This window comes from Pinus tabuliformis, chromosome 9 (genome assembly GCF_031772625.1).
Source record: "Pinus tabuliformis cultivar Carrire ecotype Pingquan chromosome 9, CPIR1, whole genome shotgun sequence".
Taxonomy (NCBI): domain Eukaryota; kingdom Viridiplantae; phylum Streptophyta; class Pinopsida; order Pinales; family Pinaceae; genus Pinus; species Pinus tabuliformis.
In genome coordinates, this window is record NC_142307.1 from 1,553,673,417 (window position 1) to 1,553,817,595 (window position 144,179).

A 144,179-nucleotide genomic window follows, 5' to 3' on the forward strand; every position below is an offset into this window, starting at 1 on the left:
TTCGTAATAACCACGCTGGTGAAACTTACATTCAATCCATATATACCCAACCAAGTAAGTTTGGTTTATGCTATATTAAAATATCACTGAAGTGGAAGGAGTTAAAGAAAATTTCACAGCAGTCAGAATCACTTTAATGGAGTATATATATACATAGAAACGGAAGATAGAACAGAGGTTTCATTGGATTAGACTAAAAGAGGATATTACAGGACTGAACACAGGTATTGCCCATTACGATATGAATAGTGAATCCCAGCGAACACAACCCATCCAAATCTTGAGAAAATTATTTGGTCGGGATCCGTGTCGGAATTCTATCATTATCTATTGAATCTACAATTCCAATGCATAGTTACAGTATTAGTGACAAACCCTAAAGCCCTGAATCGACTGTTTGGGCATGAAAGAGGACGCATCTATTGCACAGGACAGAGGACAGCGCATAGTTCACACAATTTTCAGCAAAAGTTGTATATATTTCGTGTACTCATTTATCATCATACTTCACCTCTGCCTCGGATTCGAAACAGTCCTCCTCCTTCGTACTGCTTCGACTGCCTTGCCTTCTTGATTGTAGTCACTCACCAGGTATCTACCAATGGTGTTGTTAGCTTTCTTCGTGGTTGGGTTTGAGGGGCCGTGCCTGAGGATTAACCAAAAAGATGTGAGGTTGCAATGGGGTAATGGTCCTTGCAGAGAAAAATAATGGCAATTTCCTGTCAGTGGGCAATTTCTTTGGAGTAAGGATTGGTATTGCAATAATGCAGGCCAGTACAGACCACCAACTCTGTGTACTTACAGAGTAGACAGCACACAGCAGGTCCAGTCCGTCCATCCATCCATGACTATATACAAACAGGGGTCTATAATTTTTTGATGCAGACAACACAAAAAACCAGAGATTATATACGGCCAGATCTATCCTTACAGTTAATATTTACTGTGAGTGACAAAGATTTAGTCTTTGGTGCAAAGGATCAGTGAAAGCAACCTTTCATGTTGATAAAAAAATGATTATGGGTAAGGGCATACTATGTCCAAGTCAAACATTAGTTTTATCATTGAATATTGATGAAAAATTAGTAAAATTATCATTAACTTATTGTGTGGGGTTTAATATTTGTAACAACAAAATCACAATCATAACAGCAGAACTAACCATTCTGTTTGGTTTCTTCAGTAACATGAAGTTCCAGGAGATTTTGTTACTGGAATGCACCTAAAATTCATCAACAATGACGTCATTTTACGTGTACACGGTATAAGGCTATAGTGTCTGGCCCATCCCTACTAAATCCATCCATTCGGATTTCGTATATTTAAGGTGCAGGGGCTGCATGAATACCGGTGGAATCCATCTGAATGCCTGCCAAAGAATGTGCAGGGGCTACATAAATACCGGTGGAATCCATCTGAATCCCCGCCAAAGAATGTATTTGACCAGAAAATGCTGTATTGATCATACTTTCATCAGGTAGGAGAGTACCACCATTGGCGGAGATTCGATTCCCATCTGTGCAGTAAATGAGATATACATCTTCTTGGATATTACCTACTGGTATATAGATATCTATATAATTTGGATTCTCGGTTACTTGAGTGACACCACTTATTGTGTATTCATATAACATTTTTTTTGCTGGGAGTCGTCTAATGGGGTGGAGGAATTGTTCGAACAGTTTAAAGTGGCCAGTATTCACGTAAAAAAATTTCAAAAAATCTTGTAGAGGCAGTGTTTGAATGGTATTTTTGATGGTGGAAATGGATTCAGCACCATCCAAAACGTCTAAGACACCTAAAATTTTGAAGCTTAACAACTATAACTTGGATTTACAAAAATCCTTGCCCAATTTTCTCTAAATATGACCGGAATTTCCATAACTTTCTGGGCAATTCCTCTGGCTAGTTAGACTATGGCTTTTTGCTATCTTCAAATTTAATTCTTTTTGCTATCTTCAAATTTAATTTTAAAAGAGATTAAAAAAAAACAAATTTAATGATATAATTTTGATTTTTTTTTAATTGAGTTTTAGTTTTATTTAAAATGTATTTTTGAATGTATAAATGGATTTGATTTATTAAAAAAATATGTAGATTTAATTGTCAAATTTAGTGATACAATTTTGATGAAATAATAATGAGATAATAAATTTAATTATTTAAAATGTATTTTTTAATTTATAAATAAATTCGACTCATAAATCCAGAAATAATGTCACTGCAATTAATATAATGCTTGAGGTGTTTTCATACATGCCCGAGGGGATACAAAGGTAGAAGAAAGTGTTCCAAGGAATGATGAAAAAGGCCTAATAAAATAGGAATTTCAAAACAATATATTTTGTTAAAATTAATCACTTTGAAAATTTAATAATATGTTTTTAATAAATTTTTCAAAACAAAAATTTTAATATAATTGATAAGAAATTTCTCTGTTAAATTTGGATTTTAAAATTCAATATTAAATAAGGTAGAAATAACAAAATATTATAATTCTTTGAAAATTAAATAAATAAATTTAATAGAAAATTATAATTTTCATGGACAATTTGCTTTTAAAATCCCATTTTAAATAAATAATTTATTTATCAATTTTTATTTTAAAATCTAATAAAAAAATATAATAGAAAATTATCACTCTCTAAAATTGAACCAAAATCATTTTTATGATCACTTCAAGATGAATCAAACAAAATTAGACTTACCATTTTAATTGTGCTTTGTTTTCTAAGCATGCACTAAGAGAATAAGGAAAATTTGAAAAAAACAATAAAAGTGGAAGGAGAAATCGACTCTGGTGATTAAATAATTTGACATGATTTTTATTTTAAAATCTAATAAAAAAATATAATAGAAAATTATCACTCTCTAAAATTGAACCAAAATCATTTTTATGATCACTTCAAGATGAATCAAACAAAATTAGACTTACCATTTTAATTGTGCTTTGTTTTCTAAGCATGCACTAAGAGAATAAGGAAAATTTGAAAAAAACAATAAAAGTGGAAGGAGAAATCGACTCTGGTGATTAAATAATTTGAGATGATGTTTTGTTCCTAATGAAATTTGTTTTCTAACATGCACTAAGAGAATAAGGAAAATTTGAAGAAAACAATAAAAGTGGAAAGAGAAATCGACTCCGGTGATTAAATAATTTGAGATGATGTTTTGTTCCTAAAAATAAAATGTAATATTTTTTCATAAAGTTTAAACTTCTCAAATTATATAAAAAATTTCATAAAATTTAAACTTCTCAATTTATATTATAAATCAACCTAAATGACTTTCTTTCTAAATCAACATAAATGACTTTGTTTCTAATTTGATATCATAAATTGATGTTAATGCCTTTGTTTCTGATTTGATTTGTTAGATTTTGTAATGTCAAAATAAATGCTTAACCAAAAAGTAAGTCCACTATATTTAAGTGGCGAGGGCTAAATAAGATTCAAACCCAATATTCACGTTATCTATCCATCCTTTGACTGATAAAGTCGAGTAATACACTGTCCCAATTACTTTATTATTGTATTTTCAAAGGCCGTAGTCACGAGGAATTAACAACATGTATACAATTTGTTATTGAAAGCCCATTCAACCATAGATATAGGTAATTAGGTAACATACGGCTTTGGTAATTTCACCGTAATAGAGGCCAGCTATAATTATAGGTGGCATCTTAAATTTTGTAGAAAGTATACAAGGTAATATTAAGGTCTTACATATGTCTTATAAGGTATAAATAAATAAAGGTTAGAATTGGCATTTTAATAGTTTATTATTCCTACCGCAGCAAGGTCCGCATTCGTTAATGCGTGACTTTGCTATTAGTCAGGGTTGACTAAATATTAACATAAAAGTTTTACATTATTTGAAAGAAATAATTTATTATTTTAAATATATTAATTTGGTTTATTTAAAATTTGATTGGTAGGTTTTATTTTGTTTTTATTTTGCTATGATGATTAAGGTATAGCCATTATCAGTTCGTAAGATCTCTTGCAAGCTGTATACGGCTGGATCAGTACCGAAAAAGTTAATGGATAAAAGTATATTTCACGTTTTACTTTAACTTTTATTTTCATTTGATTTAGTATTTTTGTAAAACAATGGAGATGCAAGTCAACAGTAACAAGATCAAAATAATGATTTTCTCTAATAAAATGAAGTAGAATGAGCATACTTTCTTTTTTGAAGACAACATTCTTGAAGAAGTAAATGAGTACAAGTACCTTGGGATTGATTTCAACAACAAACTCAATTGGGAGGACTTGAGAAAAAAGAGAATTTTAGGAGGGTGGAAAGCATTATATGCTCTTCAAAACAGATGTAGAGAGGCAGAGTTATGGGATTAGAAAATGATTAAAGTGCTTTTTGGACTCCTAGTTTGTCCGATGATACTATATGGGTGTGAATTGGGGGCTAACAACACCCCCGTCTGAAAATGGAAACAAATTGAGAAAATCCAAAAAACGCTTGATCATGAGCAAGTTCAAAATAAAAAGTTTAGTACCTTATGAGATAATGTTGAGTAAGAGAGGAGCAATTCCCATTGAAGTAACTGCTATGGTGCGGCTCATAAGATATCTAAAAAGAATTAAGCAAATGAAAGTAGGTAGATGGCCTAATGTTATTTTCAATGAAGGCATGAGTGAAAGAAAGGAAACATGGATGAAACAAAACTACACATGGATGCAAAAATGGAATATCTACCTCAATACCTATAGCACAAATAGCAAGGAGCTAAAGGATTTTGCTATGGAGAAGTTTCGTAAAAAGGTATTGGGAAAAGAGTTGGGTAGAAAGAAGAAGTATTGCATTGAGGAATTCAACCCTACGTGTGATCTACAACAAAAAGAGTTCATTGGAGCTAGCATTTCATGGAGGGCAAAGGTTCTTATTGCTCAATTAAGGACCAACTCACATCAACTCCGGTGTGAAATGGGACAATGGAAAAAGCCTAAAGAAGCTTGGGAAGAATGGGTGTGTACATTTTGCACGTCTGGGGTTGTGAGATCGGAAAAACATTTCATTTTGGAATGTGATGCTTTCAAAGACATCAGAGAAAGTTAAGAGAACATGTTAGCATCAGTTTTTTTGCAACTATCTTTTTAGTGAGGGGATTGTTGAAAGGTTGGGCCAACTCATCATCAATTTGAATCGGAAAATGATTGAATTGCAAAAAGCAAAAAAACAGGGAACTAATGGTCTCATAGACTATTTTTAGTCTCATGGACCTTAAAATATCATTTCATTTTCATTTCATTAAAGAGACAAAGACATAAAGTATTAATGTGATATTTATCTTTCTTTTTCTTAATGCTTAGAATTCAAAGTTAATGTTAAGATTCTAAATTATACAATATCAAAGATTTCGTTAGGGTCGTTAAAATAAGGAGATGAAGTGCCACACAATGGACATCCAATTTAGTAAAGCCAATTAAAGGAAATGACGGTCCTTTCTCATCCAACATAAAATGTGAAATATTTATAGTTAAAAGATGTCACTTCCCTTTCTCATACAACATAAGAGTAACTTAATGTACAACACAAGACTTGTTAACTTAATGTGAATTATTATTATAATTGTTATATAATTGTTAATTTAATGTGAAATATTGTTATAATTATTATATTAATGTGAATTATTGGATAAGTTTAGTTCACATTTGACATTTGTTAATATAGATAGGGAGCAATGAAAAATATCTTAACTTGTCATTAGTAAGACTTCTATTCAAACTTTATGAGTCACCAATATAATAGTATGGGGCTCACTAACCATATCATTGTAGAAGTGATAGGGTCCACGATATATTTGGGAGATAGTCTAATAATATTGTGTTTAATGAATGCTTAGAACAAACAATAATTAATTTATTATTCTCAATTTATTAATATATATATATATATATTTTAAATAATTCACATAGAATAGCATCAACAACAAAAATTCTAAATTGATGGCTAGTTGAAGTGCTTTTATTATTTAGCTTTCATCAAATATGTAATATACCTACTCTAACTAAATGATGAAATGTTTATTTCTTCATTGTTCTAGTCTAATTTAACTATATTAAATCTAAGACAAAATGTGCTTATATGTTGATATAAAGTGCAAGCAACTTTCAATAGGATGTCTAGGGTCGCACATCGTACAACTATATTTACAAAACATAGTAAATAATTTTTTTAATATATAACATAGTGATCAAATAGTTTTACTATTTCTGTACTAAGCCGAGACAAGCTACTATTTAGCACCTTTTTTTTTATAAATGTTGAACAAGTTAGAATTGATGAGTTATTAAGTCAACAATTAAGTAGGTAATAGTGCTATAGAATGTGCATGCTATCATGTAAATTTATGATTAGAGTGTTTAAGTAATTATGTGAATTAATAATTTAGTAATTGGAAGTTTGTGTTCTAGATGTCATAATATATTGTAAGGATAAAAGCAATATTTCAAATTAATTTTTTTGGCACAACAAAGAATCAAATCAATTCTTGGCATTGTGGACATTAAAGGACATTATCATACGAGTGAGAGAAGCCATGGAGGTGGCCAAACGATCGTAAGGTGATGAGGCGTTGGGCATTGGGTGACGAGTATGGTGGCAATGAGGAACTGAGTGGTGAGGAGTGTATGTAGCTACGGTTGAGTGATGAGGAGTTCGCAACACAGTATAAATGACATTGTTAAAACAACCAATATGAATAAAAAAGGCATCAAAGCAATGATTTTATTAGAGGAGCTCATAATAGAGTATAAATGACATCTTTATAACATTCAATATGAACAAACTTTTATTAACATTAAGGTCTTACTAGTTCACTCAATGTATCATTTGGAGAAACTTTGGTGATAACATCTGGCTTAGTAATCGAAAACCTTTCTAACCAATTTCATTAACAGACTAATGATCATAAAGACATTCAATATCATTCTCAGTAACTTTGAAGGGCCATGGATGCCCCCCTGGGCAGTACAAGTTCCACATCTTATAATATGTTGAATCCAAATTTTGCACCTACATATAAACATAACTATGTTAATAGTAATAACAATACAAGACAAGGCTTGCAATACTTCTAAAAAGATTAGTATATTATGAGTCAAATGCATGCACATACACTTGTACAAATTGACAAAAACCAAACTAACCCAACGAGCAATATCAAACAAAGGACATGTCAATCGTACTGCTCTAAGTTTAGCTGTTAGTGTTTGATTTGTGGCTGGCGAAAGAACAAGAGAAACAACCTTCTCCTCATATTCTTTCTTAGTAATGCATGTAAAAGAAACCATCAAGACCCAAGAAAATGGAATGCTACATCGCTTAAATAATTATAAAATTATTTACTTTATCTAAATGACAGATAAAATAGAAAACAAACCTACGAACTACCATCTCTTCTCCAAGACATGTTGCCAAACAAAGAGATCCGACCACACATGTGGCCATCTTCTCGAGTGGAAGAGTGATCAGGGTAGACCAACCCAAATAATATCAGATTCGTGGCCATCTTCTCGAGTGGAAGAGTGATCATGGATAGGTTGACCCAAAGAACATCAGTTCTAGTGGTATGAGCTTGAAAATGATTTCATCGAGTTAGACGCCTTGGGCAATAACAATTGATATAATTCAAATTTGTATTGGGGTTTACTCTGTCACTTTATGACAACATGTTATTAAATGGTGTCTTCAATACAAGTTTCCCACCTCTAAATCCAAATTTGGAGTGGGATTTACTATATTATTTATTAACAATATAATTATTAAATAATTTATTGAATACAAGTTTTGCAATTGACACTTGGCAATTTTATTTTTTTATACACACATGCAAATTTGTATCTTGTCATGTCCAACCACAAGTAATTAGTCTTTTCATATATTTCAAATAATAATAAAAACTAGAATTTATGTTTAGAAATTTAAAAAATATGTTTTTTAAATTTAAAATATTTTCACAAATATTTATTTTTACAAAATATTGCAATATACTATAGCAAATTTAACATTTAAAAAAAGTTAACTATAATTATTGAAAATGTTGACTAGTTCTATACTTCGTATTATGACAAGGACTAATAAGTATTATAATTTAAAAAATACATATAAATTCTAAAATGTTCAAAGAAAAATGTGAGATACTTCTATTTATATAAAAACCAAGCATTTAACATAAAATTGAGAGCAAATTTAACATTAGTGTCTAAATGCTACCTCATCCCGATATGTATATCCACACAGAAATTTTTGAAGGTTTTAACCCTATACAAATAATATTTGCAAACGAATTCTTGAAAAAAACAGAAAATCTACAATGGTGACAATAAAAAATATACACAAAGATTTGTCTCTTAGAACCCAAAGTCGGGAAAACTAGATTGATTTTTCATTATATTCCTTTCAATGTTACAATACATTATATACATGTTAAAGTATTAATAAACCCCCAACCCATTAACCCTGGATTAGAACATAATCATAGTTCCTTTGACCTAATCTACAAAACCATGAACAAAACCACTGTGTGTAAAACTATGCGCAAAGCCCTAGGTGGGTTTGCCCCAAAAAAATAAAAAGATTCAAAGTGTTGCTCTAAACCCCTGTGATTTCTCGAACAAGGGGGCTTACCACCCCCACCGCATCCAACACAACACATCATGGTTATGCATGTAATCAACTCGTGACATTCCATCACAATCCTACACCCAACATTCACTTGCACATGAAAACAACTTAACTTACAATTAGCATTCACAGTGCTACGACCAACACCAAATAAGCAATCAACATACAATCCATGATCATAGTATTATAATCATCACCTACAACAAGCAATTATCAAACGACTTGAATCTCTAATAGAGCCACAAACCATATACCTTCATTTCTTCTGCGATAGAGCCCATCCAGTCCAAGTGTTGAACCTGGAAGCTTTGATACCACTTTGTAACATACCCCCTACCATCCCTAACTCCCACTAAGGGTAGAAGGAGGCAGTTACTATACTAACCTGACCTCCAAAGTCTACTTATGGAAATAGGGTCTATTTTTTTTTTACCTTCTTCAACATCCTCAAAACTTAAAATGGACAACATCTTTGCATTTGTCTTGTCGAGACCTTTCCAACGATACAAAATTTGTCTCAATCTAACTCCCAAATTAAAAGATATGGCCATTCAAAGATTGGCCTCTTAGATAGTGCCACATCATCTAACATGTGGCACCCACGTGGTTGTCCAAGACACACCATGTCATCACCAAGTCACAACTCCTAACTCACTCATACTAGGTCACAACCCTTTAACTACAGTTTGTGTCTATGTTATAATATAAGAGTGACCGCCTTTTAACCCTTCCAAATGTCATGTGGGCCTCTCCCTTCCACCTCATCCCAAATATTAAATCCCAAGAATTCCCTTTATAGTTCGTTGTCAAATATTCTGGGTTGAACCTTTAGGGATTGTGTGGATCCTTGTGGACCCTCCTCCAACATGCCTTCTTGTTATTCGCTATGGACATGTGCTCGGGCTCCACGACCCCACATCACCCTAACCGATACCCCTCTATGATACACTCAAATTGTCGAGGTTACATGACATCTCCACCTGGCCATCAGCCTCTTCATCTACTCCTCAACCAAACTACTCTCTTACAACTATGTAGGTGGACCCCACCATTACCACCTCACCCAGAGGATTGATTCTCGGTAGGATTGCACCCAACTCCATTTAAAATTGTCGAGGACACATCGTTGGGGTGACATCACCCTCCACATGGCTATACTTAAAGTATGCCATGTGTCACTTGTTTTCAAGCCACACGGCACTGCAAAAACTCTAAATTTAGATGACACATGTCTTGCCTCCCGAGATGCCACATGACTCTTAGGCCACATCAACAACCACACTGTTTGTGGTTCCCACATGGTCTTCCTCCACATGATAAAATCAAATTTCACATTATAAGTGATTTAAGGGTCCTCCACCTCAATACGCCAAATTCTTAATAATTGGCCCTGATCCAAGATCTTTACTTCAATGACTTTAAAATGAATTGCATAAAGAGCATGGAATAACCATAAGTGCAACATACATGAAGAACCAAACACATGAAGGCATGACAATAGAGACAATTGCACTATAATTTGATAACGAAGTTCACCTAGTGTGGGTTACGTCTCGGACTTCACTCAACTACATAGATGTTTTTCAATAAGGCTCTTCTTTGTCGATACAAGGACTAAACTCTCACTTCATGTGGCAATGTCTCTCCTACAAAGATACATTCTCCTTTGACAATACAAAAGGAATGAATTCTCACAAACAAGTGGCATAAATTGTTCTCCCTTCAAAGTGGTTGAACTCTCTCACATAAAGTGGTATAACTATTCTCCCTTTTTCCAAGTTAAAGGGGTTGGACTCTCACAACAAGTGGCAAATGTCTTCTTTGAATTTGTTGTCCAGACTCAAGCATATTTGCAGATTCATGTTCCCTTTCACAAATCTCAAAAGGGGAAAATCAACAATAAATGAGACTTATATTGATCTATGTGCCAAAACACTCCATTGGGTGCTCAAAATGCATTGAACACAACACCAACAGGTTCGTTTCATCATTTTGTAAATTTTGACTGTAAACACGACCAACTTCTGAAAAGTGCATCTCTATCTCGAAATTCATGCCAAGTATTAATGACACATGTGGGATTCTGCCATGAGCCCTCAGATCCACTGCTCACATGGAGATTATGTATGCACCATTGGACTCATCTCATAAAATCATGAAGAATGATTATAAACACCATAGGTTTCTGTCATTACAGCTTTTGGATCTTCGTGGGCTCCACTATCTCAAACATCGTGCCACACAGACTACTCTCTCTATAGTAATTTTAGGTTATCTAAAAGCTCATGCTTGAAATTGGGCACACCCTGATCTCCCTTGCGGACACCCTTTATCAAATGAGCATGGGTTTAAATATTTAACATTGGCAGACTTTACAAAGTCTGTTGGCATATTAATTTAAATGGCGCGTATTAAATTTTGACCATGTATTATATATATGGCATGTTGTTTTAACCACAATATAGTTATGGCAAGTATTATAACCATAATAAACCTCTGCTCATGTTTTAAACATATTGTTATAACACCCATATATCATATAGTATATGGATATAACCATAATATGGTGTTCGTTTAAACCAACCATATGTTATAACCAACTTGACGCAACCATATCACCATGCCCTCATTGAATTGTTGACTAATGAATAATATGCGTTCATGTGGCTTGTTGTCAGCGGGTGATCATGCAGAGGCCCCATTGGTGGTTGGGTGGAGGTCCCAAGGTCAAACCCGTGGGCCTTTTCCATTTACACTTTGGTTGTAACAAAGCTTCAAATATAGAATTATGTCATTCATTCGACAAATGAGTTTTTGGCTCATTGGTAGGGCATTGGGAGACCTCCAACCTCGTGGACTCCAACTGACTTGGTCTTTACACTCTTTCTTGTCAGCATTTGGGTGCCATCTGGCACCATACAATTAGGCCACATGGTGAATCGTCGTTGGTCCATGACTCTGTCCAGTGAATGCCACATCACTTGCACATTCAATGCCACTGCAATGCCACATCATCATACGACTTGTTATTTGGGATGCCACGTGGCAACCTATGAGAGTGTCATGTGGCACTTTGTGGGTCCCACTTGAACACCCTTTTTTTAATTGTTTATTGAAAACTTAAAATGGCCATAACTTTGTCATATGGTTGCCTTTTGAGATGATGTTCACACCATTGGAAAGCTCTCATCGAGCTCTTCGATTTGGTGCCATTTTTGCTAAGATCTGAGGACTTAGAATTTTGAGCCTTTTGGATCCTTCTAGAACAATCCTCCCAACCGAAGGAATTTGGGACCCCAAAAGTTACATACAAATATTATACATGTTTTCTCTTATTTACAATACAACCCATACCTTTCACTACCTCGAAAAAAAGGCTAAAAATATCACTATGTTGCATACTTAAGCAATGTTATAGCATTCATCATTCTCACAAACAAATTTTCCCATCTATTGGGTCATCAAAAGCAACATGTGATTTAAATAGTATCCACTCTCAATTACTTAAAAAGGCTACCCATCTCCATGTGATTTACAGCGGTGGCCACTCTCAACTACTTAAAAAGGCTACCCTTCTCTTACCTAACTAGGCTAAGGGGGTTTCCTCCTATAGATGTTTTTCTTCTTGAGCAGCTTCATGGAGGGTTACAATGTGCTCCACTTTTTAATCTGTTGGTTCTTTTACAAGGGTTGTTTTTTCCATAGGTGCTTTCATAGGCTTTTGGTCCTTCTTTGCACATAGTTCTATATGGATCTTTTAATAGGTAGCTCTCTGATGTCCACCCTTGTTGCAATGGTTGCAATGTTTTTTCTTCGTCTAAGCTTTCTTGCATTTCTTTTTTCTCCTACTGTGGAGAAGGGTCTTCATGCCTTGGCTTCTTCCCGGATGACATAAATTTCTTGTACAAAGCCATTCTCTTCCAACACTTGGCAACAACATGGTTATTCAAACCACAAAATTTACATTGTTTTCTATGTCATAAGCTTTGCTTTACATTGCCAATTTTCTTGTAATCAAAAGGAACATTGGAATAGTTATACCTTGAATGGTTGTCTTTGGTGCAAATATGATGAGGAGAATTTCCCTTTGCTCATCCTTTAAAATGCTCACCTACATTTGGAGATGTATTGCAAACACGATCGTTGGAATGGTGTGATACACTCTCAGCTTGCACTGATTCAAACTCGTTGCTTGAAGACTCTCTTGTTTTGGTGTCTTTGGAGTTTCTTTCAAAGGTGGTCTTGGAGGATGCTCCATCTTCCTCTCTGCCATAGCCTAGTCCTTCATATCGAGGTAGTTCCAACACTTGGATGAGATTCAAAATGCCTTACTCATTAACTCCCATGCCTTTTCCTTCATATCTCATTTTTTTCATTAGCTTCAAGTTAATGCCTATACTTTGCTTTTCGAAAGCACCAAAACCATCATCATCATGGGAATATGAAACTAAAGAATCACTAACATTGTTTACCTCAATTGTTGATTCTAGATCAGGTGAGGATGGCTTTTCTAAGTCTTCATTACACTACAAAATTACCAAGGCCTCTTCTACAACTTGTAGTTGAAGTTGCAATCTCTGCTACTCCTCTTTTGCTTCTTGTAGCAGTATTATCAACTCAACGTTCTCTGTTTGAATGCTCTGGTTGATTTTCGTAAGTTCTTTGAGCCATGCATTCTCCGATGTTCTTCACATCTCTGATTCAATACCTACAATTTATGTCAGACCTGCTCTGATACCAACATGATCCAAGAACTTTACTTTGATGACTTTAAAACAAATTGCATAAAGAGCATGAAAAAACCATAAATGCAACATACATGAAGAATCAAACACATGAATGCATGACAATAGAGATAATTGCACTTGAATTTGATAACGGAGGTTACCCAGTGTGGGCTATGTCTCTAGGCTCTGCTCAACTGCGTAACCACTTCATGAGTTGCTCTTCAATAAGGCTCTTCTTTGTCAATACAAGGACTGAACTCTCACTTCAAGTGGCAATGTCTCTCCTACAAAGAGACATTCTCCTTTGACAATACAAAAGGAATGAATTCTCACAAACAAGTGGCATAAATTGTTCTCCCTTCAAAGGGGTTAAACTCTTTCACATAAAGTGGCATAATTGTTTTCCCTTTTCCAAGTTAAATTGGTTGGATTCTCACAAAAAGTGGCCAAGATCCTTTTTGAATATGTTGTTCATACTCGAGCATATCTACAAATGCATGTTCCATTTTACAAATATCGAAAGAGGCAAATCAACAATAAATGGGACTTACATTGGTTTCTATGCCCAAAAACTCCACTGGATGCTCAAAACGCATTGAACATAGTACCAACAAGTTTGTTTTATCATTTTGCAACTTTCGACAATAAACACAATCAACTTCTAAAAAGAGCATCTCTATCTCGAAATACATGCCAAGCATTAATGACAAATGTGGGCTTCTGCCCTAAGCCCTCAAAAATCCAAATTTTTCTACACCATTGGACTCGTCTCAAAAATCACGAATAATGACTATAAACACCATAGTTTTATGTCATTGTTACTTTTGGACCTTTGTGGGCTCCAATACCTTGGACATCGTGCTACACATACTACTCTCTCTTCATTAATTGTAGGTTGTCTTGAAACTCATGCTTGGAATTGGGTGCACTCGGATCTCCCTTGTGGACACCCTTAGTTGAATGAGCATGTTAAATATTTAACATTGATAGAATTTACAAAGTCCATTGCCATATTAATTTAAATGGGACACATTAAAGTTTGACCATATTATATATATGGCATGTTGTTTTTAACCACAATACATTTATGGAAAATATTATAACCGTAATACTCCTTTGCCCACGTTCTAACCATATTGTTATAACTCCCATATATCATATGGTATATGTATATAACAATAATATGGTGTTCGTTTAAACCAACCATATGATACCAATCCAACACAATCATATTACCATGTCCTTGTGCAATTATTGACCAATGAATAATATGTGCTCATGTGGCTTGTTGTTGGCAGGTGGTCTTGTGAATGCCCCGCTAGTGGTTGGGCGAAGGTCCCGGGGTCAAGCCCACGGGCTTTCCTCATTTACACTTCAGTTGTAACAAAGCTTCAAATATAGAATGCACCATTCATTCCACAAATAAGCTCGTGGCCCATTGGTAGGGTGTTTGGAAACCTTGTTAGAGGTTCAAACCTTGTGGACTCCAACCGACTTGGTCTTCACACTAATTTTTGCTAGCCTTGGGGTGCCATGTGGCACCATGTAATTAGGCCATGTGGCAGGCCCTCATTGGTCCATGACTCCGCCCAATGAATGCCATGTCACTCGCATATTTAGTGCCACTGCAATGCCACGCCAGCGTACAATCTGCTAATTGCACTACCACGTGGCATCCTGTGGAAGTGCCACATAGCACTCAGTGGGTCCCACTTGCACACCCTTTTTATTTGTTTAATGAAAACTTATGGCCATAAATTTGTCATATGGAGGCCTTTTGAGGTGTCGTTCGCATTGTTGGAAAGCTCTAGTCGAGATCTACGACTTGGTGGTATTTTTGTTGAGATTTGAGGACTTCGAATTTTGGTCCTTTTGGGATCCTCCTGGATGAGGCCCCACTTACCATGTCGTCCTAGTGAATGAATCTCGATGGGGTTTCCTTGGGCTCCAAATGAGTTCTATGGAGTAAAACCTTTTGGACACATGGATGACGATAAAGCTCTTAGCTTTCAACGACCTTGATTTATCCTTCTTACGCCCGTGGACATAAATCCTGGACATATGGCTTATAGGGCTTGAATCTTCATGTTCCTCTGGGCCCTAAACTTCTAGCCCCCATGACATAAGCATCTAGCTATATAGTGTGGACTTTTCCTACCCTCGATGCTTGGTCATGGCACTTGAACGCATGTTTTAACTATGTCTTAAACCTCTTCCTCTGAAATCTCTATATTTCCAGCCCCACACTTTGGTGATTGTTAATGCATGTATAAGGGAATTCACTTAGGCATTTGACACATAGTCTATAGATATACAACGGTATATGCATTCGCTTCCAGGTTATCCCTCCCGAGCTTGTACTACTTCGGCCCAAACTTAGCCTGCGAATGCATAACTAAACTAAATGTTCATATACTCATATATATGTATATATTCCAAGCTATCTCTCCTGAGCTCATGGGTAATTACCAACCCGATAGGCAAGACATTTTAATGTAGGTATTCATGTGACTAAAAAAGATTGATCTATCTCTTCGTACATAGGCCATTTAAACCAATTTGCAAGGTCGGGATGGATACATGAATAAACCATTCCTAAGAAAATATTCAAGGAACACTTCTATATAGGAAATCACATTCATTATTGCTAACTTGAACAATTCATCAACACAATGGCAATATGTCCAAACATTACAATGCAATTACTTAATCATTAATAAAGATTCCCATCTCTTCATGCTCAGGCAATCCTAGGTTATTTTTCAAGTTCATAAATATCCATAGGAAATGAACCATTCCTTAAAATCTCTACACACGATATTAATATTCCTTATTCACGCAGGAAAACAAAACTCCTCAACATTATCATGACCTTGTATCAGGACAATAAACAATGACATGATAATCACATGCACAATGGCATGATAATCAAATGCATAATGACATGATAATCACATGCACTTATAAGAGATATGGCAATTGAGATTGGGACCCTAATTATCCACCCAACCTTAGAAAACCAAGCCTTTCTCGCGGTAGTCACCCCCGAGCCATATTACAAAGCTTGAGCAGGAGTGCTTAACACTATTAATTTATGCTTCCAACTAAAACAGGGCCTCCAAAGGTAACCCACCTTTACCCACTAGCCAGTTAGATAACCATATGCATGGGGGCTTACTCCCCTCAATTGTTCTCAATAGTTATCCAAGAGTATAATTTCATTATTATATGGGAAGGTTGCTCAGTGGCAAGCTATTGATAAATCAATAGGTTCTTCATACCACAAGCTTCCTAGTGGTATTCCCGAGCCTCAAGCAAATCATTGCTCAATCTCAGTAACTTTAACTCAAACAAATTTTATCACATGAGTCCCTTATTCCATAGAGAATCACATCTCTAAGTCAGGAGAGTAATCTTATTATAACATGTGAAGGTTCTTTAATGGAAAACTACTAATCAATCAATATGTTCTTTAGAGCAAAGATTCCTAGTGATTTCTTCAGTCCATCGGCAAGCCACTCTTAGTGGTCTCTTCAGCCCTAGACAAGCCACTACTCGATTATAAGAGTAGGAGAGCTCAATATGCAAATATGGGAAGGTTCTTCGCTTGACAAGCTACCGATAAATTAGTAATTTATTCATACCGCAAGCTTCCTAGTGGTTCCCAAGGCAAGCCACACTAGGTGGTTTCTTCAATCCTCAGGCAATCATAGGAGGATGAGAGTTCAACATGGGAAGGTTCCTCAGTTGGACAAGTTACCCTGGAAGTAAAGAGATCACCTTATTAGGTATTTCTTTAGAGAGTGCAAGCACCAATGTTCCTAGCCCAAGGCCACACATGGTGTTTAATCAACCACCCCAAGTACCCAAGTATCTCTATCTCCTCACCAGTAGCTTCATCAATCCACAAACTTCCGAGTGGGTACTTCAGTCCAAGGAAAACAACTCTAGGTGACTTCATTAGTCCTTTGCAAGCCACTACTCTCTATCCTACACTAGCAAACTCTCTTGGCTTCTTTAGTTGGTTTGTTTTCAGTATGATCTCTTCCTCTTTGTTGAGTTTCCACTTCCTGTTTCCTTCCCTTCAATGAGGAATTTCTTGCTTTCTTTTCCCCTGTGCTGACTCTGCCCCTTATGAATGGAAGAATGAATGTTCCCTACAACCTCTCTGTGAACAAATAAATCTTAACAAGAGCCTCTCAACCTCCCTTTTCCTGTTGCAATTGTATTCTTGGTTGCATGTGGGCATGTATGTCCTATTTCCTATCCTTCTAGCTTGGCTACAATGGTTCTATCCATTTCGAGGGGTCTACATGGACCAACCACTTGACAACGCAACCCATTCTCTAATGGTTTTTCAAGGTCTTCTAATATGCTAATTGCTTCTTATGATTTCTTATATTAATCTTTACTGTATTCACATTCATCATAAAGTAATTACATCGAAGATCTCGATAGTGGAAAAAAAAATGCCAGTAGGATCATAAAGAGACAACCAAACAAGAGACACAAGTATTTTTCTATGGGAAAAAACCACATGGAGGAAAAACCCAACAAGGCTATAACACTTTGAAGTAGGTATGTCCAAATATTTTAAAATGTTTGCTTTAGATCAATGTCTAAGGCCTATCCTTATTAATTAAAACATTTTGACTCAGTGAAATTACATACAAATAAAAATTAAATTTAAAAAATAAAATCAATAATTATAATTATTGATTATTAACAATTAAACTAGCCTAGGTCCATATTAACTTTGGATCTATCAAGCTCTGGTAAGGATCAAATCTCTTGAGGTGCAAACCTTTCCTTAAGTTTTGCACTCAAAAAGGAGGTTTGCACCTCAAGAGATTTGATCCCTTTTAGCTCTTGATAGATCCAGAATTAAGATGGATCTAGACTGATTTCTATAGCCTTGAGTTTATAGGGAGTTGCGAAGCCCATGGTTATCCTTAGGAAGGTTGCTCAAGACCAAAATCCCTCAAGAGTTGGACAACCAGGCCGTAGAGACCCCAAAACCTTGTAAATACAAATGTTGATGTCTCAACAAAAAATTAAAATGGTATTTTTTTGAAGAAGTTTTTCATTGAAGAAGGATAGGCTTGGGACATTGATATGAAGAAAACATTTTAAAATCTCTGGACATACCACTTCAAGCTTAGTGACACCTCTCAAGGCTATAACACTTGTCTGAGCTACAATATTTAACGGGGTAGACATCTCCCATGGGGTCGTGTTGATTTGACTAGGGGTAAATGACCCATGATACTCACATTACCTACCCTAGGATGGAGTGATTTATATCTATTGATGTGCATGTGAGGAGACACTACATCAATATAACAAGCTCACAAACTTTTTTAGTGGAGGAGAAATTTCAGCTAAGGATAAATCTATTTTCAACTAAGGAGAATACCTCCCTTGCTAAGAGGGAGTGTTGATTTTTTGTAGCATCAAGAGGTATTCGAGTCACCATTAGATGCAAAATAAAATACAATTTTTTGGCTTTGACAAGTTGGCCAACTAGTGAAGGGATGTGTTCCTTAGGTTGTCACACTCATTTGACATGTATAAATAAGATGATGTGATGTCTCATTTGACCACCAAGCTAGAGAAATTCCTTCCATCTCTCTTCATCATTCTTTTATCTCTTGGATAACCACATGTGTGAACAAGAAGGATGAGTTTGACTGCAATAGATGACCAAGTTTGACAGAGCCGATTTGACTAGATTTGACTGTAGGGTGTTGACCAAATCTGACTGCTGAGTTGACCACAGGAGGGCCACACATGCGAACTGTTGACCACAAATTGTAGGGTTGACTGTAGTCGATCGTAGGGTGAAAGTTTGACCCAAAACGTGTTTGAACAGGCCAAGTTGACCAGTGTTGAATTCATGATTTTTGACTAGTTTGATCAACGTTGACCAACATATGTTTTGACCATGTTTGAATATTATTTGACTTGGATTATTGACATATATTTCTAAGAAAAATGATGATTTATAAACCTTGTCAAAGAATAATTTCTCCTAAGAAAAGTTGTTGGGTTTTCTCGCAAGGTTGGGTTTCCCAGGGTAAAATTATTCTCTATTGTGCATGGTTGCCTTTCTATGATCTTTACCATTTATGCTACACTTACTGTTGAGATTTTCTGAGAGTAATTGTTTAATGATAGCAGTGGCATTAAATTATGTATGAAAAAATAATCAGGAAGTAATTATTTGGAAGAAAATTGTATTATGTTGCACAATTTTAGAATTTCAACATCTCTTTCCTCCTTTAGGCTTTCGATTCTGATCCTTCCCCCTTCCATTCTCTACGATTCCTTCTCTCCTTCTTGGCTTCCCTCTGTCTCTCTTGTCTTTGGGCCTCCCATCTCCCTAGCCATGCCGCTTTTCCCTCCTCCCATCCGGCTTATGCTAATTTATGCTCAGGCTTCCTCGAGTTCTCTTTGTAAGCGTTCATTTTGGATTCTCTTGGTGGTTAGTATCTTGGGTCATAAAACCTTTCTTCCAGCTCCTCCTAATCTGAATTTCCAAGATTTCTTATTGGGAGGGTCCTACGATGGCTATGTCTTATTATCTAGCTCCCGAATGATGTGGCACCTATTGTTTCATCAAACTTACTTAGTCTATACAGACCTTTGTCTAGGATTTTCTATTGCTATGACTTTTCCCCCATACCTCATTAGAGAGTGAGAGTTCAGAGGGGTCTTGCCTATTACCAAGAGCGGACCCACAAGGGAAATACTTGCATGCACCATCATCTCGAAGACTTGGCATCATGTTATTGTGAACTCATGCCTAGAGATATTAAGGAATAACTCACACATGTTGAGGGGGAAGCTTCGTCATCGAGACATCCCCTCTCATGCACAAATGTTCTCACTGGAAGCGCATATTAGATACCAGACACTAGACACATGAGACACACGAGAGGCTGCTTCAACCAATATATGCAAATTGTTGATCTCTATTAGTAGATGAAGTTTCTACTAGGTCACACACTTTTGGACTCACACGAGCATCGAACAATTATTCTCCACTCCCTTTAGCATTTTCATTGGTATTTAAGGGATCTCGATTGAAGGATGAAGAGAATTGAACAACAACTTGGCATTCCTCCCTCAACGGGAAAACATCCGAAGACACTAAAGATCCCATCCTTATTGTAGCCTCACATTCAGATCACTCTAACTAGTTTTTTATATGTCCATGTTTCATGCTTCCTATGATGCAAAGGTTTTTTTGCAATGCCCTTAAGGACAATTTCTCAATTTTGTTAGGTTTACTATTGTCTCTCCTAGAATTCGTTTAGCTCTCTTTTCTTTACGAAGAGTCAATTTTTTGATCTGGTCAGATTTCCCTAGTGAGAGACTGACCATAATGTTTCAACTTATCTTGTATATTCCAATTTTGAAAGGTAATAAAATTTTCACCCAAAAAAATATCATTTCATGTTAAGGCAACATTTCTTCAATACTATAATGTAAAGACTTTGGTTTAGACTGAGGGTTGTCTTTCAACATAATAGAGGACTATATAAAGTGGTGGCTCAGATGCAAGAAAATAAACAAATTCCTCCCCCTCTCCATCATTTGGGGTATATGGCATGTAAGGAATATAACTATTTTTGAGGAAAAGAGATTGGACATAAATCACACCACATCTTGCATCAATCTTATCTATTTGGAATACTCTAAACAGTCAGAGAGGATCTTTGGCTCCCATAGATGTATTCCAGAGAGACCTTTACTGCCCACTCCTACATGACACTTTCATGGGGCTTCACAACATGGTAATTGTCGTTGTGACGCAGTGATTGAAATCAACAAAGACGAGGAATATTAGATCTATTGGAAGAAGCACAAACACAAAGGCAGAGGTGATCAACCTGTGGGAATTATTACAAAATACTAGGCGTCTCTAGATTGAAAATATAAATATCTTGGCGGACTCAAAGTGCATCATTGACTGGATCAATGACAGGGCTCACATAAACACTATGGACCTTGGAATTTGGATGCAATGCATTAAAGCCTTAAAACAAACTTTCAACAACATCAATTTCTCTCATGTGCACAGGGAATTCAACTCCATAGCGGATGAACTATTGAAAAAGGGACTATTGGCGGATTCATGATCCTTTTAGTTCTATCACTAGACAATGGAAGTCTAGCATTCTACAGGGGGAAGGTCTTTTGCCAATCAGATAAAGAGTATATGAGATTGCTCACATTCTATAATCTATAGCCGCACTTGTAGGAATTTTATCATAATACATATGTAGTTGATGATATAAAGCTAGTGCTTATCAATAGGATCTGAGTAGTATTGGAATCAATGAATAGCAAAAAGTTTTTCTGAAGTAATTTTCTCATTAGACTAATGTTCCTTGCCCTATGATGTATTTTGACTCATGCATATTTTGAACATGTACTGGTTTTTGTTGTTGCTGTTAATGAAATTTTAATGTTTTTTCTTTCTTGGAAAAATAATAATGTAAAATGCCTCTCAATTTAAATAATCCAATCAATTTTATTTTTATAAATATAAAAACAACATTTTTTTAATAAATAGTAGTATATTTATATTAATAAACTTTTAAATAATTATTAATAAATTCTGGAAAAAAATATTTAGAAATCTAATCAAGCTTACCTATGATAAAAGAAATTTTAATCAAATGAACTGTAAATGCAAAACTTTTAACTTTTCCCGCTTAAATTACTTAATAATCCTTGACAAGAATTTTCCATTTCTTTTCCGGTACGAAACTCTTTGAGAAGTTCACTCGGTGAAGTCCGTGAAAATATCTATATTCCAATGATAATCAAGCACTAGCACAGGGATGTTATAGAGACTTTCGAGCTAACAATGGGTGTCCATAGTCTCTTGGTCTGCGTTGCAGTCATACTCCCTTTCCCTTTCTATTGTTTTTTGTGGACATATCCTAGAAAATGGGTACAATGGTGTGGGGAGGGAGTAAACCCATCTCACCGAATGGCCCTAATCTCTCACATTTTGAAGCTGACACAGATCCTCGCCGTGCTTTCAGTCGCCCACTTTGTTTGGCCGCCATGGTACTCTCTGCTATTGATCATCGTGGGTCAGTACCTCAACTTCAAGTAAGTAAATTTAAAAATCATCCTCACTTGACTGCACCTTCAGTAGAGCTTTAGTTGTTTGTTCACCGATTTCATTTTTATGGCCTGAAATTGTTACGCCATTGATATGAAATGAATGTAGTTGATGCAGGTAGATATGGACATAATTGATATAGAATAATAATTTGGCTCAAAAACTTGCAACTGGTTAAGATTACTGTATAGGTTAAATTGTAATATCTCGTTCGATCTTAAAGTAGCTCACCGCCCAGTTTATGATACTGGTGAAAACTTATCAGTAAATTCTGAGCCATTTCTTCAAGAAATTTCTGTGAACTGTCTTTTTTTGGGTTCATATTCCCACTGTCCATCTAATTTTCATTATGTACAGTATTTATCTTGCTGCTGTCCTATCAGACGATCACATGAACCAAACAATTCCTTTCTACCCGGGAAGTCCCTGCTATGATTTTTTTTTTCTCAATTAGTCTACTCCTATATTCATACAAAAAAGTTACAGCGAGGCCACTGCCTCGAGAATTCATGCCATGAAGTTGGCATAGAGCAAAAAAAACTTGGCATCCTGACTGTGGAACCGGCAAAATGACTTACATCAGAGAAATTAGTTTCAAGGAACATTGAACATTCCAGAAAGACTCGAAAAACTGACCCATACAGCGATACCGGACTGAGTAAAACACTGCTGTTTCAAGGACCGATTTTTACATAAACAGAAACATAAACAGACCCCGACCTGTATCATAGACAAAAGCCTGAAACAGGCATGAACCCTGTGAATCGAAAAGGAGGTGAGCTTCGTCTTCGGAGGCAGAACCAAAAAACCAGAGGCGCTGACTGGTTCAATCTTCATCTGAGGTTGACGGTTGTTCCTCCAAAATTCGGCACCCAAATTGACCTGAGTCCATGGAGTCAGAAGAATGGACCGCAGAGCTTGAAGGCTCTCCTCTCGTAGGTTCGCTTGGGCCAACATTGGCTTCAAAGTGCGTAGTAGGCATGCCTCCGGTGACATGGCGCGGGGTGGCAATTTGACTTGCCAACCTCTGTTCTGCAGTAACCCCATGTTGAACTGCTCCCGAACCCGTGGTATTCTCACACCTTTCGATTGTCACAGAGATGATGAAGGAGGAATTTGCCAGGGAACAAGGAATGCGGAAGCGGGCTGTGGGATGCGCGTGATGCATACAGGCTTCGCCTCTAGCTTGCCCCCTTCCCCTGCCCCTGCCACTTCTGGTGGCTGGATAGACCGACGCATCCTCAGAGGGGTCCAGAGTGGTGGAGTGCTGGTTGGTGGCTCGACCACGTGAACCGCCGCGCCTGCTTACCATTCTCAGCCTTTCTCTTGGCATTTTTATGGGATGGGGACTGTTAAACGGAGGAGGGAAGGCGGAGAAACGACTGAGGGGCGTATGCACCGAGAGAGCCGAAGACTGAGCCCGATAAAAGCTGTAAGCATCAGGAACCGGAGCTGAATGGAGGCCGGAGATGGTAAAGGCGCATATAGCCCAGCAGAGACAGACCAACAGGGAAGAACTCTCAGCATGCACCAGAGCCGACGGGAAGCAGGTGGACGAGCTATCGCTCGGAGAGTCGCCCAGGACTGCAACCTTGATGGAGCCGAATGCATGCGTTGGAACAACAACAATGAGGATTAAACTGAGCGCCATCGTGCCTATAACCAGAAGCAGGGAAGGCAGTGTTAATGCTGCCATTAATGAATTTGTGCGAGGCCAGCTTTCCAGCCCATGACGCATACACCTGACGCAGTTGGGCTGCCACTTGCCCACCTTGCGCGCCTCCATCGTACCTCTATATCTATCAATCACCCGCATCCGGGAGCGAGTAGTCCTGTTGCACCAGAGAAGTGCATTCATGTTTGAGTTGTTCATCATCTGAGTCGCCGAGAGGTCCTGAGAAATATGGGATCTGCTGGTTTACCCCTTGATTGGCCAGTCTATCTGCTACTTTGTTGGCAGTGCGTCTTACATGCTTGAAGGTGATGCTTTGGGGGTTCCGGAGCCGTTCCTCCAGAAGTTCCAATCTGCTGAGCAGCCTCCAGCTAGAAGCTATCTTGGCTGCCGAGGTACCTGCTTGAATCCTGGTGGCCGCTGTTATTAGGATAAGGGAGTCTCCCTCTACCTCTAATGGGAAGAAGTTTTTTTGATCTGCAATGCAAATCCCTTTCCACAGTCCTTCCAATTCAGCAGCGTTGTTGGTGTCTTTGCCAATGGTTCCATAGTAGATATGCAGTGCTGCGCCCACATCGTTCCTGAAGACCCCCCAAAACCCGTCGGCCCAGGATTGCCCTTGGCTGCCCCATCAAAATTCAATTTGTATGAGTTGGATGCAGGAGGAGACCAAGTGAGAGGAGAGGCAGAACTGGTTGGAGGTCGAGCTTTAACATGGGCCAAAAAGGACAGGTCCAGATTCCAGGCGTTCATGATGAGGCGTTCCTGAGGTGATTCTGGCAGATCCGTGTCTTTCCAGTGTCTAATAGCTAGAGTTTCTTGGAGATTTTGCTTCAGAAGAAGCCACAGAGTATCAATTGGCCTGCTGATATTGTTGAAAATTCTGTTGTTCCTTTCCTTCCAGAGTATCCAGTAGAGAAAGCCTGGGATTAGGTTCCACAGAGAGTTTAGAAGAGGGCTTTGAAAAGGGTGCTTTGGCCATTTTCTAATGGTATCTGTTATATCTCCCATCCGTTTTCCTGATCTTCTATTGCATTGGTCAGTTTTCTCCCATAACTGAGTAGCTAGAGGACAAGTCTCCATGAGATGCATGATGGATTCAGAGTTGAGATTGCAGTTGGGACATCTCGATGGGCCAATGAATCCCCTTTTTTGCAGATTGTCCCAAGTGAGGATATGCCTCTTGCTTAAGAGCCATAGAAAGGTGGAAACCTTAGGCCATATTCCTGGTTGCCAGACCCGTTCCCAGAGCTGATCCTTGTCTGTCTGAGTGGTTGAGTAGCGAAGCTGGTAAGCTTCCTTGGTGGTAAACATTCCTCTTGGCGTATGTCCCCATCGCAGCTTGTCCTGCTGATCTGAGTATTTGATTCTTCTGTGATTTAACTCCTGATCGATCTCTGTGTAGGTTTCCCCTTGCCAATTGGCCTGCCAGGTGCTAGCGGGTTTCCAGAGTTGAAAGTCTTGGGGCGTTTGCTGCTGCCAGAATTGATGAACATGGGTAAGATTAGCTTGCTGCATAGAAACCTGCCAGATTGGCTTGTGGAAAAGAGAGGCTAGTTTTGGGAGCTGTTGCCAAGAGTCCTCCCAGAACCTAGCTGTGGTTCCTGAATGAATTTCCCAGAAGCTATGCTCTTGAATGAAGGCGCTGTGAAGCTTGGCAGCATTCCAAATCAAAGAGCCTGGGGTTGTAGTGCTAATTCTTATGAGGTCGTTCCATTGACTTCCTGGAGCATATTTTGCTTGCCATAGCCGCGCCCAGGGTATATGTGGTTTGGAGATCCAATTCCACCATATACGGGCTCCCATTGTGTTGTTGCTTTGGAGAGGGTCCCTTAATCCGAGCCCACCCTCTGATTTTGGCTGGCAGACCTCCTTCCAATTAACAAGAGCCCATTTCCTATTGAGACCAGAAGATCCCCACAGAAAGTTTCTTTGAAGATTGCGGATTGCCTTAAGGACCCATTTTGGCGCTGCCAGAATAGAAAAAAGATACAGAGGCATGGCCTGGAGAACAGATTTGATCAGAATGAGTCTGCCGGCCATATTGAGAGAGCGGAAAGTCCAGGAAGAGAGTCTTGAATCCAATTTGTCGAGAAGAGTCCTCCAGGAGGTGTGTTTTATGGCTGAGTCCAACAAAGGAGCCCCCAGGTATTTCGAGGGAAGCGCTGCTGTAGAGAATCCCAGAATACGAGCGATGTTCCTTTGAGTAGTGGCTGGGGTATTAAAAAAGAAGAGTTGGGATTTGGAGGCATTGATAGAGGTACCAGAGGCTTCAGAGAAGAGAGAGAGCAGATCTTTGAAGGCTTTTGCCTCTTGAGATGAAGGGTGGCCAAAAAGCATAGTATCGTCTACAAACTGTTGGTGGGATAAGGGATGAAGACCATGGAGAGAGATGCCCTTTAGAGCTTGAGAGGATACGGCAGAGTGAAGCAGACGACTGAGCCCTTCTGCCATGAGGACAAAAAGGAAGGGGGATAGGGGATCCCCTTGACGAATACCACGTGAGGGGCGGAAGGGCGATGAGGGGGAGCCATTGAGCAGGACCGAAAAACAGGGAGAGGAGATGAGATTCATGATCCATCTTGTCCAAGTGGCATTGAAGCCAAATGCCAATAACATCTGATGTATATAGTTCCAGCTAAGTTTGTCAAAAGCTTTAGAGAGATCAAGCTTTAGAATCATACCTGGCTTTTTTAGAAGCTTCAGAGAGTGGATTACTTCATTTGAAAGAATAATGCCGTCCATTATCTGACGCCCTTCTACGTATCCAGTCTGCTCCGGCGAGATGAGAAGAGGGAGGAGAGGTTTGAGCCTGTTCGCCAGTACTTTGGAGATGAGTTTGTAGATGACGTTGCATAATGCAATCGGCCTATATTTGTCGGGCGTATTTGGTTCATCCCCTTTAGGAACTAGCGCTAAGAAAGTAGCATTTAGGGAGGGGAGAATCCAGTGCATAGATCTTGATTCCTCCACTAATTCCCATACCTCTGTCTTGATGAGCTCCCAAAACTCGTGAAAGAAGTTGGCGGTGAAACCATCAGGACCAGGTGCCTTGCCATCCTTGAGTTGGGCCATCACGGCTTCTACTTCCTACATTGAAATAGATTGGAGCAGTTTATTGTTGTGGTCCTCCGTTATGATTTTAGGAATGTGCTGCGTGATGGTTCTAATGGCTTGATCTCTGCTTCCTGGAGGTTCCCTAAGAGTTTCCTGAAAGTACTCTTTGAATTCCTTTTCCATGTCTTCATGCACTTCTAATCTTTCCCCTTGACGATTGTTAATGAATGCAATATTGTTGTGCATTCTTCTTTGAATGGCGGATCTATGGAAGAATTTTGTATTCTTCTCCCCTTCCTTGAGCCACCGGATTCTGGACTTTTGTCGCCACAGGATTTCTTCTTGCTGCCTGCGTGCTTCAATTTCAGTCCAAAGGGTCTGCTCCTGATGCGCATGCTCTTCTGTCCTTCCCTCCAAGATGATAGTCTGTTGAAGTGAGCACATTTGCTGTTCCAACTTTTTCCGATTCTCAAAAATGTTGCCAAACTGAGTACGGTTCCAAACTTTGAGAACTTGTTTTAGGTTTTTTAGTTTCTGTTGGAATTGGAACATTTTGGCTCCTTCAGGGGGGTAAAGGATTTCCAAGCCTCACTGACCACTGCTTTGAAGTTAGGATTTGAGAACCAAAAGGCTTCAAATCGAAAAGGTCTGTTGCATTTTGTACCTGGCCGTGACCATTGTAACATAATGGGCCAGTGATCTGATCCTCCTTGGGGCATTATGGAAGCATGAAAGTCCCCTCCCAGGTGTATGGCATTGTCCGAGATGAGGAACCGATCTAGCCTGGAAGCAATATGCTGAGTACCCCTCCGCTTATTGGTCCAGGTATATACACCATTGGAAGTCTGAATATCCATTAATTGGTTGCTTTGAATAAATTCTTTGAAGCCAATACTGTCACCTTCTAACTTCGATCTGCCTCCGTGTTTCTCCTCCAGAGTCGTTATGATATTGAAATCGCCGCCACCAATCCAGAGGGGGAACTGCCTATTAGAATTGAGAATTGTGAGTGTATCCAAAAGCTCCAGTTTTTGTTGTAAATTTTGCGGAAAATAAACATTTGAGAGATGCCCGTGAATGTTTGTCCCGATGAGATGGAAGGACGCTTGGATGAGGAAGTGGGTAGCATGAAAGTCTTGAAGAGTGAGAACCTGCGGGTTCCACATGATTGCCAGCCCTCCGGAAGCTCCGGAGGCGTCTACTGAAACTGAGCAGCTTCCTGACCAGACCTTATTAAGGATTCTTTCTATAGCAGTGTTATTACTTTTCGTTTCTTGAAGAAAAACTAAAGATGGTTTTTCTTGCTGGATCAAGTTTTTTAACATTCTGTGTTTTGAGGGGCTATTGAGCCCTCTCACATTCCAAGAGATGAGCTTCATGAGGAACAGTGGGGTTGGGGTTTGTAGAACTTTGTCAACTTAGGGAATCGCCCAGATTCCATTAGTATTTCTCCTACGATAATGGTCCTTTGCAAATCTGTTTTGCGCCCTCTTTTCTTCGTTTCTTTTAGGATTTTTTTTCCATCCTAGGGGCTTCTAGCTTGTATACCTAGACATTTATTATGCTGAACTTTGGTGAGAACTCCTTCCAGCCTTTCGATTTGCCATGGGGGTATTGTATTGTATTCTTTCTGCTTGCATGCTGTTTCCAATTTGAGGATATCCAGACCTTCCAGGCTAACATTCTCTGGATCCTCGTCCATTATTGTAGGAGTATTCTGATCTTCCATGGATGCGTTGTCATGCAGACTAAGAGCTAGAGCAGCATCTAGCTCCATTGAAGAAGACTGCTGGCCGGTCTCTGGAACAGTTTTCTCCGAGGTGGAGGAATTTAGGCCAGTATCTGGAACAGGTTTCTCCGAGTCAGAGGATATTAGAAGGCTGGAGGGAGCGGAGGCTGAGGATGGCCGAGAAGCTTTGATAATCTGGGAGGATGAGGGTGGGGAAGGGATCGCCTGTGGATCTGAGCTTTGATTCTCTGAGGGATCTTGAGTGGAGAGTATTATAAATCTATTCTGGGATTCAGGCTTTTTGGGGCTTTCTGGGGCTGCGGGATTTTTCTTTGCATGCCGCCGGCGATTAGGGACTTTAATGAATCCTTCAGAGTCTTTGCTGGTTTCATTAGCAGAGGTTTTGGGCAGAGTATTCAGAGGACAATCCCGGAAGAGATGGCCATGTTCATGGCATTTTCGACAACGAAAAGGAATATGCTCGTAGTCTAATGGTTGAATCCATTCAAAATCATCATGAAAGAGACTTACCGAATCTGCAAGAGCTTTGGTCAGATGCATCTGGATGCAGATCCTGGCGTATGAGGTATATCTTCGAGTTTTGGTTTCCTCAACAACTTTGATGAAAACCCCCAAGCTGTTGCCGATGTCCGTTAGCGTTTCCTCTTTCCAGTATTCCGAAGGAAGGGAGTACATACGTATCCATACTGGAGCCCAACTGAAATCTTCTTTATCTGGGTTAAACCTAGCTTTCCAGTCACGAAGGTACAAACCTGAGGAGTTAAAGAAGTACGGGCCGCCTTCAAATATGCGAGATTTGTCCTCCACGCAGTGGAAAATGGCCGTGAAGAAGCCTTTGGGGCCAAGCTGCAGAGTGACTTGTCCTTTGGGCTTCCATTTTGAAGCGATCCAGCCATGCAGGGCCTTTTCAGTTGGCCAGAATCCGAGGAATTTGCCTATGAGCGCATGGTCCTGCATAAATTGAATTTCGCTGTTGATTCGATGACTGGGGAGATCGACTTTGATTCTTTCTGCAGCTTTCGGGATGCATGTTGCCGAGGTCGCCTTTGGCTGTGACGTTGGAGACTTTTGGTTCACGCCTTTGTCTTTGGCATTCGCTTCACGTGCTGCTGAGAGGTCAGCTTCATTATTGACGGGTTCAGATCCCTGATCTGTTTCTGGGAAAACGCCAGGAGGGAACAGAGGTACTGCAGGCCTGGAAATGTCAGAGGCGGAAGCGTTGAGAGGAGGGGGGGAAGATCCCGCCCCTCCCGAAGGCGCATCCATGGGAAAGAAGTCAACAGGAGCGCTGTGGCTTGAGCTTTGAAAGCCAGGAGTAGGCAGGGATTAGGGTTAGCTCGTATGGAGCAGAGCGAGGCATTCGCAGAGCAGCCGGTTGCAGATCTTGTTGTTATTTCAATTCCCTGCTATGATTACAAAGATGATCTATCAATTTTAGTTACAGTGTTTTAACAAAAAGGAGCATATTTTTTTGCATTTTCTGTTGTATATAATTTTTGGCAAAACCATGAATTTAAGTTGTTTAAAATGTATTTTTTAAATGTATAAATGGATTCAATGCCTGAAAGTTTCTTGTGCACTTGATCTCTGTAGATTACATCACTGATTTTTAAGATTCCAAGAAATTTTGTGGAATTTCAGTCAAAATTGACAAGGAAAATAGCACGAGAATCACTTGATCTCTATAGATTACATCACTGATTTTTAAGATTCCAAGAAATTTTGTGGAATTTCAGTCAAAATTGACAAGGAAAATAGCACGGCAAAACTTCTAACAATTAGACTACTGCTTTACCAAAAAAAAATATGGACTATTGCTTTACAAGAACTATAGGTAATGGGAGCTTTATGACCATAAACCTCTAGCAGACTTGGTTTTAACTGTAAAATGAGAAAAGCCTTATCTAAAATATTCTTTGTTGCTGCTTCGCCGCAGTTGCTTCTTTTCTCCTGTCCTAGATGTTATTGCTGGTGGATTCCCAATGAATTCTGGCTCAACTTGGTCCACGACTGTCTTCAATATCCCTAACTGATGATAGAGAATTGCAACCGTGATGCTCTAGGGTTGCCAATTTATCCTTTATATCCTTCAAACTTCCTTCTATAGTTTGTTGTCCATGCAAAATAGACCCCAGTATGCCAAAGCTCTTGGCACATTCAACAAGTTTTTATGGAACCTTAACGCACAATTGTTGATACAGTGCCTCTGCAAACAACTAAATAGCGAAAGATAACCTTGTTATAAAGAATGATTGCATTTAATTCCACAATAAGTGTTTAGCACGAAAAATGAAGAAACAAGGAGGAGAGGCGCTTGCGGCTTCCCTTTCTCCCCAGCAGCCCTTGCGCAACTCAAATCCTTCACAGGCTTCACCCACATAATGCAAGATGCTTGTCAATGGCTAGGTAGAGCGAAGATGTGGTTAAGTTGGGGAGGAAAGCAGAGCTGTGATGCCCATGGAAGATCGCTTGGTTTCTGGCTTGGGTTCATATGTTTTGGCTCAAAGGTGTTTCTGGTTTGCCATGGTGTTTTGTATTCTCCATGCTTTTGGCAATGGATTGGCTTCAAAACTTTCTACCACCTGATTTCGAAACTTTCTATTGATGGCGGCATGCTTTTTCTCTGAGCCTGTGTTTTTGATAGTGCACAACTTGTTGTTGGTTGCGTTGCCTCTTGTTTTTGGCTGTCATGGAGCTTGTGGTTTGTGCTATTTTTCGTGGGCACTGTTTTAATATGGGCATCAGGCCTATGCGTTCTGCCTCCGTGGTCTACTAGTAACCCCAATGGCTAGGGTGTCAATCGAAGTCACCTGACACGGGGATTCAAGATTTGACAGATACGAGGATTCGAGTGTTAGATACGGACACGTTGACCCCCTAGAACATGACACGTTCGGATACGTTATATATTATTTTATTAAAATATATTTAAAAATTAGATATTTCTTACACAAATTCTCATTCATGATACAAATTCATTGATTTCAAACATAGATCTTCATCTGGATGTAAGTTTTACAAAGTAACATTATGCATACAAACACAATTGTGACATAAATGATAAATGATAATACATATTCAATTCATCAATGATCTAATAGGAGAAAGACAAGATAGTAAGATAAAGACACTGTAGTTTTCTCATTAAGTCATCAAAATCAAAATGTGTTACATAGGTAGTGCAAAGCCAATGGCAAGTAGAAATAGCAAATACAAAACAACTACAAGTATACAAGCCTCAAGGCAGTAGGTAGCTCATGACTCATGAGTCATCAATCCTCATAGTCATCATCAAAATCAACATCACTGTACTCATCATCATGGTCACCATTGTTCTCCTCTGCTTCATCCTCCTCCCCTATATCCAAAGTCATCTCTGCATCTGCTGGTGTGGAGGATGACCCCTCTACAATATCACCATCATCAAATGTGACGGGCTCTAGCACTGGATCATTGAGATCCAAGTTGGCCAATGCCAACTCAACACTGCTGTCCAGACCCATATCATTAGGAAAGACATCCCATATCTTTGTCTTTCCCTTCAACCACTCATTCCTCTGTTTGTAAATAAGACGAATGTTGGTGTGCACATACACCATTGTCTCTGCCTTGGACTGCTCAAGCCTGCTCTTCTTTACACTATACAAATTTGAAATTCCCATATGTGCTCCAATTCTTCTCGCAACAAGAGGATGAAGTCACCTGAGAGAGGAGCCTCATGTTTAACTGCTGTAGAGGAGGGCTTGTTGCCCCATGATTTGCCCACCAAGAATAGGGCTTCTTAGCCCCCATGTCTCTAATGAGATCATATCCTGCAAATCGACCAGTGCCAATGGAAAACTCTGCAAAGGCGTCCTCCAGCTCATAAAGGGATGCTCTATCCTGAAAAACCCGCCTGAATGCATCTTTGCTCCCCTGTGAGATTTCACCATCCATGTGAGGAGGGAATCTGCGGGAAGGTTCACCATTCAGCCACAATGAGTGAGCGAAACAATGTAAAGGTGTGCAATTCTTGTTCCATCTGTTGACAAGAATATCTTGTATGGTGGTGAAGAAGGCCTCTGATGATGTCTCATACTCGGGGCACTCACTTTGTAAAATAATGCTCCTCACAGACTCAACCATGGAATTCCATCCCTCATAAACCTCTCCTAAGATGGGTTGGTCTGTATCTGCAAATCGAAATAAAGAAATGATAGGGTTCATGATCTGAATAAGTAGATCTACTCTCTCCCACCAAGCATAATCTAACACTGTGTCCTCCACTCTTTTAGAGGCTACTTAATCTGTCTTTCTCCAAAAAGACCAAAACTCTGAAATAACCATGGCCCCAAGAGTGGTGTTGATCTCCCTCAACCTCTTCAAGATGATGAATGAAGAGGCAAACCGTGTATCCACAATCTTCAACAATGATAGATTGTTGTACTCCTTGTAGATAGTGAGGGCATTTGTATGATTTTGTACAAAGTTAAGGATATGTCGTGCATCCTCAATAATGTTACCAATCCAAAGCACATCAAAAGCAATATATTTCAGTGCTAAGTTCAATGAATGGACAATGCAAGGTGTCCAAAACACTTGTGGATATTTAGCTTCCACAATCATGCCAACAACCTTGCAAACAGGTGCATTATTTGTAATGATTTGCACACAAGAATCAACACCTACATCTTCAATAACTTTAATAAACAACTCACCCATATATTGTGCATCCTTGTATTTTCCAAGTGCATCCACTGCTTTCAAGAAAATTGGACCATTCAAGGAAGACACCATGAAGTTGATGAGTGGGTGTTGTGCTGGATTTGTCCATCCATCAGAAACAATGCTAACCCCAGATGTTGGTCATGATGCTTTAATAGGCTCAAGCATTTTTTCCACCTCTTTTTTTGCCTTCGTCAACAATGTGGTTCTAAGCTTCTCTGACCCAGGAGGCACATACCCTGATGGAGCCCCTTGAATTAGAGCTTGACACATTTCAATAAATAGAGGTGAGTGTGCAACATTAAAGGATATGAAGTTTTGATAGAAAAAAAGGCAATGGTGAGATCAAGCTCTTCCCGTTTCTCCTTCTGAAAAATCTTGTCCATTGGACCAAGTGAAATTGCCTTTCTTTTTGCTACTTGTCCCCCACCAGAACTCTCAAATGGAAATTTGTTGTTGCGTTTCCTTAAGAATGGAAGGGGGTCATCACTCTTGGTTTTTTTAGATTTTACAGCCACATTTGCGATACCAACATTGGACTCTCTTTCCATTTCTTTCCTCTTTGGTAAAGGCAGCTTTGTACAAGTTGTAATTCCACAACCTGGTAAAGCTATCAAATGAACTTTCACACGAAAATATGTGCTCGTGAAAGTAGTGTGGCAATAGTTGCATTTCCAACTCACATTGCCTCCTCCCTTCACCTTGCTGCTTGGCCCTTGCTCTCTTGTGACATATTTTCACAAGGGATATTTGTTATCTCGAGGAGTAAGTCTTCTCTCAACATTTGAAGCTGCTGTTGCAGCCCCACTTGCAATAGAGGGAACACTTGCAGCAGACCGTGATGAAATTGGGAGAGGAGGGGCATCTACAATGGGGACATTCTTCTCCTTCCTTTGCCCCTTCCCTGCTGCCTTTGATTCCCTTGATTGAGCCATGAATGCTGTAAAATATAAACAAAAAATGCACAAATTTGTAAAAGAAATGCACATGCAAACTGCTGTAATAAAAATGCAAAAAAATAGAGAGAAAATGCACTTACATGTTGCTTGAATCTCCTTGAAAATGCTCCCACACCCTTTGCTCTTTGCTCCCAAACACCCAAAACAAACCCACAACAAACTAAACAGGTCAATGTGAAAATAGAATGGCAAAAATTGCCTTTATAACGCCGCACGGGTTGCTAAATTCCGGATTTGAATCCGAAAATCGGGACATGTTGTGTCCGATTAGGACACGATCCGGATTCGATCGTGTCCCGATTGGACACAATCGAACACGTTTGGAAGGACACGAATCTGACTGAATCGTGTCCGATTTGCCTGATTCAGGACATGACGGGCCTAGGGGACAAATCCAGTTTCATAGGTGTCAACTAATCGTTTTATCCTAACTGATAGCTTGTCACTGTGGTGCTCTGTTCCAGCTTAGAGTTTATTGGCTTTGTTTGTGTTACTGCCCAAATTCTTGCCAGAAAGGAAAAGTCCTAACCTCAATGGGAGAGCCCATAGGCAATTCTCAGGCAAGCCACCTATTGGTACCTTGGTGGCCTTGCCTCACACTTCAAGAATCAAACTACAGAAAAAAGGCATCCTAGTCTAGGGGGAATCCCTATGATCAATCTAGCTAAATCATTATAAATAGAACGTGAGTGTTGATTAGCTTAGATTGATTTGTGAAATATTGTAACCAAACAACCAAAATGCCTGTAAATGTGACAAAGTGATTTAGCATGCAGATTTCTTATTTGATCACTTCAAGTAGCACTAATGTTCAAATGAATCATAATTTGTCCATGTGCTTGTGTACTAGAGTGCTGGAAGTGATTCAAATGAATATGGTAATAACCATATTTGCTTACTACCGATGATTTCTCAATCAAGCCTTAGGAGACATTCATAATCAGATATAATCCTAGATTGCTTGATGTAGCAATAATTGTTTAATGTAATCAGAGATCCATCTTGAAATTAAGAGATAATGGAGTTTACCAAATTATGCTTATGTTGCAAATCATCATGAACATTCAGATAATAGATCCAACCATAACCACGTTAGGCTTGTAATGCACAAAGTACAATATCACGCATCCATAATTTTAGCATCACCACATGATAAACTTAAGAAATTGTTAAGTGCTGGATTTATGAGATATTGCCAATATTTGTTATTAAACCATAAAACCATCACTTGGAATAAAACTTGAAACCATGTCACATCCACTATTTAGTTATGTTCCTTAGCATTTAGATGCAAAAATGATCGAATTCAAATCTGTTTGCACTTTGCAGCAGATTGGGACTGCAAAATTTCTCAAGCGAAGAATGATTATAGCAAGTCCTTGACCCAAATGTGAAACCAGCAATTGCAACAGATTTATGACAGCAGTGAAGTTTATTCAGATTACACTTGGAAATATTTTGGAAATTTATTACTATAAGCTGTTCTTTTATTTTTAGATGCCAGAGATGGATACTTGCTTAGCTCATTGAGCATCCATGTGCTTGCAAAATGAATAAATCTCAAACATGTTTTCACAAATAAACCAGCATTTGAATCTAGTGATACTGAGTCATATATTGTGATATTAGGTATATGTTAGGTCTGTTTATTGATCCCTTAAAGACAACACATTTTAACCATGCAATCAGAGCAAGATTACTAAGAAAATACTGATCTTAAAACAAGCCCTTTAACCACAGAAAATTTCAGCTAGCAAGAGATTGGAATTTGGAAATGTGATCAAGCCATTCAGTCGTTTTAAGCATCTATCTATCTTGTTTGTGTGTTTAAAGCACAAATATACTTTCAGATTTGAGAAACATAATGTAAAATCAGATCTAAAACCTTGACCTTGTATTAGCCAATCCATGAAATAAAATGATATGTGAAATTGCTGGCTTAGTTAGAGCATAGATTTAGTCTGTAATTACAATCAAACCATGAATCAGGTTAAACATCCAAGTTATGAGTGCCAAATGTGTCAAAACCCTTAAACAATAATAAATTCAATCAATTGAAAATATGAAAGGATAGGCTTATTGAGCAAATTGTTGAGGTATTTTATGCATCTACCCAGTGGATGTATTCTATTGAAGCATGAAGATAGTGAAATGTTGCAAAAAAAAAATGCTGAATATGCAAACTATCACTTAATACCCTGCAAACAGAAATATTTCAGCAAGAATGTTTTTCTTTCAAGATGAGTTATTAAAACTCTTAAGTAGGTCGTTTGAGAATCTAGTGTATTGATTTACTCCTTGAGGTGGATTATAACACATATATGATAAAATGTTTCAGGAAATAATCCCACATGTATGCTTTATCCGTTATCAAACCCTCAAGAGAGTTTCGAGCACATTAATTTATCAAGTAGATAAAAACCCAATGAAATATTAACCTTCAAGGCATCGTTTTAATATCCTAAACCATTTCTTGAATATATCTACAAAAGATTTGATACCTAAACCATTAGATCTATGTGATATACCAATGCCTAAGTGATAGAGCATGAAAGAACAAGGCAATTTGCAAAATCATCAAACCATTGGCTCTACAAGATATACCAACGCCTAAGTGATTTAGCATGAAAGAACAAGGCAATTTGCAAAAGCATCAAGTCTACATTAGATTAAACATTGAGCTCATTACTACATTAGGCTTGAACATGCAACCTAGATCTATGAATATAAACATCGAAACACTAGATTGCTGTAACAAAAACTATATATATATATTTAAAGGTTTGGTTGAGGAAGTCAAAGAGTAGACTAGTTCTTGCCCTGCTTGGGCTATGGGGTCACTTGATTTAACTTGAGTGTTGTTCATGCATCGTATGTAATGGAGTCACATGCAATATTAAATGATTGCCTTGTGAGCACCAATGAAATGCTTGAAATCCTCAAGTATGGTTGGGGAGGTCAGTCCTATGAGAATCCAACCCAAGTACTATAAGGTGAACTGTAACCCTGGTCTAGTGTAAGAAGGTGGAACCTTGGGATTTCCACAATCAATGCAAAAGAAGTCTAGTGTAAATGATTACAGGGAACTAGATAAGTAGAACTATATACCTTAGTTTCCTCCTATATGTGGCATGGTGCCCCTATATGACCTTGTAGTACCTCCTCCCCCAACATACTCACAAATAACAACATAACTTCCACTATACCTTTGAACGAACACTAAACAATAGACAAAGATTATACAGTAGCTTTGGCAAAGCAAGATTAGTTTCTTCCCATTATTCTTCAACAAAATTAGAAGTGGGTGAGAAGTCTCATATAGGAGAAAACCGCAACATCCTCATGGATAAAATAATCAATAGATCTATAACCTCCTAGCCCAAAATAGTCACTTTGTAACAAACTAAAGAAGATATGGTCAAATACAATAGAATAATATGGATTGTTACGAGACAATTTCTAAAAATTGTGTGCTAGCTCCAATACCATGGTCTAAAACCACTTATAGAAAGTGTAAGTGGTCCAAGGAATAAGTGTGCCCCCCAAAGTGCTTGAACGACCCACGATGTAGCTCCAAGAAGTGGAATGTTGAGTGGTCAAAATGAGGCTTCCTATGATAGATTTTACATCATAACCCTGTTAGTTTTTTCTTGATTTTCTATTATAACCACATTTGGGAGATCTCGTGGTCGTTTTGCATGTAATGGCATTGATTTGGCAGAATTATGGGTACTTTGTCAAAAGATAACTGACCTTGTGTAGAAATTATGATGTAGATTTGCAACTGCTTATGAAGTTTTAACAAACCTACTCTACTGCTATGCAAAAACCAATTCACAATTTAGAACAATAATCTCAGACATGCAATAAAAAATAACACACATGCACACATTTTTTTTAGGGGAAAGCAATCTGCAAAAAACCCCAATTCCTACTTGCATTAATCTGATGAATAGAGATGTACTACAATTGTTTTGCTCAACTGAGCACAACCGGCAAGTGAATAACCTATCTCTCTGTTCACTGAGAAGCTCTGACCCAGACTTAGTCAATTTCTGCCTCTACTTGAGCCCCTATTTCCTTGCGCAATTCCTTGAGAAACTAGGCCCCCATTATTTAGGAAATTCATCAAATTGATTGCGCAATTCCGAAGGTTGATCATCTGCCTGCATGCAACACATATACAGTCAAAGACTAGTCTACAACTGATGTTACACTGCCTTGGAATCTCCACCACAATTGGGTAACTTGAATTCTCTGCATGCACTAGCTATTTTGCGCTGATTGATCACTGAGTTTGACTAAAGTCCCACTGCTTAACTGACCTTCCACTAGTTCCTGCAACAGTTAGAACTAGTTTAACTGAAAACAACCTGAGATAACTGACCTTGATTGCTACAAATTAGCAGTGACACATGCTTAACTGAACTCTAACTCCTCTAACTCGAATTTACTGAGTACACTGGGTGACACAAACCATGTCACATAAGTTAACTGCATCCAAGTTGTCTGCTGATGTAGAAAATCGAATTTTCTGAATTTAATCAAGGCAAAATCAAATTGAGAGTTTCTTGTTGCATTTTTCAATACTCCCTCTCAACAAGAAAGGGATTATCAATCACGCCTATCCTGCACCTGTGGAACTGGAACTTCCCTCTTGACAAGGCCTTTGTCAAAATGTCAACATCTTGTTCCTCTGTCGGAATGTATTGAAGCACCATTATTTGCCTCTGCACACAGTCCCGTAAATGATGATATCAGATATTTGTATGCTTGTATCGATCGTGAAATATAGGATTCTCAGAGAGCTTGATGCAACTCCGATTGTCACAATAGATCACAGTTGGATCCATCATTTGACCAAATAGTCCCACAAGTATCTTTCTCACCCAGATCGCCTCACATGCTACTTGACTTGTAGCCATGTATTCTACTTCTGCCGAGTTGAGCGCCATAGATCTTTGCTTTCTATTGTACTAGGAAACAACTGCAGACCCAACTCTGAAAATTCCACCTGATGTACTCTTTTGGTCTGATGGATTCTCCGCCCAATCTGCAGCTGTGAACCCACAAAACTTCACTCCCTCTGTCCATTTGTACCATAGTTCAAACTGGGTAGTGCCTCTGAGGTACCTTAAAACATGCTTAGTCGCCTTCCAAAATAATTTGGTTGGCCTAATCATAGCTTGGCTTAGCTGGTTAACTGAATAACACATATCTGGTCGCGTGTTCACAAGATACATTAGTGAACCCACTAGTTGTCGTTAAATGGTAGCATCCACTTCTTCACCTGAAGTGGCATCCTCTTTCCTCCAGTTGGTTTCTAGAGGTGTCTCCATAGGTTTGCAACTCTCCATGCAGAATCTCTGCAGTATCTCATTTGCATACTTTCCTTGAGAGACAAACAGTTCCCCATCGCCTTGCCATACTTCCAACCCGAGGAAGTAGTGCATGAGATCCATGTCCTTCATTTCAAATTCCCTTGCAAGATCTGATCAATTGCTCATCACCACTTAAAATCAAATAATCAACCTATAAGGCAATAATAAGCAATTTACCTTCTACCAAGATGTGATAGAGGTTTGCATCCGCTTCACTTTTGGTGAAGCCCAAACTAGTGAGATAGTTGTCGATCCTGGTGTACCAATCACAGGGTGTTTGTTTGAGACCGTACATCGCTCGCTTGAGTTTGCACATGTGAGACTCTCGATCAAAAGTCTCAAAACCTTCTAGTTGCTTGATGTACACCTCCTCCTCAATAACCTCATTGAGAAATGCTGCTTTTACATCCATCTGGTGGATCTTCCACCCCATCTGCGCAGCCAGAGCAAGAATTGATCTAATGGATGAGTACCTTGCTATAGGAGCAAAGGTCTCATCATAGTCAATTCGCTCAACTTGAGAGTACCCCTTTGCCACAAATATAGCCTTATACTTCTCTATGCTTCTGTCTGTTGCCTGCTTTACCTTGAAGATCCATCTCAAACCCACAACTGATTTATCTGTTGGTCTTGGGACCACTTCCCAAACATTGTTCTTTACAATGGATTCATATTCCTCCACCATTGCATCAACCCATACAAGTTGCTCTACTGCTTCCTCGAAAGAGGATGGCTTAGTCTCTACAAGCTCAGTCATTAGAGCCATGTAGCCAGTGTATCGATCAGGTGACCTTCTCTGCGCAAATTTGAAGGAGCACCCACATTCTCCTTCGCATCTTGCACAAGTCTATCAACTTCCCTGGTCCTTTTTCTACCTTCTTTGGATGGTTCTGTTTGAGTGGTTGTCTCCACTCTCTGATCCTCAATTTGTGGCTGCTCCACAACTTCCTGAGGCTTCTCCTTTGGAGCTAAAAGCTCCTCTTCTGGTGGGATCTGAAGCTCCTTCTCAAGAGAGCACTACATCGCTTTCTCCTCATCAAATTTTACATCCCTTCACATAGTTGTCATTATGAGGGATGACAAGTACACACTGTAGTTGTGAGGATTTTATGTGTAATCCACAAATACCCCCAATTCTGCAGTAAATAGAGGCTCCAAAAATCTTGAAGTACGACACATTCGGCTTTCTCCCCAAGAAAGCCTCCTCTAGTGTAATCATGCCTAGAATCCGATGAGGACTCCGGTTTTGCAAATAGACTATTGTGTTGCATGCCTTTGCGCACAAATGTAGTGGTAGGCCTTGGTCATGCAACATCACCCTCGCAACTGCCACAATGCTATGGTTCTTTCTCTCAACCACCCCATTCTGCTGTGGGTTGTGGGGTGTTGTTAACTCTCGTCGAATGCCTTTTTCACACTTTTTTTTTGAATTCATTCGACACATACTCACCTCCATTATTGCCCTTGAGAGCCTTCACTTTCTTGCCAGTTTCTTTCTCAACCAGTGCCTTGAATTCTACGAACTTGGAGAATGTCTCATCTTTCTTCCACATGAAGAAGATCCAACACTTCTGTGAGAAGTCATCAATAAAAATGACAAAATATTTGTGTCTGGCAATGGAGGCTATCGAGAAAGGTCCATAGACATCAGAGTGGATCCTTTCCAAGGCTGCATGTGCTTTGCTGTCCTGATCATGGAATGTGGATTTTGTGTACTTCCCTAAGGTACATCCTTTGCATACATCCTGTTGCTCAAGTGCTCCTTTAGGGAGGCTTGTGGTTATTTGCTGCATAATCTTCAGGGCGCCATGATGCAAATGGCCAAGTCTTCTGTGCCAAAGTTCACCAACATCGCGACTCTGCACCTTCTCCACCTTAGTGCTTAATGCAACACAATCTTCCACATCTAGCTTATACATGTTCTTCACACGAACCTTGATCTGCTTCACCCGTCGTGCTTTTCCTTCGCTGAAGATCACATCATAACCACAGTCTTCCAAAAATGCAACAGAGATGAGAATTTTCTTTAGGCCCGGAACAAACATGACATCCTTGAGCTTGAGAGGGGAGCCCAAGGCCCCAACTCCCTCTGAAAGGTGACTGTAGCGACGCCGGTCGCTTTGTACCTTCCGTCGTCCCCCAGCTTGATGTGCATCTGCAATTCTTTTTCTTCTAGGTCACTGAAAAACTTTGTACACCTTGTCATGTGGAATGATGCACTCGAGTCCAAGTAACCACAGGCTCCCCATCAGTGTGTTGGCCATGCATGCAATAAGGGTAAAGTCAAGCTCAAGCTATGAAGCCAAAGCTTCACCTGCTGCTCCTCCTGAGGTCTTCTTGCTCGCCTTTTTGTGTGGACACTTTGTGGCATAGTGCCCGAATTCATGACAATGGAAGCATTTAATTTTGGACAAATCTTTCTTCTTGCCCCCTTGGCTGGATTCTGGTTTGGTTTGAGATTTCTTCCCTTTTCCCTTCTTTCCCTTTCCAACCAATGCAAAGTTTTCTTCATCCTCACCCTTGGATGAAGTTCCATCTTTGGTATTCCGCCTTATTTCCTCCTGTACCAAATCAAACCATAAGTGTTCCCAATTCGGTAGTTTCTCCCTCCCGTTCACCGAATCTTGGTAGTTATGCCAGCTCTTGGGAAGGCCTAGAAGGGCTAGGCTTACCAAATCATCATCTGAAATAGTAACACCAACTCCTGCAAGTTCATCACGAACTTGTGTGAACCTGCTTAGATACTACTGAATAGTGTCATTCTTTTGCATCTTGATATTTCAAAGTTTATCCTTGAGCGCCAATTTCCTATGGTCGCTACTATTATGGAACATATATGTCAGTGCTTGCCACATTGCATAAGGAGTTTCTTTCCCATGGAAATTGGTGGCAATGTGGTCTTGTACTCCCTCCAGTATTATTCTCCTCGCCTTGGCTACATCTTCCTTGCACTGAGCAAGGTTTTGGGAATCAGATTTCGCTGGTTTTGCAACATCTCTCTTGACGTATTCTAGCAATCCATTGTCATCCAATACTGCCTCCATGCGATCCTTCCATGAGATAAAATTAGAGTTGCCTTCCAAAGAATACTCTAGCCTCAATCCATTGAAGGCCATCTTCTCAATTCTGAAGAGATTTTGCTGCACAACCTGCATTGAACTTCAAATGCGATCCTCCTAAGAAACAACTTCGAAATTCCTGCTCTAATGTGAATCCTGCTTTGATACCATGTAGAAATTATGATGTAGATTTGCAACTGTTTATAAAGTTTTAATCAAAATCACAAGACACAAACCTACTTTACTGCTCTGTCGAAATCAATTCACAATTTAGAACAATAATCTCAGACATGCAATAAGAAATAACACACATGCACACAATAATTATTTTGGGGAAAACAATTTGCTAAAAATCCCAATGCCTGCTTGCATTAATCTGATGAATAAAGATGGATTACAATTTCTTTGCTCAACTGAGCATACCTACAAGTGAATAACCTATCTCTCTGCTCACTGAGAAGCTCTGACCTAGACTTAGTCAATTTCTTCCTCTGCTTGAGCCCCTATTTCCTTGTGTAATTCCTTGAGAAATTAGGTCCCTATTATTTAGGAAATTCCTCAAATTGATTACGCAATTCCAAAGGTTGATCATCTGACTGCATGGAACACCTATACACTCAAGACTAGTCTACAACTGATGTTACACTGCTTTGGAATCTCCACCACAGTTGGGGAACTCAAATTCTCTGCATGCACTAGATATTTTGGGCTGATTGATTAGTTAACTGGATCATCATTGAATTTGACTGAAGTCCCACTGCTTAACTGACCTTCCACTAGTTTTTCCAACAGTTAGAACTAGTTTAACTGAAAACAACTTGAGATAACTGACCTTGATTGCTACAAATTAGCAGTCACAGATGCTTAACTGAACTCTAACTCCTCTAACTCGAATTTACTGAGTAAACTGGGTGACACAAGCCATGTCACACAAGTTAACTGGCGTCCAAGTTGTTTGTTGAAGTGGAAATTCGAATTTTCTGAATTTAATCAAGACAAAATCAAATCGAGAATTTCTTGCTGCATTTTTCAACACCTTGGACCTGTTTGCCCTCAAAATTTGTGCTAAAATCACCTAATAGTCACCTCTAATCACTATCATGTGTGAGAATGGTTCTTAATGTTGGAAATACTGATTTGGAGGGGGTGGGGTGAATAACTTTCACCATTAAGCATCATTCAGGAACACATAGTCAAGACATCAATCATCAGACATTTAAACACAGAGAATTTTTAAGGTGGAAATCCATAAAAGGAGAAAACCACCATTCTTCTTCTTCTCTTCTTTAATCTTTACACCAGTTCATTGGCACTGCCTAGTAGGAAGCACACACTCCCTTTACAATGTTTTGTTGGCACCCTCCAGCAGGAAGCACCCACTCCTTTCACTATTTGCGTTGACACCCACTAGCAAGAAGCACCCACTCCCTTCACAGTTTTGTTGTTACCCACCATCAGGAAGCATGCACTCCCTTGATGATTTTCCTAGCACCTACCAACAAGAAGCATCGACTTCCTTTTGCAATTTCACTGGCACCCACCAGCCGGAGGCACTGACCCCCAAATCACCATGGATCTCCCTTTCATACATTTTCAAATTGGATCCACCAATTTCAAAATAATATGAACTTCATTGTTCAACAACCACAATTAATCAACCTTACAATAGCAATATTGTAGCAAATTTATACTATCACTTTGTCACCAGAAAAGCCTTCATCAACAATAATTAAACCTGTCATCAACAACTCAACACTTCAGTAAATCATAGGCATCATATATCAACAACCAAAGCTTCATCAGCATACTGTTTGGAACACAAATCCTAACTCAACCTTGCAATACATCATCATGCTCAGCATAACCATACTCAAGCAACCTTGGTTTAATATTGGTATTACCACAACAAGCTCAACAACCAACAGTTAGCTTTGGTAACAAAACAATCAACAACATCTTCACTAGCCAAGTATCTCATCAACATAAATGACTCTTACAATCTCAATGACGTTGATTTCTCCAGCGCAATGGTCAACAACATAACTCAGTAAACAAATATACCCAACAGCAATCAAAACTCGGCTATATCTGGTACATTAACATCAATAGCACCCTATTTCTATCATCACTATACATACCCTGGCAAGACCAATAAATCAGTTTTAACTCAACAACCTATCTTCATCATCACGCAACATACTAACAAACAACACATCTATTAGCATGAAATTATAGCACATATCTGCAAAGCAACCCTAGACAATAAATACCTCAACAAGCAAATCAATCCCTAGACAATAAACAACTTAGCAAGCAAATCAATCCAACACCTCTTAGTCTCATCTTGGACTTCTGGGCAACAAATCAACACTCAGCAAAAACCTTGATCTCTGCAACAAGCATTCTCACTAGCAACACCAACTTTGGTTGATATGAATGCTAATTTTGGATACAGTGTCATCAACCACACACTTGCTCTATCATTAGTAGCAACAACACATAATTAGTATCAGGCTCAACAATATGCAAGCATCAATCCCAAAGGGATCAATCAACAGGCCTGGAAGATTATGACTACAATAATTAGACCAATATTGGTCCTTGTCAACAACAACTCATCTAGCGAACATCAAAATGGTATATCTCTAGATTCCTTGAACTTCACTTCAACAGTACCATAACAATTCACTCATGTGAGGCAGACAATACTCATCCTAGTAAACATGTTAACAACAATACAATAGCAGAAAACCTCATTAATACTGGTCTGTCTCAGAAATGTCTACATCATTATTTAGTAATGGCAATCCTTTTAACTCAACAAATACATCAGCCTTGATACAAAGCCCCTGTCACAAGTAGTATCCCAACAATATGTAAACACACTGCTATAGATCTGAGTCAGCAAGTAGACTATAGTTCTGTTCAGGGCCTTACCATTTTTGCAATACTATTTTCACTGTTAAATACTTAGACAAGCACATGCTACAATACCCCTATTAGCAAACAATCACAACTACAAGGGCATCCCTGATGTAGAAAATCCACGAGATTCTGCAACTGCTAATATGAATGATCTGAAAACTAGTTTCCTTTCATATAGACAGAATCTCTCTACTTATTTTGAAGCAAATAGGAACAAAAATAAATACACAATCACACAATTTGAACAACACTTTTTATAGGGAACCCAACTAGGAAAACACTTGATTGAGAATTTTATTGATAGAAGAATGAGCAATAAATCTCTTACAATACACTATTGTTTCAATAGAGAATACAATGATCTTCCTGCTTGAACTAAGCTTGAAACAATCTGCAAGACCCTTGATCCTTATGCCTTCTTGCCTTGCCTAGATGAGCTCTGAAATCCTTGCGCAAATCCTAGGAAATATACCTCTATTTCCTAGGCTCACATGAGATGCTTATATTTCTTAGGAATTAGCCCCTATTTCCTAGCACATTCCCAAGGCAATTCTTCCTCTATCAAATCTCGCACACAAGCTCCTTCTTGTTCTTGTCACTCTTACAAGCTCACACACAATACTTGTGCTCAAGAAGAATGATTACAATTGTGCCTTCGCTCTTCCTTATAAGCAATTCTAATGGCTAAATCTGGCAAGTCAATATTTTAGGAATCAAACTGGTGATTGAGTTGTTAACTGAGTTGAAGTGGCTCATGCAACTCGTCCTAAGTCTTGATCTAGAATTAGAGACTTGTCACTCATCTTTTTCCAAGTTAACTCACACTAGAAGACGATGAACTCAACTTCCACTTTTGCACATTAGTTAACTACTTCATAACTCGCCCTAATTTGTAGGGACTCATACTAAATCATAGGAATTTGTCCTAACTTATAGGAATTAGCTCCTAAATAATAGGAATTGGTTCCTAACTTATAGGAACTTGAGCATGCTAAGGAAGAACTCATCGAGGTCCCTTTGATTAAGGCACAAATCAAGGAACCCTTTCTCGCTATCATTTTCAACACCTGACACACTTCAATCACTACAACAATAAACAACAATAGTATACCTGACCAAAAGAATTAGATCTGAGACTATATCACACTACCAATTCACTGTTAACATCAACTCAGACTTCCAAACAAGAATTCACAACCTTCAGGATGCATACCAGATCAAGCCCAACAATGATATCATAACAAAATCATATACACTAGGTCATGGCATTGGATTGACCGTGATTGCAAAACAACTACAAGTTGCCACTACATTAAACTCAATCCTACTCAATACAAAGTCAGAAGTAAACACGCTGATTATTATAATCGACCCTTACTCATACCTTTTGGTCTAACACATTTACTTTGAACTCACACTAGACAATCAACATCATTTTGGCAATTACCTATGAGATATTCTGTGTCTAGACTTCAAGACAATGATCCATAGTTTTCATAAAACTTCTCCAAACTAGCCTATGATGCATACATACCAGATTCAAGAGTCATAACCAGCTCACAACAACCATGATAGAGGCATAAGCATAGACAAAGGTCCCTAATGACATTATAAGACTTAGATTGGAGATATGGGCTCACATTGCGACCATCAAAACTTTAGATTGGTCCACGGTTATACGTTCCATCATACCCGACCGAGTCTTTAATATCAATCCACAACCAATCATTCTACACATGGTACTAGATCAAAATTTGACCAACGATTGCTCTAGAATAGAGACATTGAACTAATGCAATTATGCTAACAATTCACCATAACAGAATTGACGATTAATCTTTCCTCAGATTAACATTGTGCCTGAACAATTGATTTGTTGTCATTCATCTATGCACAAAGTCTCGATCTTGCTTGCTAGAAGGATTTGATGACATGAGCCAAAACGCCTTTCAATGCCATGACTTGGCTACGCCATTATCGTATTGGAGCTACGAAATCATAAGATTCAATTTTGCACCTTGCTTAGATCAGAGATAGCTCTTAGGTTTAATAACCTGGGCCAGAACACAAAAACAGATAACACAAACGCACACTTGATCTGAACATCATAAGCAACTACAAACTTCTTGATCTCAACATCGTTCTCAGATCACCGAACAAGATAACGCCATTATGCCTACAATATCTAAATCATGAGTTGAGTCCATGAGCGATGCATCCATTGTGAATTCGTCCTAGTATTTAAGGCTTTGCGATTTGATCAAATCAAGTCGACTCTCAAAAATACCATAGGCATTTACCATGGTGATATAGAACTAAGGAGTCGACCAAATCAACATGTGCGTTACAACAACCAGGGTGAATCAATGGTAAAATGCCCTGATGTAAAACCAAGGGAGAAAACCATGGATGCCAAAAGTAATCCTACAAGTTGACAAGCATTGGTTCAAGACACACAATCTGAGTTGCGGATGCTGGATAAAAACTAGCAATTTGGGTTGTGGACGTAGGTTATGAAGTTTCAAACAACAAAGGTATGCGATTAAGCATGGTGTACCAACATCTGTAGTGTTAACCTTTACTTGCTTATTCCAGTCACTAGTAACTTCTTTTGGCCTCTTCTTTGATGTCTTTCTCTACGTCAAACCCTAAATGGTCACTCCATGCATCATCCTCATGTTGCTTACTGTTAATTTTAGGTATGTTCGATGCTTAGAGCAATTTATTTCAATTTTCACAGTTAGCTCAATATCTTTTCCAGATTAGCAATCACATCAGCATTAAAGTAAATTGCAGATAGAACATAAAGATAGATCGCAGAAGACAAGCCAAGACAAGAGGACACAAGATGTGGCGCTAGCCAGGGACAAACCCCAATATGGGGAAATCGTTGATCAATTCTTCTTATATGTTCTTCAATAGTGTCAAACACACACATGGACAGCAAAAGAGTGTGAAAGATAAATTAGTCAGTACATATTTTTATTAACATAAGATACACATTTATAGTACAATAGGTGACTCTTGGGATTCAGATCCCAAGGTCTCTTGGACTGCTTTGTCCATTCAACTTCCACGCTAACCCATTAGGATTAGGTGTCCAACATTCCCCCCCTTAATCTGAAGGGTTATGTATGAGTCCAAGAAGAGAGCTGTAATACAAAATGTGCAAAAAATGCATGGCAGCACTAGGCTGAATGTGCTCTATGAAATGTTGGTAAAAAGGGCGGTGGTTTAAGGATGACCACCAACACTGGAACGCTTAGTGCAGTTCCCGGAACTCTTCCAAAACTGGCAAGAAACTGAAGTTTTCTGCTAGAGGAAGTGATCCTATTGTTTTAAAGAGGGAAACCTTCAACCATAAAAGGGAGGTCTCACCCAGCATAAAAGGTAAAACTTCAACCTGAAAAGGGAAGTCTCAACCTGTGATGGTTTAAGGATGACCAACAACTCTGGAATGCTTAATGCAATTCCTGAACTCTTCCAACACTGGCAAGAAGCTGGTGTCTTCTGCTAGAGGAAGTGTTCTTAATCTGTGATGGTTTAAGGATGACCAACAACTCTGGAACTCTTCCAAAACTGGCAAGAAGTTGGAGTCTTCTGCTAGAGGAAGTGTTCTCAATCTGTTCCTGGAATGCTTCCGAAATTGGCAAGAAGCTGAAGTCTTCTGCTAGAGGAAGTCCCAGATTGCCAACTGAAGGCATGTTCAGGCATCTTGTCTCTGGCTACAACTCTGAAACTGGTGTGGCAGGTTGTGGCTCAGGCTCGTTTGATGTGACTTTGAAGCTTGTAGATGACCATTATTTCCCCCCCTGTCAGATACAAGGTGAGAAGATGGAGAAAACTCAACTGCAAGACTGTTTAATACTCTGGAACAAGTTCTGACATGTGTTTGGAATATCTTCTTGGCTGTTGATGCCCATTGCCAAGAAGCGATCCATCCAAGATGAATCTTTGTTCTTGCAGGACGTTTGTTTTTGAAGCATCTGTGTGAAGAATGGCTGGTTTTATGACAGTGCTTACATGGATGAAGATCAAAACAGTGATCTTTCAGATGGCCAACTCGATCACAGTGTTGGCATTTCTCAATCTGTTGTTGTTGTTGTTGCTGTGGAAGAGGGGCAGAATCTGGAACAGCTGAAGGTGAGCTGTCATGAGGAGCAGGTGAACTGTCATAAATGAATCCAACACTCTGAAACTGAATGGGCTTGGCATAGTCTGGAATATGAAAGGACAAGTCCTTGTCATATCCAAGACCAGTTCTGTGCTTGTTGTGGACAAGCTGTTCCCAAGGTCTGATGATGGGCTTGGGAAGTGCAGATTGAGTTTCTGCATCTGCATATACACTTGCTACTTTATTTGAATGAACTGTAACATTATTAACATGCTGCTGATGGGTGGTTGTCTCAATGTTCTGAACAAAAACAGGTTCAGAATGGTGTAGCTCTTCTTGCTGTAGCTGTGATTCAAGCTGCAAAAAGTCGATCTTTTCTTGTGCATCATGCAGGCAGGTCTGAATGTCAAAAAAAGTGTCTTTGCTAACATTTACCTTCCCACCAATAGTGGAGTGTATTAGTGTATTCAGTAACTCTAATACATCATGAACTCTAGCCATTGTCTCAACAAAGAAATGAACACTTAGCAAGTCTAGACAAACCCCAGCTATTGAAGATTTCAAAAAATTAAGAATATCAGTTTGAAAAAGGCACTCAACTAATTCCAGCTAAGAATTTAGCCAATCACTAACAGAGTTTTCAATTATCAAGTTTTCACTGGTAAAACTACCAAGGCTACATATTGGCACCCTTTAAATGAGAACATCATTCACGTTTACAGTTCTCTGGTTTACACATTTTGTGCTTGAGAAATTAGTCATGCCGTCGAAGACTCAAATGTACCAAATATATCAGAATATTTACACACAATGACTGTAAGCTGAACCCGTGTACTTTATTCTTTATCGCAGCAAAGTAGAACAGAATACAAATAGAACCGAAATTTCACACTGTAGAGACCAATTATAATCTTCAGAAGCTATTCAGATTTTCTTCTAGTTGCAAAGAACCATCAACACTTCTGGTATAATATTATGCCACTGTTTGTTGCTCACAGTTCCCATTTTCTAGATTTAAGACGCCGGATTATTGCTGTTGCTTTGTGCCGCCATTTTCATTACGCAAAAAAAAACTAAATTCAATACCTTCTGGCTGGATTACATAACAGAGCCGCGGTTAGGTAAACATAAAATCTCTGCTAATTTCAAAAGCTTATTCATTAAAAACTACAGCATAGCCGTGCTCTGGAAGACAAGCAGCAATAATTTCCCTTCCAAGTGGTCCTCATTCAAGTTAAGTCCAGAAATTATTGAGCGCAAGACAGAACTTGCACCAGTAACTCCTACGCTCAGCTAGACAAATTTAATAACTGATATTCATTGTGCTTCTGCCTCAGAATTGATTGCTGTTTGCATGGGTTAACAATAGGCACGTTCTGGACCTTTCCCAGTTGATATACAGTCACCACGTCCTCAACACATTGGAAAACCAGTGATAAACCTCTGCTCCTAAGCAAATACACAGCAAAGCATGCAGTGCTGGTCTCCTAGACTTATATCCGCCAACTTAGTATTATTTTATGACCCCCACAGAGTAAGAGTAATCTCCATGCATTAGTGTAATCTCAGTTACATTTCACAAAGGTAATACGTCTGACCAAAGTCACAAATAATGCTCACGGACTTCCCCTAAATTTGATTATTTGGCATCTACGCACAAGGGTAGGCCCCACGTCCAGCAGAAAGGTGTACGACCTGGGTATGACAGAGAATGGGTCCCACAAATAGCTTATTCAGTCCAGTCTCCTACACTCAGTCGACAAGAAATTCGTTCAGTAGATGAAATAGCTCGTGGATTTAGCCAAGTCCTCGAACTGCTCTTCCTAAGAGAGAATTTGAGCCATTTCCCTTCACAATTTAATGGCCACGATGACAGTGGTGTTCCCCCGACTCAGACTTCATCACTTGCATTTGTCCCAGCACTTTGTCTTTATGGCAACCACGCACAGCTCCCTTTCAAACATGTCTAGCATCTGGCATGATGAGATTTATCATACTCAGACATATGTTGCCCTTCCTACACAGACTTATTGCTTGGATCGAGCCATACCCATTACACAGGCTCTGTCACTGCTGTAAGCGATTAATAGCATTGGCAAATGGCTTATATATATGCTTTGTCTCTACATTGTCTGGCCGCTACAAGAAATACAATGATTTGGCTCTAAATGCACCCAACTCTAGTTGGAACTTAGTCAATGAAAACTTCAACCATACCCAGGGGCTGCTTCTCCCTTGTAATGGAATTTTTATTGGAAGAACGATGAAAGGCAATGATACGTTAAATCTGGAAAGTTTAATGAGTCAATGCGACAAGCGAATTCCATCTACCCTCATGCACGCAAATGCGTTTCAAGATGAAATCTTACAGGTGTTGTGTTCATTTATTGAGACAGGAATATGTGCCAATAGAAATATCTTTTTATCATGTGAAAGGCGAGGAATAAGGAAAGCTGCCGTCCGTTGGAGAATGCTTTGATGGAGAAAACGCTGCTATGATGCGAATATGATGGACGGAGGCGTTTTTCTTAGAAGAACAGTGCAGAATGGCAGAGACATAATGCGAATATGATGGGCAGAGGGGCGTTTCTATTTCCTGACACCATTCGACCAATTTTCTCCCTTGCCTGTCATAACAGCAGCAAAACATGCAGCGCCACTGTAGCTTCCGCTCCCATCATAGCTCGAACCTGTCAGGAATCCAAAGTTCGAAATGCACAGAGACCAAATTGTAATTTTTTTCGGGAATAAAACAAAAGGAAGAAGGAGACGAAGCTCGGCGGATGCAATTCAAAAAGTCTCAACTGTAAATCGGGATTCAGAACCACCATATATCTCTCTGCTCTGTTTATGAAACACTGACACTGAAGACAGAGCGTTTACTGAAGGTTGGACAGAACATTAACCACACCGCCTTAGTCGCTGCCCAAATGCAGAAAGCAACCAGATTCTACAACGTTACAATTAAAATATCCTTCCAAACTGTCAATCTCAAAATCCGAAAACAAGTATCCACCGTCCAATCCTAATTCGAATGAATGCAAATAACTGGAGACACAGGGATGCGCATTTTTATTTATTTATTTATTTATTTATTTATGGAATTCACAATGCATTTACGGCCTTCGAAATAATTCAACACATCATTGACAAAGCATAGTTTACGGTCGTTAAAACTCATTCAGCGCAAAAATACATACATACATGTTGTCACTACACCATAGGTTATCAGTCAAAATATATGTGCCATCACCATCTTACATATACAACCAGCGTATAATAGATGCGTAGGTTTACACAGGCCACACAAAAACAAGTGGCTCACAAAAGATTGAGCAGATTATGAACGTACCTGCTCTGATACCATGTCAAACACACACATGGACAGCAAAAGAGTGTGAAAGATAAATCAGTCAGTACATATTTTTATTAACATAAGATACACATTTATAGTACAATAGGTGACTCTTGGGATTCAGATCCCAAGGTCTCTTGGACTGCTTTGTCCATTCAACTTCCACGCTAACCCATTAGGATTAGGTGTCCAACAAATAGTTCAGCAGAGAGAGAGATAGTACATTTACAACAGAAGTCAACCCTTTGACTTATCTAAATAAGAGCATAGATCATCTCTAAGTAGATGATAAATGAGGTAGCTAAACTCAGTTGAAGAGCTGCTTCAACTGATTCTCCCAGGTGACTCCATCACCATGCGACACCTATCATTGTGCTGCTCCTCATCATCATGCTACACCTCATTGTGTTGCACCATGTTGCACCCATCATTACTACGCTGCATCTCATCATGCTTTACCAATCATGACTATACCCATCACTGTACTGCATCATGTGCCATTGCTGTCCCAATGTGCTTGCTGCACCTTGCTTATCATACTGTTGTCCCAATGTGCTTGTTGCACCATATTTGCCACCATGTGCTCGCTGCACCTTGCTTATCATACTGTTGTCCCAATGTGCTTGCTGCACCTTGCTTATCGTACTGTTGTTCCAATGTGCCTACTGCACCATGCTTACCATGCTGTCCCATTGTGTTTGCAGCACCATGCTTGCTGCTGTCCCAATGTGTTTGCAGCACTGTGCTTGCTGCTGTCCCATTGTAGCATCGCTGTAATATGCTGTTGTCCAACTGCCCATGCATCTTGCTGCACTATCACTATGTCTATTAGTATGCATTCAAACTTCATGGGTCACTTTGCTGTCACATCTTATCATGGACTGCATTGGTTCACAGTTTGGGATCTCTGTTTGCTATGTAGGATGGAAGATGTGACAGCCTTCATCATAGGCCATCAAGATAGATCTACCATCCCTCATACATAGGCAGCAACATCCATGCTTGTCCAAACTTGTTTGCTGTTGACTGTTAGCGTCAGACTGGTTAGGGCGTAATAGCATATACCTGTGGCCTTAATCTTCTCCAAGCTGCCCCAAACAAACCTTGGAAGACTGCGGCTAGCTGAAGGTGAACTCCTCCCTTACTAGGTTGCTGCCTTAGGGTATATGACAACAAAACAGTGCACACTACTCCTTTGCTGTGGTGGTATGGCCTGTGGCCTACCACACAGCCTTGCTGTAGCATAAGACCTCCTCCAAATGTGCCCAAACAGCCAGTGTTGTACTCCTCTTCCACTCGGCCTAGCAGCCCATCCTCTCGACCCTAGTTTCAGCCTTAAGACTTACCATACTCGGCCTCTTGTAGCAGCCCTCTTCCACGCTATTCCTTGACCCTTTCTGTTTGTGGTTAGGGCTTGTATTTGGCCTCCTCCTTGACTGCATCTAGGGCATAGCTTTTGGCACTTGTTGGACTGCGGCTAGGGCTTGTAGAGATTTCCTCTAGACAACGTATAGGTTTTCCTTAGACAACCTATAGAAGGCTTCTCCTACTAGCCTAGATAAACCGTCCTTCCAGCACTCGGTCACTTGGAGCTGACCTCCAACGTCCCTTCAAACCTTCATTGGCTTGTCTTCCTTGCTGTGGCTAGGGCAACCTCTTTTCCTCCAACGTCTGGGGCTTCCTCTCCTAGATTTCTCTTCCACTAAAACCCAAAGCGAGTGGAGAGGAATTAAGAGAGAAGTGTGTGTGAAATGACTCTCAAGTCATCTCCTTTTTTATTAAAACGTTGAGCACATGTGGGTGTTATTTAGTTGCTGGTCGAACTTCACGAATTGCCTTATAACACAAATAAACTCATAACTCCATGAATACTTATCGGAATCGGATGGTCTTTAGATCAATCCTACACCTCTCGATGAGAGGGATCCAAGAAAAATATCAGCTGCCATAAATAAGATGACCCACATGGAGTTTGGCCCTAGTTGCCAATTTTAACAATCACTAATCCATGCCATTGTTGGCATCAATGCCAATGCAATAATGTGACCAATCTCCCCCTTTGGTATTGATGGCGATCACAGCCTCCAACTACCTCATCACCTGCTAAGACCAGAATTATGGGTGATGTCTCTCTCTCCCCCTTTGACATCAATGGCAAAGAGAAGTCATACTCGATTTTTCTATTGTGATCCCAATATATCTCTATGTACCAAGGCCATCTGCAAAAAAACATTTGCTTAATCTTGTTACTGCTCCATCTGACAACTCACTCCCCCTGAGCATGTGACATACTTGCAGATAAAACATTAGAATTCTTGCGGCTCCTGCAAAACAATGTGACATCAATGTCAAACAATGCCAAACAATTTTTGATCCATTCTTTTGCTAGGTATTCTCCCCCTGAGCATGTAGGACACTCTAAACTGTTCATCCAGTGTTGATGTGAGTGGCTTCGGAAGGTCTTCTACAGCAGCTTGGTGTCTTAGCTTGTGGAAGACATTATTTGCCTCTTCTACGGATGTATGTCTTCTTTCCTAAGTTTAACCAATGTTCCACCAAGGTTCCGGGACGAGGGGGCGAGGGAGCGAGGGGGCGCGAGAGCGGCCTATGCAAAAGCTCCCTACCATTTTTTAGGAAACGTGGGGGAGCGTCATGGTCTTAAAAATTTATAAATATAAAATATAATTTATTAATTGAATCCACTATGACAATTTGGTTTGAATTGAAAAGCTACAAAGCATGATCATTGATATGAATATCATTTGACATTATCCAAATTTATAATATCATATAAAATAATAAATTTAAAATTCTAATTCAGCTTGGTCAAATTCTAATTTAGATTTTGGTCAGAGAGAGAGAGAGCTTTAGCTTGATAAGGTAGCCACTGAATTCTGTGAAAAGGTAAATGAACAGATCAGGAACACTGCATTGGCAGTAGAAGGGGCAACTACAATGGGTTGTCCAGCTGTATTGGATCCAACAGCTAGAAAGTTTGTGATATTATATATAATATAGACAGTACACCATATGCTGAAAGAAGAGTTTTAGTTCCAGGAGAGATGAGAAGATCACATGAAAGAGTTTCTGACAGTTTACTATCAAATGACATTGACTGCAGGATGACCATCTGCGAACCAACTTGGGTGACCAACGATGGCATGGATAATTTGTCTACCTTATGAGAGCAATGCCATGTAGTTCAAACTTCAAACTAGCAGTGTATTTCAGGGGTGAAAATAATTTTCAGACTTGAGAATTCAAGCTGAGCAACTGTGCTCTGTGTAAATTTTGTAACTTTATAAATTCATATATAACGACTGTTCCTGAGATTTCTTGTTGCCCATAGTATTTTGTCATGCTTGCAGTAAACGCATGTTAGTCTATAGTCCACCCAATTATTTCCCACATGACATAGGTGCTGCTTCCATAGTTTGTATGTCAAATTTCATGAAAATTAAAAACACAAATTAAATGTCTCATATTCTTTGCCTGTCACTCGAGTTATCTCCCCACTGTAATCCAGCCATCACTTGAGAAAAAGAGGAGAAGTTTTGAAAGGGAAAATTCATGTACGTGCTATATGGTCCAGCAAATTTCCATGATACTGACCCTCTAAAATAACGCTTGTTGAAACCAAGAGACAGCACAAGACGTTATCCCCATATAGAACATGAGTAGCTTTGTACCACTTTAGGTCTATTAAATCATAAACTATAAGCAAGGCCATTTTTTTGGGAGCGTGGGGAAACGTCCCCTCAGGGAAGGGAAACGTTTCCCTGGCACGTCCCCCTGAGTTTCCTCCATTTTGGGAGCGTGGGGAAACGTCCCCTACTCGTCCCCAAGTCCCCGGAGCGCGGGGGAGCGAGGAAACTAGACCCCTAGAGGGGGGGGCGAGTCCCCGTGGAACACGGAGTTTAACTTAGGAAAAGTACAATAATTAAAGTAAATTAATTATTGTGGACTATTGAGTTATTTTCTAAGGATAAATAATTTAATTATTTAAGTGACTTAGAAATAATCTCAACCGTTGATCTCCAAGATGGTTCTAAAAGGGAGATTGGGGTTAGGGATTTGGATTCAATGAAGAGTATAAAGGAACCCTAGCAAGGAGGTGAAGACACAAGAGGAAGAACACAAGTTGTGTGAAGGGGTCATCACAAAGAGAGAGCAATTTTCTTTATAGTGTGAGTGGCTCAGTGGACCAGTGCATAGAGAAGGAAAAGTGCAAGTGGGTTCATGTGAATCTAGGGAGGCTGAATAGGAGGAGATTGTAGGGTTGAGTGTCGAAGGGAGATTATATTTATTTGGAGGAGGCCGAGTTGCTAGAGTGTTGGGGTTTTTTCAGTGCGCATTAGTGGCAGGGCATAGATGTAGTTGTTGGAGGGCGTAGATCAAGTTGTTGGAGGCGGAGTTCTTCAGGCCGAATTGATTTGGAGGCATATTTCCTTGAGGCCAATTTACCTGGGAAAAAATCATTTTGAGGGAGCTGAGTTGTAGGTTCCAGATTAGTATCCTTCGTTGTATCTCTATGGATTGAAAAACCTAGATTTTCCAGACAATGAAATGACGGAGAATTGATTGCGGGTTAATTAATTTTGCAATGTGTGATTGATCTTTTTGGTTTATTTGCACTACATATTTTTAATTCTAGAAGTTAAAAGTACTAGTGATTTTATTTAACAGTAAATCAATGTTTATGTGGGTAAATAAATAAACTATCGGGGATAAACTAATTTGCCGCAAGAAAATAAATCTAGCTGGTATTAGAAATTTAACATGGTACTAGAGCTATCTAGAAGATTCTGAAAGAGAGATTTGAGATCATGAGGGTTTGCAAAAGTGAGTTTTCCTTTTTGCAACAACATAATTATTTCGTTAAATTTTGCAGCTGGGTTTTGTGGCTCCAGTTGATTTGTGGAGATGGCATCATTGTTCAGTTTGAGATATGAAGACAGGTTGGATACGTTATCAAATTTCATCCCCTTGAAGGAGCGAATTACCTGGTTTTGAAGTTGAATGGTCTTTGGGATTTAGTGAGTAGGGATGTGCAAGTTCCTTCAGATTCGAATCTTGTAGTCAAGCATAGGATGAAGGATATGAAAGCGAGGTGCATAATTCTGGATGGTGTAGGCGATCATAGAATCCCCCACATATTAAGGAAGGACATCGAAAGACATATTTGGTTGGCTTTGACTGGTCTTTATCAGATAAGTTGCTGAAAAAGAAGTTGAATAGTATTAAAATGAACAAATTTGAGACTGTGACATCTTATCTCACGAGGGTCCAACAGGCTCGTGATGAGCTTGCAGCTGTTGGGGAAACTGTGCATGATTCAGAGCTGGTTAAAGTTGCTTTGAAGGGGTGTGCGAAGCAGTGGCCCACGTTTCTGGACGAGATTCTTGCTCGTCAACAACTTTTTGATTGGAGCTAATTATGGGATGACTTCACTCAGAAGGAGATCTTGGAAAATTCCTTGATTGGAGGACAATGAAAGGGCGGTGAGGAGAAAGATGAAGTTTCTCTTGCTGCACAAACGAACAAGGGCAAAGCAAAGGGCAAGCAGAACCAAGGTGGAGGAGCATCTTCATAGAACAAGAAAGAAAAGGACATGAGCAAAGTTGAATGGTTTGCTTGTCATAAGTTCGGGCATTATGCTAGTTAGTGCCCTAACAAAATGAAGGGCAAGGGTGAGACCGCTACAACAATTGTTGCGTACATGGAAGAGACGGTGGAGAAATTCAAGAAAAAATTTGCCCTAGTATCTTTCCTTTCTAGAACTGTCATGAGAGGTGCCTGGTTCGTGGATAATGCAACATCTCATCATATGATGGGATCTTGGGATCTCTTCACTAGCTTATTCAGGGGGCCCAAATATGTAAATGTGGAGCTTGGTGACGAGGCCAATTATGCAATCGAGGGCACTAGGAGTATCGAGTTCCAGATGGACTCAAGTGGCATCATGGAGGTGAATGAGTTATTATATGTATCGAGGTTGGAGAAGAATCTCCTTTTAGTTTTGACCATGGGAGACAGAGGATTGGAGGTTAGCGTTACGGAAGGTGAAGTGGTTGTTGGGATGAAGGGGACCGATCTCAGCACGAAGCGGGTGATTGGTAGGAGGGAGAGGGATCTCCGCCTATTGCAAGGGCAGCTGGTGAAGGCTCTCATACATGATAGTGACAGCCAGAGTGAGATTTGGTGTAAGAGGATGGGGCAATTACACTACATAGCTCTTCTGATGGTGTAGAGGATTGTTACGGGTTTTCCAGAGATTCGGGTGGAGTAGGATGGAGTGTGCAAAGGATGTGTGCTTGGCAAGTAAACTAAGATTGCGTATCCTCACAGTGAGACTAGGTCAAAGGGTGTGTTAGACTTGGTGCATTTCGATATTTGTGGTCCAATGTCTATGACATCGATCACAAGGTCCTTATATTTTGCGACATTCATAAATGATTATTCCAAGAAGACTTGGATCTACTTCCTAAAGGGCAAAGATGAGGTCTTCAATCAGTTTTAGGGGTTCAAGGCTCTTGTGGAGAACTAGACGAGGAAGATTAAGGTGTTGAGATCATATAATGGGGGCGAGTATACCTCCAACATGTTCCTGGTTTTGCAAGGAAGTAGGAATCAAGAAGGAGCTCACAATACCTTACAACCCTCAACAAAAGGGGGTTGCCAAGAGGAAAAATAGGACCATCATTTGCGCATATTTGGTAGTCCAATTTATGTCCATGTGCCTAAAGAGAAGAGGATTAAGCTGGAGCCCTTATCTGAGAGGGGCGTATTTGTTGGCTACAGTGATGTCTCAAAGGTCTACCGAGTCTACATTTTAGGACAAGAAAAGGCGATCTTGAGTTGGGATGTCAGATTTGATGAGGATAGGACACTTAGATCTCATGCAAGAGAGTCAACAGTGGTAGAGGAGTGGGAGTGAGAGGCTCCTAAGGTTGAGCAAGGACCAACAACACCAACAAGGACACAACCAACAGATTCGGAGGATGAGCTGGATATTCCTTCGAGCTCTATTAGGAGGAGGCCGAGATGGGTCGAGCAGACATTTAGAGATGTTGAGGAGCATGTGGAGGCTCCTAGGAGTAGTTTCAGGCAGAGCATACCACCAACCAAATATTCTAGTTATTTGGCACTATCGAGTAGCATCACTGTGTTTAAGCCTTCCACTTTTGAGGAGGCTATAAGCGAGCAAATCTGGAGATTTTCCATGATAGAGGAGTATAACTCCATCATGAGCAATGATGTTTGGGATATAGTGCTGAGATCGAAGGGGAAGTCTGCGGTCACTTCTCGATGGATCTACAACATCAAACATGCAGCTGATGGTAATACCAAGAGGTATAAAGCGAGGTTTGTGGCAAGAGGGTTCTCCTATGAGCGACTAGACTATGAGGAGATATTTGCCCCCATCGCTAGATATGCATATATTAAAGCAGTTATGTCCATTGCTTCAAAGATGGGGTGGAGGATACATCAAATGCATGTGAAGACTGCTTTCCTCAATGGAGTGATTAAGGAGGAGGTGTATATTGAGCAGCCTCAGGGTTTTGAGGTGCATGTGAGAGATTCCCATGTATGTAGGTTGAAGAAGGCCCTTTATGGACTAAAACAAGTTCTGCGTGCATGGTATGCTAGAATTGATGGATATCTTCTTGGTTTGTGCTTCACCAATAGTGAGGCAAATCCAAATTTGTACTTTGTTCTTGTTGAGGGTGATCCATTCATCTTGGTATTGTATGTGGATGATCTATTTTTGACAAGATTGAAGAAGCTCATAGGGATGTGCAAGGAGGATTTTGCTTCGAAATTTGACATGAAGGACATCGACTTAATGCATTACTTTTTGGGATTGTAGGTGTGGCAACAACTAGGAGAGATTTTCCTTGGGCAAGGCAAGAATGCAATGGATATCTTGAGGAGATTCATGATGGAGGATTACAGGCCTATGTCTACACCTATGATGACTAACCTGAAGAAGTTGATCGCTTTTGAATGTGAATTAGTGAGTCCCACATTGTATAGGCAACTAATAGGTTTCTTGACGTATTTGGTCAACACTAGGCTAGATATATGTTTTGCTGTGAACACACTCAGCGAGTTCAGGGAGTCGAGATAGGTTTCATTGGGTGGAAATGAAGCATGTGCTGAGATACTTGTGCGGGATAATAGAATTTGGACTGAGGTATGTCAGAGCTGGAGGAGTGGAGCTGCAGGGGTACACAAATTCTGATTGGAGAGGGAGTGTGGTGGACAAAAAGTCCACATCGGGATGTTGTTTCAGCTTGGGATCAACCATGATCTCATGGTTCAATGGGAAGCAACAACATTCTATGGCACTTAGTTCAATAAAGCTAGAGTCCATGGCATCGAGTATGGCGAGTTGTGAGGCAGTTTGGCTTTGCAAGATGCTTGCAGGATTATTTGACTATAGATGGGGTCAACAGTGATACACTATGATAGTTAGAGTTGCATTAAGTTCTCTGAGAATTTTGTGTTTCATGATTGGTCCAAGCATATCGAGATCAGATATCACTTCATCAAAGATAAGGTCCAGAGGGGTGTTGTGAGATTGCAATACATTTCTATAAAGGAGTAGGTGGCAGATGTTCTCATGAAGCCTCTGGTGAAGGAAAAGTTTGTGAAGTACCGAGATAAGCTGGGGGTGGTGGAGAATCCCTTTCTTGCTAGGAGGGAGTGTTGATGTGGGTAGCTTCGGAAGGTCTTCTACATCGGCTTGGTGTCTTATCACGTGGAAGATATTATTTGCCTCTTCTAGTGATTTATGTCTTCTTCTCTAAGTTTAAATTAGGAAAAGTACAATAATTAAAGTAAATTAATTATTGTGGACTACTGAGTTATTTTATAAGGATAAATAATTTAATTATTTAAGTGACTTAGAAATAATCTCAATCGTTGATCTCCAAGATGGTTCTATAAGGGAGATTGGGGTCAGGGATTTAGACGCAATGAAGATTATAAAGGAAGCCTAGCAAGGAGGTGAAGACACAAGACAAAGAGCACAAGTTGTGTGAGCAAGTGTGCAGAGAAGGAAAAGTGCAAGTGGGTTCGTGCAAATCCAAGGAGGACGAGTAGGAGGAGATTGCAGGGTTGAGTTGCCAGAGGTAGATTATACTTATTTAGAGGCTGCATTGTTGGAATGCTAAGGTTTTTCTCAATGCGCATTAGTGGTAGGGCACAAATCTAGTTGCTAGAGGGTGCAGATCGAGTTGCTGGAGGTCGAGTTCTTCAGGCCAATTTCATTTGGAGGCAGATTTCCTTGTGTCTTTGTGGGTTGAAATTCTTAGATTTTCCAGATAATGAAATGATCAGGAGATGTCAATGTTTTTTTAGGCAGAGGTTTGAACTACAACTATGTACATGCAAAATAGGAGTCCTCATTGGGTATTGGAGGGCATGACTCTTGAGGAGTTGTTTACAGGAGTGAAACCGGATGTGAGTTATTTGTGCCTATTTGGTAGTCTAATTTATGCCCTTTTTCCTACATTGAAGAGGACTAAGTTGGAGACCTTATCTGAGAGGCATGTTTGTTGGCTACAACGAGGTCTCAAAGGCATATCGAGTTAACATTCTAGGACAAAGAAAGGTGATCTTGAGTTAGGATGTCATATTTGATGAGGGTAGGACCCCTAGGAGATCTCATGAGAGGGAGCCAACAATGGTAGCGGAGCGGGAGCGAGAGGCTCCCAAGGTTGAGCAGGAACCAACAACACCAACAGTAGGGACACAGTCAACAAATTTGGAGTAGTTAGATATTCATTTGAGTTCTACTAGAAGGAAGCCAGGATGGGACGAGCGGACCTTGAGGAATGCTGAGGAGCATGTGGAACCTCCTAGCAACACTTTTAGGTAGAGCAGACCACTGACCAAATATTCTAGTTATTTGGCACTGACTACTAGTGTCAGCGAGTCTGAGCCACCCACTATTGAGGAGGCTGTAGTTGAGTAGGTCTAGAGAGATGTCATGATAGACGAGTATAGGTCCATCATGAGTAATGGTGTATGGGAAATCATGTTGAGACCAGAGAGAAAGTTTGTGGTCACTCCTCGATGGATCTAGAAGATTAAACATGTAGTTGATGGTAGTATCGAGAAGTATAAAACGAGGTTCATGGGGAGAGGGTTCTCTTAGAAGGAGAGAGTAGACTATGAGGAAACATTTACACTTGTCGCCAAATATGCCTCTTTTAAAGCAGTTATGTCCATTGCTTCAGAGATGGGGTGGAAGATACATGAGATGGATGTGAAGACTGCTTTCCTTAATGGAGTTATTGAGGAGGAAGTGTATATTGAGCAACCTTAGGGGTTTGAGGTATATGGGAGAGCTTCCCTTATATGCAGGTTGAAGAAGGCCCTTAATGGGCTGAAGTAGGCTCCCTGCACATGGTATGCCAAGATCGATGGATATCTTCTTGGTATGGACTTCACCAAGAGTGAGGTAGATCCCAACTTGTACTATGTACTCGTTGAGGGTGAACCGCTCATCTTGATATTATATGTGTATTATCTCTTCTTGACAGGGTTGGAAAAGCTCATAGGGATGTGCAAGGAAGATCTTGCTTCAGAATTCAATGTGAAGGACTATTGTAATACATTGTAGCTTTGGTCAACATTTTTCATTACATACACAATGAAGAAATCAATTTGGTCACCTACAAGTCGGCTCAAATAAGCTCTACAAGTCGGCTCCTTTAAAGGTCATCATGTTGGTCCCATTAGGGCTAATTAGCCCTCACATGATGCCTATTTATATGAAGTCGTTGGCATTCATTTCGTCCACCATCAACACAAGCAATTTGGCCTGCAATCACAAACTAATTTGGTGTTCTATTACAGAGCATATTGACACATATGAAGAGGATTACAAGGGTTCTTTTGATTGAGGTTTGATCTTCTTTAAGGGCTTGTTGATATAGTGACTTGGGATCATCTCTACATCTGTTTTGTTAATTCTTTTGTGGCCGAAAATTGAGAGAAGCTCGCTCTCCTTTTGTGACATATTTTTGAAGTTGACTGAAGGTTTTTTGGGCCCACATTTTGAATAGTTCGTTGGCGATTACAGTGGGAACCTCGATGTCCTATCACAGTGACTACAAGCCTATATTTTGGCTTCCTTGTGCAAACCTTATTCATTGGATAGAAGTGGAATTTCTCTCCTTTGTGCAAACTTTGATTGGGTATTTCATTGTTGACTATTTTGGATATGATGGAACATTTTGATGTACCATTTATGGACAAAATCTCTCTCTCATAAGGAAAGAAGTTTTTGGGTTTTCCCCTTGTGGGTTTTGTTGAGCCTCAAACCTGCACTTCTTTACACATCCTCTCAGCCTCCTTTCCCTATTCATTTCCTCCTCTTGTCACTCATTCCCTCCATCAAATTGCTTAAATCATTGTATTTTAGGACTTTTTACATGGTTTATTAATTATGCTAATGACTGTGTTGTTGGATTAGAATTTTGGTTCAAGTGCTGCACTTTCCGCAGCTCACACAGGGTTTCCGCAGCTGATCTCGGTTTCCGCAGCCAACCCCGGATTCCGCAGTTGTTTTATTAAACGGCATGTTCCAGGTGTCCTCCGGGCAGAAGAGCCACATGGGCAAGTTCGTGGAACCAAGGACATGGTGTGTGTCCTTCCAGCTCAGCCAAACCAGTCATAAAAACCCATGGTCAACGAGGGGGCAACTACGGTCAAACAGAGGTCATTGGCGGTGGCACGGCTCTGCGTGTTCGGTTTTAGAGCACGTGAAGAACAGCTGGCCTCTTCCTCAGCCACGCAGATGATGGGAGACACGAATCCAACAGAAGATTTAATGCCCACCACGACCGTTGCCTAAATCCGTGAACGCTGCTAGATTACGTGTTTTTACACAGCTGATAGAATAGCGTAGTTTGTGTTAAGTTAGTTTTGTTTTCTTTGCTATAAATAAAGCGTCTCTGAACGCTGGATAGTTAGCTGCTGATATGTAATTTTGAACCCCACTGTACTTTCTATTTTAATACATAATATATGAGAAGACTGTTCTCCATTTGAGCGTGTAATTGATCTTTGAGCTGGCTGGAGTAGGCAGAGGGCCCCTGTTTACTTAAGGCCTGTACAGTGCTTTTCATTTCTTGCATTTCTTCTTATCAGTTTATGTATAATAGTTGTACAGAATGCTTTTGATTGCTATGTTTTGATCATGTACAATAGCTGTATATAACTTTGGATTCTGCTCATTTATATTTCTGCACTTTTCCATGACTGATCAGTGTGTTTTTGCAGATTTCTTAGGTGCCCGGGACAGTTTTCTTTCTTCGCTTTTTACAACTAGTGGCATTTGTGATCGTCTTATCTAGACTGCTGATCTTTATTTTTGATTTTCATTAGTATCATTGCTTTAGTTTGCACTTTATTTTCTGCTCATAGCTTATCAAGTTGTTTATCTTTTAATGGCTCTTTTTATCATAATCAACTAACTTTTAGTGGAGCCAGAACATCACTTAGTGCAGCTTGGTTTATTTTGTTTTAAGACTCACATTGCTAACTTGCTCATAACTCTTTCTTATATGATCAATCCAGCTGAAGGCAGAAAGGTTAAGGGAAAATTAAGTAGTGTGATTTGTCATTTAGATTGTACATTGCTTAAGATTTAATTGAAGAGTTAAAGTAGTTGTTCTTGTTAATGTAGATGTCATTTTCAATCTCATTTTTATCAGCAGTAGAGGTACTGGGCCAATGCCATTGGTCTTTTATTTGATGCCTTCATTTTCCTTTAAGAGATTTCAGTTGTTGTTCAAAGCTTTCTTGTAGATTATTTTTAAAGTTTTAAGAAATCATTTAGAACTCATCACAATCACACACACTTCACTCACTTTATTTCATTTCCATCACATCACTGTAGGAGAAATAGATTTGAAAACAAACTTAAAAAGTTAAAAACGACAAAAACTTAAGAAACAGTTGCCTAAGTACATACAGTACACATCACTTCATCAGCTTACGAGCCCCGGGTTGACATTTAAAAGTTGCAATTTAGACATCACTAAATTGACCAAACAGGTTTTTCCTTGGCTGTGAGCCTATCTTGATGTCTCTTGTCTCTTGCTTATTGTCCATTGTTCATTGTCTACTGTCATCTCTATTCCCTGCTCTTGTTGAACAATTAATGGTTGAAGTTTTTCATGTATAGCTAATTGTCGACTAAAGTGTAAAGAAGGAACAATTTATATCAACAAAAGTAGTTATCAATTGTGAAAAACTACTCTAGTCATTGCAACACTAGAATTTCAACAAGGACATTAGCTTGATGCATTACTTTTTGTGATTGGAGGTGTGGCAACAATTAGGAGAGATTTTCCTTGGGCAAGGCAAGTATGCAGTTGAGATCTTGAAGAGGTTAAGGGTGGAGGACTACAGGCCTATGTCTACACTGATGATTACTAACTTGAAGAAGTTGAGTTCTTTTGAAAGTGAATTATTGGATCCCACATTATACAGGCAACTGATAGGTTCCTTGATGCATCTGGTCAACACTAGGCTGGATATATGTTTTGCTGTGAACACACTTAGCCAGTTCGTGGTGGAGCTGAGGCAGGTTCATTGGGTGGCAGCAAAGCATGTGCTGATATTGCATTGGACAATAGACTTTGGACTGAGGTATGTCAGAGCTGGAGGAGTGGAGTTGTAGGGGTGCACAGATTCTGATTGGGTAGGGAGTGTGGTGGACAGAATGTTGACATCTGGATGTTGTTTCAACTTGGGATCAACCATGATCTCATGGTTCAGGAGGAAGCATCAGCTTGTGGCACTCAGTTCAGTAGAGGTAGAATACATGGCAACAAGTATGGCAAGTTGTGAGGCAGTGTGGCTTCGCAAGATGCTTGCAGGGTTATTTGATTTGTAGATGGGGCCAACGTTGATCCATTGTGATAATAAGAGTTGCATTAAGCTCTCTGAGAATGTGTTTCATGATCAGTACAACATATCGAGATTAGATATTACTTCATCAAAGAGAGGGTCTAGAGGAGTGTTGTGAGATTGCAGTACATTTTTGTAGAGGAGCAGGTGGCAGATGTTCTCATGAAGCCTATAGTGAAAGGGATATTTGTGAAGTACTGAGATAAGTTAGTGGTGGTGGAGAATCCCATTCTTGCTAGGAGGGAGTGTTGATTTGAGTGCTAGCTTCAAAAGGTCTTCTAGATAGGCTTGGTGTCTTAGCATGTGGAAGATATTATTTGCCTCTTCCAGTGATTTATGTATTTTTTCCTAAGTCTAACTTAGGAAAAGAATAATAAAAGTAAATTAATTATTGTGGACTATTGAGTTATTTTCTAAGGATAAATGATTTAATTAGTTAAATGACTTAGAAATAATCTCAGCCATTGATCCCCAAGATGGTTCTAGAAGGGAGATTGGGGTTAGGGATTTGGACTCAATGAATATTATAAAGGAAGCCTAGCGAGGAGGTGAAGACACACGAAGAGCACAAGTTGTGTGAGCAAGTCATCATTGAGCGAAAACAATTTTCTCTAAGGTGCGAGTGGCTCTGTGGATCAAGAGCGCGTAGAAGGAGAAGTGCAAGTGGATTGGGGTGAATCCAGGAGGGCTAAGTAGGAGGAGATTGTAGGGTTGAGTTGTCGGAAGGAGATCAATTTTATCTGGAGGAGTCCGAGTTACTGGCGGGTTGAGTTTTCCTTAGTGCACATCAGTGGTACGCAAGGAGTGCACATGTTGAGTTGTTGGAAGAGTAGTTGGGCCAAGTTCTCCAAATCGATTTTATTTGGAGGCTAATTTCGTTGAGGCCGAGTTACCTTGGGTCAAATTCATTCTGAGGGACCCATGTTACAGGGTTCAGTGTTTTGTATTTTTCTTTGTATCTCTGTGGGTTGAGAAAACCTAGATTTTTCAGATAATGAAATGACAAAGATTTATTGTGGGTGATTTTATTTTTGCAATATGTGATCCTTCTCTTTGGTTTATTTTTGTTGCATATATTTAATTCTAGAAGTTAAAAATACCAGTGATTTTATTTTTTGGTGATTCAATAAAATTTGGGTAAATAAATAAATTGTTGGGGACAAATTAAATTGTTGTGAGAAAATAAATCTAGCTAGTATTAGAAATTTAATATACGTGATTTTTTAAGACATGTTTACAAGAGTGAAATCGGATGTGAGCCATTTGGGCATCTTCGGTAGTCCAATGCTTGTCCACTTTCCCACGAAGAAGAGGATTAAGTTGGAGCCCTTGTAAAAAGGGGGCGTATTGGTGGGCTACACTGAGGTCTCTAAGGCCTATCGAGTCTACATTCTAGGATAGAGGAAAGTTATTTTAAGTCGGGATGTTAGACCTGATGAGGGTAGGACCCTTAGGAGGTCTCCATGAGAGAGAGCCAACAAGGGTAGAGGATCAGGAGTGAGAAGCTCCTAAGAATGAATAGGGATCAACAACACCTGTAGCAGGGACAGTCCATAGATCTGGAGGATGAGCTAGATATTCCTTCGAGCTCTACCAGGAGGAGTCCGAGATGGGCCAAGGAGACCTTGAGAGATGCTAAGGAGCGTGTAGCGGCTCCTAACAACACCTTCAAGTAGAGCAGGCCACCAACAAGATTTTCTAGTTTTTTGGCATTGCCAAGTAGTGTTAGCAAGTCCAAGCCTTCCGCTTTTGAGGAGGCTGCAGATGAGTAGGTTTGGAGGGATGCCATGGTGGAGTATAGCACCATTATGAGGAATGATGTATGGGACATAGTGTCGAAACCAGAGGGGAAGTCTGCGGTCACTTCTTGATGGATTTATAAGATCAAACATACAATTGATGGCAGTGTCGAGAAGTACAAAGTGAGGTTCGTGGGAGAGGGCTCTCCAGTAGGAGGGAGTGGATTATGAGGAGACATTCGCACCTGTCACCAGATATGCATCCATTAGGGCGGTTATGTCCATTGCTTCGGAGATGGGGTGGAGGATACATCAAATGGATGTGAAGACTACTTTCGTCAATGGGGTGATTGAGGAGGAGGTGTATATTGAGTAGCCTTGGGGATTTGAGGTTCATGGGAGATAGTCACATGTATGCAAGCTGAAGAAGGCCCTTTATGGGCTAAAGCGCATGGTCCACCAGGATCAATGGTATCTTCTTAGTCTGGGCTTCACCAAGAGTGAGGCAGACTCTAACTTGTACTATGTACTTGTTGAGGGTGAGCCACTCATCTTGATAATTTATGTGGATGATCTCTTCTTGACTGGATTAGAGAAGCTCACAGGGATTTGCGAAGAGGATCTTGCTTCGGAGTTCGATATGAAAGACATCACCTTGATGCAATACTTTTTGGGATTGGAGGTGTGGTAACAACCAGGAGAGTTTTTCCTTGGGCAAAGCAAGTATGTAGTCGAGATCTTGAGGAGGTTTAGGATGGAGGATTGTAGGCCTATGTCTACACCGATGATCACTAACTTGAAGAAGCGATTTTTTTTTTGAAGGCGAGTTGGTGGATCCCACAATGTATAGGCATTTGATAAGTTCCTTGATGTATCCAGTGAACACTAGGTCAAATACATGTTTTGCTGTGAGCACACTCAACTAGTTCATGGTGGAGCCGAGACAAGTTCATTGGGTTGTAGCGAAGCATGTGCTAAGATGCCTGCGAGGTGTGTTAGGCTTTGTGTTGAAATTCGATTGCAAATTGAATTTCTAATCATGATAATTACTTGTGACTGATATATATGTTTCCTTTTAGCATTTACATGATTTAGTTATGTCATCAAGCAATTACACATTCAAAAACATAAAGAAAGTAGAGATCATAGTGCACAAGAGACACCAAAAATTAGGCCAGTGGCCAGGGCAAAACCCACAAGGGGAAAACCCAACAAATCCTTCCTTATAGAATCATCTTCAACAAGAGAAATCCAAGTTAGTGGTAACTAGATAACCATTCTCCAAATCCCAAGCCAACCCTCCAAGATCTCCAGGATAAGATGCCTCAAACACAAATATGTCATGCATGGTATATTTTAGGGGCGAATTTTAGCTCGAGGACGAAATTTAAGGGCTTTTTCATTTTAGAGGGGCGAAATTTTTATAAAACACCCATTTCATATATTTAGCCCAACTTTTATTTAAAAAAAATTATTTTTTCATTTTAGCACAAAAAAGGGGGGAGATAAACTATGAAAAGACTCATTTGACCTGATTCGCGTGGTTTGGGAGGTTATATTCCCTTACAGTCGCCCGTTTTTATGCTTTGCAATGTTAATTTCGTTTGCAATCGCCCATTTTCTGGTTTGGGAGGTTGTATTTGGTCCCAGTAAATATAAATATAAATAAAGTGGAGGTATGGTAAATAAATAAAACCTCTTTTTATACTTACAAAGGTATGGTAAATATATAAAAATATAAACAAACTAGAGGTATGGTAAATATATAAAAATATAAACAAACTAGAGGTATGGTAAATAAATAAAACCTCTTTTTATATTTAGTCCATAACCCTCTTTCTATTTAAGAAGGCTCTTTTATCTAAGTTAATCCTATGGGCCAAATACCATTTTTATAAAAGTGGTATGGTAAATTAATAAAAATATAAATAAACAAGAGGTATGGTAAATAAATAAAACATTTTTTTATATTTACTCCATAAGTCACCTTATATTTACGAACACACGCAAGGGTGTAAATAAATAAAAATATAAATAAAGTGGAGGTATGGTAAATAAATAAAACCTCTTTTTATACTTACTCCAAAGGTATGGTAAATAAATAAAAATATAAATAAACTAGAGGTACGGTAAATAAATAAAACCTCTTTTTATATTTAGTCCATGACCCTCTCTCTGTTTAAGAAGGCTAAAAAAAGAGGTTTTATTTAAGTGAATTCTATGGGCCAAATACCATATTTATAAGAGGTATGGTAAATTAATAAAAATATAAATAAACGAGAGGTATGGTAAATAAATAAAACATTTTTTTATATTTACTCCATAAGTCACCTTATATTTACGAACACTAAAAAAATAATGCTTATATTTAGGTGAAGCCTATGGGCCAAATTATTATTAATACCATGCAAAAAAAAACATTATTAACCCTAATATTAGTATTAATAAAAATAAAGATGACCCATGGTATTCACGCGGAATGTAGCCTATTTAAAGGGGGGGAATTAAACCAGCATAGATCCATCTTTACTCTGGACGCTAAGAGGGATCAAATATCGTGATATGCAAACTAGCATAGAGTGAAAAAATATTTGATCCCTCTCGGGGGTTGGTAGATCAAGAGTGAAAATGGATCTTGTAATTTAATATCACTTAAACATTTTAACTTGGTTAAAATAAAAAAATAAAATAAAAATCAATTATTAATTTTATTAATTTTTATAAATTACTAATAGTAGTTTTTAAGCTCCAGGTTTATGATAACCCATGGTAATACCATGGTATTCATGTGAGCATAGACTATTTAAAGGGGAAATTCTATCAGCTTAGATCCATCTTAATTCCGGGTCTACCAAGTGCTGAGAGGGATAAATAGATTTCATCCCTCTAAGAGTGGTAGATGTGGAGTTAAGATGGATATAGGTTGGTTTTTATGATAATGAAGATATTAAATAGACTTAGGAAATTATATTGTAAAAAACATCTTAAGGTGAATGGTTAAAGCTACATTTAGTCACTTCACAAATTCTAGTAAAAAATACCAATATCTCCATTAATATTGGTTTCTCTGATTTAACAAAAAAAAAATTCAAAACAGTGAAATTTTATCACTCTTTCTGCATCACCCTTGCAGAAGAGAGATAGTTGCTGCCCAGATTTCCCACCATTTTTCAAACGTTCTCAATATGATATCTTCATAAAAAAGTTAAGGTACTGATGTTGGATTAGTTGTTTGAAAAATATGTTTGTTTGTACAACCTTTCATCTTCTTTGTTATTTTTAGTTTGTCGTAATGATTTGTAGGGGTTGGACCACTGCACCATATTGTCCTAAAAGGTGGAGATTGTGCACCAAAAAGGAAACTCATCCACATGTTACAATGCTATTAAAAAATGAAAGACGTATGGAGGTAGTGAATTATGCTAATAAGAAATTTAGATTGGGAGATACGTAACTAAATTTTATTATTTAATTGAAGATTTCAGGTTAAAATAATAATAAATCTACATTTATATATTTATATATTGACTGGAAGGCTTCTGACAACGGTCACTTCTTTCCATTAGATCCCCTTCAGGCTTTTGGGATACCTACTACTTTCTTATATTATATAGTTGGGCCTTGCTACTTGTTGGCGTGTTGGGGTAAACAAACTTGATGTGTTATTTTTTATCTAGCAGTTGGAGTCTATGGAATAAGAAAGAAATTTGATAGCTTGACAAAAGTGGTAGAGAAAAGATTAATCTCTCCTACCTTGATAGAACTGGTGGTCAAGATCAACAACTACAAGAACTTTGTTGTGGAATGTTATCAAAACTAATAAAAGGATATGAAAGAGTGTACAGTAAGAACCTTGACAAACACAGCCACTGAAACTTGCAACATTGTTTGTAGGAAGAGAAAATTGTGTTTCTTTTTTCCAAACATGTATGTTAGTATATCACAGTTTAATGAATATGTTACTCTGTTATCATGTATGGTTTCATACTTTAACAAAACATTCGCCAAGGCTTCACAATGTTTTATTATTCAGTGAAAGATTTACCAAGATCTTACAAGATTTTATAATTCAGTGAAAGATTCACCATGACTTTACAAGATAATATAATCTGGTGAGAGATTTGCCAAAAAAATTATATATACATATTATATTATTGATAAAATCGCCTCCCATTTTTCCTATGTATCATGGGGATTTTCCCATTTATTATACATATAAATTTAGGGTGGTTCTTAAAATTTTCCCCATTGTCATGCCGTAGAGATACTTCGCATTGTTCCTCATAGATACTGCTTCAGACTTCACTTTCCTTCATAGAAATATGTAGCCTCAGATCTTCACCTTCCATAGAGATATATGGCCTCAGATTGACCTCACATTTTAGAGATATATACGCTGATGTGAAGTGCCCTTTTGGGAGGATACATATGGGCTATTTATAGCCGTCTAGTCAAGTGCATGGGTGCCACATGAAGCTGAGCCGACCTTACACTTGGAGAGTCGACTTGGCAATTTGGAGGACACAAAATTAGACTATAAAAATTCAATTTTATTCTTTTGCAAAGGCCATGACTAACAAGCCTTTCATTATTTTTCTTCTGACAAATAAAAAGCATGAAGGACATACTTATTAAATAATAATCCTATTAAATCAAATACATCAATGATTTTATTATCATGAAGACCGACCATAGCTACATGCTTCAACACTTTGGACTGAGATATGTCAGAGTTGGAGTGGAGCTATAAGGGTACACACATTTTGATTGGCAGAGAGTGTTGTGGACAGAAAATCCACGTATGGATGTTTCTTTAGCTTGGGATCAACTATGATCTTGTGGTACAGAAGGAAGCGAAAAACAGTGGCACGTAGTTCAATAGAGACATAGTACATGGCAACGAATATGGTGAGCTATGAGGCAGTGTGGATTTGTAAGATGATTGCAAGAATATTGATTTGGAGATGGGGCCAACTGTGATTCATTGTGATAATCAGAGTTGTGTTAAGCTCTATGAGAATCTTGTGTTTCATGATCGATCCAAGCACATGAGATCATACATCACTTAATTAGAGACAGGGTCTTGAGAGGTGCTGTGAGATTACAATACATTTCCACAGAGGAGCAGGTGGCTGATATTTTCACTAAGCCTCTAGTGAAAGGGAAGTTTGTGAAGTACCAAGATAAGCTGAGGGTGATGGAGAATCTCTTCCTTGCTAGGAGGGAGTCTTGAAGCTTGTGGTAGCTTTGGAAGGTCCTGTCCATAGGCTTGGTGTCTTAGCACACAGAAAATGATTTATTGCCTCTTTAGGTGCTTGTTTGGTAGTGTAAGTGATTTATGTCTTCTTTCCTAAGTCGTAGGAAAAGTATAATAATTAAAGTCAATTAATTATTGTGAACTTTTAAGTCATTTTCTAAGGATAAATAATTTAATTATTTAAGTGACTTAGAAATAATTTCAACCTTTGAACTTCAATATCTTCTAGAAGGGAGATTAGGGTTAGGGATTTGGGCTTAATGAATTTTATAAAAGAAGCATGGCGAAGAGGTGAAGACACAAGAACACAAGAGAGAGAGGCAACTACAATTTTATTGGGAAAGCGATTTTCTCAAGGAGAGAGCGAATACTCTAGAGCGGGAGGTTCGGTTCGACTGAGGAGAAGGAAGAAGAATACTGGGATAAATTTGGGGTGTTTCTAGGAGGCCAATTTGCTAGGAATTGGAGAGGCCAAATTGCTGAAGTGAGGAGGCGCAATTGCTAGGAGTGTTGATTTGCTAGGGCCAATTTGTGAGTGCACAGAGGCCGAGTGAGAGCTAGGTGTATTTGGTCGATTTTTTGGTGAGAGGTGGGCCAATTTTCTTTAGGCCGAATTTCTTTAGAGGTCGATATCTAGTTGGCCGATTTTCCTTGGGCTGAATTATTCCAGTGGGGCCGAGTTGAAGGTTCTAGTCATTGTATTTTTCTTTATAAATTCTCTGTTGGTTGAAACCTTGATTTTCCAAATAAATAAATGATGAAGAATTGTTGTGGATGAATTATTTTTATTGCCATGTGTGATTGATCTCTCTCATTTATTTTAGTGACATATATTTCTTGATGTTAAAATACTAGTGATTTTTTGTTTTCGGTAATTAAAGATTTATTTTGTTAATTTAAATAAATTGTTGGGAATAAATAATTGTTGTGAGAAAATAAATCTGGACTGGTATTAGGAGATTTAACAAAAATGAATATGACAATGACCATATTTTCTCATTACCACTGATATCCCGATCAAGCCTTTAGAGATGTTTATAATCATATATAAATCCAAGATTGCTTGATGTAGCAATAATTTGTAGAAGTAATCAAAGATCCATCTTGAAGTGAAGAGATAATAGAGTTTACCAAATTATGCTTATATTGTAAATCATTATGAACATTTAGATATTAGATTTAAGATCTAACGATAAACACAAAAGGCTCATAATGATCAAAGTGTAATGTTGAAATTTGCGTAGCTCGGAAGGTATTTCCAAGTGGAGAAAACCACAAAAAGGAGGCTTGTGGGCAAGATACCCAAGTGTTGGGTTTTGGACCCAAAACAATGGGCTTGGAACCCAAGGTAATTAATATTTTATTCTAAATTGTGATTGAGTGGTGAAGTGAAGGTTTCTTGAAGGACAAAGAAGACCCCCAAGACACTCACACAAGAGTTATAAATATATGCCAAAGGAGAGGCCTAGTCACAAGTGTGATGGACTACATTTGTGGAGAAGATCAAGCCTAAAGGAGCCACAATCTACAGAAGGAGGCCAGGTTTAGCAAGTCTGTCAGGAGAAGGCCGAGTAAATTGTTCTGTGATTCAAGCAAGGGTCGATTTAAGGTATTTGTTGGTCTAATGAAGAGGTCCAAGTCGTAGAAGAGGGCTAGACACTGTCTTGGCTAGGCCGGAAAAGGAAAGAACCATCCACAGGCTTGAAACATGGCTTCCAAGAGGTTGGACAGAGCTAAGAAGGGCATCTAAGAGTTGGTTGAGGGTCTGTTCATGTGCAATAGGCTATGAGGGTCTATTAGAGAGGTTGAAGCTGGGTTGCTAAAGCTACAGGGTCTGCTAGGGCTCAAGAAGCAGTCTGAGCCCTAGATCTATGGCAAAGAGGGTTCTAGAGTAGGTCGACAACCTCAAGCTTGAAGGACAAGGCTGGATGAGGGAGGTTGAGAGCCTTAGAGTTGAAGGAGGCTGGACAATGGTCTAGTAGCCTTGGTTAGGGCACGTCGCAACAATACAAGTGCGAAGTAAGGCTAGTTGAGACTGTTGGGAGGTAGGTGGTGATCCGAGTTGACTTAGCTCCCAGATTTAACCAAGATCTTTTACTTTCGTGATGTGATTAGAATTGCATTTAAAATAGCATAATTGAACATATATGCATGCTGTAAAGAAGAAGGAACATGACAAGAATCAGCAACATAAAAACACAAGACGTTGATAATGGAGTTCGTCCAGGAGGGACTACGTCTCCAGGGCCCAGGCCCTGGTGTCAAGATGGTGTAGGCCGCTGTATTAAGTGCTGTCAATAGTGGTGATGTACATAGGTGGTGACGTCGCTGTCATACAAGGAAAATGCCCTCACGCGAGAGTGGCTCCACGAGATGTTCCGCTACAGGAACTCTCACGCACAAAAAGACTTCTATTAGTATGACATGAACTCATGCATGATGATAATGTGCATCCCTCCAACACGGCATCAAAGGGATCTCAATGCAAAGATGCATGGCGACACATGAGTATCCCGTCAACATGACGACAAAGGGATCTCAAACAAAACATGATGAATCATGACAACAAGTACATACCACAGATGATTTCACATCACATCAAGCAGGAATCATGAAACAAGTAAGAAAACAAGATCCCACATCAATCATCAAACAGGGATCTATAAAGCACAATGCATCTCATAGCAAAAAGAAGTACATGAACACACTGCATATACCTCACATCCCAGGGCCATCTGAAGAAAAGGATGTCAAATTGCTGAAGCTAGCTGTACCATCAATCTCGCGGCGTTGAATCTCATGGAATGATTGCTCACACGTTGAATGCTGACACTTGCACTCCACTTTGAAAAGTGGCCGAAAAATGAAATGATCAAATGGAAAATCTGAATGCACCATCAGATTTGTGGCGTCGAATAAGGTAAAATCGACTGTCAAATTTCTGAATTCTGAGAAAGTGAAAATCTGGGGCTTAAGGAATCTTTTAGATTCCCCCTAGATTCCTCAAAGATTCCCTCATTCGGGTCATCTGAAGATTCGGTTGCTCAGAGGAAAATCTTGACTGCGCCATCAAGTTCGTGTCGCTGAGAGGTGTAGGACCAACATAAAGTTTGTCCAATTTGGACACTGGCAAAGTTTCGCCCTCTTGGAAATTTGGCTCAATCATGGTTCCGCCTGTGCTTTTCCCAAGTTCATGGTTCCACCTGTAATAAAAAAAACTCTTGTCTCGATTTCTGTGCCTGTTCTCCTCCCCGTGCAAATGAGGGCATAAGGTTTAAGTATAATTGCGCTGGGCGAAGTTTACAAGAGCCACAGTTGGCTTGTTGGTTAGGCAGAGCACTAGAGGAGGGTAGGTCGGGGGATCAATTCCCGACTCCCACCAAAATTACTTGCAACCGTTTTGATTTTCATTAAAAATAGTGCGCTGTTATAACTGTTACATGTGGGTGTTTGGAGTGTGGTTTGGCACATAATTGGCGTGGAGTGGCTATGTTTTAATGGCATGTGGTTTTGTATTAAGTTTGGGTTGTTGTGACATATGGGGCCACTGCATGGGTGGGGCCGACCCTCCCGCTGGTCGTGGGTTCAACTCCCACCGACTCCACTTTGTTTATAATCAGGAATATATGTATTAAATGCGGTTGGGGGTATGGGTCGGGTCCACCGGAGGTGGCCTGCCCACCCCAAATATAACATTTGTTTTAATGTTTGGTGGAGTTGGGTGGAGGGTCGGCAGGGGTCATGGCCCGTCGACCCAAATTTAATTTAACATTTGTTTTGGGTTTCGGTGGGGGTGGCGGCGGTCATGGCCCGCCACCCGTTTTAGAATATTTTTTTTGATTTTTCTTAAATAATAACACATTTTTTGAATTTTCTTAAATAATAACACATTTTTTGAATTTGTCTAATATAGGGGATATTAGACAAATTAACAATCCAACAAATTCGCCCATTTTGGGAGCTAGGTTTCATGCCCCTGGGTCGGTCAAATTGTAAGACACTTAAACCTGGCCCACTGCCCAACTTTGACCAAAACTTTGACTAGCTTGTTCTCCCTCATACGAACTCGGATTTGAGTGCCGTTTGCATTGTTGGAATCAGCGCGACGAGCACTTCGATCTGGTGCTGGGCTGGGAACAATCTGGCCACTTTGAATTTTGCCCCTTTCTGAGTCCTCTGGGACTTTTGCTTGTGTCTGGAGCCACCTGGATCAATCCTCCCCACTGAGGAGCTTTTGGTCCTCCAAAAGCATGAAAAATAATCTACAACTTCTCTGTACCTTGTCTGCATCACAAGCGTCCTGAAAAGGTCTCGCTTCCATCTCCTTCACCTTTGTTCTTCGGAGCCTTAAGCAATGAGCCGACACCTGCAACCTCTGCAAACCTGTAGTACCATTCTGCAAATTATATGCTTGATTGACATGACCAACTAATGACCTAAGCATCCCATACTTGCCACGAGTTTATAACACATACTTGGTGGTCAAGTTTACATCAAAATGGAAACAATCCCCCAGTTACCAAAACAAGGCCAACATATCATTGTTGCGTTAACAATTGATGGAAAACACATCATCACTGCAACACATGATTTACAAAAATAAGGCCAAACACTATTGTTTCTTTGACAAGTGATGGAAACACAACATCACTTTCACAGTTTATCATGCAACTCAAAATAAGACCAGACATCATTGTTGCTTAATAGGTGATGGAAAACATCATCACTTTTACATTTTAAAATGCAACAAATGATTTACAAAAGCACGACCATGATAAGCTAACATATCTAAAAACCATTTTTCACTTATCGATGTGAATGGGTCACCCCCTTGTGGTGGTTTTGCTTTTCGAACAACCGTTTCATCTGGTTCATGCACCGACACTTTGTCTTTAAGGCGCTGCTCTGGATGGAGCCTCCAACATGTGGCCCTTTGGTGGCCACCTCTGTTGCAATGACTGCAGTACATCTTCTTCCTCCAGATCTGCTTAACATGTTTCTTTACCTACTTTTGAGAGGGTCTTTCATGCCTCCTCCTTTGTGTGCTGCTATTTTTTTCCAACACTTGGAAAATGTATGGTTATGTAATCCACAAAAGGTACATGTTTTTTGATGCCATGTTTTACGTTCATCATTAACAACATGATTATAATTGAAATGAACATTTGAATATCGAGACTGGTTATACCTTTCCTTGTTGTCTCTGATGTCATTATGGCGATGAGAGCTTGCCTCAGCTCTTTCCCTGTAATGGGCACTGCCATGGGATGATGGGGATGTGTTCCCATCATTCTCTTTCCTCGACGATTTTGACGATGTCTCGAAAGAATCTGACACCTTCGAGCATTCTCCTTCGGTGTATCCCAAGCCTGCAAATCGAGGTCTCTGCACAACCTCCAATGGTTGAGTTATGCCTTGGTTATTAACACCAAGTTCTTTTTCCTCCTTGTACCTCATCCTGGTAAGGAGCCTCATGTTTGTCCCTGTAATTGGGATCTCCAAATATCCAACAGAAATCATATTATGTGAAGGTGAAACCGAAAGGAAATCAACAACTTTTACCTCCACTATCGAGTTGGAAATAATTGATGAGGGCTTCCCATCATCTGTTGTTGGTGGTTCGCTAGTTGTCGTGGTGTATTCCCCAACTTCCTTTCCCCACATACCCAAGTCCTGCTCGACAGGGTAATTCCTCTACTTTGATGGGTTGACAATGCCTTGGCCATTAGTGCCCAAGCCTTTTCCATCATAACCCATTTTCTTCAACAGTTTGGAGCCAATTCCCGTGGTATGATTTTCAAAAACAGCGAAATCATCATCAGGAAACGTACATGAGGATGGAGAATTACTTTTTACCTCACATGGGTCACGCTGCAACTTTTCCAAGGCCTCGTACTTAGCTTGCAGTTGTTGTAGAAAACTCTGTTTTTCCTCCTTCTCTTCATGTAGAAGGGTTTTCAATTCAGTGTTCTCTGTTTGAAGGTTCTGGTTGTTGTGCTTCAGTTCTTCTAGGGCCTCTTCCGTGGCTCGCAACTGAAGCTGCAATTGCTCCTTTTCCTCTGTCTCTTTTTGTAGAGCTTCATACATTATTTCCACTCTTTGGGAAATTTTGAGCATGGTCTCATACATCGCTTTTTCATCCTCTGTCGCTGCACGTTCCATTGTTCACGCTTGCAATTCACATCCACGCAAAGACTGCTCCGATACCAAACTTGATCCGAGTTGACTCAACTCCTGGATTTAACCAAGATCTTTTACTTTCGTGATGTGATTAGAATTGCATTTAAAATAGCATAATTGAACATATATGCATGCTGTAAAGAAGAAGGAACATGACAAGAATCAGTAACATAAAAATACAAGACGTTGATAACGGAGTTCGTCTAGGAGAGACTACGTCTCTAAGCCCCGGTGTGCTGCATTAAGTGCTTGTCAATAGTGGTGATGTACATAGGTGGTGACGTCGCTATCAAACAAGGAAAATGCCTTCACGCAGGAGAGGCTCCACGAGATGTTCCGCTACAGGAACTCTCACGCACAAAAAGACTCCTATCAGTATGACATAAACTCATGCATGATGATAATGAGCATCCCGCCAACACGACATCAAAGGGATCTCAATGTGAACATACATGGCGACACATGAGTATTCCATCAACATGACGACAAAGGGATCTCAAACAAAACATGATGAATCATGACAACAAGTACATCCCATAGATGATTCCGCATCACATCAAACAGGAATCATGAAACAAGTAAGAAAACAAGATCCCACATCAATCATCAAATAGGGATCTATAAAGCACAATGCATCTCATAGAAAAAAGAAGTACATGAACACACTGCATATACCTCACATCCTGGGGCCATCTAAAGAAAAGGATGTCAAACTGCTGAAGCTGGCCGTACCATCAATCTCGCAGCGTCGAATCTCATGGAATGACTGCTTGCACGTTGAATGCTGACACCTGCACTCCACTTTGAAAAGTGGCCGAAAAATGAAATGATCAAATGGAAAATCTAAATGCACCATCAGATTTGTGGCGCGATGTCAAATTTCTGAATTCTGAGAAAGTGAAAATCTGGGGCTTAAGGAATCTTTTAGATTCCCCTTATATTCCTCAAAGATTCCCTCCTCCGAGTCATCTGAACATCAGCTGCTCAGATCAAAATTCTGATTGCGCCATCAAGTTCGTGTTGCTGAGAGGTGTAGGATCAATATAAAGTTTGTCCAATTTGGACACTGGCAAAATTTTGCCCTCTTGGAAATTTGGCTCAATTATGGTTCCGCTTGTGCTTTTCCCAGGTTCATGGTTCCAACTGCAATAAAAAATTAAAAAAAAACTCTTGTCTCGATTTCTGTGCTCGTTCTCCTCCCCGTGCAAATGAGGGCATAAGATTTAAGTATAATTTCGCTGGGTGAAGTTTACAAGAGCCACAATTGGCTTGTTGGTTAGGTGGAGCACTAGAGGAGGGTAGGTCGAGGGATCAATTCCCGACTCCCACCAAAATTACTTGCAACCGTTTTGATTTTCATTAAAAATGTGCGCTATTATAACCGTTACATGTGGGTGTTTGGAGCCCGGTTTGGCACATAATTGGCGCGGAGTGGTTATGTTTTAATGGCATGCGGTTTTGTATTAATTTTGGGTTGTGACATATGGGGCCATCGCGTGGGCGGGGCCGACACTCCTGCCGGTCGTGGGTTCAACTCCCACCAACTCTGCTTTGTTTGTTAACATGCATATATGTATTAAATGCGGTTGGGGGTGTGGGCTGGGTCCACTCGAGGTGGCCCGCCTACCCCATATATAACATTTGTTTTAATGTTTGGTGGAGTTGGGTGGAGGGTCGACGGGGGTCATGGCCCGTCGACCCAAATTTAATTTAACATTTGTTTTGGGTTTCGTTGGGGTGGCGGGGGTCATGGCCCGCCACTCGTTTTATAATAATTTTTTTGTTTTTTTTTTTAAATAATAACACATTTTTTGAATTTGTCTAATATAGGGGATATTAGACAAATCAACAATCCAACAAATTTTCCCGTTTTCGGGAGCTAGGTTTCATGCCCCGGGGTCGGTCAAATTGTAGGACACTTAAATTTGGCCCACTGCCCAACTTTGACTGGCTCGTTCTGTCTCATACGAGCTTGGATTTGAGTGTCATTCGCACCGTTGGAATTAAGGCGACGAGCACTTCGATTTGGTGCTGGGTTGGGAACAATTTGGCCACTTTGAATTTTGCCCTTTCTGAGTCCTCTGGGACTTTTGCTTGTGTTTGGAGCCACCTGGATTAGGTGGAGACCTACTTTTGTAGAAAAGGGTTGTTCGAAGGCTACAGAGAGGAGTTTGATGATAGATCAAGGGGCTACAAGATTGCTATAGTTGGCCAAGTTGTAGAAGGGGCAAAGTAGGGATATTGGAGGCAGACCAAGAGTAGAAAATAAATCTGTAGCAACAAAGGAAGGGTGCCACAACATACAACAAGACTTGTGTGAGAACTGAAGGCTAATGGAACAATCAAGGAGAGTCAAGTTCTTACTGGTCATTTTTGTAGGTAAAGGACAACCATTTTTATTTTTATTTGGGCAATTGTGGACCTGATGGACTAGGCCTCAACCCTAGTTGGATCTAGTTGAAGGACAAACTTGTATATTGTGTATTATAGCATTATATCAGGGTTTGTAAAGAGCCATGATCCCTAGTACAGGAGCACTAAGGCTTTCTTATTGAAGGACTAATAAGGAATGTGTTTTGGACCATAAATCTTGTGTATTGTTATTGATCTCATCGCTGATATATTACACAGTGCAAAGTTGTTTAAAGTTGGGCATCTCTAGTGTGTTTATGTGCTTAGCTTAAGGCATAGACTAGACCTGGGGTGTAAGGAATTTCCAACATAGTATTAGAGCTACTTTGAAGGGCAGCTAGATTAAAGTGTGCATTGGTGTCAGCTCTAGGAGGGAGCTGTGAGACTGTTGCATGAAGCAATAGTGTTGCCTACTCACCGTTGGCTAGACATGGAGCATAACGTTCAACAAAGAACTTGGAGATGTGGTCTTTATTGGTTTGGCGATGAGAAAGGATGGGAATTTTGGTGGATTGGTGGAGAACTCAGTGCACAACAGTGTGTTGTGTGGCAGGTTGTCGACACTGTTGATGGACTTCCATTGAATTGTCAAAGTAATTTGAGAAAGCTTAGGTGCCTTGGCAAGGAATGCTTTGGCATGTGCGAGGTAGCTCAGTGTGGATGGCATGTTGATTGTGAAGCAGTATCTTCACTGTATTGCAGAGTTGCACGTTCGACAGTGGAGCCATGTGCATATGAGGTGTTTGATCCAGGAAGATGAGAACACTTGCAGATTTGAGTTGCTGTGGTCTAGAGTGGCTAGGCCCAATGTTCAACCACAACTCGAGTGACCTTGAAAGGACACAAGTTCAGTTGCAACACTTTCTAGGAGGGAAAGCAAAGTGAGCTAAGTGGAGGTTGTGTAGGCTTAGAGGGAGTCTGGCTTAAGATGGAGACCGCAAAGGAAAGTTAGTTGCCCAGTGGAAGTCTAACCTTTAGGGTTTGAATGAGAGAGTGGGGTCTTCTAGGCTATGCAAGAAAGTCACAGACCATGCGAGGACAATCATGGTGGTGCAAGGAAAGTCGTAGACCATGCAAGGACAATTATGGTGCACGCAAGGAAAGTCATGGTACATGGGAGGGCAGACATGAAACATGAAATATAAGTCTTGATGAAGCACAAAGAAGACATGGCACATGGGAGTAAAGTCATGGCCATGCAAGGGAAAGTCATGGCTCATGCAAGGAAGTCATGGGCATGCAAGGAAAGTCATGGAGCTGGAGATTTCTATGAGAAGGACATGGAAATACCTTCCTTACTAAGAGGGAGTATTGAAATTTGGGTAGCTCAGAAGGTATTTCCAAATGGAGAAAACCCAAAAAAGGAGGCTTGTGGTCAAGATACCCAAGTGTTGGGGTTTTGGACCCAAAGCAGTGGGCTTGGAACCCAAGTTAATTAATATTTATTCTAATTTGTGATTGAGTGGTGAAGTGAGGGATTCTTGAAGGATAAAGAAGAACCCCAAGACACTTATAGAAGAATTATAAATATAGGCCAACGAAGAGGCCTATTCACAAGTGTGATGAGCTAGATTTGTGGAGAAGGTCAAGCATAGAGGAGTCACATGCTAGAGAAGGACGCTGAGTTTAGCAAGTTTGTCAAGAGAAGGCCAAGTAGACTGTTATGTGATTCAAGCAAGGGCTGGTTTAAGGTATTTGTTGGTCTAATGAAGAGATCCGAGCCCTAGAAGAGGGCTAGACAATGTCTTGGCTAGGCCATAGAAGGAGAGAACCATTCGTAGGCCTGAAATAGGGCTTTCGAGAGGCTGCATACAGCTAAGAAGGGCATCCAGAGAAGTTGGCTAAAGGTGGGTTGTAAAGGTGGGTTGTTGAAGCTACAGGGTTTGCTGGGGGTCCGGATTTCATTAGGAAATTCCATGAAAATTCTAGTAATGGCTCCTCATTGATCTTAACTGCTACTGATTATTTTACAAAATGGGTTGAAGCCATTCCTACTAAGAATGCCATTGAAAAGGTTGTTATGGACTTTATTGAATACAAAATCATTACTCGATTTGGTGTCCTAGCTAAGATTACTACCGATAATGCTAAGGCTTTTAGTTCTTCGGAGTTATCATCTTTTTGTTTCTAAGTATGACATTAATTTGTCTCATTCCTCTAACTACTATCCTTAAGGAAATAGTAATGGCTACTCATTGATCTTAACTACTACTAATTATTTTACAAAATGGGTTGAAGCCATTCCTACTAAGAATGCCATTGAAAAGGTTGTTATGGACTTTATTGAATATAAAATCATTACTCGATTTGGTGTCCCAACTAAGATTAGTACCAATGATGCTAAGGCTTTTAGTTCTTCAGAGTTATCATCTTTTTGTTTTTAAGTATGACATTATTTTGTCTCATTCCTCTAATTATTATCCTTAAGGAAATGGTCTTGCAAAATCTAGTAATAAGAATCTTATAACCATTATCAAAAATATAGTAGGAGACAATAAGCGGACTTGGGATAACAAAATCAAGTATGCGCTATGGGCAGATAGGATTACAAAGAAGAAATCTACTTGAAAAAGTTCTTTTGAACTATTTTATGACTTGGACGTAACTTTATTTGTGCACCTAAGGCTTCCAACTTATCAATTCCTTCAACATTTCTCTACTGACAAAGATGTTGTGCAACATAGAATTGATCAAAGAATGGAGTTGGATGAAACTCGTAGAGAAGTTTTTGATCATATTTGTAAAAATCAATTTAAATTTAAGAAAAAAATTGATAAATCTTCTCGAGTTAGACCTTTGTAGGTGGGAGGCTTGGTACTATTATGGGATCGTAGGAACGAGAAGCCGAGAAGTGACATAAAGTTCGACAACTTGTGGCTGGGACCTTATTTCACTAGGGGACTTGATGGAACAAATTCATTTCATTTGAGCACATTGGATGGTGAACCACTAGACTTGCGAATGGCCAAATGCTCAAGTTGTTATACAAAGATGACATCTGATGCCATAGGGAAACCTCTGTATTGTATTTCTAACCCTACTCATTGTCATTTCAATTATTAGAGTAGATTTCATTTCAACATTTCCTAGATTAGATTTCATTTCTGTTCTTAGAATAGATTTATATTTCATGTTAATAGAATAGTTTTTCTCTACAAAGCTTCTATTTCATGTATTTAATGTCATAGGATGATTTTTGGATTTATATTTGGATGGACGCTACTAATATCAACTCATGTGTGGCTTGGATGCAAGTTTTGTATTCTCACATTCCTTCAATGAAGCAATGTGTCCTCATGTAGAGCCAGATGTTGACCACTCTATGTCAACTACGCTATAGCAGTGCACATTTTTTCAAAGCATTCCATCATGAACGAGCATTCAGACATCCAAAATTCATCATCATCATTCAACACATTATCAAAGTTATGTAATCCGAATTCTGCAGCCTTGTGGGCCATCATTGTAAAAATGATTCTAGTATGCTTATAAAGCCATGTAAAACACCTAGGTAAACTTAAGAATTTTCAGCAAAGAGTTTCACTCTAGGGAGTTTTTTAACCTCAACTAATTATTTGTGTTTTTCCTAAACATCAAATAATTAGTGGAGTTTTTCTCCCAAGTATACCCCAAAGCTAGAGTGGGGCTCGATGGTGATGTCTTAGGTGAGTCCTAGTGTATAGAGTCAATGTAAATTATCATACTAGATCATGTCTTGAGTCTCGCAGAATTTGGATAAGTCTAAGTGTTTAATTTTAATTATTAAAATTTCCCACTGATCTAGATTTTAATAATTATTTTGATGTAAATTGTAAAATGTAATGTCTATAGAAGTTGATGGGGGTATAAGTACTCATAATTAGAACCTCTACACCTCAACTCTCTATTTAGACAAATTTTGAGGGATGAAATTATGTCTATCCCCTCAAATTATTATTATTTCTATTTTCCGGGAAAAAATGGCAAAATAATTAGCCGAGAATTGGTCAAAAATAAAAATGAGAGAAAATAAAATTCTCTTCAAGTGAAAAATATTTAAAAGTTGAATGTGCACTTTCCAAGAAGGGAATCTCCTCAAATCAGGCAAGCAAAAATTCAAGGAAAAATTGTTGGGCCAGAAAAGAGGAATAAATTCCTAGAAAAATCGATTTTTAAGGAAGATCAAATTTATGGTCCAAGTTGGTTAAGTGAATGGGAGCTTTTCAAGGAGAAAAAGTCAAAAAATGTTTTTTGGGTCAAGAAAAAAACCATCATCAAGGAATTCAATTTTTTTTCTCAAGCAATCAAGGGTGGAGATTATTTTGACATGGATCAAGCATTTAACCAACTAGGATCAAGTCAAATTTGTGCACCTTCATGGACCTAGCCGTTTTTTCACTTGGAAGAGTCTCTAGAACTCTCATTTTTTCTATATAAGGAAGCATAGTCTCCTCATTGTAACACATTGTAATCAAGCTCTTGGCTAGCGAAACTCTGCTGGAATCTGTAATTTCTCTTGGAATAATAAAGCAAAAGTCTTTGGGGTTTATTCATAAGTGTTGCATGTCTTCTTTTCTCTGTGGTAATGTATTCTAAATTATGCTATGAAATACTCTACTGATCTAATTGAGATATTGTTATTGCACTAGCCAATTATGGACTAACTATCTACCAAGCATCTTGTATTAGTTTTTGGGTTAGAGAATTAATTATGAATTCAATGGGTCTAGCAGGTATCTCTAGATCTGTTCTTTCAATTTTATTATTTAACCCCTGTGATTTAACAATTGTATTTCGAGTGTGTGGAGATCAATCACTTTTAGATCTTGGGTGCGGGGGGAAGTCCTTGATTGCACCAGCCAAATCCCAAGATAGAGGAATTGAAGGGCCCACTTTGTCTATCTCTAGGGATTTATCTACCGAGTTTTGTAGCGATTGTTTAGTCTTTGCTTGTGAAAACTTATTAAATCTTATTCACTCTCTTATTATTGTGCTATAAATTGATAGATCTAGCTAATATAGAGCTCATATCTATTGATCAAGGAGTGAAGTTGTGCTCTTACTCCTTTGATCAAATAGATCTATAATTTGTAAACAATTTTTGTAATAATTTTCTAACCCATGTATCTATAATTTTTTTTTTTTGTAATTTTCCGTATATTTTTTTGGGGTTTTCATTTGTTTCTCTTGCAGATCTGAAGAGAAGGACGAGGGTTTCATTTTTGATTTATTTGCAGGTGGATTAGCCCTATGACTTGGAGGGAAACAAGATTTTCTTGATGCTGTATCTTCACCTAGTCAAGCGGCTAGGGTTTTCATTGTAAAATTCAAATTTAGGAGGGCCATCTAGCCCCCAACCTTTCTCTCTTCAAGGCCGCAAGCCTCTAGGCCTTTCCTAGCCCTCACAAAGGAAGGATCGATTTTTTTTTTTGTGTAGCTTGAAATTTGACCAAATTTTTTTTAGGTGGCTGCAGGGTTTGAGACCCTTTCCCACGCCATAATTTAAATTTTCTGCAAGGGTTTGTAATTAAAAAAATTTAAATAATTTTTGAATTATTTCCATAAAATTTTCAATTTATGACTTGGCTTCTAGTTTTGCAGATCAGATTCACAATTTGGGCTCAGAATTTTTTGTTTGTTTGTTCTTGTTTAGGCTAGCTGCTAGCCTTTTTGGCTTCTTTTGGCCTAGCCGCATGGAACTTTGAGGGGTCTATCTCCACTGTAGTCGATTTGCATTAATCCCTGGTTTGTTTTGCAGAAAGAAGTCACAAATTTTGAAAAGGGTTTCAACGTTTTCTTGGAGAAGAATCATTATTTGTTAAACTTGATTTATTACAAAATTTTCAGATAGGTCACAGGTTTTTTTTTGAGCTATTTTCTTTAGGCCGTAAGCCTGAGAACGCTTTCCTCCCTATTATTAAAATACCAACCCTTGTTTCATTTGCAGACAAATCAAATCGAAATTTTTGCAAAGCGAGCTTGTCAGAATTTTGGCAACAAATTCCGTTGTTTCTGGCTTGTATTTTTGGCAAGGTTGTAGGCCTGTTGGAGATTGTTTTACTATTGGCTGCAAGCTCTCCAAGGGATTTTCCTTTGTCCATATTTCTGATCCACTAACCCTTGTCATTCTTGTGGTAATTCAACATTTTCCTGGCAGGGGTTTCATCAAGTTGCTTTGGCAGGGAAATAGATTTTGGAGGCTTAAATTCATTTACAAGAGCCGCAAGCTTTTCTTACCCCTTTTCTCAAGACCGAGAGCGTCTAAAAGGGTCTCCTTCTAGCTGTGCGAAAGTCTGACAAAAGGAGGGTTTACAGTGATTGTTTTTGAAAGAATTCTAAGACTTGAAGCCTTAAAGAATTCACCTTCAAACTTTAATAATTTCATGACTAAATCTTAATTAAGTTCTGAACAATTTTCTTGACAGTCCATGAGCATTTGAGCCTTATTGTTCTCTGGTTTGGGCTGAAAGCATTTTCAGCACTGGTGCAAGGTATTTTTCTTGAGGACTAATCTTGTGATTTTGCAGGAGATTACATGCAAGTTTCAAGCCTCTGTAACCAGAGATTCTTACCATACAATTTTCAGTTTGGAGTTGACATTTTTTTAAGTCTCTTTTCCCTAGTCAGGGGCTTGAAGAGATCTGCTTATTCTAATTGATCTGAAATGACTTTACTTCAGGGATCATTGATTTTTTTTTAAAAGAGGCTAAAGGCTTGAAGGACTTGTGAAATTCATCATAATTATTATTATTATTATTTTTTTTTGTTTTTTCGCTAGGCTGTGAGTTTTGAGAATTGTATTTATTAAGACCGTGGGTTTCAGAGGCTTGGGAGCAAGTCATTTGTTATTAGAGTTTATCACCTATTGACTTCTAGCCTTCTCTTTGGTATATTGAGGCTTGAGGAGCAATTGCTTATTGTAGGGTTCTAATAAGCTTTGTAACTCCTCCAGGTGTTCAGAGTTTTTCTCTTTGTCAAAGGGCCTTTTCCATTGTCATTTCATTAATAAAATTTGTTGTCGACTAAAGGGAGCTTGGAACCGAGTTCCATGGTATCCCTTCTCCTTATTTAAAAGGAAGTATCGTCTAAATTACTAACTTAGATTAGATCTAACTACTAACTTCTCTCTCTTACATTTTTAAATTTCATTGCAATGCATCCTAGATCTAATCTCTCGCATCATCTAACAAGCCTTGATCTAAATTGCATTTGAAATATCTTGTCTTGTTTCACTTGCTATTGATGATTTCAAGTGTTAGCAATCTCATCTTCCATCTATTATTTGTGTTTACATAATATAATTTTCACTTATTTTATTGTCTAGCTTAAGTGAAGATCATTTTTAATAAACACACGTAAAGGCATTGTAGGATTTTGTTCTAACGTTTAAATGTCATCTCTAAGCTTTGTTTCATTGAGTATCTCCATATTGCTTCATTGGTTATTGTCATAATCTTGTGCTCTAAGTGTTTATTTCAATCTTGATTATAAGCATATTGGTACATTATTTCCATTTGAAGCATATTGACATCATTGCATCTCATTGAAGCATTTGCATCTTCATTTGCATCTTAGTCTTACATTTGCATCCTTAAAATCTGCCTCCAAGCATATGGTTGGTTGAATAGAAAGTTAGGCAAACCTTTTCCACCGTTCAATCTAAGAGCTAGACCCTTACTCAACGGTTAAAGCAAGTGAACTTGCAACTCTCTTGTGGGCAATCCCTTGTAGGAACAAAGGCACTTGGGTCGTTAGAAGTGTTGGGTAGGTATCGTTAATGAGGCCTTAGCCTCCTTCCCCAACACTTCTTTGTACAACCTTGTTCAAGACTAGTTTCTAACAATTGAAGTGAAGGCCTTCACCTTAGAGTAGACATTCTAATTAAAATCAACCAAGATCTTGCATCTCACCTAACTTAGTCTTGCATTCATCTAACTTTCTCTAATCTGCTATATTGTCGATTTGTGAGCATTTTACTTTATGTGCAATATTTCATCACTGCTCTTGTACTTGTCATATTAAATTCCTTGCTCATTTCCCTTTGATATTGTCATATTTTATTTTGACCATCTCTTTGAAGTGAAGTACAAGTTTTTATTCATCTTGCAAGTTTTACTTTTTGCTCATATATCAATATTGTGCCATTTTACTAACACTTGTCTTGCAATTCTACTTATCTTGTGACTTGAATTATCATTTCATTGTGCAATGGTTGTATCTTTATTGAGCATTAATTTAAGGCACTGGTTTATTATTGCTAATCTTTTTTCCATATTGATCTAATTGGAATCTATCTTGTTAACATATACATTGCTCATCCTATAAACACACTTGTTAAATAATCCTTAATTCAAGTTACCTAGAGAAGTAATTGCCTTGCCCTTAGTCTCCTAGAACTTGTTGTTTCAACAAGTTTCCCTTTACTAATCATCTTTAGGGACTACCCCCTTAGCTTGCCTAGGAGAGAGCTTAAACAGAGTGAGTAGGGAACAGGTGACAACCCCTGCTTTGAGCGTTGCGCCATAAATATTATGGCTTGTGAGTGAGTAGGGAATAGGTGACAACCCCTGCTTTGAGCGTTGCGCCATAAATATTATGGCTTGTGGGGTTGGAAACTTTTCCCACACTTAGGTGTACATCTTAAGCGACAACAAGATGCATATCAAGTGTGCTGGAAATGAGGTGAAATGTCTCACTTGGCGTTTGATGATTTGGGAATGCATGGGGAAACACCATATGGCATTTAGGACATGTTTTTCCTTCTAAGGCCCACATTTTTGCCTCCAAATAACATGTTTTGGCTAGGGAAATGAGCACTAAGACCCACTCAAACAACTAAACTTGCTATTTAACCTTTGATATTGATGCTTAGACACTAATTTGAATTTAAAACAATAGAAACAAAGAAAGGAAACTTATAGAAATTGAGAAACTTGAATAACCTCTTATTTTCTATTAGGCAAAGCTTCCTCTTACTCATTCTCGAATCCTCCGACTTATAACGCTCTCTTGTTGCACTAACACTATACACTGTTGAATGTACATCTTGGTTTATTTTGCTTAATGAAAATGGAGATGGGATGGATAACCATTAGGCTTTAGCTCATCTTGTATTTTAACACTATAGTGTCATATGTGAAGGCTAATTTTGGAAATATAGCTTCATATTTATTTTCTTTGAAGAAAAAATCGTAATTTTATTCAACCTGAAAACCAAGGAACAAAATTACATTTTGCAAATGCTCGAAAACATTCGATTTAGTCAGCGTTTTGGTTAATGCACAAAAAAGAGAAAACCTATAAAAAATTACATAAATTTGCCAGGGCTAAGTGTGATAAAAATCACCTATCTTCCTCTTTTTTTCCTTTATTTTTCTCCACCTTTCGCCAGCCTCCTTGATTGGGAGCGACCATTGTTATTGCCATTTCTTCTCCCTCAATCTTAATGGGCACTTCTTTGTCTAAGTTAGAACTCTCAGATATATGTGTCTGTTTTGTTCCACCAGCTCCTTGAATACTGTAAATTTCTTCATGTTGTTGTTTTGGTACCTGGATCACTACTAATTCAATGTCTTTCTCAACATGACTTTTGGTGTCGTACTACTTTTCTCCCTCTTCCACTTGAGGTCCTTGTTGATTTTGTTCCTTTGCTTTTTGATGGTTCTCGTCTGTTTCTTCTTCTTCATCTTCTGAAAGATGAGGATCCAAAACTTGCCATCCCTTTGGATTTTAGGGTCTTTTCTTTGTCCTTTTTGTAATTTTTTTAGCTTGTGGGCATGTATTTTGCAAATGTCTTGTTTGTAGACAAATTCGACACCTAAATGCCATGTTTTCAAAATCTAATATTTGAGTCCACTTAAAATATTTATGAGCTAGACGGATGCGATTTGGTAGACCTTTACTAAGGTTTATATCTACACAAATCTTGGCAAAGGTAAAAAAACCTTTTTCAATTCTTTCTTGATCCGTCTTCATAAACCTCCCCAATGTGTTTCCAATACCTTCTAATACTTGGTGGTGCTAGAAAGGGAGAGGGAGATTGTGTAGTCTCACCCATACTGACATCTTCGTAACCACCATTGTTGTAGCATCAAAATATGGAAACCATGGAGTTACGAAGAGGAGTGCCTTGCCCTAAACCATGGTCCCCCGTTTAAAACAATTTCCAAATCTTTTTGAGTGTCAAACTATACAACAAAAAATCCCTTGGAACACAGGTAAATATCACATTTATTGGTCCACTGATGTAAGTTTTCTGACATGGGCCAAAAACCATTAAATCTACAAATAAGGTCCCTAGCTTGGAGGGTTGTGAAACACCACTTATCTTTGGCAAATTTACTGTCATGTCTGGTAATTTTTCCATTTGTTCAAAAATGTAGGGACCTAGGGTTTGCAATTTGGGGTCTGTCCATCTAGCATGGCAACTTTCCCTTTCACGACATCCTTGAAAGAGGATGGTGTTGAAAAATGTGTAACTAGGTTCAGTCTTCATAAGTATGAAATGTATTTTTGATTCTTGTAAATTATGAAATGAAGAAAATTATTATTATTATTTTTGGAGCATGGGTTTCAAGCTCAAGGTCTTTTATTTTATAGGTTAAGCACCCATTGAGTGTTTCTAGGGTTTGTCCTAGGTCAAGAAGTCAAAAGAGTCATTGTCATAAGTTGAAAACCCCACTGGGCACATTTTAACTTGTAAAGAAAATTATTTTTGTCTTTAAAAGTGTCGAAATACCCTCCAAGGCCAAGTCGGCCTAAAAGAAGAGCCACGTCCACCCTTGAAGAAGCTTATAAATAGAAGAGAACTCGTCCTCCGTGAAGCACACTCACTCACCACTCATTCTAGCAAAGGAAGAGAAAGGAAGAGGCAATGAAGAAGAAGAAGGACGAAGGAGATTTGTGTTTGGGCTATCTTTCTCTCACGTGCTAAAGAGGACTAGGGTTTCTGCAATAGACCTAGGGCATCCATCTTCAAGTTCGATCTTGGAGAAAAGGAGGCAAAGAGGTCAAGTGAAGGTCACCAAGGGTCACTCTCAAGTTCTAGAAGTCAGGGAAAGGCAAGCGAAGGTCAGAGGAAGGCTCTAGAAGAAGATCGAAGCTCCCACGTGTGGCAACAACTGTTACTGGGATGTCAAAATTTCAGATTTGCAGTAGGAGGCCGAAAATCTTATAGCAGAAGGTCGAAAAGGTGCTACTGGAAGAGATTTGACTGGGTTTGACTAGATCATGCTGGCACATCATCCAAAGAGGTTGGCCTTGGTCTTGGAGGGTATTGGTCTCAATCTTAAGCTCATGGAATTCGTCAATTGAAGAATCTATAAGGAAAAGAAGAGATTTAAGGGTTTTCCTCTCAAGAGGAGAGGTTTTGGCCTTGTCTTGTAGCCTGTATACTGTGTCATCGTTCTTCTTGTTTTGGAAGTTGTCTAATGCTTCACACACATAATAATAAGGAACAAACCTAATAAGTTAAAAGGAATCACAAGTAGTTATCAAGTAAAGAGAATTAATCATAATCATTGCCCTATTGAATTCTCAACATGGTATCAAAGGTAAGGATGGCTAAGGGCATCATGAAGGTCTCCACTACATTGAAGAAGTTCATCAAGAAGTGTTCAAAGGTAGCAAGCTATCTCAAGAAAAACATCAAGGAAGCATGGAGTCGCTTATTCTCTACAAAAAAAAAGTAATCAAGGAAAAGGATGAAGGTCTCTTCTCGATACTCACTAGCACATTTCAAGACGAAGGCATTTGGGTAATTGATAGTGGTGCATCTAGGCATATGACAGGTCATCACAAACAATTAAAGACTTTATTAAAGGGAAAATCTTCTTATTCAGTGGAACTTAGATATAAAAAAGCTATCCCGTATGAGGTATTGGATCAACCTCTATCGAGCTGGAGAATGGAAGCAACATTCACCTCAAGCATAGAGAATGCTAGAGTAATTGGTATTCAAGAAGGAAGACTTTACAGGCTGATATCTCCTCTAGCTCAAGTCTTGGTTCACAATGAAATTAGCCCATGTGAACTATGGCATAGAAGATTTGGCCATCTCCATTTCAAGATCCTCCCAACTCTAAGTTCCATAGTAGATGGAATACCTGAACTAAAAGAAGACCATGAAGGAGTATGTAAGGGATGTGCATTGGGTAAGAATACCAAGAGACCATTTGGAAGCAATGCTTCATGGTCAAAAGAAATCTTGGATCTCATTCACTATAATGTATGTGGCCCTATGACTCCTAAATCTCTTGGAGGCCATCTATATTATGTCACATTTATAGATGATTATTCAAGAAAGAATTGTGTTTACTTAACGAAAACCAAGGACGAAGTATTTACAAAATTTCAAGAATTCAAAGCTGAAGTGGAGAACCTTATAGAAAGAAGAATCAAGATACTAAGATCCGATAATGGAGGAGAGTATACATCCAAGGAGATTATAGCATTCTGTAAGAGTCTGGGATTAAGAGGGAGTTGATAGGTCCATATAATCCCGAACAAAATGGAGTTGTAGAACAAAAGAATCGACCCATTGAAGAAGGTGTAAAGGCGATGTTACATGATCAAGATCTACCAAAATTTATGTGGGGAGAAGCCATGAAGGCTGCAATATATATTCGAAATCGAAGTCCCCATAGGTCACTAGACAACAGGAATCCCGAAGAAGTATTCACCGGGAAGAAACCTACTGTAGATCATCTCCGAACCTTTGTGTGTCTCGTATGTATTCATATAACCAAGGACAAAAGGAAGAAGTTGGATCCATCAAGCATGGGCAGAATATTTGTTAGTTACAACAACTCCTCTAAGGCTTATAGAATCTACATAAAGGAAGGACACCATATAGAAGTAAGTCGAGATGTCATATTTGACGAAAGCGTCGCATTCAAGAAATCTAAGGAACTTCCTTTGAAGAATAAGTTTATAGGGAAGAAGAAGAATCTCATCATGAGGGTCCTAGTGAACCCATTCAACCTGTGGTTCTCCTCGAATCAAGAAAGAGACCAAATTGGTTGAAATCTATACTACTTGATGCAAAAGGTCATGGGGCAGCGAAAGGCTCATTTAGAGAAAGCAAGAATCCAAGAGATATTTTGGGTACGCTGCATACATGACAAAATTGATAGAAGCAGAACCATCCACTTTTGAAGAGGTTGGCAATCATCAGGAATGGAAGGATGCCATGAATGAAGAGTATCAATCTATAATGAAAAATGGAGTTTGGGAGATTGTACCTAGGCCCGAAGACAAATCTGTGGTGACTTCCAAGTGGATCTATAAGATCAAACATGCGGCAGATGGAAGTATAGATAAGTATAAGGCAAGATTTGTAGCTAGGGGCTTCTCTCAACAAGAAGGCATCGAATATGAAGAGACAATTGCTCCGACAACAAGGTACACAACGATTTGTTCATTGGTCTCTCTGGCAGCATCGATGGGATGGAACATCCATCAAATGGATGTCAAGACTACATTTCTGAATGGCATAATTGATGAGGAAGTCTATATAGAGCAACCCTTGGGATTTGAAGTTAAAGACAAAAAGGCATATGTTTGCAAATTGAAGAAAGCATTATATGGCCTCAAGCAAGCTCCAAGGGCATGGTATGCTAGAATGGATGCATACCTACAAAGAATAGGCTTCACAAAAGGTTCTGATGATCCGAACCTTTATATGAAGATTGTAGATGGAAAACCTGTAATCATTCTTCTGTATGTAGATGATCTTCTCTTAACAGGTGTCAAATTGAAGAATGTAAGAAACAACTAGCAACAAAATTTGACATGAAGGATCTCGGGTTGATGCATTAGTATTTGGGACTAGAAGTCTGGAAGGACTTGATGAAATTTATCTAGGTCAAGGAAAGTATGTGATCAAGATGTTGAAGAGGTTTGACATGATGGATTGCAAACCTATGACCACTTCGATGATCACAAACTTGAAGAGACTAAGGAGTTCCAAATCAAGCCTCGTGGATCCTTCCAAATATCGACAATTGATTGGCTCACTGATGTACTTGGTGAATACTAGACTAGACATATGTTTTGCAGTAAACATTCTCAACCAATTCCAAGTGGGGCCAAAGCATGATCATTGGATAGCAACGAAACATATACTAAGATATCTGCGAGGGACTATCCACTATTGCCTAAAATATGATAGGAGGAATGATGTCCACTTGGCTAGATATACATATTCGACTGGGGAGGCAACGAGCAGGATGGAAGAAGCACTACAGGAGGATGATTTAGTTTGGGATCCTCTATGATCTCATGGATGAGCAGAAAGCAAGACATAGTTGCTTTGAGTAGTGCAGAGTCTGAATATGTTGCAGCCTGTGAAGTAAGCAGAGAAGCAGTTTGGTTAAGGAAGCTGCTATCCGACCTATTCGAAGAACTAATGGACCCTACAGTGATACATTGTGACAACACCAATTGTATACGTTTGTTTGAGGACCCAATATTTCATGAAAAGACAAATAATATAAACAACAAGTATCACTATATTCGAGAGCTACTACAAAATGGTGTGTTGCAGCTACAATATATCTTCACTGATGAGCAGGTAGCTGCCATTGACGAAATATCTTCCTAACAAGAAGCTTGTGTACTTATAAGACAAGCTTGGCTTGGTTGATATATCCGCCCTAGTTGAGAGGGAGAGATAGGCACATCATTCTTGTCTTCACTTGCGAAGACAAAATAGAGGATTGGGTAACGATCTGGCATCTGAAAATCTTTGAGGATAAGGTAGGGCATCCAAGATAAGGGTAGTCGTGGACCGATATTCTTTGAGGACCAACTATCCAAGACAAGAATAGTCCAAAGAAGGTCATACTCGGTGAACACTCGAGTGGAGAATGTACCTTGAGAGACAATGATGATGGTGTCTATAAATCATTGGTCTCGCCAAGATTGTCCTCTGATCTTGTGGAGAGATAGAGTTGTTAGTCAAGGCCTTGCTATATGACAATGTTGGTTGATATGATGCTAGACAGATGGGTTACCAATTCGACTCTTCTTATGAGATCTCTTCTGATTGAGAATGTCCATGTACCTCTTATGAATACCTCCCTAGTTAAGAGGGAGTGTTGAAAAATGTGTAACTAGGTTCGGCCTTCTTAAGTATGAAATGTATTTTTGATTCTTGTAAATTATGAAATGAAAGAAAATTATTATTATTATTTTTGGAGCATGGGTTTCATGCTCAAGGTCTTTTATTTTATAGGTCAAGCACCCATTGAGTGCTTCTAGGGTTTGTCCTATGTCAAGAAGTCAAAAGAGTCATTGTCATAAGTTGACGACCCCACTGGTCACTTTGTAACTTGTAAAATATTTTTTTTTGTCTTTAAAAGTGTCAGAATACCCTCCAAGACCAAGTTGGCCTAAAAGAAGAGCCACGTCCACCCTTGAAGAAGCCTATAAATAGAAGAGAACATGTCCTCCTTGAAGCACACTCACTCACCACTCATTCTAGCGAAGGAAGAGGTAGCGAAGAAGAAGAAGGACGAAGGAGATTTGTGTTTGGGCTATCTTTCTCTCTCACGTGCTAAAGAGGACTAGGGTTTTTGCAGCAGACCTAGGGCATCCATCTTCAAGTTCGGTCTTGGAGAAAAGGAGGCAAATAGGTCAAGTGAAGGTCAACAAGGGTCACTCTCAAGCTCTAGAAGTAAGGGAAAGGAAAACGAAGGTCAAAGGAAGGCTCTAGAAGAAGATCGAAGTTCCCACGTGTGGCAACAACAGTAGGAGGTCAAAAAGGTGCTACTAGAAGAGATTTGATTGGGTTTGACTAGATCGAAGTGGGCACATCATCCAAAGAGGTTGGTCTTGGTCTTGGAGGGTATTGGTCTCAGTCTTAAGGTCATGGAATTGGTCAATTGAAGAATCTATAAGGAAGATAAGAGATTTAAGGGTTTTCCTCTCAAGAGGAGAGGTTTTGTCCCTGGCTTGCAGCCTATATACTGTTTCATTGTTCTTCTTGTTTTGGTAGCTATTTGATGCTTCACACATATAATAATAAGGAACAAATCTAATAAGTAAAAAGGAATCATAAGTAGTTTTCAAGTAAAGAGAATTAATCAAAATCATTGCCCTATTGAATTCTCAACAACTGGATCATTTAGGGTTCTAGCATACGAAGCTGGTCCATTAGGATTACTCATTCCTAGATTTCCTCTCCGCAACCTCAGTTTAATGTTAATAGTGTAATTACGTTCAATGTTTTAGTCTTTCAACTGATTGACATCTTGTAATAATTTTCCTTCATAAATCAAATTCTGTATATTTGCCTGTATATCTAAGTTATATTGGACATTCTTTTTCATATCTTTAACTAGATTCGAGGCTCAAACCCTTAAGAAAAGTCATTTCCCATTTTGGGTTTTTACGAAAATTTGAAAAGACTCCTCTAGATCCAAATTTGTATTTTTGAAAAAAGAGCCTCTGAGCACAAAGAAAAGGGGGACAGATTGGAGACTTGTTTAAATTGGCAACTAGGGCCAAATTCCACTTCGGACAGCTCATTTGATGGAGATGATTATTGCATCGAATTCCTCTTTTTGAGAGGACCAAAATCGACCTAAAGTTTATCAAATTTGGATAAGCAGAAATGTGTTTTTGAATTTATGCCTTCTCATGTGCAAATTGTCAAGGTCGGCCACATCACCATGCAAGCTTATGAAGCCCAAGAGACATGTCACTTCACCCTCAATGATTTGTATAAATAAGAGATACCTCCAACCTCATTTGGCACTTCACTCACTCACACAATCATCTCTCCCCTCTGATTGGTTTGTACAACTTATTGGGCATATTTTTTCATCACATGTGTGGCAGCAAAAGGACGGACAAATTGCAGGACAAATTACAGGGCTGAAATTTCAAAGACTTGCAGGTTTGACCAGGGGTGGTTTGACCTCCTTTGACTGTGGTTTTTGTGCCAGAATTTCGTTTTTGGCAGGCTGCATCTATTGGCATAGGAATCGAGGCATTTTGTTGACTTTAACTGCAGACCAATCACAGGGTTGATCGCAGAGTTGACTGCAGAGTTTGACCAAGTTGGATCACTGTTTTGGGCTGTCTTTGACCACCTTGAAAGGTCAAGTTTGACTGGGTTTGCCCGAGCTGCATTGAGGACAATTTGCTGCTACTTTAACCTGTTGTTGACTTTTTGGTTAGGGAAGATTTTGATTGCTATTGACTGCACATTTGACAGGGTCGTTTTGACTTCAATTTGGCAAGTCAATTTTGACTTTTGTACTCTCTCTCTCTCTCTGCTGAACATTTTGATATAATAATAAGAAGAATTGATCAAAGGGTTTTCCCCATCTTGGGGTTTTTCCTTGGCATTCACCAAATCTAGTGTCCTCTTGTCTTGGCTTGTCTTCTGCATTTATGTTTGATGTTCTTTCATCATTTACTGTCATATGATAATGGTTAATGTGATTGCTAACATATTAATGGAATTGATAATGGCTAAATGGATCAATGAAGTAACTGACCTAAGCAAAGAACATGTTAACTCAAAAATTAACATGGTTTCAGAGTTCAGGAGAGGTCAAGCCCAAGCAAGAGTAAAATAAATCACCAAAAAGGTTTGTTGACAATTCTTTGTGGCCTCCTTCCTCTTCAAAGATCAGACATCTTGAAGTATTGATGTATGTTGCTGGTCCTAGCAAGGAAAGAAGATCTCCACAGTTCAAAGCTTCATAGACCGATTTGTATAAATAAGAGAGACCTCCAACCTCCTTTGCACTTCACTCACTCACACAATCATCTCTCTCCTCGTGTATCAAGGGTAATCATTGAGCTCTTAGATCTTAGATTCTCTAGTGTATTGAAGATAATGCTGTGAACCATGAGGATGAATCCTTATGGGTTAGGGACATGTTCCAACTTCCGGACACCCTTATTTTCCTAGGATGAGGGTTGGGGCAGGGATGTCACTGTTATTCTCAACTGGTAGGGTTGCCACAAGGATGTTCCCTATGACAGGGGGTCTCTCGCTTTTCTTTCTGTAATCATCTGTGTCATTTGTTTTGCTTTATAAAGTAAAATCTAGTTATATGTATGGCATCTTCTGTTTACTGTAGTTATAGTTTTCTCCATTTTAATTTTTTCTATAACATTTTAATTGTTAATGTGCTATTTATTAAACAATCTAAATTTTGAAATATTTATATTTTTTGTATATTTCAATACAATGTTTTCTTGTTTTCAAATTTTTGGGGTCACTTCTCTAACCTGTACCCGATTTAGAAACTTGTACCTCTCTCCCAAATTGTTCAACTTAACTTGGTATACAAGTAAATAAGTTTTTATTTGTAATATTGAGCAAGATCCAGACTAAACAAAATTTGTAGTCCAGGAAACACTAACTTGCTTAGGAAGATTTCTCTTGACAAACACCAAATTACACTTAGTTATGATACTAAAGACATTTTACATGCAAAAAGATATACTAATTAGTATTCAACATTATATGATACACTAATATTAGGTAAATAGCAACATGTTTTGAAATGCTCATCGTGTATAATGATATAAAGGGTGATCATTGAGCTCTTATATCTTAGATTCTTTAGTGTATTGAAGATAATGCTATGAACCATGAGGAGGAATCCTTATAGGGTAGGGACATGTTCCAACTTCCGCACACCCTTATTTACCTAGGATGAGGGTTGGGGGAGGGATGTCACTGTTATTCTCAACTGGTAGGGTTGCCACAAGGATGTTCCCTATGACAGGGGGTCTCTCTGGGATGTTCACTACCAAAAAGGCAGAAAGCTTATGTTTTCATGTACTTATTTGTGAGGCCCTCCCATTGAACTTTAATTTTTAATCAACCGATCCCTTCTAAAATTCTAAAAGCAGCATTCTGTACAAATGTGTATGTCAAAACTTCCAAGGGCACCAACAAGTGAGCAGTTTTGACTAGTAATGGCACTTTTTGAGGTTGGAGCAGCAGCGAGTAAGCTTGTTATGGTGATGGGAGTTTAGCACAAGTCTGTTTTTAAAATTTCCTTGATATTATACTACAAATATAATTGTATATATATGATGATGATGCATTGGTGTTTCATTGTCTTTTCATTTGATCACTGATGAGAAAAACTAGCATTCACCCATTTGATGTTGCACATATATATTTGTCACTGGGATATAATTTATTTGTTTAATTTTTAATTTTTGTAAATGTTTTTCTGTATATCGTGAGGGGTGTTCCCTTGTGCTGTACCTTGAAATTTGGGGGTTTATCCAGTGGCCAGCTGTCTGCGAAACTTATCCCCCGGCCCCCATCCTTGAACCTTCCCGAAATATTAAAAATCTGCAAACCTTACCGTACAGTTTACCAGCACTGTAACTGAGTATTGATAAACTTAAAATTATCTGAAGGCTTTTGGGAAAGGCCATGGATATATTGTATGCTTTGAGAATATGCTAAGCTGGTAGTCTCAATAGCTTTTAGGTTGTGTTGTACCCTGGAGACAACCTCTGGCTGCAGGAGGTCAGTGCCCAGGACATTCATGGGATTAATAGAGACAAATCATCTCTGGGCATAATGCCAGCGTAGACTTGGAGACAAATCCAATCAACAGTCTGGCCTCTACTTTAATTATTGCAGATTCAAAAATTTATAATTGGAAAGAGGAAAAGTTTAGAACAGGGTTTATCACCTTGGGCCAAAAGGAATCCAATGTTTACACCCCGAGACTGCAGTGATGAATGACAGTGAACAAAGAAGACGAAAGTGGGGAGGCAATGGAGCGCTCTTTACAGCTTTCTTCAGAAACAACACAGTTATTGTCTGCTATCTATGATAGCAAAAATAAATCTGTATATCTTTCAAAATAAGCCCGCTGCATCATACATTAACCTCGTAGGAAGAAAACATAAATGAAACAAAATACAAAAGAAAACATAAATGAAACAAAATACAAAAGAAGAGAACATCACATACTACAATACACCAAAGATTTGGAATCAATCTGATTTTCTTTATTGCTCTTTAAGGAAGATGTAACATTACTTTTTTCCAAAATTTAAAAATCTCCCCCAACCCTTACTTTGTCTCTCTGCTGGTCTTTTATTTTTCTCCCTGGAATCAACTGTCAAAATCAGATTTGAAACTGATTCTGTTTTCGGTTACAAATTGTTCTATTTTAGGAGAATTTATAATAAAAATTACAAAATTTAATGAATTTAATATTATATATAAAAATATATGTAATATTAAACCCTTTTCAATAAAATAAAGCCCCATCCCTTTATAAAAATATTTTCAATAAATTTCAGGCTTTTTGACCCAAGACAAACATATATATATATGTGTGTGTGTGAGAGAGAGATGTTTGGAGTCTGCCAAAGGATATGCGGGCCCGACTTTCTTCATGGGCAGGTCAGAAAACCATGAGTGGTTTCGTGGAAACTGAGAACAGCTTTGCGACACCCCTTCGCATTCAATTTGGAGTGTCGATCTTATGCACTGCCAGTTTTTGCAATACAGCTATGCGACGACCCCTGTCTTGTTAAACTTCGTTGGGCCTAAGGGTCTCGCATTCTGTTGATTCGGCTGGTCAACTGGGCTTTAACTAGTATCCACCGTTGATCGCTTTAGCAGTTACAGGAATTTCTTTTCGAGAAGTTTTATAGGCCCTCTGTCAAGGCTGAAGACTTCTTGGACTATACAGGTTATGCAGAGCAGTGATTACACACAGTTATAATTCACAAACGAACTGAATTGTCGCAATGTTGAGCATATAACCTGCATATCTGTGAGAATTTGTTTCCAAGAATTTTCAGTGTTGTCTTGTGGTTCAATCTTCATTGTCCTGTAATGCGAGCATAATAGCTCTTTGTTCCAGCTTACAAAGCTTTTCCTCGAATCTCTGCAAGCCTTGCTTAGCTTGGAAGGCCTTTGACTCAGCTTTTTTCTTTATTTGCTATTCTTGACACTCTTTTTGTGCCTTCACTAATTCTCTCCGCAACTCTGATGTCGTTGTTTGAAGTGATTCTATGGAAGTCTTAAGACTCTCATTCTCCTTTCTTAGCTCCTGAACATTGCATTGGCCTGCCCTAGTGCAGATATCTCTCTAGTAGCGATTTCGAGTTGATGCTACAATACTTTGTTTTTACCCTGCTCATTGGAAAAACTAGAAGTAGCCATTTGTAATTGCTTCCACATTTTTTTTAATGCCTTGGATTCTTCAGTGGCAGCTCGTAATCTTTTGTCAAGTTCCAAATGCCAATTGAGCTTTTCGCATCCTTTCTCAAGGTTGCTTTTTGCTGCTTGTAGAGCATCTATTTCACTTAAAGCCAATTTCAATTTACAGAATTTCATTCTGGCAATCCTACATATCCATGCACATCGAATAGCAATTGTTGCTATGCGCAATTTGTGAAAACATGAATAAGATTTGAATATATACCATTGCCTCCAAACAAGTATGCCTCCAGCTACTCTATGTAAAAACTTGTGTGACAGGATTGGTAGCCTCTCCGGATGATAGCTTTGATTTATAAACAAACTGGACATCCATCAAACGATGGTTATTCTTGAAGCGAGTCATCGCAAAAGTCCCTTCCAGGACATCGTCTTTCATTATTCGCATAGGAGGATGCGACAGAAATACCTGGTGACGCAAGTGTGTTGAATTGTCTATACTAGGAGCTGTGGTCAATTCAACCTCATGGTTAGCTGGGCTAGAGAAACTTCCTCGAAAATGAACATCAAACCGTCCAGCAAATCCACTGAATCTTCCCTGTTCAATTGTAATGGGAACTGTAAAATTTGAATGTACACTTGCAATTTCATCTAGAGTGGCTGTGAGCTAAACCAATTCTTTGACGATAAAAGGAACACCAATTACTTGATGTGGATGAAATTGTTCCAAAGAGATGTCTGTAGATAATTTTTTTTTTTGTTTTCCAGAGTAAGGCTTTGTTAGGACATTCATATCAACACCATAAAAGTCATTGATCTCCTCAACGAAGTTATTCCAGTTAGCCATAGCATTTTCATAGTCCAGCAATTTTTGCTCCCCTGACCAGACCTGATCAGCGCTAGCCACATTTGTGCATGACTGGGATACATGAATACAGTTGACTTGAAAAAGCGATCATGAGCACAGATCACAGAATCGAACATGAATTCGTGCAAAAGGAAATACCCCATCCATTCTGAGATAATGACATCAACTTTTTCAGGCAACATGATATCCTCCATAGATCCTTCAATCACATCAACAATGTAGCCTGTGCCTACATCCAAAAGAGTCTGTGTTGCCATTTCACACCATTTACAGAAATAATATTCGACTTCCAAATTCACTGTTGTCTTCCTTAAAGACCATATTTTCTCCAACGAGATGAAACAATGAACTTCGACTTATAATGATATTTTGTTATTTAATTAGGAGTAGATACAAACATGTTCACTTCAGCCCATTCTTCAGATCTCATTCTTTTACTCTGAGAAGTAGTCTTTAATTTGTTATCTAAAGCTATTTCATTCAAGCGGACAGAACTCAACTCCTGTTGCAGAGCATCCAGTTTTCCTTGTGTGGCTTGAAGTTGCAAAGAAGCTGCCTCAGCTCTAGCATTAGCTTCTGCTCTAGCTATGCTTGCTCGCTAGCACACTCATAAAGCGATGTAGCCCTTTGTAATGATGTTTGAGATTCCTTCACCACCTCCACTCAAGTGCCTCCTCCTTGGCCGATTCAACTTGTTCACGGGCAGCACTCAACCTTGCTTCACCAGAACTACACCTAATTTTTAGTGAGGCCATTTCTGCATTAATATGTTCTTTTTCGATCTTTTTCTTGACTATAGATTGGTCATACTTCTTCTTCAATTCAGAAGCTTCCTTCCTTGCTGAATCCAAAACTTCACACACATTAGTGTATTTTTCTTCTAATGAGCTGTATTTGCTTTGCATGTTAGCCAGTCTAGCTGCATATACAGCAGAAATCTTATTTTTATCTGAAATAGCATCCTTACATCTTTTCAAATAATCGCCCCCATGCTTTTGACTAATCCCCAGTTGCTTTCCCAGTCTTCCAAGAGCATCCTCAAGTTTAACAACCAATTTTTGCAACCCAATGGGGCAGGGCTTTCTGTCAATAGTTGCAATTTGCATTCCTCCAAATGCTTCTAGGAATTTCCATTGAATCAACACCCAGAAAAGAACCTGTGGCAAGACCAAAAGTATTGGAGCATGCCATTGCCAGGCCAATTATCCCACTGCCCAGGCTTTTGTGCATGAGAATGAGAATGACAAAACATAGCAATAGACTCTACAGAGCATTCCTCTTTATTGAAACAATACTATGATGACCATGGCAGGCTCTGTATGAAAAAAGGTAATTAATAATGGTGACATGCACTGATTTATAATGATAAATTTATAATGCACTGATTTCGTTTTTTGAAACTTTGACAGTAATGGGTTCTGTGCTGTATATTTTGTACCCTTGCAACCTTTAAACATAAATTTATCACATCAATATTTTGAGCACATTTGATATACCTTTCTATGTTCTAAATTCTAATCAACGGGCATATCAAAACACCTCCCAAAAATTTATAAAGCTCAGCATCAATAGTATCATGAACACAAATTTCCTTGAAGCTGTATTTTGCATTTGAACCAGTCCATCTTGGAAGCCATCCACATTAAGTAACTATGTCTCTAGTGGGTTGTGAGGTATGTGATTACCTTCAACATTTCATGGATTTTGCTTGAAAAACCTCTCATTTTCGTTTTGCAAAATTCAGCTACAACAGGTTGAAAGGGAGTGGATGCAGCAAAATTTTATTAGTGCTGTGATCTATTTGGGAATTCTCTTTTTTTTCATGAATGGTCTTCATTTAGTAACTTCAGGTGGAAAACCATTTACCCATCAACATTTTCCAAACTATGTGAATTACATTATTCCATTGATTCCAATCTCCATTGTAAGTGATGTTCGATAAAATTGTTAGTAGCTTGGCACGTCTTTTCGTGATAATACTCTTAAATATTGTGATAATATTGCTAGCAGAGCCCTATTAAATCTTGTGTTTTGTATGCAATGACAGTTATCATCTATCTTCATTGATGAATTTTAAAACAAATTTCAATTGTTTCAGGGTATATGAACTGCTGGGAGAAACTGGTACATATTATGGAGTGAGGTTTGGGGATAATGTGCGCTGGGTGACAGACTTTCCATTTGGGTACATAAGGGACCCCCAGTATACTGGAAGTATTTTGAGTCTCCTTGGTTGTCTATGCTGGGTACCCTGGCAATATGTTTCTCTTTGGATAATTGGGTATTTTTTTATGATGATGCTGGAATCTCATGAAAACTCATCCACTCGTGCCAAAGGCTGCTAATAAATTAGGCAAGCTCCTGACGTCAGTATTTGATAATATTTACCAAAACTTTGCTCTCTTTTGGACCGAGTTTGCAATTAGTGCCTTCACTTTATAATCATGATTTACACCAACTACATAGCTTTATTCTTCAAGGAGGTTTAATTATTTAGATCAATCGCTCGTTCAAGGGCTACCCAAATTGGGTTCACTTTAGGAAATGGTTGCAGAACTGTTTTCAGACAATTTTTTTAGGAGTACATGCTAATCATTGTTGTTGGGGAAATGAGCCACGCCACTGATAAACACGTCAATTCTAGTTCCAGAATTTTGTAATCTCATCACATGACATTTATTTTGAATGACACTCAAATGCAAAATGTTTGTTACAGAATTTGCTTGGCTCTGTGCTTAGGCTCATAGTATTGCGTTATTGACAATATTATTGTTTCTCCATTGATGGTTGAAAACTAGAAGTTCTTTGCTAATATGTCGGTGACTGAATTTGATAGGCACTTAATTGTTTACTACTGGATTAAAAGGCTAGTGATGAATTGCTACTCTATAAACCTTCGTCTGATCTAGATTTCAAATGGCGGATTCTGAAGATGTTACTTTGAAGTTTCTTTCAATAATGGAAGATGGAAATCACATCATTGCTCTGTCAATGAGATACACATTGACGTGTATTAGGTCAGATTTTCCCTAGCTAAAATATTTATGGCAGGCTTGATCAAGAACCAATACCCAGAATATCGTAACAGTCAAGAAAGCTTGCCACTAAAGGTTCGGACAGCACATTCATGAAAGAATATTTTGGAATGCATTTGGATTTATTTGACACCTAATTTCAGTTGTATGCATGGGAATGCGGAGATTTTAAGGGTCTAACTTGATGAATAAACAAAAAGCTATATCTTTCACTTACTTCACAACGTGAGAATGGTTCGTCATGAATATGTTGTTTAACCAAACTGAGATTTTTAGAATCAAACCATTTAGGCTTCTCTGTTTGCAATGGAGGGAAGGCTTGTTCCCAGCATGTTGATACCACCATTCACTCGTAATTCCATATTTTAGTCTTATCATCCCGGTTCTTATTTCCATAAGTGGAATTACTAGGCAGAACAACAGAGTTTATATTATGATTATAGATCTTATTTTGCCTTCTTTTTCTGACTTGGGTAAATGGAAAGAAAGCACTTACGTCAAAGTATAGCATCTCAAAGATTTTGGAATGCAGTATTTCCGACACAGCTTTTAGAGGTCTGTGTAAAATTGCAAGCACTATTTTGTTTAAAACAATTTTAACTTTTAGATAAAAAGTCATTCTCCAAACTTCAGTGTAACTAAACTCATAAGAAAATGAAATGCAATCTTTATTTAATCCATTTTCTAGGCTCCACATTTATCATTTTCAAATCTCACATTTAGTCTTTAGAAAATATACACCATAAATTTCATTCAACCTTCACGCAAAATCATCAATAAACACATCAAATCTTTAAATTACTTCCCTCTAATATCAGTCTAAGATACCATGAACATTCTTATTGGGCACACTAAAAGCTGCAGGATAGATGTTTCAATCATCTCGTAGTACGTACCTTTGTTTGAGTGGGGTTGTGTTCTGAATGTCGAAAAGCATCAAATATTATCATTCCTTTTTTTCAGTAACGTGCTGTTACATTTTTGGGAGTGTGGAAACTCTCTTGGTAGGTATTATTTGGAAAGTTCATTTAATATTTTTTTTTGAATATTACTGATAGAGGCATAAAAATTGTATAACATGAAGGTAGGTGCATTATATTAGATGAGAGATTGGGTGAGAAAGTATGCCCTTTGTCGGATGTTCTATTCTTTGCCCCAACTTTAAGGAGAATTAGTTCTCCTGTAATGAAATTTCTTGGTTATTCTCTGCATATCTCTATGTAACATCGATTATGTGCATGTTTCTTTTTGATGTAGTGGGTTTTTGCCTCTGGTTTTATTACATGCTCACAAAACGTTATACTCTGGTTTCCATTTTACAACATGATAATATAGCCATGTGCGTTGGTTATGGGAGACCCAAGAGATTTTATCCTGGGAGATTTGAGAAATAATTTTTTCCCATTTCACATAATTTACAAATACGTGAATGTTAGCTATAAATCCTACATAGTCTGTGTGATCCATGGTGAGGTTCATTGTCTTGAATGGCTGTGAGTGCATGCAGTGAAGACATTGTTGGATACATCTTTAATCAACTCCAAAGATGATTTAGTCAGCATTGCAAGTGGATTTTCTAGGGTGTTGGGTGTTTGTCCCATCATTACAAGTGGACTTGCATGGAGGATTGACTGTCAATCCCAGCGTTGCAGTTGGACTTGTATCTCACCAGCTTTCAAGGTTCCAAGATATAGGATGATATTTTTCATGGACAATTGGTGTGCATATGCAATACAAAGATGGATCCAACATGGGGTGCATTGATATTAGACATGGGAGATGGTTCATTGCGACAAACTCAAAAATATTTTTACAAATTTAATATATTTGAGGGGGAGTGTTGCAACACAACAATATTATTGAGTCTGTATTTTTTAAAGTAATTCATTAGTTATGTTTGAGTGGGAAATGTTTTTATAGGGATTTGCTATTTTTATTTAATGTAACTCAAAGTGGCATTTAAATTGTATACTTCGGGAAGGCAGGTGGATTATGTTAAACAGGAAATTGGATGAGACAGTATACCCTTTTTGGGTTGTTCTATTCTTTGAACCTGTTGTAGTGAAAAATAATTGTGTTTTGATAAGATGTTTTGGTTATTCTGCCCATATGTTTGTGTAATATTATGTGCATGTTTCCATTTGCTATAGGTGTTTCTGCCTCTGGTATTATTACATGTTCACATAAAGTTGCAGATCTCTTTATACTATGTTTTCTGTTTTACAACACTCAAGTTGCTTTGGACGCTTTCTCTTAATCGTTGAAAAAAACTCACTCTGCACACACACATTGTAATTTAATAAGAAAAAATGGTTCTAATTTTGAGAATAAAGCCACTCAATTTTGACTCTAGTTAGGGATGTTAGGGTCAAGCCTAAAATTGCCCCTTATAAGCCCATTACTGTGATTTTCCACCTCGAAAAGCACCAAAAAGGGTGAAAAATATGTATTGATCCATTTCAGATCATACCTCTCCATTTTGGTCTCCAAAATATTTTAGTTTGGAAGGAGGTGAGGAAATGTTTTTCTCAACTTACTCCCCAGAGTACTATTGAAATTAGGTAGCATCAAGAGGTACTCTCACATGCCCTTGGGGCTAGGCTTGTGAGAGAGAAACACCTACAAATATGTGATGTGTGGGTTTTGGACCCAAAGTTCAACGTGTAGGACCCAAAGTGAGTCGGCTTTAAACTCAAGGAATTCTAATTTAATATTAAGGTTGTGATTGGAGGTTACTTGAAGGACGTAAGGGCTTCTTAAGAGACCTGAGGACAAATGTAAATAAGAAACCAATGGAGAGGTTTGGAGGACAATAAGGTGAAGAATTTTCTTCTTGTGGGGGCTAGAAGTGACCTCACTGTAGGAGATTGGAAGAAGGCTTGGCAAAGAATAGACTGAATTTGTTGGAAAAAGGCTGTGGTTTCCAAGGAAGACGTTGTTGAAGGTTTTGTTGCTGTAAAAAAGAGGCCTGAGCCTTAGCTTGAGGATTGGACTAGGTCTTGAATTGGCCACACAGAATAGTAAGGTGTCAAGGAGGTTGAGGCATAGTTGTAGGCCTAAAAAGGAGGTAGCAAAGGACAATTGGAGGGGTCGCAACCATGGAAATGTTGGAAATAGTAAGAGGGGGGCGAATCAATATTTCTCTTCAATTAGTATTTTTAACTTCACAAAGCATTAATTATCATTAACATTTCATCAACATAAATCAATATCACATGAACATTAAACATCGCCATTCAACAATGCACAACCATCAAAACAATAGACAACAAATTTATAAGTGGAAACCCTTATGAGAGAAAAACTATCGAACGCTTCTTAATATTTGTCCTCAGTAAAATGTACATCAAGATTTTCAGCTCCAACTTGAAGGACTCTCCAATGCCCAAGTTTACAAGCTCCAACTTGAAGGATGCTCCAACACCCTATTTACCAGCTTCGGATTGAAAGGATGCTCCAATGCCCTATGCAGGCTCCAACCTGTCTTAGAACCACCCTGCCACCCCAAAGTGTTCTCAGGTTCCAACTTGTAGGAGGATCCACTCTCCTACCTTGCACCACCCTGCCACCTTGATAGTTGACGGACCATGTTTCACAATTTTCAGATTGGATCCACCTGCGTTCAATATCAATACAAAATAAACTACAATATAAGAAATTGCTATATAATCATTGTCAATCAATTATGCCTCTGCTTACTTTGCATATCAAACTTTCGCTGCACTCAACCAATTCATTGCTTAACATTTATGTAATAATGTACTGCCAATCCATAACTTAGTCATATAACCCTGGTCAATAAGAAAATCCTGGGACATATCATTTGTGTATTTAGGTCTACGCAAATTATTTCTGAATCTCAATAATAGCTTTTATTCCCAAAACCCTAGGCATGTCCATTTTCACAACAACGCATGCACCTCATTTACCAATATCATATCAAGTCAGTGCACACACTGTCAATCATGTTAAACCCTAGCTCATCGGGTTTCTCACAATCACATCTACAACATTCATATTCAAACCTTTACACTGAGACCATACCTTTTACCTCATCAATACAACTCATCAACACAAGCTCAATGTCTTTCTTGTCTCTTAGATGCAATACTCTTCAATGTGAGGAATAGATCCCTAGATTACATAGGTTCCAAAAGGTATGTCTTGAAGCTAAATATAAATGAGATCTGCTACATAATGATGTGTCATTAAAACTCTATGGTAAACAAATCAACCTTTGCCAACAATGCCACTAGAAGTCTTCATAAACTCTAGGTATTCAACAAAAGATCAAACTGAAGATGAATATTTAGTAACAACAATGGTACAACTTTGCCCTCTCAAGTATATATGACAAGAACTCACACACACTTCCTTTGCTCAACCAATACATTACCTACAACAAAATATTGTCATGAATCAATCTCTGCTACCTGTGCCAAACCTATGATTTATACTATGTTGTCCGCACTGTCCTTTGCACATGTTAGCTTGTTTGTTGCTTTTGTGTTTATTGACCACCATAGACACTGTCACCGATAACCATACACACTATCACCTTTATTCTACAAATTAGTTGATGCCTCCAAGCTTAATTCAATGCTGAAGAATGACAACAGGCTCAAGATATCATCAATAAGACAAAGTTCTTAGATAAAGAATCAACAATGTATCCTGCATTAATGAACCTCAATGCGGGCCTAATTAAGTCCACTAAACCCAATCCAAATTCCGTATTTTGCACAGATGTACAAGATTGCAGGAGTGAGTATGTTAAGTCATTGTGATAAAGACTTGATGCTTTAAGAAACCAAGATTCTCTTCATAGGATAAGTATTCACGTGTTTGTCTTTAGCTTCATCTTTTGAATATGACCATACTTCAAATGGCTACAAGTGTACAAGGAAATTTCCAACCTTCAATAATAATAAGAATGATCTTCAGTAAAGAGGAATCTTAACTAGGAGCTTGATCTCCTTAATAGGTCAATGCTCAATAAAGAAACACTAGTACGAGTGCCCTCTATCCTCATGCCATAAATGAGACACACCCCTAGTCAATCTACTAGAAAGGAGACCCCACGCATATATGTACAGACATTGTTTGAAGAAACAATTCCAGATTCATGTGAATGTCATCACAACTCAAAGTCATAAGCTTCAGGGTTATACCTCCACAAATAATCTTCACATCTGCTCTTGAATTAACACAGGAGGACATTGGTTGGGAAATGATCAATATATATAACCCTTAAATCAAGCTATGGAGGTTGAGACTCAATTGTTTCACTTTTGTTCTCAATCATCTTATCTAACCTTAGTGATTCACATGGCAACCACTCTTGGATGGTGTAAATGAAAGAAACAATGATACATGTGAATTGTTCTGTCCATTTAAAGACTATGCCTTTAAGAAGAAGTAATAGGGCCATAGGAGTCACACAAATTTACGTTGTCTATTATGTTTAAAGCTTGGATTGTTGCCTTGGAGTGATTACACAATTTCAAAAACTTGATAAACCAACAAAGTCAAGACCGAGATATGATTTTAGAAATTGTCTTAACACATAGGCTGAAATTTTATTACATTGTCTTTGTCATAAGGGCACATAGGTTATGCAAGGTTTTTTCTACATATTTTCTCCAGGTTGAGTCTCAGTCCCTTATTTTGGAGGCTAAAAAACATAAATAAGTCATAACCCAAATCACAAATATGAAAAGTCACAAATAGGAGTCTGAACCACACAAAACCAAACCCTGAAGATGTCTCAAAGAAGTTCGAACTGTGCACAGGACCATGCCCTAACAGAGGGCTGAAACAAGAGCCTTGAAAATTCACATGCACAACAACTTAGACCCAACGAATCCCTTTAAAGAATACAATCAAAAACCCCTTCCAACTAACCTTCATTGGATTTAGCAATACTCTACAAGGTTGAAAGGTATCATAGTTCACTTAATTTGCATTCAATCCATGCTATAACTAATGAGACACAATTCCTTTTATAGATTAGGAGACAAGTTAAATTAGGCCAGCCGACCTGAGATTTTGTAGGATAAATAATTTTTAAAATTCAAAATGATTGGAGCCAAAAAGCTCCCTTCAAATTAGGACCATAGACAAATTCGAATTTAATTTTCCCCTTATGATTTTGACCAATGTGTATTTTGAAAATAATGTTAGATGTGTTAATTAAACTTCCTCAATAAAAATGATCCTCCTTTTGTTAGGCAATGTAATATTGCCACATCATCACATTATGGGGTTTTTACCATAATGAGGGTGGACCATCTTTGACTAGGCATATCTCTCAAATTGTGAGGGCTTTCGTGTCGTTCCATATACCATTGGAATCAACTCGACGAGGAGCATACAATGATAGTGATCATAGGAGCAGGTCAATTGATCTTTGTCCTAAAAAAAATCAAACAAGTACGAGGCTTTTAGGGTTTTCCAGGGTTTCTTCCATTGGAGATTCCAACTAATGCAATCCAGACAAACATTAAGAGTGTTAAATAGTGGACGTTGGCATCAATGACAACATCATTCAACAATCTCCCCCTTTGTCATTGATGGAAACACGTACTCCCCCTATGATCACTACTCCCCCTGACTTCGTGCCTCAATCTTCTTCTCCTAATTTCTCTCCTCCTTTGACATCAATGGCAAAGGGTTACTCTTTCCTGACAAATTGCCTACTTCTTGTAACATGCCTTTGCTCACCCTGATGAAATGCCTTCCGTTATCTTCTTGCAAAACTGCTTTCCCTAATATGTTATGTTTCTCATGGCTTGCCATAGTTGAGGTCTGTTAAAGTTTCTAAGTTTACTTAGTTAGAAACCCTCCATTCACTTTATCTGATTTTTTCCTACCTACTTATTATTTTCCTTGACAAGTTATTTACAATGTAAATACTGAAAATAAACACTAGTGCATGCTCAACATATTACAGATCAGCAACTAAAAGAAATAGAAACAAACACACCATATGACACCATTATTTTTGGATTAATGTCCCCGGAAAAATCCAATGTGGGAAAATTGGTGCAGCTATCTGAGGTTTTTCTTATTAAGCAATATCATAGTACAATCTGGGTGTCGAAATTGGCCTACCCAATAGAGAATTTCCTTGGCAGTAATACCTCTCAGTTTTTGACAAATCTACTGGCTGAAACTTCGGATAATCCTTCCGGCAGCTACTCAACGCTAATCTGCCCTAGAAACCCCAGCGTTAGCCTCTTTTTGGACTGTGTCAGTCCTTTTCTGCCTCACGCTGGCCCTGCGTCACCCCGGATGGGTCTGCGTTAGCCCTGGGATGCCCTGCGTTAGCCCTCTAGCCCTCTACGTCAGCTACGCTGGCCTCTAAGGCTCTGCGCAGCTCCCGACTGCCTCTGCGTGAGCCCTGCGTGGCTTTGCGTCACTTTCCTTGGCTACTGCGCTACTCTCCCGACACTATCTCTGCCTCTCTGTCTCTCTGTACTCAAATGCCCCTTACCTGCATCTCCCGATCACTAATTCTATCTCTCTTAGCAAACCTCGCTCTAGAGAATAGAATGACTGATCATTCTGGTGTGTTCTCAAAGTGACCCTTAAGCCTCTTATACTTTTCCTGTTGACATATCAACAGTTGAGATTAAGTCCCTAATCAACGGCTAAGATTAGGTTTGGCTTGATTATGTTTTTTGGACCATTCTAACAGATATTTATATTAATACACATTAATATTTTATTTTCCTTAAGTTTTTAGACTTAGGGACTCCATTAAAAATATTAATTATTTTAATATCTCCTGATCTGTTTAGAATCTGCCCAAACACTTTCTGGGTATTGGAGATATCATGTGCCCCAACCTCTCCACCAAATTTTGTGGCTAGAGCACATCCGATGCTACCCCAAATCAACACTCCCTCTTAGCGAGGACTGTGCTCTAGGAATACTCCTCACTGAGTATTACTCTGATCATCTGGCATCGGTATCTGTGCTGATGCTAGGCCTTCCTGCCCAACATCCTCTGCATTGCTACATCCTGTACTGCTGCCCATGGTTTTGCCACTGCCACTACTGCATCTGTACGACAACTCCCTCTGCATTTGTGTTGTTGCTGGTCCTTTCTCCTAGCACTGCATCTGCACTGCACCTTCTCTCATCAAGCTGCAGCGTGTTGCCCACTGCTAAACTGCAACTCAGTTACTGAGAAGTAAGTAATTGATCTCCCAATCTGACCTCCCTATTGGGCTAGAGACACCCACTAATGCTGAAGCTCCCTCTGCCGCCAACAAGTGCTCCCTCTCTGACCTCTGCGTTGCTGCAACAACTCCCTGCATCTCGCACCATTGCACACCTCTCTGTGCCATCCTGCACTCGTGCAACACTCCTGTGCCTCTGGCACTGCTGCAGCGTGCTAGTCTCGCGCTGTCTCTGGACTCCTGCACTGTAGCTCTCTTTGTCGCTCCATCTACATCCGTCTCTACCCGACTCAGCCAGTCCTACTACTCCTCATCGGGGCTCCCGTAGCAAGGTCTAATCCAAGAGACTGGGTACCTCGAGAATCCTGCTCCTCATCGCCTGTAGTCTTCCTGACTATAGCTCGATGTCTCCCCACTTCCGCTCAAGTGGTGTGTGTGCACTCATGGCACAGTCACTGTCTATCAAAACTTCTTTCTCTGCCCGTGCTGGCGCTGCCTTAGTCTAGGAAGACTCTCCCTTACTCCTCTTCCTTGGACATTGGGTCGCATAATGATCCAGTTCCCCACAGTGGAAGCACTTGATTTTGGAGAGATCTTTCTTTTTCCGCTTCTCCTGCTTTCCCTCAAATGCTAGGGCCACATCTTCCTCCTCTTGCTTGACTTTGATCCCCTTGCTGCTGCTACCCGTCTTTGATTGCTGTCTGATCTCTTCCCGGCGAAGAGTTGCCCACATCTCGTCCCAAGGTGGGAGAGTCCCTCTGCCCAGTATACTCTGGACAAATACCTACTAGTTGTGGAGTACTAAAGAAGGTATGTTTTTGGTGATTATTTCAAGATCTTTTCATTAAAACTTACAAACCTTTTGCATCATGAACTAGGTAGATGATAAGGAATTGTAATAAAATCTGTAAGATTAATGTGCAAAACGAAAACACTGACAATTGTCATTTTCTTATGCAGGAAGAAGGAAAAACGAAAGACTGCCGTTCCAAAGGAAAGGACAAGGCCAGGTTAACCGCTGTCCCTTTGACGGGGAACCACATGCAAACAAGGCAAACCAAATCAAAGCGTATCAGCCCAGGAAAGGAAATGGAGATATCGGCTCGGCGCAAGAAAGTAAAGAGATAACTGAGAGCCAACGGTTCGATGAATCCCTCAGGATCCTTTGATCCTGAGGGATCGCTGCTTTAACTATTTTTTCACCTAGACATCTCCGCCTTCGCCATTATAAAAAGGGGCAGCACTGTTAGCCGGGAGATAGTCTGTTATGTTTTTATGTAATTTCTCTTAAAAGTTGAGACTTTGATCATCGACTCTCGTTGAGAAGTGATCCACTGTAATTCTGTCTTATGCATTAATACAAACTTGGTTGCTATTTCATCTCTGATCCTGAAATAACTTCAAGCGGTGTACCCCCGGAGGCTAAGGGCCCGCCCTGGAGGAACACTTGCTCCTGTACTAGTACTTTTGGTTTATGCGTGGTGTGCTCATCAGTTTTATTCAGTACTCTGATATGTTTTTTTATTTACATCACAGCCCTGTTACATCTGATTTGTTAAGTGATATCGTTTTCTGAGACAGAGACATTATAACTCTGCAACGCATTGTTGTTTCCTTAAATACTGATATAACTAGCTTTTACAGGATACCATTGCTGTTCAATTATAGAATGTCTGTGTTGTAACACTTGATTGTTGGTATTACTAAATTCATCTTAGAGATTATATTTCCCTGCGATTGTTGAATCTTTGGACGTTGCTGTTCCATTCTGAAATATAGTCGTATTATTTATAACTAAGACTGACGATTGGATTACCAAGATCAGATTACTATTGAGGTGTGTCGTGTGTTAAGTTACTGTTTGACTTTCTAGCGTTGTCCCATATTCCATCATTAGTCAATGCTGTTCTATTTTTGTGTGTTGTTTGATTCATCCTTAAAGGTAGAGGATTGCCATTTGATTTCTGTAGGACACGATTGTTGCATTTGATCTTGTAGACTAAGGTGTTGCTGCTTATTAAACTTAATTGCTGTTACAGTTTCCTAGTCGCTGTTCCGTTTCTTATCTGCTGTTCCATTTCCTGTTATTCACATTATTATTGCTTCGGTGTGTAGAACGATCTGAGACTGTAGTGGGCATTGACATTACTGTCTGGTTCCCAGATCGATGATCTGTTCCCTGATTTCCTTTGGTCCCATCAGTTTAAAAAGGGATGAGTTACTGTTACTGAACCCTTGACTGATAAATTGCTTAGTTTTCTGAATGTATGGTTTAGTCTTTAAAAGTAGTTTGCTGTAAACAAGCATCCGTTTACTCTTGTATTTTTGAGCACTATACTACTAGCATTACTCTGGCAAATGATAGCCTCACACTGATACACTCTTTGAAATAACAAAACGTTCATGGATTGACAAATTAATGTGAGGTAATTAGAGGTGAAAGAGACCTTTTTTTACAGCTCGACATTTTGGTGCCGTTGCTGGGGAAAGAGTGTAGCCATTTGTTTCTTTTCAGAGTAGTGTAAGAGCCTGCTAGGGAAGAATTGGGTTTTAAAAACGGAAGGTAAGAACCTACGTGTGGAGCATGTAACAACCCTGCTCCCCTGCCCGCTTTCCTACATATTTGCTACTGTTTTGTGTGGGTAGAACCTAGCAGTTGATTTGTGTGCATGACTAAGCAGAAAAAGCCAAAAAATAATTCTAAACCTTTACCCAAGCCAGAAAAAGCAAAGGGGCCGGTGACCCTTGGCCGATCAACCTTCATAGACGAAATCTTCAAGAAAGCAGAATTAGGACCCAGAAAAGTTATTTCTAGACAGCCTACTAGTTCCCTTCAGACCACATGATCACCATCTGTAGCCTTTGCTGAGGTGCATAGTCAAACCGAAGAGCAGGATTTTCAAGAAATTGAAAATTCTACTCTAGAACTATTGCAAGAAGGGAATTTCAGCAATCTTTGTGAAGGAAGAGGAGAGACAGGGGAAACTGAGGAACCGAGGTCTCCTCTTGGGACAACTCAGCCATTGAACAACCCAGATAAGGGAAGTGCTGCAAAAATCATTTTTGAAGAAACTCAATCTCCTCAGACATTAGGCACTCTCATTATTCCAAATAAAGGAAGCGCTATTAAAACCATTCCTGTTAAAGCCATTCCCTCTCAACCTAGGAATACCCTCCTAGATATCCGAGAAGGTTATTGGCATATATTTGACCAAATGGCTCAAAACCAGCCAAACACCCAAACCTCTACATTGCAATACCCCATCGTGGATACTGCAGCAAATGCGCCTATGAAAGCAATTTCTTTTCAACACATCCCCACATTCCACGGTCTTACATCAGAAGATCTGGATGCATTCCTATTTGAGTTCGATGTGCTGTGCAGGGGTTATGACTACACCACTGACCCCCAGAAACTGAAATTATTCCCCTCTACATTAAAAGGGCTTCTTTGAGATGGTTCATGGGACTAGGTGGCAGTGTTATAAATAACTGGGATCAAATGAAAGAATCTTTTCTAAAAAAATATCAGGACTATTGCAGGTCTAGAGAACTAAAAGACGAAATATTCCAAATGGTAGCTAGACCAAATGAAACATTAGAGGAGTATGTGGAACGTTTTCAGTATAATCTTCAAAGATCTCCTTATGCATCACTACCTTTACCTGATAATGTGTTAAAAACAACATTAATTAGGGGTATGAAGGAACAATGGATTGAAACATTAAACATTATGGGAAAATGAGATATTTATCAGGAAAATTTTGCTGACATTATTGATTTATGTATCAGGAGCTCGAGAGGTAGCACAAGACTAAAACCGGCAGAACATGATCGGTTTGTAAGAGATAAGAGAATTTCGACAGAAGGAGTAACGCATGCAGAAATTGGAAATTTATTGGAAAATTTTAAAACTGATATACTGGGGACGCTAACTACACAACTTGATATTATGCAGGCCAAACAAAAGCAAATGGAGGCAGAACAAAATTTGGAAATCTTTTGCCCCCGATGTAGAAAGAAACATAGCCATAAGGAGTGTCCACTAGATGCAGTCCAAACATGCGCCATCTGCACAAAAGACCACCTTACGGAAAGCTGTCCCTCACTTCCCGGATTAAAAGCAGTATACAAGGAAGCAGAAGAAGAGCCAGAATCAGTGTATCTGCTCAATCAGCGCCGTCAGTGGCAGCCGCGACAGTCTGGTATGTTTTCAGACCCAACTTCTTCTTTTCAATCTCCACAGTATAATGCTCAACAATATAATATGTGGCAAAATCAACCTCAACCCCCCTTTCCGAATTGGTCACCACAGTCATTTCCTTCATCAACCCTGTGGCCGAATCAAGCAAGCCAATCCAATTGGCCGAATTTTCCCTATGCCCCACCATATTGGCAAAGTAACGCATACCCAGCACAATGGACCCCTCCTACTTCACAAAATCAAGCCTGGCAGACAAACTGGCAAAGACCTATGCATCAGCCAGTAGGAACCATTTCGCTCCCTCAACCTACACTATCAACCTTACAACAAAACCCCCAGTCTACCCTGAGACCGCAACTCCCAACCCAACCCAACCCAAACCCAAATAACAGACCGGTCCAATTTGTCCAAATAGTAGAAACACCAGAAATAGGAGCCGATATGAGGGAGTGTAATGATCTTCAGCTAAGATCTGGGCGTATTATTGAAACCGAGGGAGACAAGACAGTTCATGTTGAAAATCCGTTACCTAGAGAACAATCGTCACAAGACGAGGATGTGAATACACAACAAATTCATAATCAAGCAACCACATCCTCTCCCCCGTTCCCAGAATGATTAATCATACCTCGACCTACACAATATCCTGATTTTGACATTCTGGGAGAATTAAAAAATTTGTACATAAAAATTCCATTCCTCCAAGCCATTCAAGACATCCCGATATATGCAAAGACTATCAAAGAATTATGTGTAAAGAAACCAAGGAGGAATATAACAAACAATCCAAGAGTCCAAGTAGTTGGCACTCTATCTGACTTATTATCAGGAAAAGAAGCACCCATTAAATACGAAGACCCAGGAAGTCCAATAGTAACCGTACAAATTCATGGTCAAACCTTCTCCAATGCCTTAGTTGATCTAGGAGCTGCAATCAATATCTTAACAACTACTACTTGCCAAAAGCTAGGCATTACATCTGTAGAACCCACCTCTACTTTACTAGAACTGGCTGACCGATCTGTGGTTAGGCCAGAAGGTACACTACATGATGTCATGGTCTCTGTTGACTCCTGGGAATATCCGACCGATTTTTTGATAATAAATCCCAAAAACCGACTTGATGGACATCCATTGATTTTAGGTAGACCTTGGCTTGCAACTGCCGATGCTTATATTGGCTGCCGACAAGGCAATATGACCATAACCAGAGGAGAAAATATCAAGAACTTAGTTTTATATCCTCCAGCGCAGCCAAGTGTCACAATAATGAAAACTAATAGGCACCCTGTATCATACCTTACTGATAACATTAGATCTCCATTAACTATACAAGAGGCACTTGATTTCAAAGACCAAACAGAAGATGATGCCATTAATAATTTTGTTAGTCAAACTGAACTCATATCCCGCACACAATGTCACATGATAGAGGCAGCGTTCGATAATGAATTGGAAGAAGAGCCTCTTAAAGATACACATGATCAAACAATACCCGTTACCTCTGTTGCAAATAGTAAAGTTGTGGAAATTGAACCAGGAAAAACCTTAAACATTAATGCCATCCTCACCTCCGAACAAGAAATGAAGCTCATCCAATTATTGAAGAGATATAAAGAAGCATTTGCATGGGACTACCCTGATATGAAAGGAATTGATCCCCAATTTTGTACACACCACATTTACATAGAAAAAGATGCGAGACTTGTTCGCCAGCTTCAAAGGAGACTTAATCCCCATTTAAAAAAAGTGGTAAAAGCTGAACTGCAAAAACTTTTAGATGTCAATTTCATTTACCCTATCTCCAATAGTAAATGGGTCTTTCCACTTGTGGTGGTACCAAAAAAGAATGAGAAGTAGAGGATTTGTGTGGACTACAGAGAGCTAAATAAAACAACACAAAAAGACCACTTCATTCTCCCATTCATCGATCAAGTATTAGACACTTTGGCAGGAAAGAAATTCTTTTCCTTCCTAGATGGCTTCAGTGGATATAATTAGATCTAGATTGCCCCTGAAGACCAAGAAAAAACCACTTTTACTTGTCCTTGGGGAACATTTGCCTACAGAGCTACCTTTTGGCTTATGCAATGCCCCTGCCACATTCCAAAGGGCTATCCTCAACATTTTTGCAGACTTAATAAATGAAGGACTTGAAGTATACATGGATGACTTTACACCGTATGGAGACGATTTCGATCCAACACTACACACACTGGAAAAAGTCCTACAACGCTGCATTGCTACCAAACTTTGTTTAAGCCACGAAAATTTCTATATGATGATGACTGAAGGACTTATTCTAGGACACTATATTTCAGCAGCTGACATTCAGGTAGACTTAGCGAAAATCCAAATAATTTTGCTTATTCTTACTCCTACCACTCAAACGAAGGTATGCAGTTTTCTTGGATTTTCTGGTTATTATAGGAGGTTTATAGAACATTTTTCGCATATTGTTGCACCTCTGTATGCACTAACAGGGAATGTTGACTTTCTTTGGACATAAAAATGTGAACGTACTTTCCAGGATCTGAAGAAACTTGTGTCCACAGCCCAAGTCCTTCGAGGACCAAATTGGGATTTTCCATTTCAGATATCATGTGATGCCTCAGATACAACCATTGGAGCAGTCCTTGGGCAGGAAGAGGATAAAAAACCATATGCAATTTATTATATTAGCAAAAATTTATCCCCTGCTGAATTGAATTACACTGTTACTGAAAAAGAATTTCTAGCTGTAATACATGCTGTCAATAAGTTCAGACATTACATTACTGGATATCATGTTATCTTATATACAGATCATTCTGCCATAAAATATTTAGCAAACAAGCCTATCACAAATGGCAGAATAACTAGATGGCTGATTTTATTGCAGGAATTTGACATTACAATCAAGGATCGACCTGGAAAAGAAAATCCTGTAGCCGATTTTCTTTCACGAATGCCAAAGCCAATCGATGCAACAACAGTTGAAGATCAATTCCCAGATGAACATTTGTTCGCTATTGCTGTTAAAACACCCTGGTATGCTGATGTTTCCAATTACCTAGCAGTAGGTAAACTACCGAAACATCTAACCCCCAATGAGCGGAAACAAATTGTTCAGCGGAGTGCTCGGTTTTCTTGGATTGGGGGCTACCTGTTTCACACAGGGGCAGATATGCATATCAGGAGATGCGTCCGTGAGGATGAAATCTTTGACATTTTAAAAGCCTGCCATGATGGACCATGTGGCGGACATTTCGCCGATCGCAGAACTGGACATAAGGTACTGCAAACAGGGTATTATTGGCCTACAATTTTCAAAGATGCAAAGAAATTCGTCCAAGCTTGTGATAGTTGCCAGAGAGCAGGACTCCCTGGTCAGTTTGATGAGATGCCCCTGAACCCATAGCTAGTCATTGAACTATTTGAGCGATGGGCCCTTGATTTCAGTGGATCAATTAACCCATCCTCGAACCAGAAAACATATATTTTGGTGGCAACAGAATATGTCACCAAATGGGTTGAAGCAGAGGTATTGCCGAGAGCTACAGAGGATTCTGTCATATAGTTCTTGTTCCATATATTTGTGCGTTATGGCCTTCCAAGAGATATAATTACAGACGGTGGACCACAGTTTGCTGGTAACAAAATAGCTGCAACACTAAAAAACTATCATATCCAGCATAAAATCACTACTCCATACCACCCACAGGCAAATGGTCAGGTAGAAAGCAACAATAAAATAATAGAAGCAATCCTAACAAAAACCATTGCGTCACATAGACGAGATTGGGCTGCAAGACTACCAGAAGCCTTGTGGGCTTACAGAACAACATGGAGAAGCACCACCGGCTACTCACCTTATCAATTAGTGTTTGGAAAGCAACCCATCTTTCCCATAGAATTCGAAATCCAAACATTGTAAACAACACAAGAAGTTGGCTTAGATCTAATCGAGGCACAGATTAATCGATTACAACAGATCAATGAGCTGGACGAAATCAGGCTCTCTACACTTCAAAACACTGCACTGATCCAACAACAGCGAGCTAAATGGCATGATGCTCTCATTAAAAACAAAGTTTTCCGCGAAGGAGACTGAGCACTTTTGTACGATTCCAGGTTTCAGGACTTTCCCGGGAAACTTCAGACTCGTTGGTTGGGACCATACGAAATCCAGAAGGTACATGACAATGGTACTCGTACTCTGATCACTATTGACGGTTCTGGATATGCCTTCAAGGCAAATGGCCACCAAGTTCGACTTTATTGCAAACCACTCACTTAGGAGTCCTTCTGCCAAGCAGCTACGCGAAGATTCTGATATGTAAATTTTTGGGGAGGGAGAGAAGTCTTCCTCACCTGTGACTCATTAAGTGATTTATCTCTTTGTACACTTTGTACATAATTTCTTTGTTTTGTTGAATCATTTTTGTACATATTTTTGTATCAACACTTTACTGTTACTTTTCAGAGCAGCAACAATTTTATTATTTTCTGTTGTTCCTTTTCTCAAAGGGACAACATTTCCGTTTTGCTGTTCCTTTTTCAAAGGAACAACACCTTTTGGATCAGCCGTTCATTTTGCTTTAACTTTGCTGTTCTTTTTTTACCTTGTGCTTTTGCTGTTCCTTTTCCAAAGGAACAACACTTTTGATTTTTGCTGTTCCTTTTCCAAAGGAACGACATTTGTGTTTTCTGTTGTTCCTTTTCCAAAGGAACAACACTTTTGATTTTTGCTGTTCCTTTTCCAAAGGAACGACATTTGTGTTTTCTGCTGTTCCTTTTCCAAAGGAACAACACTTTTGATTTTTGTTGTTCCTTTTCCAAAGGAATGACATTTGTGTTTTCTGCTGTTCCTTTTCCAAAGGAACAACACTTTTGATTTTTTCTGTTCCTTTTCCAAAGGAACAACATTTGTGTTTTCTGTTGTTCCTTTTCCAAAGGAACAACATTTTTGATCTTTGCTGTTCCTTTTTCAAAAGGAACACCACTTGTATTCTTTTGCTCTTCCTTTTTGAAATAACAACATCCTCGTATTCTTTTTACTTATGCTTGATCCCTTTGTTGTTCTAAATTAAGGATGCCTACTGTTCCTGTTCTTTCAAGTCTTTTGGAACACAGCTATGCACTTATGCAATGGATACAAAATCACAACATACTGAAATCAGTGAATTATAAAATCGCTATTTTTATAAGAAATTGCTCTGAATTGGTAAGAGAACAGAGGGAAGGACACACTTACCCATTATCTTTTGCTGTCATTGTTCCATTGATTCTGCTATGATTGGTTACCTTTATCATGTTGGTTCCTTTTAAATTTTTACAATTCTCTTCGATTATTATTCAGGAATAAGAGCAAAGGGTTTACATGTTCCTATTGAGATGTTAAGACTTCTTCCACCATTCCTACTCTTAAGGAGTGTTGAACCACCCTTTGTGTATAAATGGGAAAGTACTTTATGAAAAAGAAAGAAAAAAGAGTGAAAAATGATGTTTTAATGACTTGTTTATATAAGTTGTCAAATGCAGGATAGGGGGTCTCATCAAGAGCCAACCTACCATGATCATGAGGAAGAAAGTGAAGTGGCATTCCCACTATGGCCACCACACCAGGGATATGGTCCAAAAGGTATATCAAATAAAGAACCCTTGGAACATGAGGTCTCATCACGAGCCGGCCTGCCCACCTTTCGCTCCTTCCTCGTGAATGGCATTATGGCTAACCGGTCACCAAGCTAGCATAATGGCCTACATTTTGACATCGCACAACATTTCCTAAGCATACACAAAGGATCATGGTTCCATGGGTGAAACAAACAACTTTTCCAAGGTTATGGACACCTGTCGGCAGCAGAGCTCTGTTAATGGTATTGAAGTCACATTATTTACACCAATAGGTAATTATTAACACCCTTCTGTTTCTTATACCTTAGTAATAAATCACATAAGTAGAATGTATATTATTTCCCGAACCATAAAACGCATGTAAATCTATTATCACCAATCATGACAGAACAATTGACAATGACCGCATGAGACTCTGTATGCACGGCAGCTGTCCTATCTTCCCAGCCTCGCATCATATCACAACAGTCTCTTACTTGTTAAGCGATCCGACTTTACACCTCGATTTTGGTAACCTGCTACTTTTGTAAACATGGCATATTGCCATACGCTGTTCCTTTATGACTCTGTTCCAGGGCAGATCGGCACGCCGTTCCTATATTTGACGGCCGGGGACGACCTATCACATTGCGGGGGGGGGGGGGAGGTTAACCTCATCATGCGCTGGATTACGTGTCAGACCACTATTCAGGAAATTGCGTACTTGGGAATAACACGGCTCAACGGTATACTATTTTTTTTATTTTTGCATGGCTTGCTGTTCCTAAGCCATTTCCATAGTATGCTTTGCGGCATTAGTAAAGCCCTTTAGATTTTGAGCGAGTCCTATGTCTATTAGTTTCTCTGTGTTTTAACAGCGTGAACAGCTTGCTGTTCCATTGCCATTTCTGAGATTTTAAAGGGAAACCAAAAACATGGGAGGAAGATTGATTCGGAGAGAACCACAGGTGTTGACAGTTTCTGATGCTGCACGGGAAATCCTGGTAAGAGCAGGATGGTTAACTTATCTCAATCGTTTACAGGAATTTAATGAGACTGTAGCAATAGAATTCTTGCAGAACTTGCAAGAAGATCACTCCACAGTAAGGGGGAGACATATAGCAGTCACCGATGACATAATCGCAGAGGTCTCGGGACTGCCAGCCGCTGGACCTGTATGGACATTAAAGAAGGAGAGATTGCAGAAGATCATAAAAACCTTTCAGGATGAAGGCCAGAACCTGACAATTAGAGGAAAAGGGGTTCTACCTACAACATTAGGAGAGCCATGGGTGGAATTGGCAAAGATTATTCAGAGCTACATCACCTGTGAAGGCAGGAAAGACGTGGTAAGACCACGAAACCTTAAATTTTTAGCCGTATTAAAGCATAAATGCTTTGTAAATTTACCTGCATTCTTAAATTTTTTACTTCATGATGTTGCACGAAGTATGAAAAAGGCACAGCATGTAGAATCAGTCGTCAGTCACCATGGGTTGATACAGTTAATAGTTAGCCATAGCCTTACCCAACAACAGAGCAGCTGGGAAGAGCTAATTGCCATAATAGACGGGGGATTGACCACGCCATCCCAAAAACGTAAACATGCCACCAGTACACCAGAGCGTCCAGAAAAACGAAGGAAATCGGTTCGATTAGCACGGATTAAAGGGAGGCTGGGAAATTCCCAAGGAGATACCAGCCAACCAGTAGAGATAGACGATACAGGGGATGAACAACCCCCACGATTAGAAGGGGAAGAAAATGAGAAAGGAATGCAAGGAAATGAGGAAGGAGAAATGGAGGAAGAAACTGAGCAACCTGAGCAAGGAGAGGAAACAGAACAGCATGAAGGCAACACATTGCAGAATCCATTGAGAGAAGATGAACTGGCCAAAACTTTGGCCAATATTGGCGAATATGGCCAACCTCTCAGCCCACCAGATCTCCACGCTGAAGAAGAACCAAAAGAACACTGTGCTCAGGATGAAAATGCACTCGAAGAATTACATGACGAGGAGGTAGAAAAGGAGAATCAGCCCGTTCATGATGAAAGTATGACAGGAGAGAGCAGTGATACAGAACAGGAACAATCAGTTCCTAGCCAGACTACACCAGAAGAACTTCTGAAAGAAGGGGAGGCGGAAAAAGAAGTCACCCAAGAAATAACAGAACCAGCTAGGGTTCTTGCCCCTAAGCAACCCGAGCAGAGCAACGAAGAATCACCATAAAGGCTATTAAAGCAGGTGCCCCTATACAAATTAATACCATCGATGATTTTATAAACTGCTGTAAGCACTACGGGGTAAAGGTTCAAAGATTATTGTGTGAATTCTATTTGCATAACCTTGTGTTAGATCAGGAGACCGAGCAGAACTCCGACCCTTTTGTTGGGGATATCCAATTACTGGCATTTATTTCATTTGGGGTTAATCAAATTAAATGGCTTAAAGCCTATAATGCTTTCCAAAGACAAGAAAACGGATTAGACTTGTGGGTAAGCGCTGAGCCTAGGAATCCAGTACAGTTGTGGAGGGAACATAGGAACCTCATGGGAACTCCAGGCATAATTGAAGCATTAGGACCCATTCATACAACAATCAATCGACAGGGAATAGAATACTTTCTCACTATTAAAGACCTTGCCATTGATGCGGCTAAATTTCGATATCAGATCTCTAATATGAATATCCAACTCAGGGAACCATTTAATTATGAAAATTTTAAGTTAGCCGCCAACCGCTTGCACCTCTATGGCGAAATCATTTTGAGGGCAGGGCCATCCTGGTTAGGATATAGGTTCCGGAGTCCAATTATTTGGCACCCTGCACTTGGATACCAAGCCCTGTACGAGATGCCTGAGGGTCAGACAGGCCATTTTTTTGAACACCTAGTTATGCATCATGGCTGTAGACCCCCACATGAGATCCCATCTCCAGCCTACTCTCTCACTGCCTTACGTGTCAACTACAATGTTTTCACGAGGGCCTGAAAAAGGATAAGTAGGGGGTGTGTGGGGTACTAAAGAAGGTATGTTTTTGGTGATTATTTCAGCATCTTTTCATTAAAACTTACAAACCTTTTGCATCATGAACTAGGTAGATGATAAGGAATTGTAATAAAATCTGTAAGATTAATGTGCAAAACGAAAACATTGACAATTGTCATTTTCTTATGCAGGAAGAATGAAAAACGAAAGACTGCCATTCCAAAGGAAAGGACAAGGCCAGGTTAACTGCTGTCCCTTTGACGGGGAACCACATGCAAACAAGGCAAACCAAATCAAAGCGTATCAGCCCAGGAAAGGAAATGGAGATATCGGCTCAACGCAAGAAAGTAAAGAGATAGCTTAGAGCCAACGGTCCGACGAATCCTTCAGGATCCTTTGATCCTGAGGGATCGCTGCTTTAACTATTTTTGCACCTAGACATCTCCGCCTTCGCCATTATAAAAGGGGCAGCATTATTAGCCCGGGAGATAGTCTGTTATGTTTTTATGTAATTTCTCTTAAAAGTTGAGACTTTGATCATCGACTCTTGTTGAGAAGTGATCCACTATAATTCTGTCTTATGCATTAATACAAACTTGGTTGCTATTTCATCTCTGATCCTGAAATAACTTCAAGCGGTGTACCCCCGGAGGCTAAGGGCCCGGCCCTGGAGGAACACTTGCTCCTGTACTAGTACTTTTGGTTTATGCGTGGTGTGCTCATCAGTTTTATTCGGTAATATGATATGTTCTGTTATTTTACATCACAGCCCTGTTACATCTGATCTGTTAAGTGATATCGTTTTCTGAGATAGAGACATTATAACTCTGCAACGCATTGCTGTTTCCTTAAGTACTGATATAACTGGCTTTTACAGGATATCGTTGCTATTCAATTATAGAATGTCTATGTTGTAACACTTGACTGTTGGTATTACTAAATTCATCTTAGAGATTATATTTCCTTGCGATTGTTGAATCTATGGACGTTGCTGTTCCATTCTGAAATACAGTCGTATTATTTATAACTAAGACTGACGATTGGATTACCAAGATCAGATTACTATTGAGGTGTGCCATGTGTTAAGTTACTGTTTGACTTTCTAGCGTTGTCCCATATTCCATCATTAGTCAATGCTGTTCTATTTCTGTGTGTTGTTCGATTCATCCTTAAAGGTAGAGGATTGCCATTTGATTTTTGTAGGACACGATTGTTGCATTTGATCTTGTAGACTAAGGTGTTGCTGCTTATTAAACTTAATTGCTGTTATAGTTTCCTAGTTGCTGTTCCGTTTCTTATCTGCTGTTCCATTTCCTGTTATTCGCATTATTATTGCTTCGGTGTGTAGAACGATCTGAGACTGTAGTGGGCATTAACATTTACTTTCTGGCTCCCAGATCGACGATTTGTTCCCTGATTTCCTTTGGTCCCATCAGTTTACAAAGGGATGAGTTATCACTACTGAACCCTTGACTGGTAAATTTCTTAGTTTTCTGAATGTATGGTTTAGTCTTTAAAAGTAGTTTGCTGTAAACAAGCATCCGTTTACTCTTGTATTTTTGAGCACTATACTACTAGCATTACTCTGGCAAATGATAGCCTCAGACTGAGACACTCTTTGAAATAACAAAACGTTCCTGGATTGACAAATTAATGTGAGGTAATTAGAGGTGAAAGAGACCTTTTTTACAGCTCGACACCAATGTTCTGAGACAACATTCAAGATTGTCCTCACCATCAGCTTCTGATCTGGTGTCACCCCTATAGCAGTCAACTGATCTCGGATCTCATTCAATCCTCCGAGGAAGGTGTCAATCGGTTCTCCCTTCTTCATCTGATACGACCTCAACTGGTTCTCAAGCAGCATTCTTCTCTGCACAGAAGTATGCTGGTACAACTTCTTGAGAGCCTCCCACATCTCAAATGTCGTTTCCTTCTCGGCTATGTGTGGTACTACAAGATCCCTAGCCCCGTCAAGGATAATGCTCTTGGCCCTCGCCATCGCCTTCTCGTACCTGTCATTATCGTTGGGTCGACTGGGATAGCTATTACCTTCAAGGCGAAGTTCTTGACACGATTCTTGTCAAGTACGGATAAGATTCTGGCCTTCCAGACTACGAAGTTCGATGCTCCGTCCAGTCTATCCTGGTCTCTTACTCCGTGTAGTGCCATGATGCTCCTCTACTTCCCTCCTAGAAGTTCTCTGTTCGACTCCTCTGAGTCTCTACTTCCCGTCTGGAAGTTCTCTTTTGGACTCCCTCTAAGTCCTGATTTCCCTCCTGGAAATCCTTTTGCCGCTGTTGAGATGCCCCCTACTCTGATCATCTTGTGCAACCGCACCACTGATCCGGGTTCCTCGGCTAGAAACCCTTGGTAGAAACTCCTCTGGCCTTGCTCTGTTAGGCATTATTCTGACTACAGTACCTCACCAGCTCCACTTTGCAATATTCCAGCAACCTTCTAAACCCAAACAACCTGAAGGTGAGAGCTCCTAGGCTCTGCGCAATCCCGGCACCGCAACTCGACCTCCTCATCCAATTGCGTCAGCCTTCCCAGCTACTGCGTGGCTCTGCGTGAGGCTTCTCTTACCTTCCTTTGCCTTTGCACTGCCTCTTTCCAGCTCACCCTTGATAATGCAGGCATTATGTCACCCTTCCTTGTTGTTGCTCTGCTAGAAACAACTTCTGTCCTCTCCGGACAACTGTTTTCTGCTGTTATTGCTCCGCTCGGCTGATGTCCTTCAGTCCTCCTGTGATCTGCAATCACGCTCTGATACCATGTTGAAGTTTCTAAGTTTACTTAGTTTGAAACCCTCCGTGCACTTTATCTGATTTATTCCTACCTACTTGTTATTTTCCTTAACAAGTTATTTACAATGTAAATACTGAAAATAAACACTAGTGCATGCTCAACATATTATAAATCAACAACTAAAAGAAACAAAAACAAACACAGCATATGACACCATTATTTTTAGACTAATGTCCCCGGAAAAACCCAATGTGGGAAAACCAGTGCAAATATCTGAGGGTTTTTTTATTAAGCAATATCAGAGTACAATCTGGGTGCAGAAACTGGCCTACACAATAGAGAATTTCCTTGGCAGTAATACCTCTCAGTTTCTGACAAATCTACTGGCTAAAACCTTGGATAATCCTTCCGGCAACTACTCAACACCAATCTGCGCCAGAAACCCCAGCGTCAGCCTCTCTCTGGACTACGTCAGCCCCTCTCCGCTTCACGTTGGCCCTGCGTCACCCCGGATGGGTCTGTGTGAACCCTAGGATGCCCTGTGTCAGCCCTCTGGCCCTCTACGTCAGCTACGCTTGCCTCTCTAAGGCTCTGCGCGGCTCCCAACTGCCTTTGCGTGGCCCTGGCTGGCTCTGCGTCACTCTCCTTGGCTACTGCGTTTCTCTCCCGGCACTATCTCTGCCTCTCTGTCTCTCTGTACTCAAATGCCCCTCAGTTGCATCTCCCGATCACTAATTCTATCTCTCTTAGCAAACCCTGCTCTAGAGAATAGAATGAATGATCACTCTAGTGTGTTCCAAGTGACCCTCAAGTCTCCTCTTCTTGCAAAACTCCTTTCCCTAATATGATATGTTTCTCATGGCTTGCCATAGTTGAGGCCTTCTATAATTTTGCTTTGTAAACCTGCTACTCTACTGACTAATTTGCTCAGAATGTTGATCACTACTTCATAACTCTCATCTGTCAACCAGTTCAAAGAATAGATCTTCAAAAGTACAATTGTTTCTACATAGACTCCCCCTTTTCAACTTTCTTAGGACAAGGAGTCATCATGGTAGATTCTTTAGAATAATGTATGAACCATCTCTTTAGCCGGATCATTTTGAAATTCAACATCTTCCATTAGAGGATCATCATGCCCTTTTGCCTTTACAAAACCTGAAAGCATGATTGCTGAGACTTTCTCATTTGCTTGGTCTTCTTGTATCTGTTTTCTTCTTCAAACCTTCCTGTACCTGGTGTTAGGGTTGGAGGATTCCATCTTGAAGTTGTAATCATGAGTTATATGCCCATAGTTATGGAATTTGTAACATTCAATGTTGGGACTGAATGTTAGAGCAAATGACACATACTACCTGCTGGCACAATCATTTTGAAACCTGTCTTGCAATTGTACAAACTTGCTTCTAGGGTTTGATAATGTCTTTGATGAACGACCTTGCTATACATGTAATCCTTGGCCATATGTTCGAAGTTAGAACATGAAAAATAATTACCATTAAACATGCTAGGGTACTTGGATTTGTTTTCACATCCTAAAGATCTTTTGAAGTCATTCCTTCTTGGAGGAGATACAAAAACATTTGGATCCTTGTTCTTAAATGATTTAGCATTACTTCTTAGAGCATCAACGTCCTTCTTTTGTTACGATCTTAGAGGAATATTTGTAGCAAGCTTCTGGTCAATCTTTCCTTGTGAGGACTTGGAGCTTGAGCTTTCATCTGCTTCTTTTGCCTTCATCTTCAATCGAGCATTGTCATTATCTTTCCTTTTGTTATCCAATAATCTCTCCTTTTTCCATTTCCTAAGCTTGTCTACTTCAAATAGGGTAGCGTCAAGTTCTCCTTGCTTTTGAGCAAGGTCTTCCTGAAATTTTCCTTTCAACAATTTCCTTCTTTCTTCTGCCTCTTCTACTTGTAATTTTAGAAGAGTGACCTTTTCAATTGCTTTGTTGAAGTCTTCAGTGTGTTCCTCCTGCCTTTCACTTTCCTTCTTGAGCCTGTCTATTTCTACAATAACTGCATCAAGTTCCTTTTGCTTTTTATTCACTTCATCTACATACCTCTAACCATATTCCTCTAATTGGCTTGCCAGGTCTTTCTCTTTCTTTTCTAGTTCATGCACTTGGAGTTTTAGGAGGGAAACTGCTTCTTTGAGTGTCTTGTTTTGCTCTCTTGCTTTGCTAAGGTGACATAAGGTGCTGAGCAAAATTTCTTCCAAATCTACTACTCCTTCCTCATCTGCTTCATTGGAATCACAATCATCATCATTATTTTAATCTTGACCTACATACTTCTTTGAATAGAGATCATGAAGCTTCTTCCAAAGACTTTGGCTGATGAACATTGATCAACTTTCACTTTTATGGTGTCTGGTAGAGCACTGAAAATGACATTCATGGATTTTGTATTGTACCCTCTAGACTCGTCAGTAGATGTATCTCCAAAAGCAACAAATTGCCATACATCATATCTTCGAGCTTTTAAGCAGACTAGCATTTTGGATTGCCAAATTTCATATTTGGCTTCATTGAATTTAGGAGCTCGATAACCAAGTTGATTATCTACAATACTGGAGTCTTCCTTTGATTATTTTGAATGTTTGGCAGCTTGCTTTTTTTACTTTCCCATCTCTGTACTTTGGGATCTACCTTCTAGATATTAAGCTGCAATTGAAAGAACCTACTCTAATACCAATTGATAGAAATATTTGGAGGGGGGTGAATGAATATGTTTCTTCAATTAGTATTTTTAACTTCACAAAGCTTTAATTATCATTAAAACTTCATCAACATAAATCAATATCACATGAACAATAAACAACACCATTCAACAATGCACAACCATCAAAATAATAGATGACATATTTTTAGGTTGAAAACCTTTCGAGAGAAAAACCACTAAACACTTCTTAATATTTGTCTGCAATAAAATGTACATCAATATTTTCAGTGCCAACTGAGGGAGGATCCAACCCCGTGGTTTATAGGCTCCAACTTGAAGGACACTCCAACGCCCAAGTTTACAGGCTCCAACTTGAGGGATGCTCCAAACCCTATTTACCAGCTCCGACTAGAAGGATGCCCCAATGCCCTGTGCAGGCTCCAACTTGCCCTAGCACCATCCTGCCACCCTAAAGTGTTCTTAGGCTCCACACGAAAGGAGACTCCACTCTTCTGCCTTGCACCACCTTACCACCCTAAATAATTGGTAGACCACATTTCACAATTTTCAGATTGGATCCACCTGCGCTCAAAATTAATACAAAATAAACTACGATACAATCAATGTTAATCAATTTTGCCTCTTCTTACTCTGCATGTCAAATCCTAGATGCACTCAACCAGTTCACTACTTAACATCTTTGCGATAATGTACTTTCGATCCATAACTTAGTCATATAACCCTAGTCAACGGGAAAATCCTGGCACATATCCTTTGTCCATACAAGTCTACACAATTCTGGATCTCAACAATAACTTTTATTCCCAAAACACTAGGAATATCCACTTTCACAACAAAACATGCACACTACCCATTGTATAGCAAAAAGTCTCATTATATCAACAACAACACCTTGCACTATCCTAATGCATCAGCTCTTGTCAACACACTCAATCAGTCAAATCATCATAATCTCATTGACCAATATCGTATCAAGTCAATGCATACGCTGTCAATCATGTCAAACTCTATCTCATTAGGTTTCTGTCAATCAAATCTGCAACATTCATATTCAAACCCTTACACTAAGACCATACTTTTTACCTCATTAATACAACTCATCAACATAAGCTCAGTGTCTTTGTTGTCTCTCAGATGCAATACTCATGAGGAATAGATCCCTAGATTGTTAATTTTTAGGGCTTGATTATTCTTTGTTGTTGATAATTGCATTTTCAAACTGTTTTCATCATTTACCTATTAAATTCACCTTATAACATCATTTCATCATTAGCAATTATGTAGAGAGAACAATAACATCAACAATGCAATGGATCAATAAATAACGATAGAAGAAAAGCATTCACAATAGAGACACCAGGATTTAGGTCAGAGACTAGGGAAAACCCCACAAGAGGGAAAACCCAACCAGATTCTTCTTCTATTAGATATTCATCAATTATTTAGCTGAGATGCAAAGTACAATAAGAATGAGATACATCAACCACATCAGGCCTTCTAGGGCCAATCCAAGTCAATTCACAACTATGTTTATGAACTGAACAATTAGAGTTGTTGCCACATCATTATCACAAGAAGCATCATCAAAGATATACTGCAATCAAATATTATTGTTATGAATGCACTTCCATTCATAAAAACCAATGCCATGTCAAGGTCACTGACATAGGGCTCACTGCAATATGTATGCATGCCATAAGGTGAGAGTGTGAGACATAGAGGTTACATGCCTTGGATGCAATCCACAAAGTATTAGCGAGTAATAAACCTAGCGACTGCATGTATAAGCAAGTCATTGAATGATTCAAGCACAAAACAAAATGAGCCATAATGATCCAAGCCACGGAGTGAAGAAGCCACTGTATAGTGTGGTCACTGTAGATGCGATGTCATTTAGAGATATCATAGAGTATAAGATACGATCCTCAGAACGAATCCATTGTGATATGAAAGCCACAAATTATATGCGTATATGGGAGAGCCACAAATTATAAGAACGATGCCATTTGAGCTGCTATTTCAGAAGTGCTAGCTACAAGACATGTAATCTAGCCTAAGAGAGGGATGTGAATCATATTGTGAACCATGGTCATCAGAAATGTGAGCCACATGTGAGACATTCTCATATATCGAGTGCGAGTTTCACAATAATGCTAACCTTATCAGTGATAAGCCATTGATACGAGTCAATAGATCCTCTAAACCATACAGATATGTAGCGATGCTTCTGTTCTAAATGTGATGCCTCTATTCTGTGATGCCTCCCTCTAATATATCAAATGTGATGCCTCCCTCTGATATATCAAATGTGATGCCTATGTAATGCGATACGCACCACAGAAACAAGTATAGTGAGCCTTAGATCAAAGTAACAATAGCGATGTCATTGTAGATGATGTTGAGCGATAAAGCAACGATAACGATCTTGCCATACGAAGTTGCCATATGAACCCAATCAAAGATCTCTTACCATGCGAAGTTGCCATATGAAGCAAACCACAAATATTTATAAAATGAGCCTTAGAAGTATTAATGCGATCCTCAAAAGTTCTCTGTGAAACATAGGTAAGACGAACCACAATAAAGACGCGAACACTGTAAATATATGTGTCATACAATCCATAAAAAAAATGCAATCCTTTGTAATTGCAATGAACCTTAGAGATATACGAACCATAGAGATGATGAGCCTTCCTCATTCGATCATGATTGAATGTGCTTTACATGAATCTTTATTTATATTAATCGACGAGGAGCCTTTAGGAGATAAGTCGACATAAGCTCTTTATAATTTACCCACTATAACTTAATAAAAATCCTTTTAAATTTATTTCAAATTATTTGCCTAAATAATGATGAGAGAGTGCCATGTCAATTTGATCTCTCCAATAATAAATTTTCCCCTACCCACTTTGAATTTTTTGGGGCAAGATGGGTTTTTGTTGGGGTAGGTGGGTTTCCCTTTGGGGAAATTGGTCCCGAAGTTGCCAAAATTTCAACACTCCCTCTCAGTTAAGGAGGAATTTCCATTTGCATCATAAGTCTCGTCTTAGATGTCTCATTATACTTGCATCATGTATCATCTTGGTTCATCTCATCTCGTCTTATAAAAGAAGAATAATACACAACTGATAGTAGGGGAAATCAATTAGATTCTTCAAACCCTACAAGTATCGAGGTCAAGTTCCATGACCTTCATTCTCAATTGCATTAGCAAAACATCCATCTCAACTTGTCTCCTTTGATCATCAACTAAAGAATGATGTCTTGATCTAAAGAAGAAGAATCATCATAGGGGAGCTCCGACTTCCACCCTATATCCATAGAAAATATGGGAGATTAATTTTCCACCCTATATATGATCGAAACTAGTCATGAAAGGTAAGGATCACATTATATCCTATTGTCCATTGATCTTCCCACCTTGACCCTCAAGAATCAAGTGGTAGAAAACCTACATCCTCAACCTAGGTGAGACACCCCACTTACTAGTGGTAAGGATCTCACACACCCAGGTTACATCACCCATTGGCTAGATGGGTGGAAATCCCAACAAGCCCAGCTTGTCGGTAGGATGCCAACTGGGGTATACTTTGCTAGACCTGATAGGGGGAGATACCCGACTTGTCATAAAATACAAGGATCACACACACCCTATAGTGACAATAGGGGAGATACCCACCCTACCACAAAGGGTAGGGATCACACACACTTGTTGTATAAACATCCCTCAATCCTAGGAGCTCTACGGTTCAATTCCCTCCTTGGGAGCTCAAACAGGGGGAAGAGCAGAGTTCAATGTTCTCGATCAACTGTGACCCTTGGGAGGGTCACATCCACTAGTCCAAGCTGCTCTCTGAAGGCCAAGAACTTCCCTTTTGGAAAATCCTTGGTGAGAATGTCAACTATTTGTTCATCTATCAAAATGTGATGGAGTCTTACGAATCCTCTCTTCACCATATGCTGGATATAGTGATATCTAATATCAAAATGCTTGGACTAGTCATAAAAAATGAGATTCTCTAAAAGTCATATCCCACTCATATTATTGCAGTATATCATAGTCATGTCCAACACAAGCTCAAACGACTCTCCAAAGAGCTTTCTCAATCACACTACCTCGCAGCTAGACATGCTAGCAACAATTTTCTCTTCCTCAGCCATACTCAAATCAACAGATTTATGTTTCCATCTCATACAAGAAATCATGGAAGACTCAAAGATAAAGCAACACCCAGATGTGATTTTCTTGTCAACAACATTTCTGACTCAATCAACATCAGTGTATCCATGAAGTCTCGCATCTTTGAAAATATATCTCAATCCATGATTAATAGTCTCATGTAAATATCCAATATACATATTCAGGCTCTATCTACCTCATGCTGCAAAACAATAATTCATTTGACTGCCAGCTCATTGTGGGATCCATCAAATTTGTATATGAAGAGGAGTCTATCTCAATTTCTTTAGTGTAAATCATCATGCCGAAGTCTTTGACAACATACTTCCCTTAGCAAGGAACTCCTCATCATCTCTCTATTACACTTCTGATCTCAAATAGTCGAACATCAAGGCTCAGAGGTCAACTCCCTCTGGCACTGAATACGAAGATGATCTGATCCTGTCAAGAATAAATTGTTAGCATGTAACCAAATATCAAAGACATACCTTCAACCTTGAAGAGAGGTTGAGGTCTGCGTCATGTGTCCATCAATCCAAGCATGCCAGGTTCAGGGGACTAACTTGGGTCCATATGGTACTTTCTTTAATATGTAATCATGAATCTCATCTTGTGTGCTTCAAAGCCTTGAGGTAGCTCCACGTATGCTTCTTCATACATATATTCTTCCTCTGAGAGCATATTCCTTATCATTGTTGAACCTAATATCACGGAAACATCTATTGCTGCTACTTGTCATCTAAAATGGTCCTTGCTTTAAGCACATATATCTTCTCATAATTTTCTCATCCCGGAATATCTCATTGTTACATGACGATCTGCTCCATCTAAACAGTAAGCCTCTTCAATCATAGTTATCAACCAAGGAGACTGCAAGCCTTCCTTCGATGTTTTGAGCTCTTGTCCATTTCATGTGCCACTCAAGTCATGGGATGGCTCTATGTCTTCCTCAATCTTGATATAAAGGGCTTGGTCCTCACATTCATTAGATGTACCTCTTGATCCTAAGACGAGAGCAAGAGCAATAATAAAATAAATAAACATAATGAAAGTGTACCTGGTGATGAGGCAATACTGTCTTTCTAGATAGGAGAGTGACTTCTCCTCCTGCACCAGCGCTCTCTTGGAGCTTTACTCTTATTGCACCAACTCCCTCTTGGAGCTTTATTCCCCCCTACACCAAATCCCTCTTGGAACTTACTCTTCTTGCACCATTCTACATCTTGATGATTGCCAGGTCTGCTTTCCTTGATTTCATCCTCTTCCAAGAAGTTAGTGAAAGAATCGTCTAAATATTCATGCAGGAAGAATAAACAATAGTCTTGAATGATAAATCTAAACGAGTAGAAAATAACTTAAGTCTTGAAAGTACTTATATTTCATGAGGATTATCAACTCCCTCTTTATCTTTCACCATAGACCATCATCCATATGTCAATGTCATCTGCAAAAGAAAAAATGCGTCCTCTTGAACACCACCCATTTCCTTATTTTCCTCCATCAACATCCAAGCTCAACTTGATGACCTCTGGATCTTGCATCATACCCTCACCTAGGGTTTCTCTTAATCTATCCCAAATAACTTAATAACTTCTCATATATCATATAAAGATATTTTGAATCATACCAAGCTATTTTCCATATCAAGGCAACTCCTAGGGTTTCTCCCAAACACTAGCTTCTATTTGCAAGAACAACAACTTCCTAGTGTTTCCTTCAAGCCCTAACATTCTTTTAGGTCTCCACCATCTTCATCCCTTTCACTTTGCTTGCTCAAGAAATCGATCATAAGTGTCTTCATGGGGGTGATCTCAATGACTTTTCTTCATCCCAGCTATGAAACCATGTTAATTTTAGGGCTTGATTGTTCTTCGTTGTAGATAATTGCATTTTGAAACTTCTTTCATCATTTACATATTACATTCCCCCCATAAGATCATTTCATCATTAGAATTTATGTAGAGAGAACAATGAAATCAACAATGCAACAAATTAGTAAAGAATAGTAGAAGAAACGAATGCAATAGAGACACCGGGATTTAAGTCAGAGACCAGGGAAAAACCCCACAAGGGGGAAAACCCAACCAGATTCTTCTTCTATTAAATATTCATAAATTGTTCAGCTAAGATACAAAGTAGAATATGAATGAGATACATCAACCACATTAGGCCTCCTAGGACCAACCCAAGTCAGCTCACAACTACGTTTGTCAAATAACTTATTAGAGTTGCTGCCATATCACTGTCGCAAGAAGCATCATCAAAGATATACTTCCACCAAGGATTATTGTTATGAATACACTGCCATTCATCAAAACCAAATTCCATGTCAAGGTCACTGCATCAAGGTAATTGTCATAGGGCTCACTGTAATATGTATGTGTGCCATAAGGTAAGAGTGTGATCCACAAAGGTTACAAGCCTTAGTTGCGAGCCACCAAGTATTGGCGAGCCATATACCCAAGCTACTATATATAGATGCAAACCATTGAATGATTCAAGCACAAAACAAAACAAGCCATAATGATCCAAGACATGGAGATAACAAGCCATTGTATAGTGCGGTCACTATAGATGTGATTTCACTCAAAGATATCATAGAGTATAAGATACAAACCTCAAAATGAATCCACTATGATGTAAAAGCCACAGAGTATATGCGTATATGGGAAAGCCACAAAGTATATGAATGATGTCATTTAGAACTAATCCACTAAGTATGATTAGCATTGTTGGCCACAAAATATAAATTCAAGCTTTTGTTTCAGAAGCGCTAACTATAGGACATGAATATCCAACATCAGAGAGAGATGTGAATCATATTGTGAACCATGGTGATAAAAAAATGCAAGCCAAATTGGAGACATTGTCATATATCGAGTGCAAGTTTCACAGTAATGCTAACCTTAATAGTTACAAACCATTGATACGAGTCAATAGATCCTCTAAACTGCAGAGATATGTATCGATGCTTTTGTTGTAAATGTGATGCCTCCATTTTGCGATCGCTCCCTTTGATATATCAAATGTGATGCCTCTATAATGCGATATGCACCACAAAAAAAAGTATAGCGAGCCTTAGATCAGAGTAACAATAGCAATGCCATTGTCGATAATGTCAAGCCACAGATTAGAGCCTCAGAGTAATGATAGTGATCTTGCCATACGAACAAAATCATAGATCTCTTACCATGCAAAGTTTCCATATGAACCAAACCACATATATTTATAAAGCGAGCCTCAAAAATATTAATGTGATTCTCAGAATTTCTGCGTGAGCCATAGGTACGATAAACCACAAGAAAGATGTGAACACTATAAATATATGTGCCATACAATCCATAGAAAAATATGCAATCCTTTGCAATTATAACGAACTTTAGAGTCCTACGAACCATAGAGATGATGAGACTTCATCATTAAATGATGATTAAATATGCTTTACATGAATCCTTATTTATATTAATCGATGTGGAACTTTTAAGAGACAGGTTGACATGAAATCTTTATAATTTACCCACTATAACTTAATAAAAATCCTTTTAAATTTATTTCAAATTATCCGCTCAAATAATAATGAGAGAGTGCCATGTTTTTTAAAGGGTGGTTCATGGACACTGGGTGACTGCTACATCCACAAAAAAATCCAGGTAGATCAACACGAAGGGATTTACCCGTCGGCCAAACTAGCAAGGCCTAACCCCAATTGTGTTGAGGAGATTTGACCCTGTGACCTCCCGATAAGCGAGGTACTTAGCAACAAGTACTCAACCAACTAATCTATCCCTTGGGGCTTAGAGAGGGCCATGTTAGTTTGATCTCTTCAATAATAATTTTTCCTTTACCCAATTTGAATTTATCTTTGGGGCAAGATAGGTTTTCCTTGGGGTAGTTGGGTTTCCCTTTGGGGAAATTCATCCCGAAGCTGCCCAAATTTCAACATAGATTACACAAGTACCAAAAGGTCTGTCTTGAAGCCCAATAAAATTGAGATTTGCTACAAAATGATGTGTCATTGAAACTCTATCGTTAAACAAATCAATATTTGCCAACAATGCTAATAAAATTCTTCATAAAATTTAGGTATGCAACAAAAGACCAAACTGGAGATGAATATTCAATAAAAAATGGTACAATTCTACCCTATCAGGTATATATAACAATAACTCACACACACATCCTTTTCTCAACCAGTACATCAACTACAATAGCATATTGTCATGAATCAATCTCTGCTACTTGTGCCAAAACTCTGATTTATACTATGTTGTCCACACTGTCCTTTACACATGTTAGATTTTTTGTTGCTTTTGTGTTTATTGACCACCATACACACTGTCACCAACAACCATACACATTGACACCTTTATTTTTCAAATCAGTTGATGCCTCTAAGCTTAATGAAATGTTGAATAATGATAACAAGCTCAAGATATCATCAATAAGACAATGTTCTTAGATAAAGAATCAACATAGTGTATCCTGCGCTAATGAACCTTAGAGTAGGCTTAATTAAGTCAACTAAACCTAATCCAAATTCTGAATTTTGCACAAATGTATAGGAATGCAGTAGTGAGTATGTTAAGTCATTGTGATGTAATATCCCTAACCCAGAATATTCCTCAAACCCTAGAAAAATCTCCAACCAAATATGTGCAAATGATATAATAACCGAGAAGTGATAAAATAACAGTGGAACAACATATAATAATGTAAACTGGAAATATAAGCAGATACACAAGAAATGCAGCGAGAAATGCTAAGCCATTTTATTATATTGAGCAATAAATGAGTACAAGAGGTGATTAGACAGATGGAACCTCGACTTGCACAAGGCAAGTGAAGAAATACTCTCAGAATGATAAGCATGGCCTCTTTGCGTGGATGCTGCTGCTGTGCTGCTGTTGCTGCTAGAAAACAAATGATGATTTGGGGCTGCTCCCCTCCTCGGAAAAATCTGAAACTCTGGATTCGAGCTCTACTCAAGAAACCCAGAAAAACCCAGAAAGCTTTCTTAGAATGGCCTCACACTGATTTGCGTCCCAGCTGTTGGAAAATTGCCGTGTTGCTACTGCTGCTGCTGGAAATTGAATGAGGATTTGGGGTTTCTCACCTCCTCAGAAAAGGCTGAAACTTTGGAATCGGAATTTACTCAAGAAACCCAGAAAAACCCAGAAAGATTTCCTGGAATGGCTGACCCCCGAAAATCACCCCGTTGAGGTTCTGCGCAGTTCCTCAAAGACGCTGATGAAACTGCTGCTGAAATGCGGATGAAACTGCTGCTGAAATGCTGATGAAACTACTGCTGGAATGCCAATGGAAATACCTTGCCCGAGCAGGCACTCGAAGTCCCCCGGGGTTGAGGGTGAGATCTCCGAACTGAGACACTCAATGCACTAAACAGTGCTGCAGAGTAGCTAAACAGCCAGCGTGCTCTAAGTCGAAATGACTATCACAAATGCTCATAAACAGAATGATCCCAAATGATAGGGTTCCTCTCTACTTTATAGCCTCTGCCTTTC

General features: G+C 39.2%; 1 protein-coding gene and 1 pseudogene across 1 annotated transcript; one reads left to right on the forward strand and one right to left on the reverse strand.

Annotated features, from left to right (window-relative positions):
• Nucleotides 1-22,133: 22,133 nt before the first annotated feature.
• On the forward strand, nucleotides 22,134-107,745 carry PLMT (phospholipid N-methyltransferase). Its single transcript, XM_089439907.1, has 2 exons — nucleotides 22,134-22,502; nucleotides 107,126-107,745. Exons 1-2 carry the CDS (start codon nucleotides 22,252-22,254, stop codon nucleotides 107,370-107,372), a joined length of 498 nt encoding a protein of 165 aa, XP_089296033.1. The 5' UTR covers nucleotides 22,134-22,251; the 3' UTR covers nucleotides 107,373-107,745.
• LOC149154536 (protein arginine N-methyltransferase PRMT10 pseudogene) lies at nucleotides 103,993-106,855 on the reverse strand (annotated as a pseudogene).
• Nucleotides 107,746-144,179: the final 36,434 nt, after the last annotated feature.

Coding starts and splice junctions, on each gene's coding strand:
- PLMT (XM_089439907.1), top strand. CDS start 22,252: ATGGGTGTCCATAGTCTCTTGGTCTGCGTTGCAGTCATACTCCCTTTC. Junction 22,503..107,125: donor GGTCAGTACCTCAACTTCAA/GTAAGTAAATTT, acceptor CAATTGTTTCAG/GGTATATGAACTGCTGGGAG.